The 107,500-nt window shown below is 36.8% G+C and overlaps 7 protein-coding genes across 11 annotated transcripts in view; 3 read left to right on the forward strand and 4 right to left on the reverse strand.

Moving 5' to 3' along the window:
• Nucleotides 1-3,934: 3,934 nt before the first annotated feature.
• Nucleotides 3,935-6,462, reverse strand: btg2 (B-cell translocation gene 2). The gene is made up of 2 exons (XM_056448212.1): nt 6,137-6,462; nt 3,935-5,578 (listed from the first exon to the last, which is right to left on the reverse strand). The coding sequence occupies exons 1-2, from the start codon at nt 6,276-6,278 to the stop codon at nt 5,223-5,225; spliced, it is 498 nt and encodes a 165-aa protein (XP_056304187.1). The 5' UTR covers nt 6,279-6,462; the 3' UTR covers nt 3,935-5,222.
• A 9,552-nt stretch (nt 6,463-16,014) lies between these two features.
• LOC130215900 (E3 ubiquitin-protein ligase PDZRN3-like) lies at nt 16,015-36,200 on the forward strand. The gene is made up of 6 exons (XM_056447759.1): nt 16,015-16,468; nt 16,953-17,161; nt 25,233-25,344; nt 26,891-26,986; nt 31,054-31,282; nt 33,528-36,200. The coding sequence occupies exons 1-6, from the start codon at nt 16,424-16,426 to the stop codon at nt 34,814-34,816; spliced, it is 1,980 nt and encodes a 659-aa protein (XP_056303734.1). The 5' UTR covers nt 16,015-16,423; the 3' UTR covers nt 34,817-36,200.
• A 1,922-nt stretch (nt 36,201-38,122) lies between these two features.
• Nucleotides 38,123-54,836, reverse strand: rbbp5 (retinoblastoma binding protein 5). Of its 2 annotated transcripts, none has more exons than XM_056447761.1 (14): nt 54,689-54,836; nt 54,369-54,394; nt 50,593-50,765; nt 50,313-50,453; nt 47,816-47,978; nt 47,015-47,124; nt 45,306-45,425; nt 44,858-45,011; nt 44,451-44,522; nt 44,240-44,357; nt 43,876-43,945; nt 43,060-43,301; nt 41,311-41,388; nt 38,123-38,484 (listed from the first exon to the last, which is right to left on the reverse strand). In XM_056447761.1, the coding sequence occupies exons 1-14, from the start codon at nt 54,705-54,707 to the stop codon at nt 38,432-38,434; spliced, it is 1,539 nt and encodes a 512-aa protein (XP_056303736.1). In that variant the 5' UTR covers nt 54,708-54,836; the 3' UTR covers nt 38,123-38,431. The 2 variants fall into 2 exon arrangements, with proteins under 2 accessions (XP_056303736.1, XP_056303735.1); XM_056447760.1 differs by having other exon boundaries at nt 41,242-41,388.
• Nucleotides 54,837-57,178: 2,342 nt separating this feature from the next.
• cry3b (cryptochrome circadian regulator 3b) lies at nt 57,179-77,168 on the forward strand. Of its 3 annotated transcripts, none has more exons than XM_056447237.1 (15): nt 57,179-57,352; nt 59,862-60,028; nt 64,378-64,486; nt 65,991-66,133; nt 66,221-66,405; nt 68,320-68,417; nt 68,609-68,749; nt 68,857-69,168; nt 71,340-71,491; nt 73,763-73,965; nt 74,799-74,912; nt 74,996-75,058; nt 75,699-75,776; nt 75,862-75,986; nt 76,070-77,168. In XM_056447237.1, exons 2-15 carry the CDS (start codon nt 59,871-59,873, stop codon nt 76,109-76,111), a joined length of 1,923 nt encoding a protein of 640 aa, XP_056303212.1. In that variant the 5' UTR covers nt 57,179-57,352; nt 59,862-59,870; the 3' UTR covers nt 76,112-77,168. The 3 variants fall into 3 exon arrangements, with proteins under 3 accessions (XP_056303212.1, XP_056303214.1, XP_056303213.1); XM_056447239.1 differs by having other exon boundaries at nt 76,073-77,168; XM_056447238.1 differs by having other exon boundaries at nt 57,180-57,352; nt 74,999-75,058.
• Nucleotides 77,169-78,637: 1,469 nt separating this feature from the next.
• Nucleotides 78,638-82,606, reverse strand: zgc:153675 (uncharacterized protein LOC768179 homolog). 2 transcript variants are annotated; one of them, XM_056447241.1, is made up of 3 exons: nt 82,442-82,606; nt 81,400-81,481; nt 78,638-79,261 (listed from the first exon to the last, which is right to left on the reverse strand). In XM_056447241.1, the coding sequence occupies exons 1-3, from the start codon at nt 82,589-82,591 to the stop codon at nt 78,975-78,977; spliced, it is 519 nt and encodes a 172-aa protein (XP_056303216.1). In that variant the 5' UTR covers nt 82,592-82,606; the 3' UTR covers nt 78,638-78,974. The 2 variants fall into 2 exon arrangements, with proteins under 2 accessions (XP_056303216.1, XP_056303215.1); XM_056447240.1 differs by having other exon boundaries at nt 78,638-79,264.
• Nucleotides 82,607-84,570: 1,964 nt separating this feature from the next.
• On the reverse strand, nt 84,571-98,204 carry cry4 (cryptochrome circadian regulator 4). Its single transcript, XM_056447721.1, has 11 exons — nt 98,031-98,204; nt 95,434-95,886; nt 94,124-94,240; nt 93,774-93,918; nt 92,152-92,292; nt 90,061-90,231; nt 88,609-88,749; nt 87,381-87,532; nt 85,662-85,759; nt 85,427-85,537; nt 84,571-85,082 (listed from the first exon to the last, which is right to left on the reverse strand). The coding sequence occupies exons 1-11, from the start codon at nt 98,051-98,053 to the stop codon at nt 84,901-84,903; spliced, it is 1,734 nt and encodes a 577-aa protein (XP_056303696.1). The 5' UTR covers nt 98,054-98,204; the 3' UTR covers nt 84,571-84,900.
• Nucleotides 98,205-101,377: 3,173 nt separating this feature from the next.
• The window catches only part of dennd2db (DENN/MADD domain containing 2Db), a 21,767-nt gene continuing 15,644 nt past the window's right edge, over nt 101,378-107,500 (forward strand). Inside the window, exons 1-2 of the mRNA XM_056448143.1 lie at nt 101,378-101,503; nt 104,940-105,011. Coding sequence (XP_056304118.1) covers nt 101,446-101,503; nt 104,940-105,011 — 130 coding nt within the window. The 5' untranslated portion in view covers nt 101,378-101,445. The remainder of the gene's footprint in view (nt 101,504-104,939; nt 105,012-107,500) is intronic.

Below are 107,500 nucleotides of genomic sequence, written 5' to 3' on the forward strand. Positions count from 1 at the left end.
TGTGTGTTTAGATATGTATGTGTTTATTACTGTGTGTGTGTATGTGTGTGTGTGTTTAGACATTTTTGTGTTTATTACTGTGTGTGTGTGTGTGTGTGTGTGTTTAGATATGTATGTGTTTATTACTGTGTGTGTGTATGTGTGTGTGTGTTTAGACATTTTTGTGTTTATTACTGTGTGTGTGTGTGTGTGATTAGTTGTTTCTGTGTTTTTTACTATGAGTGTGTATGTGTGTGTTTAGACATTTTTGTGTTTATTACTGTGTGTGTGTGTGTGTGATTAGTTGTTTCTGTGTTTTTTACTATGAGTGTGCATGTGTGTATATGAGTGTGTGTGAGAGTTTGGATATTTCTGAGGTGTTCTGTACTGTATATGAGTGTGTGTTAAGCCATTTTCAATGTGTTTTGTGTACGGTGTGTTTACATTTTTGTGGTCTATTTTTGTACTGTGTCTGAGTGTGCGCGCGTGAGTGTGTGTGTGTCAGTGGCGTCTCTGGACAATAGCGTGGATCTCCATCTGTGGGCAGCGGTGCGTTCTCCAGGCCATCTGCCTGCCCGTGTGTGTGTGTGTGTGTGTGTGTTTGTGTCTGAGGCGCCACAAAACGACCACAATTAACCCAGTGAGTGAGCTTTTATGACGTCAGCAGAGAAAACCTCCCAAATCCTCAGCTGACCGCAATCACTCACAAACTGAACAAAATAACCCAAGCCGCACAAAAGAGCGTTGCCTTGCCTACTGGCTAAAGAGACAGCTACGCTAGCACGCTAATCCAGACGACTGAACGATGGGAAACACTCCACACAGACAGCAACCAGAGCTACTGCACAAAACACACAAAACATGCCATTTATGACACAGTTTAATGTTAGCATGGTGCTAAAGTTGTATTCCAATACTAGCATGTTGCTCATGATTGGTTTGAATTGCTAAATAGACATGTTTGCTAAAACTCCAGTAGATTTAGAAGTCTAGTTTAATAATAGTTAGCAGCAAAACAAATAATTTACGCGTCTGAATGGAATTTGAAATTAGCTTGTTGCTAACCTAAGCAATTCTTTTAAATACATATAAACCTGTAGCTAAGTCCAATAATCTGAGATTAGCATGTTGCTCTTGATTAATTTCAACAGTTTGGTGTTTGTAATGCGATGACTGATTCTAGCCAATTAATAACTGTTTTATATTTAAATATAAATAATTACAATAATTAGACATTAACATGCTCACAATTCATTCCTAAAGTTTGATGTTAGCATGTTGTTTGATGTTAGCGAGTGGACAAGTGGATTACTGTTGTAGTTTAAAAGTTAAACGTTAACTTGTTGAATACATTTATTTGACGTTAGCATGTTGCTCACTATTGATTTCAACAGTTTGATGATAGCATGTTGCTAAATAAACAGTTGATGCTAATTTCAGACAGCAGCCAGACCTACTGCGCAAAACACACAACTTTCGATAACTTACACGCAAGTTTTGACATTAGCATAATGCTGATACTGTATTTCCTCTAATAATTTCACACTAGCATGTTGCTCATGACTGATTTGAGTTGTTAAATAGACGCGTTTCTCTAATTCCAGACGTTTAACAATAGTTCTTAAGAAAACAAACAGAAATTTTTGCGAGTATGAATAGAATTTGATATTAGCATGTTGCTAACCCAAACGAGTCTTTTAAGGTAATAAAAGCCTGTAGCTAAAATAGCTAAACTACAATAATCTGAGGATAGCATGTTGCTTTTGAGTGATTTCAACAGTTTGATGTTAGCATGTTTCTAAGGCGACAACAATTACTGTTTGTAGCTAAAATATAACTTACTCCAATAATTTGACATTAAATTGACAATAAAATTTACAAATGATTCTTGTTAGCTTTAAGCGTTTGTAGCTAACATTTCATTTAGCATGCTGCTAAGTGGACAAGTAGATTACTGTTATACTTTTAATAGTTGTAGCTGTTTATTTCTTTAAATACATTTATTTGTTGTTAGCAAGTTGCCCACTATTAACGATAGCATGTTGCTAAATAAACAATGGCTACTGATTTCAGACAGCAATCAGAATTACTGCGCAAAACATGCAACTTACCACAGAGTTGGACGTTAAGAGATATTCTTCCAATAATTTGATGCTAGCATGTTGCTCATTATTGATTTTAATCATCAAATAGAGGCGTTTGCTGTAATTTCAGTAATTTAATAATATTTAGTAGAAAAAAAGAATAACTTTTTGCATGTCTAAATAGAAATTGATATTAGCATGTTGCTAATCCATACGATTCTTTTAAATTAATGTAAGACTGTGTCTAAAATTGTAATGTAAGTCTAATAATCTGAGATTAGCATGTTGCTCTAGACTGATTTGTGATTTCAACAGTTTGATGTTAGCATGTTTTCTAAACAAGTTGATAAACAAGTCAGACAAATATCCTTTATTCCAATAATTAGACATTAAATTTTTGTACTGTCGCACTACTAATGTAGTTTATACATTTATTTAACTTTAGCATGTTGCTCACTATTGATTTAAACAGTTTGATGATAGCATGTTGCTAAAATAGCCCTGCTATTTTCAATTATTTAATAGCAGTATATTAATTCCTATTTTTAGCATTAGCATGTTGCTAAATGATCAACTATTATATTAGCTTGTAACTATATCTGCAGTAATTTCAATGATTTGACATTAGCATGTTAGTTTCCAACTGATTTCAGTAGTTTGTTGTGAGCATGTTTCTACGTGTAGCTAAAAACGTCATTAATTGTCAATTTACACAACTGATTTAAAAGGTTTGATGTTAGCGTGTTGCTAAGTAGACAGCTTGACTAACAATTCTAATAGCTAAAATGAATTAAAGTAGTATCCCATGGACTATGATGTACAGTTTGATTTTAATCTATATAATATACATATATTTGATGTTAGCATGTTGCTTAGCAAAAAAAATATTTAGCCAATTAGTGTTTATAGCCAAATCATATTTTGATATAAGACCGTCCACATTTAATCTCAATAATCTGATGTTAGCATGCTGCTAAAAGGACTAGTAAATTTACTACTATAGTTTGCAGCAAAGATTTCAGTAAATACAATGATTTGTTGATATATTAGCATGTTAGCTCCCAATTCATTTCAGCAGCGTGGTGTTAGCATGTTTTTACATGGATAATGGTTCTTGCAATCAAAAAAAATTGATTATTTCCCAGCAAATTTACATGATTTAAAACATTTCATGCTAGCTTATTGCATTAATTCCATTAAAGTACAATGTTTGTTACATTGACTAATAGCATATGTAAATATAATGCACTTCTATTATTTGGTGTTAGCACTTTAAGCAAGCCACTAATTTTTTAGCTAGCTACATTTTGTAGCTAGCATGATTTTTTTCCTAAAGAACACGAAATCAACATTAAAGTGGACTAAACCATTTGATCAAAGTTACCACTAAATTGAACAACACCCTTTATGGTCTTCGGACAGTTTTGAAAAACCGTTGAAGAGTCAAACAAATGTTGAAATATATACACACACACACACACACACACACACACGCACACACACGCACACACACGCACACACACACAGCCTAAATTCAAAGTGTGTCAAAGTATTTAGATGCTACTGTATGCTTCATTACGTTAAGCTTCACATTGAGTGCACTTGAAGATACTTTAAACAATAGTCTAGTTAGGCAGCTCACTAAAAGTTAATCAGCGAGCACAACAGCTGCAGATAACCGAAACCATACACCCATCTACAGTCTGCCAGAATGTGTGTGTGTGTAGGAGAAAAACAAGCCCAGACATGTCCAGATAACACAGAACACACACTGCTGGTGGGAGTTTTCAAGAAGAGATCATAGATATGAGCTGATCGGCACACCTCCGAGAGCTGAAACCACAGAACAACACCACACCACACAGAAAACGCTCATTCATAAAAGGTTTATTGTAATAAAAAGACTGTACAGCTCTACATCTGCACAAATTCATTATAAAAAGTGTACATTAACAGCAACTCTGCTGCAAAAATAGCTTACAGACTACATTACTCTGTCTAAAACGGTAAACAAGCTGCTCAGCAGCCTGAGATCGAGACAGATGCTACAGACGGCAGGCTCTGCGGCACGATACCAACCAATAAACCACACGCAAAGCATCCTGGGAAAACACAGTGGCTCCCCCTGAGATGCCTTCAGTCCACGCGACTCACTTCAGGACACCAGAGCGCGTCGCCTGAATATTGCACAGTAAGACTAAAAGAGCCAGGCAGTGGCGTTTATTAAGGGAGTGGTGGCGCTGTGGTTAAGGCAGAGGGGATTATGGGAGTTTGATGGTGTGGCGTCCCTCTCACTAGCAGCTCCTGCAGATTAATTAAACACCACCACTGTTATACACTGCAAAAGAGGCTTTTCTCATTAGGATTACCCAATTAGGATATTAAAATTATTATAATCAAGAACAGTTCTTAACTACTAAAACAGTTTTGTTTTAAAAAATAAAGTCAAAATTAAGTGAGTTACTCAAAAGAAAAGCTAATAATCATATGGCAAAAGGAAAAAACAAGACTTTGCTTCATTATTTAGCTTGTTTCAAGAGGAGAGAAAAACAACAACTCACTTAATTGACTTATATATATATATATAAAAATATAAAAACAAGTTTTTTTTTTGCTTGTCTAGAAAATGCTTAAGATTTTTTTAGATATTTGGACTGCAAACAAGACAGAAATATTATAGAAAGAAAAGCCTTTTGTGCAGTGTTGGCCTGAAACTGGTCTATACGCAAGCATGCAAATGTTGTTTGACATTCTCTGACTGACCACAGGTGGCGCTGTAACCACTTCGTTTTTTTTTTTTGTAAGTAAACAACAAACTTGTAACAAATCTGCTAAAAGGTAAACCTTGTGTGCTTGCGTAAAGATCATTTCAAGCGTAAATGCTTTACATTCTTGAGAGGGAGTCGTGAGGTATCGTAGTTGCACTGAAACCGTGTGCGAGCACCAGTGGAAAAACACCCCAAAACCGGTTTCGGGATGGTCAAAATAAACGAGTCACACAGAACAGTGCTGAAAGACAGTCAGTGGTCCAGCAGACGTTAAACCAGTGCTTTAACATTCTTCTTAAATCAAGGTTTCGGATCAGGCCTGAATTGTGTAGTCACAGGAGCGACGGCGTTTGGTCGGTCGGACGCGAGCACCGGCAGATACCCAGAATGCTCAGCTGGACACCATCATCAGGTAGTTTTTGGGTGGACTCCTGCGACCGCTCATCATGAAGGTATTTTTGCAGGTCGCCATTTGGTCGTATGCTGAAGGGGCGGGGCTTGTGGTGGGGGCCTCTGCTTCGTAGAGGACGCAAATGGATCCGTCCTCGCCGATGCGGTAGGACACTTCATACGGGTCAACCCACAGTGTTAGCTCTCGAGGTAAGAGCGAGAAAAGCTGTCCACTGGTCAGTCCAATACGGCCAGCCGCTCGGCCAATCAGAGGGTCCATTTCATGGTTGATCCGTATGCAGCGGTATCCTGAACCTTTCTGTGGCCTGTCAGGGAACCAATGGTGCTGGTAGTGTTCTGGAAGCAAAGCAAACACTTTTGTAAAAATCAAGAATCAGAACAACAGATATCATCTTTTAAAACGCTGAAATACTTTATAAAAATCGCTAAAAGAGTTACCCGATTACACAATAGACTATCACTTTCATTAACACTTTAAATATAAAGCAGGGCTGAACAATATATTGTTTGAGAATTGATATCAATGTGTTGCATCAGCAATAGTCACACGACTAGATTAGATTTATTAAAGATTTAAAATATTGAATTGTTTTTTAAAATGACCATACATTGATGACCATGTTCTCAACCATGTTTTACTTAATCTAAAAAAAGATAAAGCACTGTTTAACTGATACTTTGCTCTGTTGTATTTATATTGTAATATATTATAATTTATGCAGATAACACTGTATATACAAGACTTGATCCCAGTCAATCTAAATGAATAAAATAGTTCCAAATAGAGCTGTACAATTAATCTGGTTAATATCGCAGCAAAATTAATATAGTTTGATATATTTTTGCAATATCGTGCAGGCCTAAATGAAGTATAATAGCAGTATTTCCCAGTACCTGAGAGCGCCTGTGCGAGCCCGTCTCTGAACACCTGGAGCTGCGCGTCACTGAGGCGGCCGCGGCTGCGCAGCAGCCGGCAAACAAAACTGGCGGCGGCCGAAACCTCCGGGGTCATCTCTGCTCCGGTGCCGTGGGTCATTATTATCCGTCCAGCAAAGTTCAGAATGAAAACACAGATAATTCGGTGGCAAATTCAAAGACTTAAAAAACAGCTGCCGTCTTCTTTGACTTCCCGCTGGTGAATTAGTTTTATGTTTACAGACGATGAATCAATAAACAATCCTCGCACGGGACTCGCTCCAGTCTGCTCCGTGGTCGCGGGGTCTGCTCTGATGTGCAGTGAGAGGAAACCCCACTAATATATACGCGCAAAGCCATCGACGTCATGAGCGCTCATTTGAGTGACACGCGCGTCGTCCAATGACGCAAGGAGGCGGGTCCAACCGGCTTCACTGATTGGTCGTCAGGGTGGAAAACACTGCATGTTGTGGTGACGCTCGTCTTCCGTCCGCGTCCATATATGGAGATTGACGTAAAACGCCGCTCTGGTATGCGTGACGACATTCGGGGGAAAAACAAAGACAGCGTGTACCCGCGCGCGCGCACTTACCGCAAAGTTTCGGCGTTTAATTTTAGAAGCGCGGAGCTGGTTTTCCTCTCTGATCGGCGCTCAGGCGTAGGTGACAACACGACGATTCTCAACAATCAATCTAAATATTACTCCCACAAAACATAACACAGCGTCCTGTGAAGCTCTTCATGTTATAATAAGCATAAATGTGTTAAATGTTACATCATAATAATGATTACAAGCATAATGATTTAACAGTATAAACATGATCAAACTAAGTTTCTATGCATTGGGATGTATATCCATTTAAGATACAATATGTTCAGTTGTTAAGCTGTATTATGAATAGTGTTGCAGCGACCCCTGGCGGCCGAGCGCACTGCGACAAATAGAAACATGTTTCAAATATAAATCTGAATTTTTTCCCCATTTGGTTCAGATTTGCCACATATATGGTGAGAGTCTTCAGCTCAGCCTCAGTCTGACTCGCAGGAACATCTCTGTCACCCTGCCATCCCTGCATCTGTTACCATGGAAACGGCTCACATCGCTCGCCTCTTCCAGCAGCTTTTATTTCTGTGCTATAACAAATCAGTCACAATAATCCTCTGCTGCACATTGATATTTCTCTATCTTATGTCTATCTATCTATCTATCTATCTATCTATCTATCTATCTATCTATCTATCTATCTATCTATCTATCTATCTATCTATCTATCTATCTGCATGTCTATCTATCTATCTATCTATCTATCTATCTATCTATCTATCTATCTATCTGCATGTCTATCTATCTATCTATCTATCTATCTATCTATCTATCTATCTATCTATCTATCTATCTATCTATCTGCATGTCTATCTATCTATCTATCTATCTATCTATCTATCTATCTATCTATCTATCTATCTATCTATCTATCTATCTATCTATCTATCTATCTATCTATCTATCTATCTATCTATCTATCTATCTATCTATCTATCTGTCTGTCTATCTGTCTGTCTCTATCTAAATATATGCACGCACATTTAGATTATTTTAATTAGCATCTCTCTCTCTCTCTCTCTCTCTCTCTATATATATATATATATAGAGAGAGAGAGAGACTAATTAAAATAATCTAAGTGAGTTTGGTTAGGGTGAACACAGATGGCAGGTTCTGCTGTTTGGTGTGTGTGTGTGTGTGTGTGTGTGTGTGTGTTTGTCATGAAGACTGACAGCAGGTTTGTCTATATTTGGCTGTGGTGTGTGTGTGTGTGTTGCAGAAGTTGATGCGGTTCATGTGAAGGACTCTCACCATGGCAACACATGTGTTTTCCTGAGCGCTGGCTGAGACACGATTCATTGTTTCTATAAATATGTCATAATGCGTGTGTGTGTGTGTGTGTGTGTGTGTGTGTTTTCAGGGTCCAGTGACCTGTCGGACCAGTGGTGCTCCTGTGTCCTGTGAGACTGGAGTAAAAAGTCGCCATCTGGAGGTGAGATGGGGCATTATGGGTAATCCCACAGGAGGTGTGTGTCCTCCTGCAAACACACACACACACACACGCACACTCATACGCACACACACCGCCTGCAGTGCAACTGCTGTCTCCTCTGATCTGAGCTGACATGTCCCTCCAGCAGTGTGTGTGTGTGTGTGTGTGTGTCTCAACAGTAAATACTGGTTTGATCCACTGCGTCTTGCTCCACCTTCCTCTATCAGCACAGGAAAATAATGAGATCTCTTTAATATTTCAGATGTTTCTCTTGAGAAAAAGACATTAATAGACTGACGTTTCTGACTCCAGAAGTCAACATTTGAGGATGAACTTAATCAAATTTACCCTGAGACAGTAACGGGTGTTGCTATTAGGGAAACTCTGATAAAAGGTTTCGATCCACTTTCAATGTTGACTCATTTATTTTAAGCAACATCTGTTTCTATTCATCAATTTCATGCACATATTGGAAAAACCCATAAACAAAGCGTAATGAATATTTAAAAATCTAAATCAAACCCCGCCCCCTACTCAATATTCAATTTCAGATGGAAGTACATCAACATACTAAAATACAAGCATCTGCTTCTGCGTTTTGATTGGCTCCTTCTCTGATGATGTCAGTTTGATGCTTCAGCTGCAATATAATAAGCCACGCCCCTCTTACTGTTAGTTTGCAATGAGGGAATGATGGAAAAAAGCCCCGCCCCCTACTCAATATTCAGTTTAAGTTTAAAGCACATCAGTATAACGTTACTTGCGAACTTTAATCTTATCCAGGTAAGTCACATGACCTGCATTCTGGACTGCCCCAAAGACTGATGTACGAAACACACTTGCAGGCAATCAGCAATAAGGGGCGTGTCTAGTAACTATAGCAGCATTATCAAAAAGAGGCGTGGTCTGGTTGAGTTATGGGCGTGTTTGTTATGGTGCTTTCGATTACCAACATTAGCAAAGTTCAACTAGTGCACCTTAAAAGTTAATGTGAAATCAAAATTAGCATTGTTTATTTTGCTAGTGCACATTGTTTTTCATTTAGTAAATCTGTGTAAGTTAATCCTCTGAAAAAAAATGTTTTAGTAATCTTCAATCAAATTCTGAGCATCTACTTCTGCATTTTGATTGGTTCCTCCTCTGAAGACGCCAGTTTGACTAATCAGCAACATTATTATTAGCCACGCCCTTTTAGTTTACTACGAGGAAATGATGCATAAAAACAAACCCCGCCCCCCACTCAATATTCAATTTCAGATGGAAGTACATCAGCATACTAAAATAATAATCTCAGCAAATTCTGAGCATCAGCTTCTGAGTTTTGATTGGCTCCTTCACTGATGTTGTCAGTTTGACGCTTCAGCCAAAATATTCTTAGCTACGCCCCTCTTACCATTAGTTTGCAATGAGGGAATGATGCGCAAAAAGAAAGCACCGCCCCCTACTCAATATTCAGTTGGAAGAACATCAACATTACGTTTCACGCGATCTTTAAACTTATCCAGGTAAGTCACATGACCTGCATTCTGGACTCCCTCAAAGACTAATGTACGAAACACACTTGCTGGCAATCAGCAATAAGGGGCGTGTCTAGTAACTATAGCAGCGATGTCAAAAAGGGGCGTGGTCTGGATGAGTTCAAATATCAACATTATTTGGCAAAATTTGCTTTGTGCACCTTTAAAGTTCACGTGAAATCAAAATTAACTTTGTTTATTTTGCTAATGCACATTGTTTTTTATTTAGTAAATCTGTGTAAGTTAATCCTCTGAAAAAAGTTTTAGTAATCTTCAATCAAATTCTGAGCTTTTACTTCTGCATTTTGATTGGCTCCTCCTCTGAAGACACCAGTTTGACACATCAGCAACAAAATTATGAGCCAGGCCCTTTTAGTTTACTACGAGGAATTGACGCACAAAAACAAACTCCGCCCCCAACTCAAAATTCAGTTTCAGTTGGAGGCACATCAGATTGCTAAAACAAAAATCTCAGCAACTTCCCGTCAACGCAAACTTTAAATTTAAAATGCGAACTACATTCTAGAACACCTCCGCAAGTACTAATCTTCAACGCACACTTGCAGCCAATCAGCAATAAGGGGTGTGTCTAGTAACTTTAGCAGAGATATTAAAAAGGGGTGTGGTCTTGTTGGCTTGTGGGCGCGCCTGTTTTGCTACTTTGGTAAAAAAGCCCCGCCCCCTACTCAATATTCAGTTTCTGTTGGAAATACATCAACATACCGTTTCACGCTAACTTCATATTTATCCAGGTAAGTCACATGACCTGCATTCTGCTTTTCTTTTCTAGCACACATTGTTATTCTTTATTCTTATTGTTAGTTTGCTGAAGGAATGATGCGCAAAAAGAAAGCCCCGCACCCTACTCAATATTCAGTTTCAGTTCGAAGTACATCAACCTACCCTTTCACAAGAACATTTCCAGGTAAGTCACATGACCTGCATTCTCCTTTTCTTTTGCTAAAACGCCCCGCCCCCTACTCAATATTCAATTTCAGTTGGAAGTACATCAACACACTAAAACAAATATATCAGCAACTTGTGGGTCATTCTGTCATAATTACCAGCGATCTCTAACCACCAGAGGTCGCTGGTAAGCACTCACCCTCACAATAACTTATAAACTACAATTCCGCCATTCATGGACTACATTTTTATACATGCACTCCGTTCACAAACACACATGCTTTCTCATTTGGACTGATTACACTTACACCAGCTGAGGATTGTCAAAGACTGATTACACACACTATTTAAACATCACACACACTCCCTGCCTTTGCCGAGTCTTGTTTTACTGTATAGTGACAATTCAACGTGTTTCCTTAGTTTTGTCTCTCCGTGTGTTTACCCTAGCCTTGTTTATCTACTAATCTTTGTCTGCCGCCTGCCTTCTGACCTCTCGCCTGTGACTGATTACGATTCTGGACTGCCTATATACATCTGTTTGCACCTGTGTTGACCATTGCCTCCCTGACATCGAATAAACCTGCACGTGGATCCAAACCTCAGTTGTCTCTGTCACTCCCCGTGTTACAGAAGACTCGGCCTAACATGGATCCAGCGGGGATTAAAATCATGTGCCTGCGTCAAGGAGCCCGGTCAATTGAAGAATATGTGCAAGACTTTATTAATCTGGCTCATTTAACTACGTTGAACGAGGTATGCTTAATGATATTCTTCCATGGTGGATTATCTAAGCCACTTTATTCAGCCATGCCACTGTGCGAACCCCAATGGACAATAGAAAAGTACATCGATTTGGCACTACAAATGAGTGGGTCCCCCTTCACTGTAGGAGAGGTGGAGGAGACCCCTAAATATTTTTTGGGAGGGGGCAATGTACAGCAGGACCAGAGGACAACGGGGCTTGCTGTACATCCCATTGAGACATTAATGCTGGCATCACCATCTCTCCAGTATACGGTACATCCTCCAGCTCACAAGATGGCCGCTTCCAGTCCTCCAGCTCACAAGATGGCCGCTTCTAGTCCTCCAGCTCACAAGATGGCCGCTTCTAGTCCTCCAGCTCACAAGATGGCCGCTTCTAGTCCTCCAGCTCACAAGATGGCTGCTTCCAGTTCTCCGGCTCACAAGATGGTTTCCTGTTCCGAGTCTGTTCCTACCTTTGTTCCTGCCATAGTTCCTGAAAGACCATCACCAGAGCCATTACTGCCAGAGCAGCCAGATCCTCCAGAGCTGCCAGATCCTCCAGAGCTGCCAGACCCTCAGTCATTTCCAGAGCTGCCAGATCCTCCAGAGCTGCCAGATCCTCCAGAGCTGCCAGACCCTCAGTCATTTCCAGAGCTGCCAGATCCTCCAGAGCTGCCAGATCCTCCAGAGCTGCCAGATCCTCCAGAGCTGCCAGATCCTCCAGAGCTGCCAGACCCTCAGTCATTTCCAGAGCTGCCAGATTCTCCAGAGTTGCCAGATCCTCCAGAGCTGCCAGATCCTCCAGAGCTGCCAGATCCTCAGTCACCACCACAGCTGCCAGAGCCGCTGCCTGAGCCTCAGCTCCATGCTTCAGGTACGCCTCCTCTACATGGTCCTGGCCCTCCATCCCTCCCCCTCTTCCGCCTCCGCTCCACCTCCCGCCTGATCACTATTAGGAGTGTCTGGAAGCCACTCCTAGAGGGGGGGCTCTGTCATGATTACCAGCGATCTCTAACCACCAGAGGTCGCTGGTAAGCACTCACCCTCACAATAACTTATGGACTACAATTCCGCCATTCATGGACTACATACATTTTTATAAATGCACTCCGTTCACAAACACACATGCTTTCTCATTTGGACTGATTACACTTACACCAGCTGAGGATTGTCAAAGACTGATTACACACACTATTTAAACATCACACACACTCCCTGCCTTTGCCGAGTCTTGTTTTACTGTATAGTGACAATTCAACGTGTTTCCTTAGTCTTGTCTCTCCGTGTGTTTACCCTAGCCTTGTTTATCTACTAATCCTTGTCTGCCGCCTGCCTTCCGACCTCTCGCCTGTGACTGATTACGATTCTGGACTGCCTATATACATCTGTTTGCACCTGTGTTGACCATTGCCTCCCTGACATCGAATAAACCTGCACGTGGATCCAAACCTCAGTTGTCTCTGTCACTCCCCGTGTTACACATGCAAACATTAAACTTAAAATGCGAACTACATTTTTGAACACCTCCCCGAGTGCTAATCTTCCAAATCAATCACCTAGTAAATTTGTTAATCTTCTGAAAAATATCTTGCTAATCTTTAACTAAAATCTAAGCATCTGCTTCTGCTTTTTGAGTGGCTCCTTATCTGATGATGTCAGTTTGACGCTTCAGCCACATTATTAGCCACGCCCCTCTTAGTTAGTTTGCAATGAGAATGATGCGCAAAAAGAAAGCCCCGCCCCCTACTTAATATTCAGTTTCAGTTGGAAGCACATCAACATACCATTTTATGCCAACTTTAAACTTATCCAGGTAAGTCACATGACCAGCATTCTGCTTTTCTTTTGTTAGCGCACAATGTTATTCATTATTTTTACCGTTAGTTTGCTGAGGGAATGCAACTTCCGTTTCATGTGAACTTTAAATGCGATATTGAAAAGGGGGCGTGGCCTTGTTGTGATGTGGGCGTGCTTGTTTTGGTGCTTTCAACTATCAACATCATTTGGCAAATACTATAATTAGCTTATTCCTGCATTTCTAACGATTAACCAAGCCCTGGAATGCTTAAGCGTGTTTCTGCGCGCGGTTGTTTGTGCTCTGACACGATTCTGTCACGTCCTTTAGTCTCCATCTCTCCCACAGTTCTCCTGCACGGACCCCTGGCTTTAAGGACAGCGAGTTTATTTATTCATGCCTCTCTTTCTGGTTTACTGGAAGTTGTGATGGCTTGACACAGATTTGCACTTTCCTGTGGCGTGCGTTCTCCTCGCTGCATACGCTGCCCGCAGGAGAGACTCGCGCATGTTTCCCGGACGGCTGTCAGATCCGCTCACATCCACAATCTCCCACCATCCCAGAGTCCTTATAACCTCACGAAAAAAACAAAACACGACGGCACAAGATTCAATATCTCCTCACAAAAAGAGCGCTGGATTCTCTGCGGTTTTTATAGGCTGTGATAATATACCCTCTGTTGACAATAGCTCAAATGAAGTCAAATCTGGATATTTTTGTGTCTCATTTGTGGTTCTTGAATGATTCTGCTTCTAAATGAATCATTTGAGTGAATGGTTTTATGAGCCATTTAGAGGACAGCCACATCTTAATTTCTAAACGGATCAACAGTTTTTAACGAATCATTTGAGTCATTGATTCAATGAGCTGTTTATAAGCCAACCACTTGCTTTATTTCTAAACAAATCGACTATTTTGAATGAATCATTTGAGTCAGTGATTCAATAAGCTGTTTATAAGACAGCAACTTGCTTAAATTCTAAATGAATCAAATGTTTTGAACAAATCAGAGTCCTTGATTTAATGATCCATTTAAAAGACAGCCACTGCTTAATTTCTAAAGGGATCAAATGTTTTGAATGAATCATTTAAATCAATGACTCAATGAGAAATTTAAAAGACAGCCGCAGCCTAATTTCTAAATAAATAAACTGTTTTGAATGAATCATTCGAGTCATTGATTCAATAAGTTGTTTATAAGACAGCAACTTGCTTAATTTCTAAATGAATCAACTATTTTGAACAAATCATTTGATTCAGTGATTCAATAAGCCATTTATGAGACAGCCATTTGCTTTATTTCTAAATGAATCAACTATTTAGAATGAATCATTTAAATCAGTGTTTCAGTGAGCCATTATAAGACAGTCATTTGCTTTATTTCTAAATGAATCAAATGTTTTGAACAAATCATTTGAGTCAGTAATTCAATTTGCTGTTTATAAGACAGCCACTTGCTGCTTTTTCTAAATGAATCAATTGTTTTGAATTAATCATTTGAGTCAGAGATTCAATTAGCCATTTATAAAACAGCCACTTGCTTAATTTCTAAATGAATCAAATGTTTTGAACAAATCATTTGAATCAGTGATTCAAGACAGCCACTTGTTTAATTTATAAACGAATCTACGTAGTTGCTAGGGTATTGACAAGTTGGTAAGGTAGTGTTGCTGGGTTGTTTTATATGGTTGCTAGGGCATTGCTGTGTTGTTGCTATGGAGTTTTAGGTGTTTTTATTGTAGTTGTTATTTTTTTCTGAGAGTTAACAAGTTGCAAAGTGTTTGCTAGGATGTTGACAAGTTGATGAATATAAAGTGTTGCTAATATGATTAAGATGGTTGCTAGGAAATTGCTGTGCTGTTGCCAAGGATTTTTTGTTCTGGTATTTAACATGTTGTAGTTGGTATTTGTTTTAAGTTTGCAAGGAAGTTGCTAAGTGGTTGCTAGTCTGTTGAAAAGTTGTTGAATGTAAAGTGTTGCTATTGTGTTTTAGATGGTTGCTAGGGCATTGCTGTTTTGTTGCTAAGGAGTTAAGGGTGTTTTTTAACATGGCAGAGTTGGTATTTGTTCTGACAGCTAGTTGCTAAGTGTTTGCTAAAATGTTGACAAGCTGGTAAATATAAATGTTGCTCTGGGGTTTTAGACGGTTGCTAGGGCATGGCTGTGTTGTTGCTAAGGTGTTTAGGTGGTATTTTACATGTTGCAGTTCGTATTTGTTCCAAGAGTTTGTAAGGAAATTGATCAGTGGTTGCTAGGGTGTTGACAAGTTGGAAAATATAGTGTTACTAATATGAATTAGATGGTTGCTAGGGCCTTGCTGTGTTGTTGCTAAGGTGGTTTAAAATGTTGCATTGTTATTTATTCTGAGAATTTGCCAGGTGATAAGTTGCCAAGTTGTTGCTATGGAGTTTAAGGTGTTTTTACCTTGTTGTAGTTGGTATTTGTTCTGAGAGTTAGCTAGTTGCTAAGTGTTTGCTAGGATGTTGACAAGCTGGTGAATATAAAAGGTTGCTATGGTGTTTTAGATGGTTGCTAGGGCATGACTGTGTTGTTGCTAAGGTGTTTTAGTTGGTATTTAAAATGTTGCAGTTGGTATTTGTTCTGAGAGTTTGCAAGGAAGTTGCCAAGTAGTTGCTAGGGGGTTGACAAGTTGGGGGTTTTTAACGATGTTTTCTGGTCCAGAGTGTAAAAATGGGGTATTTGATCACCTAATATCGGCAATAGTTCAGCAATACACATGATGTGAGGATGACGCACATCATACTAGGACTAGTTAATTAATTCTTCTCATTAATTAAATGCATATTCATGTCTTCACAGCTCTGGAATCTGATTGAATGATGAGGAGCCTTGAAAATCCAACATTTAACGAGGGCTGAACCGAGCCAGCCAATCAGCTCTGGCTCTCCACCAACTGACGCAGCTGGCTGACCAATAGCATCCCGGATGTGTGTGAGGTGGGCGGGGCCTGAGTCCTGGAGCGGTGGCGTTCAGAAGCGAGCGCTCAGAGAGAGAGAGAGAGAGAGAGGAGAGACAGCGCTCCATCCGTCGCTCTGATCCTGCTGCGCGACTCTCTCACTGCAGCTCTGCATGCCAGTGTGTGTGTGTGAGCGTGTGTGTGTGTGAGCGTGCGCATGTGTGTGTGTGTGTGTTCATGTATGCCAGCAGCAGCTGCATCGCTCCTTCATCCTCTTCATCTTCATCCTGCGTTAAGAGTGATTTCTCGGCGTCGGCGCACGATCCAGCTCATCTGTTGCCGTGGTGATGGGCTGTCGACTGTCAGGGCCGTGGATGGGCGACGGGATGGGGGTGAGTCCGGTGTGTGTGTGTGTGTGTGTGTAAATGTGCATGATTGTGTGTTGATGGTGATGAAGAGTGACACTGATGCTGATACACCATGTCCAGTTTCAAACACACACACACACACACACACACATGTGCCGTCTCTCTTGTGACTCATGCAGTGGTGTGTGTTGGTATGAAGATGCAGCATTATTTTCATCATCAGTGTAATATCTGTGTGTGTGTGTGTGTGTGTGTGCCTGAGGTTGAGTTTGGTGGGCATCTGCGCTGCTGAAGGGGGAATATGTTTACACAGCTGCGCTTTTTTACGCAGTCAACCTATAGGAGTGTGTGTGTGTGTGTGTGTGTGTATGTGAGAGATAAACCCTATCAGGTTAAATAGAGCGTGTGTGTGTGTGTGTGTGTGTGTGTGTGAACGCACGAGATTCAGACTAATATTAATCAGCAAGCCTTCCGCTCACTGCGTTTGTGTGCTGATTGTGTGGTTCAGGTTCACGGTCGGGATTTGACTCACCTGCAGAAACGAGAGGCCTTCCGTATACTGGCTAGCTATGAGCAGCCAATCACGCTTCAGATTGAGGGCCGGGGGCGGAGCCTGCAGTATAACCAGACGACGGATTGCAGCACGCAGACGGAGCGGCCGTGGGATCCACTACGCCCGCACTCCTGCACGCTGCCACGCCTGCCGCCCGCAGACAGGTGAGACACACCTGAGACTCACTGCTGCCACCTGCAGGACACACACAAACATACACTTGAGTACTGCGCACTGAGCGATAGGGCTGTGCAATACGACAATACATCTGCTTGTTAAGTCTGACGTCAAGCGAAGCAGCTTCCACTAGGGGAATTCTGTTTCGATTGCGGCTAACAACGAATATGAAGAAACATTAATGGAAACGAACGCATTATTGCGTCATATCCCGCACTCTTTCCAGAAATAGCAGATTTTCACATGAATATTAGTAATAGCATGTGCAGTAACGGGACTTTTGCAGCATGAGACGTGCTTCGTTTATTGATGTGCATTCGATTCATTCATGCTTTTAATAGCGCAAAAGAGAATGCATGCTGTTGCAACGTCACACACACCATGTAGTCATCTTAATGGTGAAACACATGCAAAAATCAAAATGCGGTCATTATTTTTAGCTAATCATTGAGAATTTTAGTCCATCATTGAGTCTATGTATTTACTTGTGTAAATGTGTGTATATTTATATTTATTCAGTTTATAAATGAATTTCACTAATATTATTGTGATATGATAATAGTAATATTGAAGTGTTCATATGATATATTTATTATACAGTTTGTACAGTAATATTTTCTGTATTTTCGTAGAGATATTATATGAGAGACTTGCTTTGTTTACCAAATATTGGATCTAATTGTATTTGCATTGTAAACAATAATTCTTTAGTCTTTACTCCATATATTAAGGTTTTAGTTATGATACTCCTAAAATGATTGCGCATAAATATGTTGATTTTTTACAAAACTCTCCACAGAAATAGCATTGTCCGCAGATTCTGTCTGGCCCTAGTAAATAGTAATTATTCACATTAACCCTGGTTTGTTATGAAGAAATAACTGAACATAAAGAACGGCATGTGAAAGTGAAACCATAAATCGGAACTGCACAGCTCTTAAAGCAACAGTACGCTATATTCCTTCTCCCGACTGTTTTTATCATTAATAATCAAACAACAAAAGACAAGGAGAATATCACTCAGTGCTCTCGACTGAAGGACTGCTGCAGCTTTAATAAGAAACAAGTCAATTATGGATAGGGCGATGCAGTGGCGCAGTAGGTAGTGCTGTCGCCTCACAGCAAGAAGGTCACTGGTTCGAGCCTCGGCTAAGTCAGTTGGCGTTTCTGTGTGGAGTTTGCATGTTCTCCCTGCCTTCGTGTGGGTTTCCTCAGGGCGCTCCGGTTTCCCCCACAGTCCAAACACATGCGGTACAGGTGAATTGGGTAGGCTAAATTGTCCGTAGTGTATGAGTGTGAATGAGTGTGTATGGGTGTTTCCCAGAGATGGGTTGCAGCTGCATAAAAACATGTGCTGGATAAGTTGGCGGTTCATTCCGCTGTGGCGACCCCAGATTAATAAAGGGATTAAGCCGAAAATAAAATGAATGAATGAATGAACAATTAGGGATGTCCAGATACGATCACGTGATGGGAAATTGGGCCCAATCACGCGGTTCTGGACTTGATCGGAAACGGATGTTACCTCCCGATCAGGTATATTCTCATTATTTTTAAACACATCTATAGTTATGCGGTGGCACAGAATTAGACCTCGTTCTTGCCTTCACACAGACACAGCAATGCGTGCGTCAGGACAACCCTTTGTTGCAGAGACTCTATTGGCTAAAGTAGAACACGGAAGCAGCTCGAAGCGGAAAGTGCGAGTATGTCTGCGGTCTGGAGGTATTATAAAGTTGATGACGACGACATTGTCATCGCAAACTGTGAGACATGTAAACTTGGGATTGCCTGCCGGGTATTTTAAGTTGAGATGCTGATGTTTTTATTATTTACTGTTGGACTAAAGTCTTAAAGGGAAGATTTGATGGTAATTTACTACGTTATTGTTCAAGCTACCTCACAGAGTGCTCTGTTTGCTAACAGAGTTGTTGAATGTTAAAATAAGGTGAGTTAAATAAAATAAAGATCATCCTGGATCTGTTTCTTCACTCTTCTTTATTCATGTATTATCGCATGGGGTTTTGTTATCGGTCAAAATCAAATGACTCGGACTCGAGGGCAAAAACACCTGATCGGGACAACCCTAATTACAATTAGGTTTGGGACGATAAACAGTTTCAAGGTTTACCGCGGTTTGGACTTTTCTGATATACTGTTTCTACGGTATATGTACAGGTTTTTTTTTTACAGGTTTTTTTGGCAACGATTTTATTTAGTTTTTTAGGGCCACAGTATCTCCAGCAGAAAGGGACCCTCCACATCAAAAGCTACTGTTCCAAAATATTTCAAATGTTTCTTAAAACAAAATATATTGTGTATGACCAAACCCACATAGCAAAATGTCTTCGGCCCAGCTCTGGCCCACACAATCAGCTTTTGCTTGGCCCACATGCCAGAGTGAACTACGGCACATGACTGGACCAAGTCTGGTTTCCAGTCAAGAGCTAGACATGGACCACATCTGGGCCAAGTCTCAGCCAAGTTAATAACCCATAACTGAGCCTGAACTGGGCCAGATATGTTGGTGTGTCACGACTGCAATGAAATTGATAAACCCATGAATCATTGCGCTTTAGGCTTGCTATGGGTGTGCTTTTTCTCGAAGTGACCTGATTGGTAGAATTTTTTTCTTTATTTGAAAACAATAAAAATGCATTTTAAATGTGGGTCAGGACAGGCCAAACTTACATGGCCCACATATCAATAATTAACATCTAGGCCAAAATACTACATTTGACATCTGGCCCAAGTTTTGCGTGCCCCGTTTAAAAACAGTGCCCCTCTGCCAAACCAGGGCCATGTTTGGCCCACATACTGTATGCCAGTGCCGGATGAACGCCTGCTGTGCCAGATTTATGCCAAATCTGGGCCAGAATTGTTTGCTACCTGGAAAATAATCATGATTAGGATTTTTTTCCCATGATTGAGAAGCCCTAGCTTCAATCGCTCTATCGAACTGTACGTGGAGGTTCAACACTCGTACTAATAAACATTTACAAAGCGCTGTAATACTTTCGAAAATCATCATAGCATTATTCCTAAAATCAGATGGCCAGAAAGTGATTATGTTTTTATAAATTGTTCAAATATTGGTGTTTGTTATGCGACCAGAGACTGTAGTGTACACTGTGAATTTATATAAAAAAATTAACATTAATGTGCAATATGATTAAAAAGTGGTCACAAATGAATGTTTTCTCTATTCAAACGAGTAGTGGCTTGAACCCGGAAACAGTATTTCATACGTGACCACTTAACAAAGCAGATATCGAGAAGTCTGTCTGTTTCATATTATCCTCCATCATTTATTTTCGCAAAATACATTGTTTATGGTAATATGTTTTATTATTTGATATTACGCGACAGAAACGTGAATAACAGCATGGTGAGAAATTTGCACACTTGAAAGTACAATGTTTACATTTGGCATTGTAGCTAGCAATAATTCCTGTTGGTTTGATGATGTAATGGAGCCACAGGGTAGCTGTCATTCCATCCAAAGTCTTACGGTTAATCGTAACATCCCTACAGACGTTATATTGATGTTTTACAACAGTTCATATTGCGTAAGTTATGCGACTTATCTGTATTACCACAAAAAAATCATTAAATTAGCATTACTGATAAAAAATATATAATAATAATGTTTAGGGTCAATATTGCACACTGCTAATGTTCTGTTGCTGCTTTATTTTACAGTAAATAGGACATTTCAACACTGTTAACGTGTTTTTTTATCGTCCATGAAATCTCGCGTTCAACATATCCTGTGTGAATTACTTATTCATTTGCTTGCGCACTTATTTTTAATGTAAGATTAGTCATCTTGTATTTGTCCCCTATTATTTTCAATGCCTGATATATTGTGTAATATTGCGAAACACTCTTACATTTAAAGAACAGTAAATGATGGCTAATGGTTTTGAGGTATAACGAGAAACGTCAAAAAAACAAACATATTTGAATGATTTTAATGGAGATATTGTGTATGGAGAAGGATGAAGCACATGGGTTTTGAATGTCGTAGTTTATAATTTGAGATATATCTGGTTTGATTGGTTAAACTGGCTTCCCACTAGAATTAAAACTGAAATAAATAAGGTTTTCCCGTCCGTTTCTCTAGTGTTTAAGTGGCCTTGAGGCGCAGTCACGCTAGGGTTTGCATTCATGCGCATATGAACGAGTGTGAATGTGCATGCAAGCATATTTGATCTTTTACTGCGTTCTTGAGGTCTCATGTGTGGTGAAAGAGCTCAGCGTTCATATAGCGAAGAGATGTTTGCTCATTTAAGATCCCTTTGAGTCTATAAGGATGAATGTTGGCTACAGAACTGAAAATAAACATTTGTTTATATAATTGTATGTTTAGTTGACAAATTCAAGCTGTGTTGAGATTTGTAGCAACTCATGATTGTCTGTTTTATTTATGATCACATTTTTAATAACATTTATAACACTTACAAAAAATTAACCATCACACATGAATAAAATAATAGTAATTTATGGTAAAAACAATCATTTTTACACCATATTAGGGCTGTGCGATTGGGGAAAATATCGAATTGTGATTTGGTTTACAGATAATGTGATTTGATTTAGGATTAAATGCAAACTTCATGCTGATTTTAATTTAATTCAAGCTTCAGCTCAATAATCTATAGGCCGTGGCAACAATTCTGCGACAGCTCTTAAAATATACCTGTTTTTGTTTGGTGTCTGTGACTTTGAAACCAAAATTTTCCCATATTACCCATGCTGTTTTTCTTTGAGATTAATTCGTCTATCAATGCTTCTGATGCAGCAGACGCCATCATCCCACTTGTCCCTGCTATCCTGTTTTTCTTTTTTTTATTGTGAAGGAAAGTGTGCTCACTCAATTGTTTAGTTATAAAGCCCCGGTCAGATCACACAATTTTGGCAAGATTTCCTTGTCGTAGGGAGTCGTAAATGACTGTAAATGTGCGTTGTGACACAAGATTCAATTGTTTCTGCTCATGTAATGTGGCATAGTTCACGACAACCGATACCATGTCTGTGATGCCTCACGACACCATCGCAGAAAGACTAGCATGTTTTATTGTCTGAAGCATAGCGGACTTGATTTGAAGCACTTCACCTCAGATGTTATTTGTTATTCTTGTTTACACATATATATTTTATACTGCAGCCTCTTGCGATTAACTAATTGCAACATTTGCGAATTCGATTAATCACACAACCACACCACACTATAGTAAAGTGAATTATGCTGTACATCTACAGCTTTACTTTAGTTTTTAATACAGTAAACTGTGGTGAATTGTAGTATAACATATGCTACAGTGGTATAAAACTACAGTATTGGGTCATTGTTTTATTTATATTACTATAGTCGTTGTGTTACCATAGCAATTATACATTACCACAACAGAATAATTCAATGACTTTACTATAGTATGGTTAAAACACTATGGTATTTTCTTTGTTACTATTATTTTTATGTGGGATGGCTTTCTATAAAACATTGTTTTTCTGTTTACCATAGTTTAAGCATGGTATTTGTAGCAAAACTGTTTATAAAAATGTTAATCTATCCAGCAAAACCATACTACATTTTTACTATAATAAAACCATTGTTAAATTTTATAAATCAAATCTTTTATTAACCTTTCAATCTTTGTCCTGAGGAAAGTTTCCTTTCAAGTTTTAATGATTCATAACTATATTTTTGTACATAGGCTACTTTTTTATATATGTACCTTAGATTACGTGTTGCTGTATGAGCAAATATAGTAAAGTAATGATTTTATGAGGGGAAAAAACGATTTAATATCTCACGTACCTCAGGTGCAGCTTCCCGATTTCAAACAGAAAATGGCGCGCGATTCATTGAACGAAGCAGTAACGGCAAAGAGCTTAGAATAACTAATGATTCTATACTCTTCGGTAACGGCTTTGAACGATTCACTGATCGAGCGGGTCTGGTTCAAACTGTGAACTAGTGAACACGCTAGCGAGTTCGTTAGTTGTGTGAATCGTTTTGTTTGATTCATTCAAAATTCCGGTTCACAAGAGTCGTTTGCTTGCTATCTGTGGATCACGCCTGGCGTGTTCAGTAAAAGCAGCGCGCTAACGAGATTATACGTGACGAGCACGTAAATTTCGACGATTATCAATTTACTTTATTTAATTTTTTTTTTACTCGAATTTAGAAACGTGAGTTAATAGTTAAAACCATTTTTTTTCGATCAAATATACAACAACACAAACATACACACAAATTATTAATATTTCATTTGCATTCATCATTCTTTTATTCCGTAAAGACCGGATGACATTTATTCACCCCCCCCCCCCCCCCCCCTTATTTGGTGGTTTCTTCCACCAATAATTTCTTTCCTAACTGAACTTAATTTCCCAATAGTAATTATTAAAACATTGGTATTGTGTTGGCTAAAATATATTATAAAAATATGTCACCATTTTTGTTATTTTAAACAAAAAGGCTCTAAATGACAACATTTAGATGAAAAGTCATCAGTATTTTTTTGCATAATAAAACTAAAAATGTCTTTCGTTTGCAAAAAAAGCAAGGTGCCATATTTTCATATGTTTATGTAGACCATTTTGAGGGATAAAATCAGATGGTAAACAAAAACACTTGTCCCAACGTATTTCCTGTTTTACGTTTTTAATTTATACAGCTTCCGAGACTCCAAAAAGAGCTACATATTAAATAATGTTATGAGAGCTGTTTTAACATTAACTTATGATTGAATCGCCTCGTTACGGTTATGAAATAGTTTGATAACGAGCAGCAAATGTTCATGGTCCAACAACATCACCACATTGAAATGGTCTATAATTTTGTAGACAACACATTACCAAAGTTTTCACTTCAGAAGAATAAATAAACAATTTTCAGGCACAACAAATTGTCAATCTTTGAAAACACATTTACTCCAATTGGCAATATGTAATTTTTCAATTTGGAAGAAATGTTACCACAGCTTTATTTTACAAGTTGTCTCTTAATTTGATATGCATTCTGATTATATACAGATACATTCACCAGCCACTTTATGAAGTACACCTGTCCAACTGCTTGTTAATGCAAATCTCTAATCAGCCAATCACATGGCAGCAACTAAATGCATTTAGGCATGTAGACGATCTGCTGCAGTTTAAAGCAAGCATGGGATTTTCACGCACAACCATCTCTAGGGTTTACAGAGAATGATCTGCTGCCACATTCGGATGGTCGGGTCAGAATATGGCCTCAACATCATGAAAGCATGGATCCATCCTGCCTTGTATCAGCGGGTCAGGCTGGTGGTGGTGCTGTAATGGTGTGGGGGAGACACACTTTGGGTCCAATAGTACCAATTGAGCATGGTGTCAACGCCACAGCCTACCTAAGTATTGTTGCTGACCATGTCCATCCCTTTATGAGCACAGTGTCTCCATCTTCTGATGGCTACTTCCAGCAGGATAACGCACCATGTCATAAAGCACCAATCATCTCAGACTGGTTTCTTGAACATGACAATGAGTTCACTGTACTCAAATGGCCTCCACAGTCACCAGAGCTCAATCCAATAGAGCACCTTTGGAATGTGATGGAACGGGAGATTGGCATCATGGATGTGCAGCCGACAAATCTGCAGCAACTGTGTGATGCTATCATGTCAATATGGAGCAAAATCTCAGGAATATTTCCAGTAGCTTGTTGAATCTCTGACATGAAGGATTAAGGCAGTTCTGGAGGCTAAAGGGGGTCCGACACGGTACTAGTAAGGTGTACCTAATAAAGTGGCCGGTGAGTGTAAATGAGATGTGTGTGTAAATATATGTTATTCATATTTAATACAGTCCTTCTCTTTGTGCTGCTGCTGGTCTTTATATCAGAATGAGGTCAGCTGCTTACAGAAGCTCTTACAAGCACAATAACAGCGTCTCAGATTAAGGGGCGGAGCCAGAGATGCTGGAAGCAGGGGGCTTGGCTTGTGTTACAGCAATAACACACACACACACACACACACACACACACATAAGTGATGTGTTCTTCTCTCTCAGGCCGTACTACAACCACATGACCCTTCCCGCACACCGTAGAGAGGGAAGCAGGTACGAATACCTGCCCAACACACCCCGAGATCTGGAGCTCAGAGAACGCCTGGCCTACCACGTGAGTTATAAACACATTATAACTGTTCATTACTATAATCATATGTAGTGCATGTGAAGTCACAGTGCTCACATTATAATTATTAATGTTTCCCACATCCTGATCCTGACTGCTGTACAATGACCAGCGGAAATAAATGAGTGTTTAAAAGCAGTTGTGTGTTGGGATGGGAAATGATCAATTACATCTGTGTGTGTGTGTGTGTGTGTGTGTGTGTATGTGTGTGTGTGTGTGTATTCTGTATGTACTTCTTTTTTTATTTTTGGCCTTTTTGCCTATATTAGACAGGACAGTATTTAGACAGGAAGCGAAGTTGGAGAGAGAGAGGGGGGTAGGGTAGGGAAATGTCCTCGCGCTGGGATTTGAACTCGGGACGCCCTGACGTGCTACTGCACCATATTTCGATGAGCTAACCACTAGGCTATTGCGCCGACCTGTATGTATTTCTGTGAGTGTGTGTATGTGTGTGTGTGTGTGTGTGTGTGCGCGTTTCTTCTGTATGTGTGTGTCTGTGTTCGGTGTCTGTGTGCTTTTGTTCTGTATGCGTGTGTCTGTGTGCGTGTGTCTGTGTGTGTGTGTGCGTGTTCATTCTGTATGTGTGTGTCTGTGTTTGGTGTGTGTGTGTGCATGCGTTCGTTCTATATGTGTCTGTCTGTGTTCTGTGTGTGTGTGTGTGTGTGTGCTTTCGTTCTGTATGTGTGTGTGTGTCTGTGTTCTTGTGCTTTCTTTCTGTGTGCGTTCTGTATATGTGTTCTGTGTGTGTGTGCGTGCATTCTGTATGTGTGTGTGTGTTCGGTGTTCTGTATGTGTGGTCTGTGTTCTGTATGTGTGCGTTGTGTATATGTGTGTTCTGTGTGTGCGTGCGTGTGTTTTGTACGTGTGTGCGTGCGTTCTGTATGTGTGTTCTGTATGTGTGTGTGTTCTGTATGTGTGCATATGCTCTGTATGTGTGTGCGTTCCGTATGTGTGTGCGTGCGTTCTGTGTGTGTGTTCTGTATGTGTGCATATGTTCTGTATGTGTGTGTTCTGTATGTTTATGTGTGTGCGTTCTCTGTGTGTGTTCTTTATGTGTATGTGTGCGTGCGTGTTCTGTATGTGTGTGCGTGCGATCTGTATGTGTGCGCGTTCTGTATGTGTGTGTTCTGTATGTGTGTGTTTGTTCTGTATGTGCGTGCATTCTATATGTGTGTTCTGTATGTGTATGTGTGCGTGCGTGTATGTGTTCTGTATGTGTGTGTGTGCTGTTCTCCAAACAAACGCGTTTTTCAAAATGGAGCTGCTCTCTTATGCTCTGGAATTATTCATGCATTTAGCTACGCTTGGGAATACACACACACACACACACACGCACACACACGCACACACACACAGTAGGAAACAGCCTTTAATAAAGCGACTGAAGGAGAGACAGTCAGACATTTACTGTTCAGTCATTGACAATAATCATCCTCCTCATCATCGCAGCCTTCTTACGCTAATAATTCATGACGAGATCATAAACCGTGATCGTTTTCTCTGTATTAATGCCGATGTTTGCTGCTTTCAGGATCCAGAGTTTTCCAGTGGCGTTTCTCAGGGCCAGAACTGTCTGATCGGCTGCTGTAACTCCAGCCTGGAGGAGCCCAGGAGTTTCCAGAGTCAGGTGAGCGCTAATGGCTAACGGCTAATAGCTAACAGCGTTGAGCTCGACTGAGGGAATAACTGCTAAATAATAAAATATATAATAAAAATGACCAACAACTGCTGAATTATTGAATATTGGATGTGCAGAGTGCAGAAAGCAGTGCGGCTGTGACACAAATGTGATCATTCTGGGGCAAGAAATGATGCGGAAAGAGTAAAAAAACAACAACAAAAAAAGAGCATATAAAAATAAAATTCGTAAACGACTGCGCATGTAAAATATATAACGTAAGTTACTGTATTCTTTATGATTACATTTAAAATAGGTGGTAATCCAATTATAGTTACATTTGAAAAGTATTTCAGATTACCAAAGTAATCACTTTAAATTTGTATGTCAATACTTTTATTGATATTTGAAGTCTGCGTAAAACGTGACTTTTATTTAGTATGTTGATGTAATTCCAACTGAAACGGAATATTGAGTAGGGCCGGGGTTTTATTTTTGCGCATCATTCACTCATAGCAAACTAACGGTAAGAGGGGCGTGATTAATGACATTGATACACAGTTGCTATGGAAACCCTCCTGTTGACGTCAACAGAAGGAGCGACACTCCAAAGGCGAAGGTAAATGGTCAGACTTTGGTCGAAGATTACCAACACAAAAGTGGATTAATTTGCAGTTTAATTATTTACTTTAAGATTTTTAAGTAAAAGTGGAAAGTTTAACAACACAAAGTTTTCATAACTTTTTGATTTAGGTGCTAATTCATACTAATTTATACGATTCATACATTTAAAATGAGTTTTTCTCCCCCAATAAGGGATTAGTTGAGAGGTGGGTCAATTAAAAAAATTGTACGTTTTCATATGAATTAGATTGAATTTGTATAAATTAGGCATATTAAAAGTATTAAACAAATTTTATCAGCATCAAATGATTCAACGTCCAGTCTGAAAATGCCTGAGGTTGTTCTGGATTTTCCAGAAAAGATATCTTTTATAATTATATTCAGGGGCGTAGCTGACATTTTAAAAGTGGGGGGGACGGCTATATGAGATCATACGTTCATATAATTATTAATCACCTGGTTCTAAAAGTGAAGGGGGCAGATCCCCCCGTCCCCCCGGTTGCTACGCCCCTGATTATAGTCAAATCTATTAGTTGTCTTTGTTTACCTTTTGAAATTTTATGCAAAAGTTGTATGGATTTCAAAACTTTATATTAAAAATTAAAGTCTGCATGAGTCGTAAGTTTTCTGCGGCTTTTATTTCAGTGTCGATGTGCTTCAAACTGAAACTCAGTATTGTGTAGGGACGGGGCTTTCGTTATGCACATTATTCCCTATGCTCAAATTAACGTAAGAGGGGCGTGGTTAAGGATTTTGATATACAGTTGCTATGGAAACCCTCCTGTTGACATCAACAAAAGGAGCGACACTCCAAACGTGGAAGTAAATGGTCAGACTTTGATTGAAGATTACCAGCACAAACAGTTTTTCAGTGGATTGACTTACATGGTTTAAATGATTGACTTAAGTAAATATGAAAATTTTACTCAAACTCACCGCAATTCAGAACTTTTTGATTTAGTGGCTAATTCGCATTAATTTGTACAATTTAATTCATACATTTAATATGATTTTCTCATGCCGCAATGAGAGGGGTAGGTCACTTTTAAAAATCGTACATTTTTGTATTAATTAAATTGTGTTAATTCATATAAATTAGCCATATTTTTGACATTGCATAATATAATTACATTTTCTTGTAACTCAAGGCTTTTTTTGCCCATTAGGGATTCCTAGTTTTAATAAAAAGTATGCAGTGTCGCATTATATATTATATTAAAATGTACGACACACAAAGTCATTCGTGGACTGCATTTCTCCCGTGTAAATACAAGAAGTATTTTAACAAAACTATTATACGCATCAAATGATTCAATGTCCAGTCTGAAAAACCAAGTGGTAGCTCTTGATCTTCGTACATAATTGTAGTCATATCTATTAGTTGTCTTCTTTCGCTTTTTGAAATTGTATTCAAAATGTTGAATGGTTATCAATGCGTTTCACATTTCTAAATTTTTATTTAAAATTAAGGTACGCATGAACTGTAAGTTCCTGAGGCTTTTATTTCAGTATGTTGACGTACTTCTAACTGAAATAGAATATTGAGTAGGGGCGGGGCTTTCTTTTTGCACATCATTCCCTCATAGCAAAGTAACGCTAAGAGGGACGTGGCTAAGAACAAGAGGGGTGTGGCTAAGAATATTGTGGCTGAAGCATCAAACTGGCGTCAACAGAGAAGGTTCGCCTTAAAAGTGGCTTACCTTATATATTAAAATTTATTTAAAAAAAGGAAAAAGCATTTCAAGAGTTCACACTTAGATATTGCTTGACAACTGTTAGCAAGTTTGGCATGCTGTCCCGGGAGAGAACCCTGAGCTCGGAGATAGGTGAGCCCAGGGCTCCCGCCTGGTCCATAGAGCATATGAGGGGAGTACGAGATCAGGTGGTTCTCGAGAGCTCCCCGTGGTAAAAGAAAAAAGGAGGAGAAGGGGTGGATGGGGGGTTTCTTCGGAAAACGAAGATAAGAGAGTAGTTCTAGCTAGGCTACTTATAGTGAGTTGGGGTTAATCTGATTGGCTAACTAGTGAATGTAGATGAGTGGCCAGCTGCAGTCAATCATATCATGTGCTCCTCTCGAAATTAGTTTGAAAACTTAACTTAGTGTCTTGGTTCAAAGAAGGACTATTATGCAAAAATCACTTTAATAAGGTGTTTAAACACAGTTGTGTGGCAGCTGTGTGTAAATATAACCAGAATCTAATGGTAAAAATATTAATAATGTATTTTTTATAATCACAGTTGATAAAAACAGTCTGCAGAAACACTTTGAATGACATTTTCCATTTATACGTGTCATCAGAGGGGGAAAGCTCCGCCCACTAGTAACCATCTCTCCCTCATTAGCATAGGACATTAGTCTTATTTTTGAATCTGCCACTATGCTGACGCACAGGTAGTTCCGCCCTCCTCCGAAAAGAGCTTGATCTCATTTGCATTTAAAGCGACAGTCGACAAAACTCCACAATTAGGACCAAAGCCTAAAAGGGTCAGTTTCAGAGAGGTTAAACACATTATTTATGTGCTATTTTCAGCTCAAACTGAAACACACACACACTCTAGAGACAGAAGAGACGCATTTTACATCTTTAAATAAATGCATGTGTGTCTTACTTTAAAATGAATTAATTAGTGGAAAAAGAAATGCTTGTAATCTCTCTTTTTAGAGTGAATTTAATAGTTGGAAAAATAAAGCATGCACCATCATTTAAATGTGTGAATTACAGCGTGATGAATCTAGATCCGCAGTTGTGGAATGTAGAGCGTGAGTCGAGATCTGAGGGATTGTTGTGGTTCTGCTTCCCGTGTGAATCTCTTCATCCGTCACAGAGCGAGAGGCGAGGAGTCACATGTTATGTAAGTTATGTGTTACCAGGCAACTAGCGATCATAAATATGGTGAAGACTGTCTGTGAGCCGCCAGAGTGACTCTCCAGCACTGACAGAGGACCGCTCAATTAATATGAATCGTGTACAATTTCAATTTGTAGGGACCTATTATGCCTTTTTTAAAGATGTCAAATGTGTGTGTGCTGTCTCTAGAGTGTGTGTGTTTGAGTTTGAGCTCAGAATAGTACACAAATGTTTTCTGACTCTCTGAAATTGACCCTTTTTAGATCTTAACTGTGGCGTTTTGGTGACTGTCGCTTTAAATTCAAATGAGATTGTGCTCTTTTGAGAAGAGGGCGGAGCTACAGACGGCTGTGTGTGTTGTTAGTGCTGGTCAGGTGTGCATGTGTGCTACAGTGTGTGTGCTTCATGCTTCTGTCAGTCTATGGAGACTCCTGTCGCTGTTCATTTGTGCTTCATCTAAAACTCCACATCTATAATCTGGAGCCAAAGAGATTCCAATGGCTGCGCTCGCTCGTACGTCAAGAATAAGATCAATACCGCAGGAATGGTAAACAGGTATGACATTGCATGACCTGGGGTGTCTTCTGTCTGTGTTTGTGACAGACGGATGATGAAGACTACATGATGGAGAAGCCGCTGGGTTATCTGCCTCTTCACCATGAGCTGGACAGCGGGCTGGGCTGGACGGACGGCAGTTTCCAGCAGGGGGAGCTGTCGGGTGTGGAGACGGAGGAGGGCCTGGAGGAGTGTCCCGCACACAGGGGATCTCCATCATCAGAGTCCTTCATATCCTCAGAGCTCAGCGACTCCGGCTTTTACAGCGTCAGCACAGGCGAGTATGATTATCACGATGTCAGATCTTCTTGCTGTTGCGAATAACTGCTGAAGCTTTTAGTATGGTATACGGTAATATCGCGATATTGACAGCAAATAAGGTTACTTTAATACAAAAATACTTAAGTGTATTGCTTTATTGTAGATAAATATTCAGAGTTGGGTTGGGCGATGTCGACCAATTTGGCATCGTATGATGTCTAAAGTCGCGGTCACACTAGAGTTTGAGCTTGCGAAATTGTTTTGTACGGCGCTGCAAAAAGGGGGCGGGATTAAACAAGATGATTAGACAATTAAAAAAGCGAATGATCGGTCCATGTTTTAAATTTCTGTCCAGAGAGGTCTTGTTTTGATCCTCGATTGGTCTCATGCTGTCAAGTGATGCGATTTCGCGAACTTGACGCACGAACTTGCGTTTCCGTTCTGACACATTCGTGTTTGTATGAATGGAAGTCTATGGGGAGAAAAGTTCAGTGTGACCACAGCATCATGCGAAACATCGCGATGGACGATGGTATCGTCGTCGTAGGCGGCAGTGAATTAATTATTTATGAATAATTAATTAATTCATAACGAATTAATTATTTGTAGCCTACCGTTTCAACTACCTGACCCGCATGCTCTTTGTTTTACTCATAACCAAATAATAAATAAATAAAGATAAGTTACACACAAATTACCACCTGTCAATCACTGTTTCCACAGGACTCTGGCATGAATAGGCAGAGTGATCTGTGTCGTTATAATGGCGTCCACACACTTGATTGGTAGAAATGTGCACAACCAATAGGAACCAACCAACAGTATCTAAGGTTTACACTAAAACTAAGGACAAGCGGGAAAGTGAAAGAATGAAGCAGTGTACTGCCGCTGTGACACGTTACCTGATAGATTCAGAAGACAGATAAGTCATTAGATAGAGACAAGATTACTATAGTGAGACGCCATCCAGCGCTACATCCTTGATAAACTGTCCCACATGCACTGCACTCTGGGGTTTTGTGTACCTGCTGACTGCCTGGAGCTCAGACGTCCGCATATGCTGCAGCGTGTGCCTGTGTGTGTGTGGTCACGTGATTTTCAGCGGTCTTTTTTAGAAATGCTAGGTAAAACGCTAGTGTGGACGTGAATAGTTTTCGTTCTAAAATGCCAAGACGTATTCGTGTAAACGGGGCCTCAGTGTGTATTTTTCAAGAGCGGGTTGCTGCTGCGACTGGGGCGGGGTGTAGGATCATGATGTCTATCGGCCATCGGCGATGGACGATGGCATCGTCTATCGACCCGACCCTAATTCAGACTCAACAAATGTTTCGTCCAAATTAAATTGCAAAAATGATGATAAAGTACAATTGGTAACCATATAATGGACCGTTTTCAAAAGACGTGTTACGTTATGATGCATTTAACGCTCATCAGCACCTTAAATTCTTGAAAGTTTCAAATATTTATATATTTTTTAAAACGTATGAACATTTTTATGTATTTATGCATGTATTATATCATCTTTGCATCAAATTACAGTAAACGAATGAGCACTTGTGTGCGGTGTTTGTAATGTAGCGTCTACGCGGGGAGGACAGTAAATTTGACGTTGTTCTCTCTTCTGGCTGCCGTTCTCAGTCTCACACTATTGTTTTCCTCTTTCTGAAAGTCTTGCTAACACCATCGTGGAGTTCTTCTTTTATTATTTCAGCTTATTGGATTGTAAATAAATGATTTGTTTTCCTCTCCCATTCACTGCGCTTTGAGTTTACCAAATATGACAACTTCAGCTGCTGAGAAACACATAAATGTGGAAAGAGTCCATAAGGTTTTATTAGTAAATGTTGGTTAATGGATTAAAATCAACAGTGAGAAAAAACTAAACTACTACGTTATTATTAAAAAACAACATTTATCATTAATAACTGATTAAATGATTAAAACGTGCATCAGATTACGATTTAATCGCATTATTAGGCATCAACTATGAAACTATCATCGAATTTTAATCAATATTTCAGCATAGTATACAGAGTATTCAGCATGTAGTATACCGTATCAATTTTATTAAAGCAAAATAATAATAAAGTACAAAAAAGCATTTGGTGCTGTTATGAACACTACTGCTAAATGTGAACATTTTTAATAAGCACTCTTAAAAATTTAAATAATTAATAGTTATGAACAGTATTTTTCTCAATATCAATATTGTTCATGTTCAATTTCACACTGAATTACTGAACATCTCCATATGTCTACAGGCGAGTTCCTCCGCTTCCAGCGCCTCCTAGAGAAACGCATGCGCCATTACAACGCTCGCATGCACCACCAGGGGGAGCCGTGCTCCCGTGAACGCCGAGACAGCCAGATTAAACACCCCCTGGAGGCCATACCAGAAGCGCTGACCGTCCAGCCTCAAAATATCTGCGTGCCTGTCCCAGGATCTCGAGGTCTATCCCGAGTATCGTCCGTCCAGTACAGGAAAGCGGAACGGCCATGTTTGAACAGGCACAGCTCCAGCAGCGGCTCGCTCTTCAGTCCTGCAGTGCACTCCGCCTGCAGTACACCCTCCGGCCAGCAGAGGCCGCTGCCTCCACACCCTAACTCTGCAGGAATGCTCAGGAGGAGCCGGACGCTGCACCACCGCCCCGCACCCATGGAGTACCGCCGACGGGCCAGCCACCCGGCCTCACCCAACTACTGCAGCTCTACCCTGCACCCCTGCGCTCCTGCAGCCGTAAACCTCCCTGAGGAGACAGATTTAGCGCTAATGCACAGCCACCCGAGTTTGCACCCCACTGCGCTATGTACACATGCTAATCATGCAATGAGCCAACCGTCCCTGATCTCGCCAGTCGAGGAGCGCCGCTACATGCCTCCAGAATTAGCGCAGGAAATCAGCAGGATTCGAGCATCCACTGAACCCCAGCTGCACAACATTAGCTTTGTGACCGAGCAGCCGGCTAGCCGGCAAAGAGACGGGCGTTTCCACACGCTAAGTCACACACCTAGTCAGGATGCTAACGATACTTGGCCAAAACCAGCCAATCGTGTTGGCACAAGTGGAGGAGGGGGTCTGTATAGCACCCTGGAGGGCCACATGCCCACCGAGGCCTCCAGGAAAGCACCTAGTGGGAACTTGCGAGCCATGCGGAACCAGATGCTTCGAGATCGAGCATCGCGACTAGCAGATGAGCGTAGCGGGATGAGCACGGATGAGGAGAGTCACAGCGACGTCCGCATGGGCCGCTACTGGAGCCGCACCGAGCGCCGTGAACACATGCTGCAGAAACAGCGCCAACAGCAGGCCAGGGGCGGAAACAGCCTGGTGGCGACTGGATTGGTGCACGGTGGCAGTATGGTAGCTAACGCAGAGCGCTGTAGCACTGTTCTAGAGCTCAGCCAGAGAAAGCTCAGTCGCCTGAGGAATCAGAAGCTGCTGGACGACTGGACCACCGTAGAGGAGCTGCTGACCCACGGCACACGCATGGCCGGAGCCGAAGATGCCCTGCAGCTGCCCACGTCACTGCTCACCGTCACAACTGTATAGCGACGCCCACTGAGTGTGTGTGTGTGTGTGTGAGAGTGTGTGTGTGTGTATGTTTGTGTGTGTTGGACCGCCCGCACTACACAAAGCTACCTCCTGACATTGAGGTTTACTGTAGATACAGACGTTTCCGTAGTAAATTGATTTTTAAATGTTATATTTGCAGTATCTTGTTTTTGCATTGTGTTGTAAAGAGATGTTTCAATATGGAGCGACACCACCGCAGTTCGAATCGACCGCATGAAGCAATACAACATAGACACCGACGTTCCAGATGAAGGCGAATTTCCTTTTGGTGCCAAGAAAAGTTTACGTTGTGGATCACTTTAAGGTTGGTGCTAACCGCGAGATCTCATTCACTTCAGACGATTTAGCTAACGAATATCATACGGATTACGTCACACTTTTTTGCACAAAATTTTTAAAAATTCCCTCTCCGACCGTCTTCCGCTAGCTGGGTGAATCTGAATTGGTGGCGTTAGCAGCACAGCCCCACCCCCTTTTAATCAATGAATCTGATTCTCTGGGAATACTATTGGATAATCTAACGACGGATCAATATATATATATATATATACGCAGTGTGATTGGGTGTGCAGGGTTACGCTGGAGATCAGGCAGCGGAAACGTGAGCGTGTGTTGTGAAGCGTGCGGGTTCTTGCACTATTACTGTAGTTCTGTAGAGTATTTTTAAAGCTATTTTTCTTGTGCTCTTCACAATTGATGTCACGAAAAAGAAACAAAGAACTTTTATAAAGACTCAAACAAGTGGCGTTAACAGAAGTACAACAATTCGGGGAGAAAGACGGAGAAGCACTGAACTGTGTTGTGCAAAAGTATCTGATATTTTTAGCGCACCTTTTTGCAAACAAGCGGGGTTCAACTTTAGATTTGGGAATCGTGAAACACAAGCAGAATAGATTCTTCTCAAATTGCGGTAGATGTGCACAAATTAAAGCATGGGATGCCTGAATGATTTACATGGATTGGCTCTGCCTGTGTTTCATGAATGAGACCTAATTATTTTCCAGAGTAGAAGATGGAGTATGTATTTTCGGAGTCACCTGTGTCAGCGTGGGATGTTTGCGGATCTTTATTTTGAGCAGAAAATCAGGATTTTTCCCACCTGCACTATTTTTGGTGCACGAGCACTGGAGTGTTTACAATTTTTCCTCACAACTGTGACTCTCTGCGACGCATCTCGCTCTCTCACCCTCGTTTCTGAGGTGAAATCACGTCATTTTCACCGTGAGTCAAACGCTGTGAATAATGGATGTGAGCGGAAGGAACATCTTCCCGTGCGGATTAACAGAACTCTGCCTCTCTCATTGGATTTTGCTCGTTTCCACTTTTAGAAATCATTTTCTTGGAATATGATGTACATGTGGTTGTAATAAAGATGAGATTTTAATTAGCTACTTCAAGCGTGTTGAGGGTTTTATTGTGGCAATATCTGTCATAACCAGTGGTTGGTAATAAATCCTTACCATCATATTAAAAAATATATATCTGATATTTGTTATTATTAAATTTTCATCAACTCAAAATGAATAAATAAAAATGCAGTTCTTCCATTTAATGCATTAAGGAACGTCTGTGTACTGTTTAATGCTTTGCATGATGTTGATAAAAATATTGGAATATATATTATTTTCCCTTGTTGGCTTTAATAAATAATAAGCCAACTAAATAATAAGTTCCAATTCAGAATATGATCAAGCTAGGACAAAGTAATCCAAAAGTAGTTAGAACGTGATGCCTAAAAATGAATCTAATAGATTACATAAGTCAACACTTTTAAACGTATTTAATTAATAACAGGCTGCATACAGCAAGAAATCTGCCCAGCACAACTCAGTTAATTAAGATTGCACTCTATGTAATCTGAAATATAAAATAAAAAATTTACTTCAAACTATATTTGTGACATTATTATTATTATTTTGATAATAATATCTAAATTTTAAAAAGTAATCTGTCAAATTTAACATAATATATTTATTACTGACTGGTTTATGGACTGTTTTGGACAATGAGATAGTAAAACTTCCAGCAGATGGCGGATACACCTGTATTAATGAGCGATTCATTGAACGATTCACTTAATGACTCGTTCAAATCTGCTGACTATTTTAAGAGCTAATTAAGCGTATTAATAATTAAATCATTGGATCCAGCTTTGTTATAACTGTTTTCATTGATACATGAAACGTGTAAAACTGTCAATATTTATTGTAAAAAGTAAGCGACTCAATATAAACGTCTCGTTTGCTGATCTGTATTTACATTTACATAATGCATTCAGGAAAACGGCATTGTGTAATTTTACTGAACCTTTATAAAGAATACAAACATTGCTAAACAGCCTAAATAAATAAAACAAATTACAATATCGTTACAGATGAAAAATAGCACACACTCCTTCTACAAACTTAAAACTCACAATGTTTTTCTATATTTTCCTTTGTTTGCCTTCAATAATTTGTAAAAGACGTCATCTTAATTCATGTTTATCTTAATTTTGACACAGTTAGCTCTTATATGAAGTGAGTTGGTGCTGTTTTCGAGTCTGACAGGGATTTACCTGAACTCAATGATGACTCCACAGCCGGGACTGGATGTTTCTCAAAAGTTGACTGACTTTTGGCTGATTTTCTTCACTTCAGATATTTTGAATAAAAAACAGAAACACAAAATGGAAACCAACAGTAGAAAAGCACAAAATGGAACCGAATATCAGAAAAATGCCTTTCTCTTCGCTCTCCTTCATTCGCGCGTCACTGACGCCATCTGCTGGACGGACGCGGGAAACCGCCACAACAAAATGGAGGCATTTCGCGCCGGTTTTAGCTCACGATCTCCAGGTAAAGTCTAGAAGGGATACAGCTGCAGATAATCACATCAATAGCATAATTTTTGTGACATTGTACAACAATTACTATTTTTACATTACTGTGAGGGTTGGGTAGGCTTTAATAGAATACAATTAATGGGTAATTTAATTAATATTATAAATAATACTCTGTGTAATTAGTTTTCACATTACTGTGCAGGTTGGGTTAAGAGTTCAGGGTAGGGCTAGACGTGAATAAAATACAATTATGGGTAATTTAATAAAAAAAATATTAACACTGATATAACAACAGTTTTTAAATTAATTTGATAGTTGTGTTTTTTTGTTGGGGTAGATGTTTATTAATTAATTATCGTTAACTACCGCCCACAGCTGTATCCCTTCTAGGAACCCGATGTCCAAAATGATAAAATGTCAATTTACTCCAAAAAAAAAAAAAAACAATTAACACAGTATCAAAAAACAAACTGTTTTAATATTTATAAAAAAAAAGACCAGTCAAGAGAGCTCACAGAAAAAAAAACACAAAACAAATACATCTATGACCCAACTAGTGCTTGCAGACTGAGACAGATCCATCTATTCTAGATATAAAATAATAAAAAAAACATGCTTCCTTCTTTCTGTCACTCTCTCTATGTGTGGAAACCGTACAATCGGTTGTGGCGTTAAAGTCCTTCTGAAATAATACAACAATTCCAGTCCATAGAGTTCATAAAAAGTCATTCATCCACTCAAACAGGGGGCGCCAATGGCCTTCAGCTTCATTCCAGACCCTGCACCTCGTGCTGTTTGTACACCGCTGCAACCAGATTTCCTTAAAAAAAAAAAAAGCATTTGGTAAAAACTCAAATGTCAGAATGTAAAACTTTTTTTAATATATATTAATATAATAAATAAAACACATTTTTAAATCCTTCAGGTCAACATTAAGCCCAAACAGCAAAGCAACACAAAGCAAAAATGCATTTATTACAAATTTGCATTATTTGTAAGTAAATCATTATTGTGCTTTAAAAGAAGACAGAAATAACAACGCTCTGAACTGTACGACGTAAATTTCTTCTTTTGAATTTTAAAAAATATATGTAAATTTGCGTTGTAAACTATTTTCATAGAAATAAAATAATGTTAGGTGAGTTTTAGTATATGAAACAGAAACAAAACAAATACAAGTTGTTGTTGCAGGGCATTTATGGGAATGATTTGGTCCGCCGCAATGGAAATTCACACAAGAGAGGTAAAAAATACGGACAAAAAAATAAATAAATGTAAATAAAAAAGTGGCAACGGTGATAATTTATAAAGATAACAATGAACTATTGAGGCTTTTTCAGGCGAGAATGTAGTTGTTTAGATCGCAACTATGCAGTTTATTTATAAGGATAGTGCCTATTTTAAATATTTATAATTTTAGAGATTTAGTGCATCATCCGCCATATTAGCCTGTCATTGAGCAGAGCAAAGACGGTTGACGTTCCGCCACAAGATGGCGACAGAGACCGCATAATAAGCCCTTAGAGAAGGAAAACCCAGCGTAATTTCAAACCACAACTGAAGAAATCATTACAGAACAGGTAAGTGGCATTCTAAGTCGATCTCTCTCTGTTGTATTTTGTACGGCTGTATTTATACATTATATTATATTATTATATTATATTATATATTGCAACAGCGAAATACTGGGGAAATCTCTGTAGACTGATGGCATTTCATGCCGTTCAGCCTGATAATCTTAAAATGTGAGCAAAATCAGCTGTTTTATCATCACTTTAGACATTACGCTAGAGAATCATTCAAATACTAGCTCTAAGAGACGTTTGTGAAGTAGCAACGCTTTCTGCTGTTCTGACGTCAACTGCAGATTAAAAGCAGGGAGAAAGTAGTTCCTCGTGCATTAGAGTTTTTGAGACTCTCCTTGTTTGATTTTCTTTTTTATATATACACGATTATGCCATCGAACTGTTGTACAAATGCAATCACACAAGTAGCGGTGTGATATGGCTGTATATGGTCACTGGTCTGCAGAGTTGAGCCAACATATCGCTCTACTACTCTTGTGATATTGGTCTATTGGTCATATATATATATATATATATATATATACTCACCGGCCACTTTATTAGGTACACCTTACTAGCGCCAGGTTGGACCCCCTTTTGCCTTCAGAACCGCCTTAATCCTTGGTGTCAGAGATTCAACAAGCTACTGGAAATATTCCTCAGAGATTTTGCTCCATATTGACATGATAGCATCACACAGTTGCTGCAGATTTGTCGGCTGCACATCCATGATGCCAATCTCCCGTTCCATCACATTCCAAAGGTGCTCTATTGGATTGAGCTCTGGCGACTGTGGAGGCCATTTGAGTACAGTGAACTCATTGTCATGTTCAGTAAACCAGTCTGAGATGATTGGTGCTTTATGACATGGTGCGTTATCCTGCTGGAAGTAGCCATCAGAAGATGGAGACACTGTGCTCATAAAGGGATGGACATGGTCAGCAACAATACTCAGGTAGGCTGTGGCGTTAACACGAACCAGTCTGGCCATTCTCCTGCTCGCAAAATGAAGCGAGTGCATTGATGCCCATTCTGGCCAATCACAGACGTTTCTGTTGATCTCCTGAGCACACAGGCGTTCAGCTCATGCTGATATGCTCTCTCATTGGCTGCAGCTCGTCACTACATCTGACCGTACGTGGGGTCGAGTCGACCGACTGCTCTGGAATATTCAGCATGCTAGATATTGGATTTGCGTCTGCGAGGTGTCGGCGACGCTTCAGCAAGCCTCTTTGATGTGTTGTTCAGTAGTTCAGATATAAAGGCTGGCGAGCGCTGTGCACCCGCAGATTTCTTTCAGACTACAGCTAGATCTGTCGGCGAGCTCATTAACTTCCGAATCAGGCTCAAATCAGGCTTAAAATCCTGTAGTGTGAACTAGGCTTTAACGAGCACTTGGACAGGTGTACCTAATAAAGTGGCCAGTGTTTATGTATATGTGTGTGTGTGTGTGTGTGTGTGTGTGTGTGTGTGTGTGTGTGTGTGTGTGTGTGTGTGTGTGTGTGTGTGTGTGTTATGAATTAAATGGCTGGATTAATCAATATGAAAAACAAAAGCTCAAAATTAACCAAATAATTTATTAATTAAATTTATTTTGCGAATCTCAAAAATTGGAACTTGAACAAATAAAAACATCTAAACTACAAATAAAAAGACATTTTAAAACTGTATAATATTAAAAAATGATGCGCAATAGGATAAACATTAACATCCTAATCTAAATCTGTAATGTTATATTTACAGTAGCATTAAATAAACAGCGTTTCTTATTAACATTCTAGTCTATTCAGCATCTAGCTGGAGTGAATGTCGTACTGCTGCAGGGCATGATAGGAAGGACTGAGCCATCAAGTAGACCTGAAGCATTCGTCCGCACACACATGCGTTATTGAAGGCAGCACAGGGGTCAGAGCAGGAAGGACAGGAAGGCAAGCAGGAAGTAGACGCGGCCAATCACAGCAGAGCTCAAGCCGCACCAGACCCAGGGGTCAAAGCTCACATGGGGGTCTTACCTGGCGTCCCCAGCCCCTCTACTCTGTCCCGGCTGACTTTGGGTCTGAACGGAGAGTCTTTGTCTTTACCTTTAGATCCCTTGGGTCGTCCCGCCGCCTTCTTCTTCGACTTACTGTCGCCCTTCACGCCCAGCAGCGGGTGCACCTCTGAGAAACACAAAAAGAGGGACTTTTATTTTGACAGCACCAAATCCAAGACCAATATATTGACCAGTATCTGGCATTTTTAAATACTATTGTGTATAATTGTTTGAAATCAAGACTTTTATTTTGAAAATGGCAGAAAAGAGTTGCTAAAATTTTTAAATATTAGTTTTTTATGTTCAAAATTGTCAGCTGATTTTTATGTTTGATCTCTAAATGTGAAAAATGCACTATTAGTTTTTTGTTTGGCTGATAAGTGTTGGTATTTTGACTTTTATTTTGAAATGTTAGAACAACATATTTATTTACCTAATCCAAGAACAACAATGTTGTGCAATATTTGGCATTTTTAATAATAATAAATAAATGGCAATAAGGTTTTGTGTTTGGTTGTTTGAAATCTTTTATTTTGAAAAATGGCAGAACAGAGTTGCTCAATATTTGGCATTTTTTAAATATTAAGATTTTTTTTAATGTTTGAAATTGTTATCAGCTGATCCAAAGCCAATGTGTTGCAAAATATTGGGACATTTTTAAATAATAGGCGATAAATATCAGCATCAGAATGTTACGTGTCGGATTGTCTTTTATTTTGACAGCACTTAAGACAAGCAAAGTATTTAAAATATTGGTAATAAGATTTTTATGTTAGGTTGATAACTGTCGAAATTGTTATCAGCTGATTTTTATGTTTGACCTCTAAATGTCAAAACTGGTCTTTTAGATTGACATCAGTCAGAATTTTTAATAGTTTTTTGTTTGGCTAAATAGTGCCGCTATTTTGACAGCACCAAATCCATATTGCCCTGTATTTTGCATTTTTAAATAATAGGCAATAAGATTTTGTTTGGTTGTTAGAAATAATTTTTTAATGTTCGAAATTGTTATCAGCTGATCCAAAGCCAACGTGTTGCCAAATATTGGGACATTTAAAAATAATGGGCACTAATTATTAGAATCGAAATGTTAAATGTCGAGATGAGGCTTTTATTTTGACAGCACTTAAGCGGTTTAAAATATCGGCAATAACATTTTTATGTTGGGTTGATACCTGTCGAAATTGTTATCAGCTGATTTTTATATTTGACACTCCAAATGTCAAAATATAGACTTTTAGTTTGACATCCATTGGAATTTTAAACAGTTTTAATTTGGCTGATTAGTGTCGGTATCACTTTTATTTTGACAGCACCTCAGCCAAGGCCAGGATATTGGAGATTTTTTAAAATTTGTTTTAAAAACCTAGCTTTTATGTTGAGTTGACAACTGTCGAAAGCTGGACTTTTATTTTGATATCAACTGAGCCAGAGCTAATATATCACAAAGCATTTAATGGCCAATAAATATCAGAATCAGACATTTATTTTGGGCTAATCATTTCTATATATTTCTATACATATATATATATATTTTTTTTTTTCAATGTCTGTTTGGCCGTCACGCTTCACAAGATTTTAAGTAATGTGTTTTAAAAACGTAGCTTTAATGCTCGGCTGATGACTGTCGAAATTGGACTTTTATTTTGACAGCATCTGAACCAAGGCCGATACATCGCCTCATATTTGCATTTTATTAACGATGTGTCAATTCGCTATTCTTTTTTGCAGATAACGGTTTATTTTATTGATATTTAGAAAGACTTTTATTTTGACAGCGTATGTGTGCAGCACTAACCGTCGCTCGGGACGCCCTGCAGCTCAATGGTGGTGGTGCGGATCTTCTTCTTCGGTGGTGCTCCGTCCGCTGATGGGTGTCGTTTTTTGTCTCCGGGGCCGGTGTGAGCGGAACCGTCGTCAGTGCTGGCGTTCTGAGCTGTGGCGTCGGGTGGGGGGCCGAACGGGTTCTCCTCTGGGTCCTCGACTTCCGGGGCGATCGGCAGATACAGCAGCGCTTTATAGTCTTCCAGCTCCTCGTCACTGCGCGAGAAAAAAAAAAACACAATTACAAAAGCCGGTCATTTCTGAGCCACCAGAGACGCAGGCTGGTTTTATTTACTACTACACCTGGATCAAACTAACAAAAACTATTTTGAAAATAAACAACAACAAATATCGAACATTAAAAATAACAATAATTTACTTAACGTCAAAACTAAAACATGCAGACAAACAAAATCAATAAACAAAACACGTCTGAAACTAGCTCATTTTCATATCAAACTATAAAAAAGATAAATATAAACACATTTGGATCTATTAAAAATTATGAGAAATTTTGTAAATTATAATTATTAAAAATATATATAAATTGGAAACGGTAGAAGATTAAAAATAAATCAAATTTAATAAATAAAACTTTGTGTAAAATTTAAAGTAAATGTTTTGCCACATCATTAAGTAAAACAACATGAACGAAAGAAAAACACACTCGCGAACTACAGATAAAAATCTGAGAAACAGATGTGGGTGGGGTTAGGAGTAATGATATTCAGTGTGGGCGTGGCCATTTGCTGTGAGGTCACACATGTGTGTGTGCTTATTGGTCACTGACCTGCTGCAGAACGCAGGAATGGGGTCGACTGATGTGACGTCCACCTCCTCGTCCTCTGCTGCGTCCGCTCCTGATACACACACGCAGTCAGGTACAGCAGTCAATGTGTGCATGTGTGTGTGCGTGTATTAGTGTGTAGGTGTGTTTTTGTGTGAGTGTATGTGTTTGCGATTGTGTGCGGGGGATTTAGTGTGTTTATTTGTGTGTGTGTGTTATTTTGATCAGTGTGAATTTGTTTGGATGTGTATGTATGTGTGTTTTTGTGTGTGTGTATATGTCTGTGTGTGTGTGTGTGTGTGTGTGTGTATGTGTGTGTGTGTGTGTGTGTGTATGTGTGTGTGTGTGTGTGTGTGTGTTTGTTCACCCGTCTGCTCTGGTTCACTCTTGTCCTCGTCCTCGATGTCAAACTCTGACTCTCTCTCCTCGTACTCCACATTCTCGTCCAGCTCTTTAAAATCCGGTGCGAAAGCGCTCCAGTTCTCCTGCAAGACACACACACACACACACACACACACTGCGTGTAACGCTCTGTGTTACAGTTACACGTTACAGTCTGATTGGTTTGATTTTCTCACCACTTGGTTCTGAGCCCATATGGAGACCACACCGCTGGAGATGGAGGCAATGATGGGCCGCACCGGGTGCCACTGCAAACACACACACACACACAAATATAAACAAACACACAGACCAACACATATGCGTGCACACACACACACACACAGACATATGAACACACGCACAAACATAGAAAAACACACACACACCAACACAATCACAAATGTGTGCACACACACACAGACAAAAACACAGACACACATAGAAACAAACACACACACACACACACACACACACGCACACACCAATACACAAACAAGCACACACCCACACAGAAAAACACACAACACACACATGCCCACACACTGGTTCTGAGCTGACACACACACACACACACACACGTTAGCGTTAGCATTAGCCTCACCGCTACGTCCAGCAGCAGTTCTCCTCGTGTGCCGTGCAGGATCTTCACCAGATTGCCGATGCTCTTCTCCCAGATGTAGAGCGCATGCTGACGTGCAGAACCCGCCACGATATACTCGCCGTCACCGGAGAAACAGCAGCGCTTCCACGGCGTCCTGCACGCACACACACACACACACACACGTTAGTATTATTTTGCAAATTACACTGTAATTTATATATATATATACTATAGCTATTTCTGACTGTCAAACACACACAGACACACACTAACACACACACGCCTGCACTCACACACAAACGACACACACACTAACACAGAATGACATAGACACGCCAACACACACACAGATACACACACATGCTCACTAACACTCTCTCTCTCACACACACACTCACTCACTCACTCACTCATGGTAACACACACACACACACACACACACACACACCTGTTGACCAGGTCCTGCAGTTTCTGCATAGGCTCGGGCTCTCCGTCTCTGCCGCAGGTCAGGATCTCTCGGCCGTCGTAAACCCGAATGATTCGATCCGCTGTGTTGATGAGGAAACAACTGCAGGCACACAACACACACCATCAAACACACACCAATGACACAACACACCATCAAACACACACCAAACACACCATCAAATACACAACACACACCAAACACACCATCAAATACACACCAATGACACAACACACACTATCAAATACACACCATCAAACACACACCAAACACACCATCAAATACACACCAAACACACCATCAAATACACACCAAACACACCATCAAATACATACCAAACACACACCATCACTTACACACCACACACACCACACACACCGTCAAACTTACACCAAACACACCATCAAATACACACCAAACACACACCGTGAAACTTACACCAAACACACCATCAAATACACACCAAACACACCATCAAATACACACCAAACACACGACACACACCACCAAACTTACACCAAACACACCATCAAATACACACCAAACACACGACACACACCATCAAATACACACCAAACACACACCATCAAATACCCACCAAAGACATGACACACACCATCAAATACACACCAACGACACAACACACACCATCAAACATACACCAAACACACCATCAAATACACACCAAACACACAATACACACCACCAAACACACCATCAAATACACACCAAACACACGACACACACCACCAAACTTACACCAAACACACCATCAAATACACACCAAACAAACAACACACACCATCAAACTTACACCAAACTCCCAATCAAATACACACCAAACACACACCATCAAATACACACCAAACAAACAACACACACCGTCAAACTTACACCAAACACACCATCAAATACACACCAAACACACACCATCAAATACACACCAATGACACAACACACACACCATCAAATACCCACCAAACACACCATCAAATACACACCAACGACACAACACACACCATCATCAAATACACACCAAATACACAGCATCAAACACACTTTTCATCTTTAAAGCAGATCACTCCTGCAGTTCAGTCCAGGTTTATTTGTAGAGAGCTTTTCACTATAATAATCGTTCCAGAGCAGCTTCACAACGGTGCACATTATTACATTACTGTCACCCCATGTGTGCTGTTGGGTCGTTTTCATCCACTCTGGGCTGATTTTGAGTCTTAATTTGACCTCAGCTGCTTTGAAAATGTTCAAAAACTCAACAACACACTGTAGGCAGATTGACTCCCCTTTGGTTATGTTGGGGACTCTTTTGGCCCCATTGACTTCCATTATAATGACACTTATTGACTGCAAAGCCATGACAGCATATAATCATGCAGTCTTGATTGTTGCTGTTTTTCGCTGTTGGGATTAAGAGGGGTAATTTTACTGTTGATCATCAGTTACAATGCAAACAAAGGTTAGTTTCTGACTTTTATGTGGAGTGTGTGTGCGTGAGAAAGAGGGAGAGAGAGAGAGAGAGAGACCTTTGCACACTTATCTTGATACCTCTGAGAAACTCAAAATCATCCCTCAGCTCACAGTAAACACAGTAGGTTTACACACTATAATCTACTGTATATATATATATATATGCACATGGAGGTGGTGTGGAACTGTGGGTAATAATGTCTGACCTGCCCTTGCGAGCGAACTCGATGGACTTGATGGCGGTGGTGTTACTGGTTCCTGTGGTCACTCTGAAGGACGCCACCAGATCCTGAGTGTCCGTGTTTAGAACAAGAATCTGGAGAGAAACACAAGTTAACGGCACACACATATATACACACACACACACACACACACACACACACATATACATATATATATACACACACACACACATACATATATATATATATATATATATATATATACATATATATATATATATATATATATATATACATATATATATATATATATACATATATATATATATATATATATATATATATATATATATATATATATATATATATATATATATACACACACAATTGCACTCAAACACACTTAAATGCCCTCAAACTCTCTCAAACACACATATCTGAGAAGGTCAGTGATGGATTATATGTTATGTGGACTATGTAATCAGTTTCCAGTCATCAAGCACTCATTATTGGAGTAAACTACTTTTTACAACACTCATAAACAGACTACAGTTACTTTTATGGATTACAGGGTTACATTTTATTTATAATGGGAGTAGAGCTGCACGATTATTCGAAAAAAGATTGTGATCTCCATCCGACCCCTCCGATCTTAATCCAGCTAAAAAAGCAAACTACAAGAGCACAAAAGTAATCTAAATGTAATCTCTCTTAGATTCCACATTTTGGTAATGTAATTTGTAATCAGTAACTGTAATCTATCATAAGTAATCCATCCAGCTCTGGCACACACACATATACATTAACACACACTCTCTCTCTGACCTTCCCCTTGGCGTTGCCGGTGTAAATATACTCTCCGCGTCGGTCAAACGCCGCCACAACATTCAGATCTGAGTCGTCATCCACGGGCAGAACCACGTGTTTGGAGTCGGACAGCGTGAGTAGGACCGGCGCAGACTTCATGGGACACACCAGAACCTTATTCCTGAAACACACACACTCAGTCAGTCAGTCAGTCAGTCTCTGCTGCAGAAACTAAAGTGGGTTGCACTTTATTATTACAGTTTATTACATAAGATTATTATAGTTCTGCATTATTAAGTTTGGTTTTATTTCAATAATATTTTTACATTTGCTGTCCATTTCAGTTTAGTTATTGTTCATTTTATTAAGTAGTTTTAGTTTCATTTTATATGGTGAACATATTTCTATTTAGTTTTATATATTTAATTTTAGTAATTGTTGTTCATCAGAGTGAACAGAACACGTCCAGAGCAGTGTAGTGTTTGCACAGCTTACATTCAAATCTGAGTGATAGCAACGAAATGAAAGTTTAAACAGATACTGAAGCCAAAACCACACAAATGTGAAGAATAAAAGTAAAAATGATGAACACAACCTTCTTTATACTAAAGATCACACTGTATATGTAGTTAAACAAGCCTATTTTACAATTTTTCAGCAAAAGTGTTTGTGTGTTTAGTGTAAAAGCACCATTGACTGGTGTTTCTTTAAACAGTCACAGAATGAGTGCTTATTAATTATGAAAATTATTATTTATGTTTGCAAATTGTTATTTTATTTTCAGTTCGTTTTTCTGTGACTGTTGTTCTTTACAGTCAGTTTTAGTTCATCATTTATTGTGAATTTTATTTTTACATAACGAAAATGTGTTGACCAAGTCTTTGTTTACTAAAATAACAGATGCAATATAGTAATCTATATTTAATCCTTAAAGTAATATACAAAAGTAATCTAAAAGCAAACTACAAAAGAGCACAAAAGTAATCTAAAAGCAATTTACAAATAAGCACAAAAGTAATCTAAAAGTAATCTGCAAAAGAGAATAAAAGTAATCTTAATATAATCTAAATGTAATATAAGTAATATAAAACTGCACAAAAGTAATCTACAAGAGCACAAAAGTAATATACAAAAGTAGTCTAAAAGTAATCTACAAAAGAGCACAAGTAATCTAAAAGTATTCTACAAAAGAGAATAAAATAATCTTAATATAATCGAAATGTAATACAAGTAATATAAAACTGCACAAAAGTAATCTACAAAAGAGCACATGTAATCTAAAAGTACTCTACAAAAGAGAATAAAAGTAATCTTAATATAATCTAAATGTAATATAAGTAATATAAAACTGCACAAAAGTAATTTACAAAAGAGCACAAAAGTAATCTAAAAGTAATCTACAAAAGAGAATAAAAGTAATCTTAATATAATCTAAATGTAATACAAGTAATATAAAACTGCACAAAAGTAATTTACAAAAGAGCACAAAAGTAATCTAAAAGTAATCTACAAAAAAGAATAAAAGTAATCTTAATATAATCTAAATGTAATATAAGTAATATAAAACTGCACAAAAGTAATTTACAAAAGAGCACAAAAGTAATCTAAAAGTAATCTACAAAAGAGAATAAAAGTAATCTTAATATAATCTAAATGTAATATAAGTAATATAAAACTGCACAAAAGTAATTTACAAAAGAGCACAAAAGTAATCTAAAAGTATTCTACAAAAGAGAATAAAAGTAATCTTAATATAATCTAAATGTAATATAAGTAATATAAAACTGCACAAAAGTAATCTACAAAAGAGCACAAAAGTAATCTAAAAGTAATCTACAAAAGTTATCTAAAAGTAATCTACAAAAGAGCACAACAGTAATCTTAATGTAATCTGAAAGTAATATAAAACAGCACAAAAGTAATCTACAAAATAGCACCAAATTAATCTAAGTAATCTACAAAAGAGCACAAGTAATCTTAATGTAATCTAAATGTAATCTAAAAGTAATATAAAACTGCACAAAAGTAATTTACAAAAGAGCACAAAAGTAATCTAAAAGTAATCTACAAAAGAGCACAAGTAATCTTAATGTAATCTAAATGTAATCTAAAAGTAATATAAAACAGCACAAAAGTAATCAACAAAAGTAATCTACAAAAATGGCACCAAATTAATCTAAGTAACCTACAAAAGTAATCTACAAAAGAGCACAAAAGTAACCTAAAAGTAATCTACAAGAGCAGAACAGTAATCTTAATGTAATCTAAAAGTAACATAATACAGCACAAAAGTAATCTACATAAGTAATCTAAAAGTAATTTGCAAAACAGCACAAAAGTCATTAATAGACATATAAGACCACCGCAGCTTTTAGAACTGCAAACATTAGTTTCTATGAGGGTACACACACCGAGGCTGCAATTCGGCATCTTTTCATGTTACCTAGCGACGTATAAAAACAATGTAAAGTGGGCTGGGTGGTTGACGGGTGCGAGAGGAAGTGACATCACTCACATGTCTCGGGGGTGGTACTGAAGCTTGAGGATGGGAGAGGGGAAGCGGAAGCGCTGGTCACAGTCTCCTGTAAGGACGTCCCACTGAGAGACGATATTATCAGTGGAGGCGCTGACCAGCTTATGACCATCCCGACTCCAACTGCAGGAACACACACACAGGCACACACGGTCACATCAGAGCAAATACAGACTCACATACTAAATATTTCTGTGAGAAACTGAAAGAGCAGATGGTGTGTGTGTGTGTGTGTGTGTGTGTATTGTGCATGTGTGTGTACCTGAGTGAGCACACAGGGTGTATGTGTGCGCTGATGATTTTGGCGATTCCTCTGGTCAGGAAGTCCCAGATAACGATGCGTCCATCATTGCAGCCGACAGCGAGCAGCGTCCCCCAGCGGTTAAACGTACAGGTCAGAGCCATACTGATGCAGTCCAGAGTCCCATCAGCCTCCTGCGCGCACACACACACACACGTATATGTACACACACGCGCCAACTACGATTTACACACACACTTTTCACCAAAAGCACTTCAAACTTATTACTTTTAAATAATATTATACAAAAATATGCAAAATATTTAATAAATTAACCGTAAGACCAAGGAAGCACATAAATAGACACATTATTATTTTTAAAAAGTATATTTTACAAAAAATGTTGAATTATTCATAAATGTATATAACCATAAATATATTATTTATCATTTAAGTACACATCAGTAATCAGTGTTTCATAAGTTACTTCAAAAAAGTATTTAATTACCAGTTACATCATTGAAATTGCAATTTAATTTTAATTTAATTAACATAAATCTCAACACACAAATATTAAACTCTTGATTAATTCTTTACATTTCAGTCAAACAGCACCCTATTTTATCATCAAGTAGTTTCTCAATCTATTTTCTTTAGCATAAATGAATATAAAGGTCTTTTAATTTAAAGATAGAATCATTCTGCAAATTATACAGTATATTTCTCTGCTTTTCTGAATTTATCTACACAGAACTGTTGCGTTTATGTACGGGATTTAAGCCAAATATGTTAAAAGTGTAATTAAAACACCTAGAAATGAAAAGCAACCCTTTACTTTATTTCTCAGGAGAAAAGTAATTTAATTAAAGCACCTAATCACCCACAACACTGCATACAACAATGAAACGTAGTATATAATATACGCACAACAATATTCATAATATGTAAATTCAGTTTCAATAGTAATTGCTAGTGGTGTAACGGATCACAGATTTCACAGTTCGGATCACATTATAGTTTTTTTTAGTCACGGATCTGAACATTTTTTCAGATCAGCCAAAAAGGGGAGGAGACAAACGTCATTCGCTTTTGATGGATTCGGATTTCTGCCTTCCAATCAGTCCCAGCATGGATCATCAACGTTATCCTTTTCTCATTATTAATATGATTATTTGAATCAGTAATTAATCTTAAAATGATTTTTTAATGAATAATAAGTTAATTGCTTAATATAATATAAGAATGTTCAGTGCATTCGCCTGTCTCTTTGTAACTCCATTTTCAGGAGCCATCAAACCAGGTCAGAGGTCATGGAGACCTCGAGTGGAACTGAAAGGCCTGATGATTGAAAACATTTGTTTTCTTATTTGTTTTGCTATGTGTTAATACTGTCTATAGTGATTTTGATATTATTTTGATTTTGATATTTTGATATGATTATATGTTAATTCTGTTTAAAGTGATTTGCCTTTTTATTCACGATATACTTTGTGTAGTGAGAATATAGCCGCTTGAATGTAGTTTATACCCTTTTTTACCCTGTTTTGATAAAGACGGCTGAGGGTACACTCAGCCTTGGGTAAGAGACAGATTGTACTTTGAGTGTGTGTGGTGTGTTCTATTCGATTGTGGATCCTTTTCACAGGTCTGAGGTCAGCTCTAAACAGTCTAGTAGATGTCTGACGTTTGCTTGCTTGAGATATCGAGATGCTGTTCAGAATTGTATGCACGCACCCACGTGGAAATTGTCCTAGTCTATCTGTGCTTTAACCAATCAGGTGAGATCACCTATATGTGTGATGCAGTTAATGACGTGATGTGAGAGTATATATGTTGTTGATTTGTGATTGTAAGCGGAGCGGTCTATGAACTAACTGCGAGTGTTGAAGCTGGCTTCTGCTGATGAAACTGTAAATTATTTTCAGTAAACTTTCTTTTTAATTGAATCTGACTCCGGCTCTTCGTTATCTGACAGACTGCTCATTTTTGGGTTTAAACTGTAATATCCCTACACTTTCCATTTATAACGAAAACAATACCACAAGAAACTTTTGGTTTTAACACACAGAATTTTGAACCTGTAATTTTATTAAAAATAAATCATCAGCTGAATAGAAATAAACTGTGAAATATTCAGTGTTACTACTACTGTTGCTGATAACGCTAAATGTAGAAATCTAACATTATCATTTGTACAACAATTGCTTCAATAAATGATTGAGTTATTCACTCATTAAACTTCATGTTTCATTGCTAGATGATCACTTTTGAAGAATTATTCAGTGGCATATTTTTGATGGCCGGTTGTCGCCACCTACTGGTAAAATAGTGTAATTGCTGTCTACAACTTTTATTTTTGAGCATAAAGTTAAATGCGGCTTAAGGTTGATTTAGACTTCTGCGTGAAGCTCCGGCACAGCCTACGCATGGTCACATAGCCCTCACCAGCTACGCTGACGCGCACTTCTCAAAAAATGTAACGCGTCGCAACGTTCCCGCCTCAAAACGAGCGAGTTTGAGCCACTTGTACATAAAGGAAGAGTTCGGAAAAAGCAAAACACCAACGAAGAAACTCGACACAGAGGAACATAAACACCTGCTGCCAGCTAGTGTTACTGAAGTTTATTGCAGAGCAACACACACAGTGTGCAGAAGTATAAATGCATGGCTACGCGTATTGCATGCGCCGTGGGTTGGTCACGCCGGATACTCGACAAAGAAGTATAAACCAGGCTTTACCATAAACATCAGTTGTTTTATCTAAACTATAAACTGTTCTCCCAGTACTTCTGTGTTATTTGACTGTTTGTAACTTCATAACTAACTCAAAAGACTGAAGACTCGATCTCTTTCTTGATTTTTGCATTTTCAGATTTGAATGCAAATCAGTATCATTTATAATTGATTGCTGGCAGCTAGCTCTCTGTAACTCTTACATGGTCGCCCGCTGAAGCTAAGCAGGGCTGCGCCTGGTCAGTACCTGGATGGAAGACAACATGTGAAAGCTAGGTTGCTGCCGGAAGTGGTGTTAGTGACGCCAGCAGGGGGCGCTTAACTTGCGGTCTGTGTGAGTCCTAATGCCCCAGTATAGTGAAGGGGACTCTATACTGCTCAGTGAGCGCTGTCTTTCGGATGAGACGTTAAACCGAGGCCCTGACTCTCTGTGGTCGTGAAAAATCCCAGAATTTGCCCACTGGCCTCTGTCGATCATGGCTTCCTAACCATCCCCATATCATTATTGGCTTCATCACTCTGTCTTCTCTCCACCAATCAGGTGGTGTGTGGTCTGGCGCAATATGTCTGCCGTCATGTCATCCAGGTGGATGCTGCACACTGGTGGTGGATGAGGAGATTCCCCCCATTGTGTGTAAAAGCGCTTTAGGTGTCAAGAAAAGTGCTATATAAATGTAAGGAATTTTATTATTAATATGTTGCGTGGGTGTTGAGATCCCGATCTTTGAATGATTAATCGTGCAGCTGAATTACGCTGTATGCATTAATGCAGGCTAAACAAGAAGTGAAAGAAAACACCTTTAATAACCGGAGAAACCCACCACATCCCCAATAACCCACCACAACTTCTTCCGTCAGCATTATATTTTACAGGAAAGCCTGAACGCTTTCATACATGTGATTTGAGTGACACTAGAGGCCATCTCTCTGTGATCCTTATAGATTTAGTAAAGTATAAACGTTATTAATCCGCAGGTCACGTGTGCTCTGAATCGGTTGTGATGCGTTACACCCCCAGTCATTGCGCATTTATTGAATACATGTGTAATGTGTATTTACAGTACCTCTGGATAATTCTGCCCGAACGACTCTGTAAGACAGAAAATGACAGATTTAATAACTTATAACGTTATTTTACGGCATTATTAAAGGGAAATTACTATACACAGACATCATTTTATAAATATGAATGTTTACGAATCTGACAGTTCACATCAGAAGAGATCTAAATGTCGTATATATCTAATAGAGTCCTGAATGTTTAATATAATTATTACAGCTGCAGTTAAACATTATTATTGTTCGGTAAAGTTTGTGTTGATGCTAAACGCAGCGCTAGCAGGTGTTAGCACGCAGCTAGCAGACTCATAACAGCAGAGCTCACCGAGCAACTCCAGATTCATCTCTGCGGCTCCACGAACACAGAAACGCGCGGAAATAAACAGATATAAAACCAAAAATATGCGAAGATTCAGAATATCCAAACACTCCCGATGAAACACTGCTGCGCGACTGGCGCGGAGCTGCGATGAAGGACCCCAAAACAAAGCGCCCGGGGCGCGCCTGAGCGAAAACAGCAGACTGACCGTAACATTTACACAAAAATAAACTGTCAGAACTAAATTTTGCTTTCATAAATGTAAATTCACTAACAGGAAACATAATTATATGATTTTGTTACCTGAAATGTGCTTATATATTACCAGTATCAGAGACTGTCTAAACAAGAAAGCCTTATGCACTTTAAAATGTATTATTTTTATAATGTATTAAACTGTTAAATGTTTATATGTTTATATTTTGTTTATACTTAACTCCCCTTGGCATCTATACTTTTCACTGTAAAATGTTATATGCTATTGTTCTTTAATTTAAAAGATCAGCATAAATGCGCCATGTGCACAGTGTTTTCCAGCTAATCATAATCTTCCGGTGAAAGCTTAATGTGACTATTTTCAGTTTATTTTATAAGGTTCCTTTTACAGCATGGATGTTGTACTGTAATTAAAATACATTCAGTAAAATAGACTTCTGAGTTCATTTAGTTGTTCAAGCGTAAAATGAGGTGAAAGACAGTGTAACCACTAGCGCTGTCAGGATCAGCAGGCTAGCGCAGAAACTGAGTTGAAAATACTTGAGTAGATTAAACTGTCATATTTTAAAGACATGGGGGGGGGGGTAATTTTATGCAGTGCTTCTTGTCCAACTTCATATCGTATATCAATCAGACAGCGAATATCAGTTTTTACAAAGAAATCAGACTTTAAATGTGGCAATTCTATAATGGAAAGACAGATCACCGGAAGCGCTGACGCTGGCTGGCTGATATTAAACGTCTATTGAAGTGTATTAGACTGGAATAAGAATAAAATAGATATGCTTTTGAATTGTTTTAGATCTTCAAACCCAAAATCACTGCGCTAAATCAAATTCTGACCTCAGTAGTTTGAATTTGTTTATTTTTTATTCTTAAAATAGCTGATCAAAAGCTCTTAATTAGAGCAAACATTGGATTTACAGTGTTGCAGCTGTAAAATAAACTATGGTAGCAAAAGTAACATGATAGAAAACTGCAGACTGTCATCATCTACACATGACTGTCAGATTGTGCTTTAAAGAATAACAACAAAATATTTAAACCTATAACGGCACTAACCCAAATTCTGACATTGGTAGTTGGTTTTATAGTAGTAAAAGTGTAGTAAAGTCGCTGAAACGTGCTAGAAAACATTTTAGCTACAAGAAGATTCATGTAATACACGTCAGTCATGTGTTAAACGTGTTATATAGATGATAACAAAATACTAATACGTGTTGACATGGTTTTCCCAGGGATGGGTTGCATCTGGAAGGGCATCCGCTGCGTAAAAACATGTGCTGGATAAGTTGGCGGCTCATTCTGCTGTGGCGACCCTGTATTAATGAAGGGACTAAGCCTAAAAGAAAATGAATGAATGAATGTTGACATGGTGTTAAAACCTGTTAGCTCAGTGTTGAAATGTACAAAAAGTACAAAACAGATTAAAACAACCGATAAATAAACTGTTAAGATGGATTTAAAATTTGTGTAACGTTTTGTATTTGTGTAACATCCCCAACAATTAAACAAAAAAAATGATTTGAAATAAATTTTATTTTACCATTAAAAATGGCAAACAATTTAAAAATGCTCATAGATACAAATTATGGATTTTAATCTTGTGATTAAAATATGAAAAATGGAGAGTTTTCTGTTTTAGTGGCGCTACATGTATCATTCGCGCAGTTTCCATCTACCCAACGGTCTGTTTTTGTGTCCAACTGAAACCGCGCTCTCAGATCCAAAATGGCGTCTATAGAGTGGCGCCCGTGAGCATCCGGGTAACTGACGACTTGACCAATCAGCGCGCGGATGGGGGAACTGGGCGGGCTAGGGCGTCCTCAGAACATTGACTATTACAGCGTCATTAAAAGACTTAATTGACAAATAAACTATAGGATCGCATCCTAACATCATACCGTACAATACCCAGTGTTCAAACGTCTCCAAAGATACTTGCAAAGCTCTTTTCACCCACGCCGCATAAACGTGAGGGCGACGCAGTGACGTTCGTAGCGTGTTGACCAATGAGCGGCCTCCTAAAGTGGGACACGAGCACTGTGACCTATCGAGGCGGCCAGCAGACAGCATAGATGTACAATTATAGATGTAGAGGCGGTGATTTAAACGCGCAGAGTAAATTTAACATCTTGCAGTCTTTTTCATCTTGCTTATTTTTAAACATAGATATTCAAAAACTTCCAGTCGCTTGTCTGGATTTACGACGCTTACAATTGACCAAATCTAAATATCACGAGTGATCTAGTTTGTTATAGTCTATGCGGTTTCGTTTTGGCGCATGCGCAGTGCTCTCACTCGTTATGAAACATGCTGTTTTGGCCCGGTTCTGTATATCTGGACTTTATTGACCTGAGGTGAACTGAACAGCGCAGATTCTTCAGAAACTCTGACATGATTTCATCTCCGGGACTCAGATAAAATCATTTCTCTGCATTATTAACAGCTCAGGTGAGTGCAGCTCTTATAAACTTATGTTGTTGATGTATTAATGGAGTATAAGCTGGTGATAAAGGTTATGTAAATAGCAAACTTATGACCCATTTATTTAAAAGGTGCACAGTTGTGTTTAAATCTGAAATATGATAAAAGTTTAGCTCTTTTGGTTGTTTTTGTGGTATCTTGTGACGTAAGTGAGACTTTCTGGAATGACCCAGTTCTAGGATTGAGGGTCAGGTTATTAAACGTTATAAAACGATCTGAAAACTGTTTAAATCAGTGATGATAATGTGCGTTATGGATATAAAATTTTATTAACAGTATTGTTACGATCAAAATAACAAACCCTTGAAAGAAACGAGCTGATTTATGTATGTCAAGGCATTTTGTTACATAAAAATTAAGTTGTGGTGAAAAACCTTTGAAAAATCTGTGAAAAAGAAAAATCTTTTTACATTTCAACGCAAAACAACGTAAGATAAATATATAATAATAATAATAATAATAATAATGTAAATTATAAAAATGAAAAATTTGTAATTTCATACAAAGCATGGTTAACTATAAACAAAGTAAACCTAAAGCAAAAACATTGCAAACTTATTGTCATTAATTATTATTTATTATTTTTCTAAACACTTTATGCACTTAATAATTTCAAGTGTTAAGTGTTGTTTGATTAGAATTATTATAATTGATAAAGCTATACGATAATATAATATAACTTTAAACTTGATATAAACACATTAAATTACAAATAGTAATTTGTCATTTACTGTGTTCAAATTTCATTTAAACTGTTCTTGATTAATAAAGTTTTACTAAATCTAAACAATATAAAACATGTCAGTCATGTGCTAATAAACGTTTTAGCAACATGCAAAACATTCTAGACGCATATTAATGAAATACTAATTCATGTTTACATGTTAAAACATGTTCGACAAGTATTAAAAATGCTTGAAACATGTTAGCAGCTTTTTATTTGATGCTAGCGTAGTGTTAAAATGTTAACCCTGTTTAAGCCATTATAGTGACATGTTAAACATGGTAACAATGTGCTAGCAGCTTGATAAATAAAATAGTCACCGTAAACCTAGTAAAACATGTTGACCCATGTTAACCATATGTAAAGTATAAGAAATGAGTTAGGAACAGGCTAATTCAAGCTAGCAACATATAAAACATAGTTAATGTCTTAGAATGTTAGGTAAATGTTAAAAATGTGAAATGTGTTTTAAACATGTTAACAACATGCTAATCAAGCTAGCATAGTGTTACAAAATGCTAGACATATGGTAGACATGTTAGAAACATGTTAAAAATCTAGAAGCATGTTATCAAAATGTAAATTCATATTGACTAATGTTAAAACGTGTTTGCAAAGTCCTGAAAGGCTCAAAACATGCCATCAACTTACCACGTTAAACATGGGAAGAACATGCTAGCAGACTGCTAAATATAGTAGAAATAAATAAAGTAAAACATGTTAACTCATATTAGCCATATGTTAAATGTTAGCAATGGGATACCAACCAACAATATGTAACACATAATTCATGTCTTAGTGAATGTTTGGTAAATGTTATCAATGTATATAAATTGTTAATAAACATGTTTAACAACATGCTAATCTTGATAGCACAGTGTTAAAAAAGTCAGAAACATGTTATCAACATTCAAATAAATTCTAGAAGCATGTTAGCAAAATACTCCGTCACGTTCACATAGAGTTAAAACATGTTTGCAACGTGATGATTAATGCTACCATAGTGTTAAAATGTTAGCCACGTTCAAACCATTTTGTTCACATGTTAAATACAAACTGCTAATTATAGTAAGAAAATTTTAAGCCATATGTTAAAGATTAGAAATGGGTAAGCAACATGCTAATTCAAGCTAGAAAAACATGACCTGTGTTTAATGTTTTAGAATGTTAGGTGTTGTATAAAATTTTTTGCAACATACTAATCAGGCTAGCACAGTGCTAAATATATCCAAAAACATGTTATCAGCATGCTAAAAATTCTAGAAGCATGTTAGCAAAAATACATGCTTCTGATACAAATACAAAATGTTGACGTAACACATACAAAATGTTGACATAGTGTTAAAACACGTTCGCCAAGTACTAAAATTATTTAAACCATGCTAGCAACTTGCTAATTCATGTTAGCATAGTGTTAAAATGTTAGCCATGTTAAACCATTTTGTTCACATGTTAAATATAGACTTCTAAATAAAGTAGTAATGTTAAACGTTAGAAATGAGTTCGCAACATGTTAATTCAAGCTTACAACATGTGACCCATGGTTACAACCCTAACATGTTAGGCAAATGTTAATGTTAGCAATTTGCGTTATAAACATGTTAGTAACAGGTTAATCAGTGCTAGCATGCTGTTAAAATATAATAACAGTTTTGTGTTATTATTATAATACTCTGGTTAGCAACACTTGACATAATTAACACCATCATTTTAAGTGTGTATTGGAATCTGTTGTTGTGTTGTGTTGTTCAGCTGTGGGTGATGTCGGTGAACGCAGTGCACTGGTTCCGGAAGGGTCTGCGTCTGCATGATAACCCTGCACTGCTGGAGGCTCTGAGAGGGGCCGATACACTGCGCTGCGTTTACTTTCTGGACCCCTGGTTCGCCGGGGCCTCCAACCTGGGCGTCAACCGCTGGAGGTGAATAAAACACACACATATCGCTCATGCAAACATACCTCGTTCAAATTAAAACCATAATTAATACACAGAAATATATATCATAATCATAATAATATTTATATATTAATTTATTTTAGAAAGTCAAAAAAAATTGTAAAAATAAATATATTTTTATTTAAGATCTTTAACATTAAATATCTAAAATAATAAAATTAAAGTATATAAAATACAAACATTACATCTAAAGCAAAACAATCTATTGAAATATTTTAATAGATATCAACAATATCACAGTGTAATAATATCGCAAATGTAAAAAGTCAAGTATCAATATATTAATAATAATCAAATTAAATGAAGTGTTTGTTTTTAATTGTTTTATTTAATACAATAAAACAGCCTTCAGGTATTATTACTATTATTAATATTACGATTAATACTTTATTAATAATAAAAGATTAGTACATTTAATTTATTTTATTTAAAAAGTTATTTTTAATCATTCATAATATTTAAAAAGGATAATAAAACATTTTAAAAGCATAAAAAAAACTACTGAGATATTGTAAATAAATACTAATATGTTAAATATTTAAAGGCTGTTTAAATTTAATACATTAATAATAATATTAGATTTATTAATAATAGTTAATTAACCATTAATAAACCTATGAATGTTAACATAAGCAAAGGGTAGAATATTATAATAATATGTATGTGGATTTTATTAATTCTTCTCATTATCAGACTGCACTTTTACATTGTTATTTTTATTTATTTGCACTTTTGTGAAACTGCGCCTCCCGGGGGATCTGTAAAGAATAACACCCAAAACCTCTGTTCAATTATCTGTTTCATTTTAATGAGATTTATAATGTTGTGGTGCTTTATTTAGTTTTATTCATGCATACAGAGCAGTTTTTCCAGAGTGTTTATTATGATTGTGAGAGTGTTTGTCCTCTATTGTGAGCTCAAGCTCGTGTTGAGTGAGTGTTTTTGATGATTTGCTGTGGTAAAGTGAGAGTATTGATGATTTACTGTGGTAAAGTGAGAGTATTGATGATTTACTGTGCTCTAGTGAGTGTTTAGTGAGTGATTTTGATGATTTACTGTGGTAAAGTGAGTGTTTATTTAGTGTTTTTGATGATTTACTGGGGTAAAGTGAGAGTATTGATGATTTACTGTGGTAAAGTGAGAGTATTGATGATTTACTGTGCTCTAGTGAGTGTTTAGTGAGTGATTTTGATGATTTACTGTGGTAAAGTGAGTGTTGAGTGAGTGTTTTTGATGATTTACTGGGGTAAAGTGAGATTATTGATGATTTACTGTGGTAAAGTGAGAGTATTGAGGATTTACTGTGCTCTAGTGAGTGTTTAGTGAGTGATTTTGATGATTTACTGTGGTAAAGTGAGTGTTTATTGAGGGTTTTTGATGATTTACTGTGGTAAACTGAGAGTATTGATGACTTACTGTGGTAAAGTGAGAGTATTGATGATTTACTGTGCTCTAGTGAGTGTTTAGTGAGTGATTTTGATGATTTACTGTGGTAAAGTGAGTGTTTATTGAGTGTTATTGATGATTTACTGTGGTAAAGTGAGAGTATTGATGATTTACTGTGCTCTAGTGAGTGTTTAGTGAGTGATTTTGATGATTTACTGTGGTAAAGTGAGTGTTTATTGAGTGTTATTGATGATTTACTGTGGTAAACTGAGAGTATTGATGACTTACTGTGGTAAAGTGAGAGTATTGATGATTTACTGTGGTAAAGTGAGAGTAATGATGATTTACTGTGCTCTAGTGAGTGTTTAGTGAGTGATTTTGATGATTTACTGTGGTAAAGTGAGTGTTTATTGAGGGTTTTTGATGATTTACTGTGGTAAAGTGAGAGTATTGATGATTTACTGTGGTAAAGTGAGTGTTTATTGAGTGTTATTGATGATTTACTGTGGTAAAGTGAGTGTTTTCTGAGGGTTTTTGATGATTTACTGTGGTAAACTGAGAGTATTGATGATTTACTGTGGTAAAGTGAGAGTATTGATGATTTACTGTGCTCTAGTGAGTGTTTATTGAGGGTTTTTGATGATTTACTGTGGTAAAGTGAGAGTATTGATGATTTACTGTGGTAAAGTGAGTGTTTATTGAGTGTTATTGATGATTTACTGTGGTAAAGTGAGTGTTTTCTGAGGGTTTTTGATGATTTACTGTGGTAAACTGAGAGTATTGATGATTTACTGTGGTAAAGTGAGAGTATTGATGATTTACTGTGCTCTAGTGAGTGTTTATTGAGGGTTTTTGATGATTTACTGTGGTAAAGTGAGAGTATTGATGATTTACTGTGGTAAAGTGAGTGTTTATTGAGTGTTATTGATGATTTACTGTGGTAATGTGAGTGTTTAATGAGTGATTTTGATGATTTACTGTGGTAAAGTGAGTGTTTATTGAGTGTTTTTGGTGGTTTATTGTGGTAACGTGAGAGTATTGATGATTTACTGTGGTAATGTGAGTGTTTTTGATGATTTACTGTGGTAAATTAAGTGTTTAGTGAGCGTTTTTTTCATGATTTACTGTGGTAAATTGAGAGTTTTTATGATTTACTGTGGTAAAGTGAGTGTTTATTGAGTGTTATTGATGATTTACTGTGGTAAAGTGAGTGTTTAATGAGTGATTTTGATGATTTACTGTGGTAAAGTGAGTGTTTATTGAGTGTTTTTGGTGGTTTATTGTGGTAACGTGAGAGTATTGATGATTTACTGTGGTAATGTGAGTGTTTTTGATGATTTACTGTGGTAAATTAAGTGTTTAGTGAGCGTTTTTTCATGATTTACTGTGGTAAATTGAGAGTTTTTATGATTTACTGTGGTAAAGTGAGTGTTTATTGAGTGTTATTGATGATTTACTGTGGTAAAGTGAGTGTTTAATGAGTGATTTTGATGATTTACTGTGGTAAAGTGAGTGTTTAATGAGTGATTTTGATGATTTACTGTGGTAAAGTGAGTGTTTATTGAGTGTTTTTGGTGGTTTATTGTGGTAACGTGAGAGTATTGATGATTTACTGTGGTAATGTGAGTGTTTTTGATGATTTACTGTGGTAAATTAAGTGTTTAGTGAGCGTTTTTTTCATGATTTACTGTGGTAAATTGAGAGTTTTTATGATTTACTGTGGTAAAGTGAGTGTTTAGTGAGTGTTTTTGATGATTTAATGTGGTGAGTGTTCAATAATTGTTATTTTGATGATTTACTGTGGTAAATTGACGTCACGCACACAGTTTGACGTTCATAACTGGTTTCCACGGCAATGACCCACTTTTGCTGCAGCGCCGTCACGAGCACAGCGATATTTACTGCACATGCCTGTCTGAGTGTGTGTGTGTGTGTGTGTAGAGAGAGAGGAGATCTGAATCACAGCAGAGATCTCTCTTCTCCCCAGAGAGAGAGATCTGAATGAAGAAGAGAGTGAGAGAGACGAAAAGAGAGAGAAAAGAGAGAGAGATCTGAATGAAAGAAAGGGAAAAAAAGAGAGAGAGATGAATGAATGAATGAAGCAGATTCTGTGTCATAACCGATAGCCAATATATTTGACAATAAATATGAATATAAACATTTGCTAAATGTTCTGCATGATCGCTAAAACAAAAGGCAAACACCAAGTGAACAACTGATTTATTATAAACCTTAAAGGGGACCTATTCTGACTTTTTAAAGCTGTAAAATGCGTCTCTGCTGTCTCTAGAGTGAGTGTGTGTGTGTGTGTGTGTGTGTGTGTGTGTGTTGCAGTTTGAGCTGAAAATAGCACACAGATAATGTTTTCTAAAACACTAATGGCTAATGAACAGACGGCTGCTTCTCACTCAGGGCTGCTGATTATGCTAATGAGAAAGAGAGATGGGCACTAGTGGGCGGGGCTTTCCCACTCTGATGTCAATCAAAGTGTTTCTGCATCAAGTCTGATTATAACAAACACAAATAATAATGTTTAGCGTTAGAGGCTGGAGAGATTCACACACTGCTGACACACAACTGGGTTTAAACCCCGCATATAAGTCATTTCTGCTTATTAGGTGTGATCTAACTTTGGCGAGAGACGCAGACGAGTGTGTGTGTGAAGTGGTGCGCAGCGGTCAGCCGTCTGAGCCGTGTGTGTTGTGATTAAATGATGTCAGTAGGTCAGCAGAGTAAACTTATCCACAGCAGACAGTCTGATCTGACCATCTGTAGAACAACATTTCACATCCACAACAACAGAAAGCTGCAAACCAACATTAATGAAGCAAAGACCCTCACACACACACACATCCTTCATCAGTGCACGCTGTTTCTGACACAGTTGTGTGTGTATGTGTATGCGTGTGTGTGTGTGTGTGTCTCAGGTTTCTCCTTCAGAGTTTGGAGGATCTGGACGCTAGTCTTCGTAAACTAAACTCATGTTTGTTTGTGATTCGCGGTCAGCCGGCCGACATCTTCCCACGACTCTTCAAGGTAACACTCGTGATATCTGATGATACAGTGATTGATTTGCAGAGTATGTCACTCACTTTGCTGAAAACAAAACAAAAAGTGATGTTTTAGACTCAATATTTGAGTCAAGGAGTTCATAAAGACTTTGTAAACGAGTCAACCAATTTTGAACAAATCTTTTGAATGAATCATTAAGTGAATCACTTATTCATACAGAGGCTGACTTATTATCCATAAAAAAGTGACAGAGAGTTTTATTTACTTAAAAAACACTAATTTTGCATTAAATCAAATCAGTTGACAAATTTTTTTGTGGATACAAATGAATCATTTACTTGCTGAATCAAATACGTTGATTTATTGATCCAAAGAGTCAGTTCAATGAATAAAGTGAGTCCACCAAATGAATCAGCTTTACTTTTACTATTTTTTTGGCTTTATATATATATATATATATATATATATATATATATATATATATATATATATATATATATATATATATATATATATATATAACTAAGACTCCTATCTCTGATAATAGTTTTATTTAAACAGTGAAGTAATGACTAATGTTCTGAATCAAATTAGTTGACTCCTTTTTGAGTGGATACAAATGAATCATTGATTTAGTATTATAAATTGACCCACTGAATCAGTTGTGACTCAACTCGCTGAATCAAATGAGTTTATTTATTGATCCGAAGGTGTCAACTCACATAATTTAAAGAGTCAGCTGACTGAATGAAGTGAATCGACTAACTGAATCAAATTTTGTTTTAGTAATATTGTTGTTTTTGCCATTTGTATTTGTTTTGCCTATATAGTTTTAATAAAGATATTTTGACCACAACCATAAAAGCATTTTTATGATTTCTTATGAGATCTATGGTGTTACGACAGCAATGATTTCTCTTTAAATGCAGCTACAATAAACCTGCTAAAGAGTTAGTAATACTGCATTGAATCAAATGAGTTGACTAATTTTTGAAAGGATACAAATGAATCATTATGAGTTGACCCACTGAATCAGTTGTGACTCGGATCACTGAATTAAATAAATTGATTTATTGATTTGAAAGAGTCGACTCACAGACTCAAAAGAGGTAATTCCTTTATTGAAGTGAATCAACTAACTAAATAAAGTGTTGTTTCTGTCATTCTTAAGTTTTCTTGTCTAAATAGTTTTTAAATAGCTATTTCTATACAATGTTGTCATTACTTAAAGTTTAGTTTTTGAGTGGATACAAATGAATCATTGGTACATAGAGTTATGAGTTGACCCATTTAATCAGTTGTGACTCAAATCACTGAATCAAATAAGTTGATTTATTGATCTGAAAGAGTCAACTCACATAATTAAAAGAGCCAACTAATTGAATCGAATGTCATTGTTATTGTTCTTGTCTATATAGTTTTTATATTAATATTTCAATACGATTGTCATTACCTAAAATTGAAATAAAATAAAAACAAACAACAAAATGGCTGAAAACAGAAGCTATAAAATGATCTGTTGTGCCAGGAATGGAAAGTTTCTCGGTTGACGTTCGAGTTCGACTCAGAGCCGTTTGGAAAGGAGCGAGACGCTGCGATAAAGAAACTAGCGTGTGAAGCAGGAGTGGAGGTGATCGTGAAGATCTCGCACACGCTCTACGATCTCGACAGGTCAGAACACCAGAATTGAATCACACATTTGATTCATTTGAGCAGTGAATCGTTTGAGTCTGATTCGTGTGATTCATGTTCACTCAGGATCATCGAGCTGAATGGCGGTCAATCTCCGCTAACGTACAAACGCTTCCAGACGCTAGTGAGCAGCATGGAGCCGCCCGACCCGCCGCTTGCCCCACCGGACAGAGGAATGATGGGAAAATGTGTGACGCCAATCAGCGAAAACCACCGCGACAAATATGGCGTCCCCCTGCTGGAGGAGCTCGGTAATACATTCTTTTACAGTTGATGTTTACTTTATGCTAATAACGAAGTGTTAAAATTTACGTTATAACCGCGGATCAGATGGTGTAGCTATAATCTGTTTATATCGTAGTATACAATTTAATAACGCGTTAAAGATAACATTGATGTATTACTATTTAATATATTGATTGTTATTGATCTGTTATTAAAAAAAACATACTTTGTGTCATCACCACAGTTTAAATGTGAATATGAATCTGAAATGTGATTATTTTTTGTTTTTGAGAGTGAGATAAATAATTATTACAAATAAAAATGCGTGATGCCCATCAGCGAAAACCCCTGCGACAAATTCGTCATCCCCCTGCTGGAGGAGCTTGGTAATACATTTACTGGAAAATAATGTTACAGCTGATGTTTACTTTTAGACTAATAACAAAGAGTTAAAATTTAAGTTTATAACCACAGATCAGACGGCATAGCTATAATCTGATATATAGTAGTAGTATACAGTTTAATAACACGATAAAAGTTACAACAGTTATAATCTCTTTTTTTATTGTGTGGTCTTGATACAGTTTAAAACACGAATATAATTTCAAAATGTAATTTATTTTTAAGTTTTTGATTTTGAGAGTGAGATAAATAATTATTACAAATAAAACGCATGACGCCAATCAGCGAAAACCACTGTGACAAATACAGCATCCCCCTGGTGGAGGAGCTCGGTAACACATTTACTCCATTTTATACGTTTACTGGAATATAAAGTTACAGCTGATGTTTACTTTTAGAATAATAACGAAGGGTTATAAATTTAGTTTATAACCACAGATAAGAAGGCGTAGCTATAATTTGTTTGTATAGTAATAGTAGTATACAATTTAATAACGCAAAAAAATGACTACATGATTATAATCCCTTATTTTAAAAAATATTGTCGTGTTGATACAGTTTAAAACACGAATATAAATTCGAAATGTAATTTATTTTTAGTATTTTGGTTATGAGAGTGAGATAAATAATTATTACAAATAAAATGTGTGACGCCCAACAGCGAAAACCAGTGTCCCCCTGCTGGAGGAGCTCGGTAACACATTTGCTCTGTTTTACACATTTACTGGAATATAACGTTACAGCTGATGTTTACTTTTAGAATAATAACGGAGGGTTATAAATTACGCTTATAACCACAGATTAGAAGGCGTAGCTATAATCTGTTTATATAGTAGTAGTAAACAATTTAATAACGCGTTAAAAATTCCAATGTTATGTCATCTGTTATTTAAAAAAAACTTTTTCTTTGGTCGTTTCACATTTTAAAATATTACAATACTAATATATTCACATATTAATACTATTACTTTTTTCGTTAATATAACAATTTTTTAATAAATCTCACTTATTTGCAACAGAACTCGCTTAAAATATATAATTTCAAAATGAGATTTTTTTATTAAGTATTATTCATGTAATTTAATTATATTTGTTTACAACTATTTGTCCTAAGTATAATTTCTTAGTACACAATACTTTAATGTGTGAAGTATTTTTAGATTTGATTATTTATGACCGTGTGTCTAATTTAAACTTCATTTGAAAGAATACTTTATAATGTAATTTTGTATTTAATTAATAATCAAAAATTATTCGTCTTTTTAATAATATTTAATCTTATAGAATGTAATTCAGTATAGAATTGAATTGTTTTCGATAATTACTGCACAGAATACCCTAGCAACCACCCATATTACCTTAGCTACCACCTAGCAACCTCATGGAACACCCCAGTAGTTGTCCAGCAACAGACAATAATATAAAGATGAATTTAAATCTAATACTGAAGCTTTTATAGGAGCTAAATTATATAGTATTTGAAACGTACAGAAATTAGGTTTTATTAATATATTTTCATTACTGTAAATGTATTTTAGGGTTCGACACTGAGGGTTTGGCTCCAGCTGTTTGGCCAGGTGGAGAATCAGAAGCTCTGAAGCGGATGGAGCGACACCTCGGACCCGACTCTACTGTGGTATTACGAAACACATGCTAACATACTTATACGACGGTACTATATGCTAACATAAGCTTACAGGTCTGTCCTGTATGCTAACACATTCTTACAGCTCTGTCTTGTATGCTAACACATTCTTACAGTTCTGTTCTGTATGCTAACACACTTACAGCTATGTCCTGTATGCTAACATAAGCATTGTTTTTCAGGCGTGGCAGGAGAACTTCGAGCGACCGAAGATGAATGCTAGTCCGCTAATGGCTAGTCCGCTAGGTTTGAGTCCGTATCTCCGCTTCGGCTGCCTGTCCTGCCGCCTGTTCTACTGTAAACTCACTCAGCTCTACAAGAAGGTGTGGCACTGCTGGGAAGATCATTCCTATATCATTTAATTTCTTATATTGTAACGCATACCAGGTTTGCTGTGTACCCATAATGCTGTGCGGTGTTTTATGCGCAGGTGAAGAAGAACATGAACCCGTCCATCTCTCTGTACGATAAGATCTTATGGCGGGAGTTTTTCTACACGGCTGCGACTAACAACTCGCGCTTCGACCGCATGGATGGAAACCCCATCTGCATCCGCATCCCGTGGGACAGAAACGCGGAGGCGCTAGCGAAGTGGGCGGAGGCTAAGACGGGATTCCCCTGGATTGACGCCATCATGATGCAGCTACGGCAGGAGGGATGGATCCATCATCTGGCGCGTCACGCCGTGGCCTGTTTCCTGACGCGCGGAGACCTGTGGATTAGCTGGGAGGAGGGCATGAAGGTGCGGCACTCGCGCTAATATATAAAAAAAGTATCGTTATCACGATAATGGTATATGCAGTATTGTGCAATAAGTTCCTTTTTTGGAAAGATGTACATTCTGAGCTAAAACTGAAAATCCTTGATGGACTCAGATGTAAACAGAGAACAAAAAATTATTATTTAATAAAAAAAATAATAAAAACGATGAAAGTATCGTAATCGCGATAATGGTATATGCAATTTTGTCCAATAAATTCCTTTTATATATATATATTTAGAGATGCACATTTTTGGCCAAAAACGAAAAATCTAGGTTCACCTGGGTGAAAACGGAGAATGGAAAATAATTATTTATTAATAATAATAATAAAAATATCGTTATTGCAATAATGGTATATGCAATATTGTGCAATAAGTTCCTTTTTTGGAAAGATGCACATTCTGGGAAAAACCAAAAATTCTAGATGTACTTGGCCGAAAACAGAGAACGAAAAATTATTATTTATTAACAAAAATAATAATAATAATAATAAAAATGATAAAAGTAGCATTATCTTTATAATGGCATATTCACAGGTACACATTCTGGAAAAAATCTAGATGCACTTGGCCGAAAGATATTTGTATAATAATAATAATAATAACAATAAAAATATTGTTATTGCGATAATGGTAAATGCAATATTGTGCAATAAATTCCTTTATTTTTTACATTTATTTTTAAATTTTTTAAGAGATGCACATTCAGGGCCGAAACCGTAATGCACTTGGTCGATAACCGTGAACGAAGAATAGTTATTTAATAATAATAAAAACGTTATCACGATAATGGTATATGCAAAATTGTGCAATAAATTCTTTTATTTTATTTATTTATTTTTTTAGATGCACATTCTGGCTAAAACTGAAAATTATTGTTGCACTCGGAAGAAAACCAAGAACAAAAAATAATACTGTAATAAAAACAATAAAAATATTGTTATCGAGATAATGGTATATGCAAAATTGTGCAATAAATTCTTTTCTTTACATATATATTTTTTAGAGATGCACATTTTGGCTTAAAATGAAAATTCTAGATGCACTTGGGTGAAAACAGAGAATGGGAAACAATAATTTATTAATAATAATAATAACAATAAAAATATTGTTATTGTGATAATGGTATATGCAGTATTGTGCAAAAAAATCTTTTTATTTATTTTTTTATTTTTTTAAATGCACATTCTGGCTAAAACTGAAAATTCTTGATGCACTTGGCCGATAACCGAGAATTATTTAATAGTACTACTATGACTAATAATAATAATAATAATAAAAACAATAAAAGTATTGTTATCGCGATAATGGTATATGGCTAATGGTTATGGCTTTTTTAAATAACAGATTTATTTTTTAAATAATAAATACATTTTTTTAGAGATGCACATTCTTGGCCAAAAACTAAAATTCTAGATGCACTTGGGTAAAAACAGAGAATGGAAAATAATTATTTATTAATAATAATAAATACGATAAAAGTGTCGTTATCGCAATAATGGAACAAAAAATTATATATATATATATATATATTTATATATATATATATATATATATATATATATATATATAAATAATTTTTTTTTTTTTTTTGAGGAGACTATTATTGTTATTGTAATAATGGGATATGCAATATTACTATCGCAGAGAAGTGAAACAAATTCCTTTTTTTAGCACCAATATTAAAATTCTGGGCCTAAAGCAATAATTCTACATGCATTTATTATAAGGATAATTCTAGATGTTATTTCACTGACAGAATATTTGACTTGTTTTAAAGAAAAACTCTCTTCATTTTGTCTCATTATTTCTGAAAACACAATATTTGTTGCTTGTTTATAAAATGCTTCTTAATTTCGGAATTTGTAGATATTTGGACTAGAGTACAACCTGTATATAATGTTCATAGCACATCCATCTGTAAATATCACCATAGTTTTTCTATAACTGCACTTTATAACTGATACCTGTATCCTGCACTTGCTGCTATTGCACTGCTGGTTAGACCCAAACTGCATTCCGTTGCCTTGTACTTGTACATGTGTAATGACAATAAAGTTGAATCTAATCTAATCTAGAAAAGTTTAAGCATTGCAGCAGCAGTAAAGTGTGAGTCTGCAGCACAGTGCCTGATGGGAAGGTGTTTTCCAGGTGTTCGAGGAGCTGCTGCTGGATGCGGACTGGAGTGTGAATGCGGGCAGCTGGCTCTGCCACTCCTGCAGCTCGTTCTTCCAGCAGTTCTTCCATTGTTACTGTCCTGTGGGATTCGGACGGCGCATCGACCCCAACGGAGACTTCATCAGGTACGCGTCCACACCGCAATACACACTTCCACACGCTGAACTCTGCTGAGACCCTAAAGAGACGTGGTGTTGAGGATAAACTAAATGGGAAGAAGAAATATTTTTCAGAGTTTTTGCATTTGACCTTGAAACTTTGCTTTCCCTCGCAAAATCTGTTATTCATGCTTTCTTAAAGCATCAGAACACTCTAGTGAACATACGGAGCACTCAGCCAATGCAGGATCAGGGTTTCTGAGGGTCTTAAAAAGCCTTGAACTACTTTTCCATGAATTAAAGGGAAAGTTCTCCCTGAAAGCATGATGAACTCTCCCCTATTCTTGTTCCAAACTGAGTTTCTTTCTTCTGTTGAACACTAAAGAAGATATTAAATAAAGCTGGAAGCCTGCAACCATTGACTTCCGTAGTATTTTGTATTTCCTAGTATGGAAGTCAATGGTTTCGGGATGAAGCATTCTTCAAATTAACTTCTTTAGTGTTCAACAGAGGAAAGCAACTCATAAAGGTTTAAAACCACTTCAGGGAAAGTAAATGGTGAGTACATTTATTTATTTTTGGGCGAACAGAACCTGAACCAGTCAAAGCAGCAAGTCTTAAATTAATATGATCATTATTTTTATTTGATTTATTTGTTTCATTTTTAAGTGAAGCCTAATTTCTGCAGTGAGGATCATCGCCGTCATCATTGGTGCCTTCAGTGTTTACCATCAAGAATGAGCTGCATTACTGCATTCATTGTGGGATGTGGGGATTTCAGATTTCTCGATTTTCTTACATCTGTGGAAAGCACTATGTATATACACTCACCGGCCACTTTATTAGGTACACCTTATTAATACCATGTCGGACCCTCTTTTGCCTTTAGAACTGCCTTAATCCTCGGTGTCAGAGATTCAACAAGGTACCGGAGATATTCCTCAGAGATTTTGCTCCACATTGACATGATAGCATCACACAGTTGCTGCAGATTTGTCGGCTGCACATCCATGATGCCAATCTCCCGTTTCGCCACATCCCAAAGGTGCTCTATTGGATTGAGCTCTGGTGACTGTGGAGGCCATTTGAGTACAGTGAACTCATTGTCATGTTCTAGAAACCAGTCTAAGATGATTCACGCTTTATGACATGGTGCGTTATCCTGCTGGAAGTAGCCATCAGAAGATGGAGACACTGTGCTCATAAAGGGATGGACATGGTCAGCAACAATACTCAGGTAGGCTGTGGCGTTAACACGAACCAGTCTGGCCATTCTCCTCAGATCTCTGGCATCAACAAAGCATTTGCGCCCACAGAACTGCCGCTCACTGGATATTCCCTCTTTGTTGGACCATTCTCCGTAAACCCTAGAGATGGTTGTGCGTGAAAATCCCAGTAGATCAGCAGTTTCTGAAATACTCAGAGCAGCCCGTCTGGCAGCAACAACCATGCCACGTTCAAAGTCACTTAAATCCCCTTTCTTCCCCATTCTGATGCTTACTTTGAACTGCAGCAGATCGTCTTGACCATGTCTACATGTCTAAATGCATTGAGCTGCTGCCATGTGATTGGCTGATTAGCTATTTGCATTAACGAGCAGGTGGACAGGTGTACCTAATAAAGTGGCCGATGAGTGTATGATGATGTGTAGTCCTATAATGTACGCATCAGGAAGCCACTACAACCAGTATGCAAAATTTTGACTTGTGCCTTTGAATTCCGCAATGCATGCAGTGCACCAGTTAGTGGCGCCATCTCAACATGTTGCAGTATACACATTAAATTTTCATTAGTGTTTCTTTAAAAAGTGTTGTTTAAAACCCAGAGACGTAAAGTGAACAGCAAGCGTTTACGATTTTTGTGAGGGAACGCAAATATTTTGTTCACCACCACCACGTTCCTATAGGGCAGTGTTTCCCAACCACGTTCCTGGAGAACCACCAACACTGCATGTTTTGGACGTCTCCTTTGTCTGTCACACCCATTTCAGGTCTTTCAGTCTCTGCTAATGAGCTGATGATCTGAAGTAGGTGTGTTTGGTTAAGGAGACTGGGTAAATGTGCAGAGCTGGCGGTCCTCCTGGAACGTGGTTGAGAAACACTGCTTTAGGGGCTCCGTAAACCTCAGTGTGAACTCTATTAATGGAAACACCAGTTATTACATCAATAATGTTTCTCTGTGTTCGCCTCGGATTGTGGCTGGGTCTCCCATGATACCCTGCTGCAGTGTGAGGTTGTGGTTTGGTTTTGTGGAGGTTGTGATGAGGCGCTGCGGTTTAATCTCTCCCTCTGATTCCAGACGTTACTTACCTGTCCTACGAGATTTTCCAGCCAAGTACATTTATGACCCTTGGAACGCTCCATATGACGTGCAGCTAGCCGCTAAATGTGTGATCGGGGTGGACTATCCCAAACCCATGGTAAACCACGCGGAGGCCAGTCGGCTAAACATCGAACGGATGCGGCAGATCTACCAGCAGCTGTCACGATACCGCGGACTCAGTAAGAGCCCAATTTAATTAAATACTATTTTTTTTATTAGGAGAGGGCAGTAGCTGGAAGTTGGATGGAGAGAAAAAATGTACGAGATTGGGAAAGGGACGGGAGTTGGAAGCGTTGTAGCGATAGCTGTAAATATCGTAGCTATTGTCGCTGAAATGACCGCAATTCAACTCAACTATTCAATTCAAAATAGCGAGAAACATATTGTTGTAAAATCGTAAACAAACGTCTAAAATGACGGAAAACTGTTCATCAAATGATAAAGAACACTAGTATAGTTATCGTTAATGTCCGTTAGTCTTGAAGCTAAGGGAGTTATTGATGCTAATATAGTTATTTTAGATATCAATGACTGGTAAGGATGCTAATATCGTCATCGTTATATTTATTGTCTGTTGGTGTAGACGCTAATATAGTTATTGTTTTAGTTATTGTCCACTGATGTGTATGCTAATATAGTGGACGCTAATATATGTATTGTTTTACTTATCGTCCCCTGGTGTGGATGCTAATATAGTAGACGCTAATATATTTATTGTTTTACTTATCGTCCGCTGGTGTGGATGCTAATATAGTGGACGCTAATATATTTATTGTTTTACTTATCGTCCGCTGGTGTGGATGCTAATATAGTTATAATTTTAGTTACAGTCCACTGTTGTGGATGCTAAGGCAGTTATCATTATAGTTATCTTCCATTGGTACGGATGCTAATATAATTATCATTTTGCCCATTGTTGTAGTTGCTAATGTAGTTATCATTATATTTATCATCGACTAATGTGGATGCTAATATTGTTAATCCTAAAGTTGTTTTCTTTTTCACCCTTCAGGTCTGCTTGCTACTGTTCCGTCTAACCACATAGAGGATGCAGCTGCAAATGTAAACCGCGGAGCAACAGCGCCCCCTACACGACGGAAGACACGTAACGACACTACGTCTTACAGTGAGTGTTTAAAGATAGACCTTAAAATCAATTCATTGCATGTGAAAGGAAAGCAGTGATCTGTAATTCTTTTGTGTGTCCAGCAGGGGTCAGGAGAGAGCAACCGGGACCAAGCGGAGCCAAACACAGACACCGGCACTCGCTCAGTGAGATTGCTAATAAATCCTTAGCTTAATCATGATAATCATTTACAAAATCTATTATGTGCGAAAATGTCTGTGTAGATGCTAATATAGTAATCGTTTTAGTTATCATCCATTGGTGTGGATGCTAAAGCAGTTGTCATTATAGTTATCATTGACTTGTGTGGATGCTAATATAATTATAATTTTAGTTATCGTCCGCTGGTGTGGATGCTAATATAGTTATAATTTTAGATATCGTCCGCTGGCGGGGATGCTAATATAGTTATAATTTTAGATATCGCCCGCTGGTGTGGATGCTAATATAGTTATAATTTTAGTTATCGTCCGCTGGTGTGGATGCTAATATAGTTAGCATTAAAGTTATCTATAGTAGTTTTCGTTTTAGTTATCATCCATTGGTGTGGATGCTAAAGCAGTTGTAATTATAGTTATCGTTCGCTGGCGTGGATGCTAATTTAGTTATAATTTTAGTTATTGTCTGCTGGTGTGGATGCTAATATAGTTATAATTTTAGTTATCGTCCGCTGTTTTGGATGCTAATATAGTCATCATTATAATTCTCGTCCGCTGTTGTGGATGCTAATACAGTTATCGTTGTAGATATTGTCCACAAAATGACGTGTTTTTTTTTTTCTTGCAGGCCACCGTCCATCACCGTATGTCACTCAGAGTGACCAAACAGACCACAACCATGAGTTTGCCGTTCCACAACAACCAGGTTTATTTTGTTTATTTTTTGGCGCAGAAATACGTTTGCTATCTTAAGGATTTTGTGAACTATTTTTAACATTGACTTAATTTAGGACGTGTGAGTTGGCCGATTGTGGGCGGGACCGGAAAAAAAGAAGTGGAGGCAGAGCGCAACTGTTGCCATGGTGACAACGGCCCTTCCTCATCGGCACTGAAAGCGCAGCAACAAGACAACGAGGTTTGCAGAAAATTAAATCTGTAGGGATATTGGTGATTTACCCATGAACTGAACTTAACGTTATTAACTCCTGTTTGTTTCAGAAGAGGCGGGAAGATGCAGAGGGTGGAGCCTTCTCTACCTAAACTCCGCGCACCGATGGATTCGCTAAATGTTATAAACTTCCCCTTGCGTGTTAAACAGTTAAACACGACTGGTCCAGATTGTGGCTTCAACAATTTTAATGTTTATAAAACGAATTTTAAAAACTTAACCAATAAAAATATTGATTTTAAAAATCAGATTTACATATGTCTTTATGACATTAAACTAAAACTATTTAATTAAGGGTCCTTTCACACCAAATGCTAAGAGAATTGTTTGTTTATTACAGCAAAACGAATATTCATCTGGCTGAATGAAAAGCTAATGCTTATGAGTATTAAAACGATTGTCAAACTTTGTTGTTAAACATAATTTTAATGTTAAATATTTAAAATTAAATATTTTTATAGTTAAAAATTAAATTAAATATTAATTACACTTTTTTAATCCCAAATGCTGATTTTAAAAATCCATAAATACTGTACTTAAGATGCTAAACGTTACAAAGATACAAATGTTTATCAGGCTGAATGAAAAAAAAGCCACATTTTTCGATACTTGTATTAATGTGTGTACTCGATGAACATGAACCAAAGCTCAAGTTTTATTGGTCGCCGCTTTTTTTGTCAGTTTATATTTAAATTTTCCGTGAATGGACCTTAAAGTGGAATCGTAAACAGCTGAAGTACATGCGTTACGCCACATTTAAACGAATCCAGCAGAGTTTTCACAGCGGCCTCACCTGTACATACTGTTTCTCTGTGGTCACGTGATCACCATTGGGTCCAAACGCTTGTAACTGTACCACAGATAAATGATTGTCATCTTGTTTTCATTGTTTTTGCACAAATCTAGTGTAGATTGAACTCCAGATGTTCGCGTCATCAGTCTTCCATCACTGCACATTGTTATTATTTTTAGCATTTCCATGTACATGACAGCTGTACATTTGTTTTCCGATTGTGTTGTCATTTTCTACAGAGTATTTGTAGCTGTTTTGAACTGTAAAAAGAAGTCTGATATATATTGTACCAGCATTTGTTTCTTAGTTTTTGTGTGGAATTTCATTGTTCAGCAAATAAAAAAAAATGTAAACAATTTGGGTGCTTCTTTTGTCTGCCAGTTTATTTCTATAGATGTATAAATCATATTTCTTTCATTCATTCATTTTCCTTTCGGCTTAGTCTCTTTATTAATCAGGGGTCGCCACAGCAGAATGAACCGCCAACTTAACCAGCAAATGTTTACGCAGCGGATGCTCTTCAAGCTGCAACCCAGCACTGGGAAACACCCATACACACTCATTCTCTCACACACACACACTACGGCCAATTTAGTTCATCAATTCCCCTATAGCGCATGTGTTTGGACTGTGGGGGAAACCGGAGCACACGGAGGAAACCCACACCAACACGGGGAGAACATGCAAACTTTTTCTTTTTCTGGCTGACCGACTAACAATGTTTTATCAAGACATCTAATGGGTTAATAATCGGGAAAGTTGTGTTAGGTTTATTCAATCTTTCCCGCGCGTCTCGCAGCGCGCGCTTTCTTTGAGACGCACAGCTGGAGTCATTTAAAAATCAACGGTCATTTCTTTCCTGTTATACAGACTAACGTCCGACCTTAATAATGAATGATAATGGTTGACTGATAATTGTGATTTCGGGTAGCTCTGACACGCTTAACATGACGTTAAACCTACACGGATCAAAAGAGAAAGGTATGTTTTGCTAAACTATGTTCATGCTAAGAAATCGATACCCATCATGCCCTATGTTTGTTTGTCGACACAAAATAATACTTGTTTATTTACGTCTGTGAGTAATTTGAGATTTTACAAAGTGAAGCCCAAGTGAATTTTTATTAAAAATAGCTAGTAAATACTATTTTTGAACCATTCTAAAGTGTGTTTTACTATATTATTTACAACACTAACGAATGCTCCACCTTATTGTAATATTAACTACAGTGAACTGATAAGCTAATACTGTATACTTTAGCTTTTACTATGGTAAACTGGTGTAGTGTAAGATACCTATTTCTACCTATAGTTGTCGAAAAGTACAATATGCGATCATTTGGTTATATTACTATAATAGTTGTTACTATAGCAACTGTAGAATCATCACAACAGATTAATACTTCTCTGTATAGTTCCAAAATAGTATGTTTACTATAATTATATTACTATATACTATTATTAGTATTGTTTAATTAAATCAGTTCTGTCTATATTATGATGCTCAAAATATTTTAGTTAGTACTGTAAAAACAAGTTGTGGTTTGCTTGGTGCTAATTATTGTGGTACACAAGTAAACTCTTGGGAACTTTCAACAAACCAAAAACTGTTAGCATACAAAGCAAAAACATTCATGGTTGACTAAAAAAACTAATGTTTTGGAAACCAATAATTGCGGTAAAAAAAAAAAAGTAATATTTGCAGAATAATGTTTAGAGATGGATTGCTAGCTTGCTAATCAAGATTCACAACGTATATGAAAATATTGGATGTTTCAGAAAACCAAGAATTTTGAATCACCGAATAAAAAACACTTTCCCAAACTTCTTTAACATGACTTTATTATATTCAAATAATAAAAAATGTAATTTACAAACATAATCTGACCGATAACATCCATCATAAATCAGATGAAATCAGCTACAGGAGATGGTCTAGAGAAAATACGTGAAATAGTGTTCGGTGTCAGCCAAAACCACGACAAATAAACGTGTCTTTAGTCGCAGATCTGAGATCATTTGTGAAAAACCCAAACAATTTCCATTGAGCCCTTCTTATGCTGTTATAACCAAATCAAATATGGCGGTGAAGAACATCAGTCAGCGTCTCTGGTGTCCAGTGTGGAAATCAAACGTTATTTCATTCATCCTAATCCTCTTCTTCACTCTGATTTGTCCTTCCTCTTTCCTGTAAATGGAACTTTATTGGCTACCGTTGACCCCACCGTGGACACACCGCCTGCCACTGCCGAAACTCCGCCCTTCACCAGGCCAACGCCCATCGAGGGCACTGCGGTCACAGCTGATTTGGTGATCTCTAAACTTTTCCCGCCCAGCCAGGTGACTCCACCGACTGTGGCTCCGACTACGCCCTTGGTGGCGCTGAAGAGGCCGCCGGTGACCCGCCAGATCATCCCGGGTGGAGCCGTTGGGTGCTCCTTACCGCCCTCTGCTGACAATCACAATAGTAACACCATTTTATTGCGGTATCAGCTTTTTACAACACATAAAAATTAAAATTATTGACCTCAGTACATTAATAACAGGAACGAGTTGAGAATTATCAATTCATGCTAACCTTAAAAGGAAAAACTCTGTTACATTAATTGTCTATAATTTTTTTCAGTAATTATCATTGATTATATTTAAATATTCATTGTTTCATTGTTAAATTAAAAAAAACCATCAAAGCTAAACATTTTTTTATTTTTGAAAATAATAATAAAAATAATAAATATTGAAAAAATAAAGCAGAATAAATGCAAATAAATAAATAGTAATATTAATAATAAAGAAAAGGTAAAAACAGAATAAAATGTAAACAATAATAATCAAAATAAAGAAAAATGTTTAATACAATAAATTAATTAATGAATAATAGCAAATAATAATAATAATAAAGAATGTTTAACATGTTTTAAAAAGTAGGAACAAGTCAAATAAAGTAAATAATTAGTATGTAATTATTATTAATCATGCTTAAATATTCTCAGTACTGTAAATATTAATAGTCATGATAAAAAACATCAATACAATAAATGTATATAAATAAATAAATAATAATAATAATAATAACAACAATAATAAATAAATAAAATGTTTTTAACATGTTGAAATGTCATGAAAATGGTCACATTTTAACATTATAATGCAATGAAACAATGACTTTAATTAGACACACAGAAAAACCTACGCATGCTCCAATTTTCAATTAATGCCATAATTTCTTTTCTTTGTATTTAAATATTACTAATAAATCTTTCCTGATTTATTAGTAATATTAGTAATATTTTCCTTTCTATCTGTTCTATTTGTTTCTGTTTGTAAAGTGCAAATACATTTTTAAATCAAAATCTCACCGAAATGTAAATATATTTTTGTTAATTTCCTCCGATATTAATTTAATTATTTGTCATCAGGCAAATAATGTCACTTTCTTTCAAATTCTTACAGTACAGGTGTGGGTTTCCTCCGGGTGCTCTGGTTTCCCCCACAGTCCAAACACATGCGCTATAGGGGAATTGATGGACTACATTGGCCGTAGTATACGAGTGCGTGTGTGTGTGAATGAGTGTGTATGGGTGTTTCCCAGTACTGGGTTGCAGCTGGAAGGGCATCAGCTGTGTAAAACATATGCTGGAACAGTTGGCGGTTCATTCCGCTGTGGTGAGCCCTGATGGATAAAGGGACTAAGCTAAAGGAAAATGAATGATCTTAAAAATCCTTTATTCGCCGTTTTTCAAATATTTAATTTCTTCTTTTGTTTTCATCTTCTAAAATGATGTCAAATGCAAATAAAAGAGGAAAAATATCTATTAAAAATATGCAAATAAGTAGTGGGCATGCTCATATATTTTATTAGAAGCGCTGGTGGTGTTCTGCATGAAAATGTGCATCTTTATAATATATTTATTGATATTTTAAACAAAGCTCAAACAACTCTATTCCACAAATTTGATAAAGAAAAGGAAAATAATTGAATAAATAATACAATAAATCAAACAATATTAACCGTGTGTTTAATATACAGAGCTTCAAAATGTTTAACAAGTAAATATAGATTACAATTTTACTGAAAAAATGATAATTAATAGTTCAAGAAAACAAAGAGACAAATTATAAAACTAAAAATAATAATATCAAATTTAAAACAAATCAACTGGTTTATGTAACCTGGCTAAAAACATGACAATTAAACTTTAGTTGTATTAATTAGAATTTTATACATTTTGTTTTTGCCATATTTTTATTCTTTCTGGTTTTAAATATGAAATGATGCAAAAGTGCAGCATTTAAACATCATTGCATCATTAAAACAATATGTTGACCGAAAGCAAGCCTGAAATCCCAGAACACACAAAGCAGAGCTGTATTCCCCTGATCATTCACCGAAATAGCAGCAAACCTCTAACCACAGCAGTGTGTGTGTGCGTGTGTGTGTGTGTGTGTGTGTGTTACACCAACTTCTATTACAAAAATAATCCCTCAGAAAGAGTTAAAAAGCAAAGATCACTCAAGAATAATGTTATTATAACACAGAATATGTGCATAACTCGTGATCCATATGGAGACGGCAGCCTCATTTACCTGCAGACGGCTGGTTTTGGGTGTTTTCAGCCTCCTCTCCTTCATATGTTTCACTCCTGGACTCAGTTTGTGAATTCACACTCTGAAAACAGACAAAACTGAACAATAAACACAGATTCTGTCTGGAAAATAACTAAACATTCCCTCGTGACCAGCGTTGGGGGTAACGCAGTGCAAGATAATAATATTACTTTCCTAAGTAAGGAGTGAAGTAACTATAAAAAAAATTAAGTGATAATATTTGAGTTACTTTTAGTTGAATTAATCAGCTTTTTAAAAATACATTGCTGAATTAATGTTCACTCGTACACTCGATGAGGACAGAAACCAAGATGGCAGAGCACTGGAAGTATTCTTATTTTGAACACATGAAGAAAAGGGGATTATAATCTCAATGCACACTGATTTTACAGCACTAATAAGACTTAAAACAGCAAACACATTGCTTTAATCTGTTATTAATCTGTATATACGGCATGTAGAGCACTGGGAGTTCCTAGAATATAACATTATCCTACATTATAATCATTTAATGGGTTTTTAAAGGTAAATGAAGGATATAAAGTGTGTTATAAATTAAAATATAAAAAAATATCAAGAAATAAAAACCCTGCAAGTTGTTTAAGAGATCAAGCCACAGCAAGGTAAGAAAAAGTAATGTAAAAGCAACTCAAAATTAACATAACATATTGCTGAAAATAAAAAAAAGTAAATAAGTAACGCAACTAGTTACTTTTTTACGGCAGTAACTCAAAGTAACGCATTACTTAAAGTAACTTTCCCTAACACTGCACTTGACAGACAATAAAGTGTTACTTATCATATCATATAACTTAAAACTATTTAAAAATTGAATTAAAAATGATGTCTTGCAGTCAAACTTGGAAACATCCTGACACACATTGAATAGATATACTCAAAAACAGTGAAACGCGTGGAATATGAAGCGACGGTAACTCGTGAGAGTAACTTTAAAGCGTGTTTATCTCCTCTGCAGTGACGTGCATCAGTCATTAGTGATAAACGCGGTGTTTCTGCTCACCTTCACCATGTTTTCGCTGTTTTCCCCGCAGGTTTTATGTCCTGTTTCCCTGTCAGATGTGCGGGAATCATCGGTGTTTTGCTGCTGCTGCGACGTGGCGCTCAATGCAGGATGCAAATCTAGCGCTACTACGCCGAAGGCCCGCCTCATGAATATTAATGACGTAACGGGACGCTCGCGCTGCTTGATTGGTTCGAACGGAGGCGTTCTTAGGCTATGAATAATTACTGTGTTACTTTATTGGAAGCGTCGTGGAAATAAAGTGTTAATATTCATGAGCTCAGCCTTCGCCGTAGTAGGATTGGCGAACTCTGGATCTTACGTCACAAGAGATGGTGAGTCAACTTTAAAAACTGTTGCTTTATCTGAAGGTTTTTATGGATGATTTTCATTTATATATGGACCATCTTTAGTGTATTAATAATAAGAAATGGCCAGATATAGATATAGTAGATTAAAGTTAATTGAATAGTGAACTTGCTGTCCATGTTTACTAGTGTATTTATGAGTATATAATGTTTAATATATACGTGCATTGTCGAGATATATATATTAAAGCTAATTAGTTTTTTTTTTATATCTGAAATGTAAAAGTAACATAGAATTTTTATTTTTATTTAATTTTATTATGTCTTGTTAGAATTGTATATTTGTTGTCACTGTCTGTTTTAAAAAGGTAAAAAATAATGCTGGCCTTTTTACTTGCAAAAGCTCCAAAAGGTTCTGGTTAAAGATACAGAAAATTAAAAGATATAGATATAGTTTTTTTTTTAATGCTAACCCCCCCCCCCCCCCCCCCCCCCCCCCCCCCCCTTAAAAAATAAATAAATAATTATAGTTGTTTTATCCACTAACAAAAATGTACTTTTTAATTGAAATTGATTCTCTGCTTAAAGCTATGTGCTGATTAATTAATAATTAGTAATAATAATTAAATATTAATAATAATTAATGATTTCTTTTTGCAAAATGATATAAGCTTTTATTCCTTTTATTTATATATTATTTGTACGTATTAAGAATTGTATACTTGTTGCTGATGTTTATAATTAAAAATAGTGAATAAATATATAAATTATTTATAAATATTTTTAAAGTGTTGCTTAATGCCCTAAAATAAAATAGTGATAAATTATTGATCAAATGTCAATTTCTGCTAAATGTACAGATAATAAAAAATAATTCTTCACTTTTACTTCTCAAAGAAGAAATTTAGTTTTAAAAAACTATTTTCAACTTACATGATAAGAAAACAATTAGGACTTGGCATATTTACATAATTATTTCCCAGTGATGAGTTGCAGCTGGAAGGGTATCCGCTGTGTAAAACATATGCTGGATAAGTTGGTGGTTCATTCCGCTGTGGCAACATAGTTAATTTATTTACATATTTAATGGTTCATTTTTGTTTGTTTTAGATATTCTTACCTGTATTTTGAGTACGGATTTAACTATATTATATTCTGTTTATTGAAGTGAAAAAACTTGAAAGTTGCTGTATCCTAATATATATATATAATAAAGGTAAACATTTAACACATTTAACTTGGATTTTATAGTTTTAATACTTCTTTCCACTTATTATTAATGTGTAACATTCAGTTTTTTGTCAGAAATAATAAAAATAATATAATTTTATACTAGATTTATATCATTTCCACATTATTTTTCTTGTATTTGTTGTTATGATGTACAATGTTTTCTTTCATTTTAATAATTTGTGGCTTTTCAACACATTTGTTCCCTCTTTTTTAAGCTACAGCAAATCCTAACGCACACTAAGCATGCTTTATTTGTGGTTAAAGTGACATAACCATGTTTGTTTTTTGGCATTTTGTTTAACATTTGTATTAGCAGAGTATTACCAAAACCGTTTGTGTATATCACAGTTTAACTACAAATAAATATGTTTTATAGTGTTAATTGTAATCAAATCTTTAAAAAATGTTAACAAAATTGCCACAATTTCATAAAACAAGCAAACTAAAGGTTATATTTTGTGCACAATGTACTTGCTAAAGAGTAAATGAATTAGTGAAATGTGTTGATGTATTTATGTCATGCTAGATCAATCATGACCACAATATTTTCCCCACAAAGCATTTTCCACAAAAGCTCATATAATGCAGTTTGATCATTTGCATAACATCGACATGTGTTTAATGTGCATCAGAAACACTTCATACTTGCATATTTACTTCACAAACTCTGTTCAATGTACACGATTCTCTCCTGAACACAGAAAAAAACACACACACTAGCAAAACAAAACCAACAAAAGCAGCCAATATGGTTGTGTTTGACAGATTAATGGAGTTCAGATGCTTTCTGAGAGTTCTGTTCATAATGACGGAGGATTCCGGTGAGTCTTTGTGCATTTGTTTATGCAGAAATGCATCATGAAGGCTTCTGGGTCGTGATCTGAAGTAATACATTCATCTGATTGGCCGTTGCTCGAATCACATGATCTCTCCGCTGAGCTCTGATAGAGTCTCTGGAGTCCAGCTGCAGGGGCGGGACTTATGGTCTGAGCCGCCATTGAAACGCTTGGAAGTGCACTTTGACTCCGCCTCCTCCAGAATGCCCTCCTCCTCCTGGAGCTCACGCTTAAGCCCCGCCTCCATCGGGTCATCTGCTACATCTGTGAGATCATTAAAATCAGTCAGAAAAAAGTTATATATACTGTATATATATATATATAAACACACACATTAGTGCTGGGCAAAAAATCATACATCGTTGATTAATCATACATAGCTAATATATAGGTATATTATCATATATAATAAGGTATTATTGAGCAAATATTTATTTATGTGTTAAATATATATGTATATGATAGGAATTATATATACATTTGAATATCTATATACATTTTTTTTGTATAATCTTGTTTTTATTAGTGCTGGGAAAGGATTAATCGCGATTAATCACGTATAAAATAAACAGGTTTTTTTTGTTCAACAAAAATTTGTCCTATTTTACCTCGCGTGAGTTCTGCGGTCATCTGCTGCTCTGTCCGCACCTGACGCATCAATCCCAGGTTCCTCTGGCTGGCCTCGATGTGGCTCACAATGGGCCGAGGATAGTCTTTACCTGCGCGCGCGCGCACGCACACACACACACACACACACACACACACACACACACACACACATCACTAAAGCAGTTTTCGACAGTCGCAGTGGTCAGTTAGTGAACGTTTAGCATCTCTCCATACCGATGATGCAGCCGGCGCTGAGCTGAACATCTTCTGGTGCTTTCCACGGCTCGTAAATATACTGAGAGGGGAAGTTCTTCAGCACAGGTAAATACTTCCTGCAGATCAAATGCAGGATATCATGAATATTAAACTTTTGTGGGCGTGGTAGTTTGGCAACCTAACATCATGAATATTGAACAGAGGTGGGCGTGGCAGACTGAATGCAGAATTTCATAAATATTAAATGATGGTGGGCGTGGCAAATTAACAACCTAAGATCATGAATATTGAATAGTGGTGGGCGTGGCAGACTGAATGCAGAATATCATAAATATCAAATGATGGTGGGCGTGGCAAATTAACAATAGAATATCATGACTATTGAATAGTGGTGGGCGTGGCAGACTGAATGCAGAATATCATAAATATCAAATGATGGTGGGCGTGGCAGACTGAATGCAGAATATCATTAATATCAAATAATGGTGGGCGTGGCAAATTAACAACCTTACATCATGAATATTGAACAGTGGTAGGCGTGGCAGACTGAATGCAGAATATCATTAATATCAAATAATGGTGGGCGTGGCAAATTAACAACCTTACATCATGAATATTGAATAGTGGTGGGCGTGGCAGACTGAATGCAGAATATCATAAATATCAAATGATGGTGGGCGTGGCAGACTGAATGCAGAATATCATTAATATCAAATGATGGTGGGTGTGGCAAATTAACAACCTAACATCATGAATATTGAACAGTGGTGGGCGTGGCAGACTGAATGCAGAATATCATTAATATCAAATAATGGTGGGCGTGGCAAATTAACAACCTTACATCATGAATATTGAACAGTGGTGGGCGTGGCAGACTGAATGCAGAATATTATTAACATCAAATAATGGTGGGTGTGGCAAATTGGCAACCTAACATCATGAATATTGAACAGTGGTGGGCGTGGCAGACTGAATGCGTGGTAGATTAGCAACAGAACATCATAAATATTAAACAGTGGTGGGAGTGTCAGATTGACAATAGAATATCATGACTATTAAACAGTGGTGGGCGTGGCAGACTGAATGCAGAATATCAAATGATGGTGGGAGTGGCAAACTGGGAACCTAACATGAATATTAAACATTGAGAGGCGTGGTAGATTAGCAACAGAACATCATGATTATTAAACAGTGGCTGGTGTGGCAGATTGACAGTAGAATATTATGAATATTAAACAGTGGTGGGCGTGGTATATTAGAATGGCTCTATTAAAAATATATAATGCAGCAGCATTCAGGTTCAGTTTATAAGTTTGACACCCAGTGGTTGAATCGGGTATTGTAGTTCAAATTCAAAATTTGGCCACTCCACAAAAACACAGGTTGCCAGATTGACAACACCAACATGAGAGGGGTGGTTGACTATTAAGCCTAAACTGTGTCCTATCTACACACTACGACACGTGACAAAAGGATTTTTTTCCATGTTAAAGTAGCTTTTTCCAAACATCACCTGAAATGTCTAATATTAGACATAGTGGACAATTTCTTGTGGCTGAACAACAGCATAAACTACTATGACAATGATCACCTCAGGTACTGATTATGTGCTGTTTGCAGTGTTAAATGCTACCAATGTGAGTTTACGTTGCCAGATTTTGCATACACTTCAAACGGCATTGGGTGTGGCAAATCAAGCCAACTTATGAATATTGCATGAAGTAGGCGTGGTCTCACCTCAGATACTCTCCTTGAGGGTCAGTTCGACGGCCGAAACGCACCGGACAGAAGATCCTGGTGTATTTGTGGAAGAACGCACTAGCGGACAGCCACATCCAGTTCCCGGCGTTCACACTGTAGTCTGCATCCAACAGGAACTCCTCGAACACCTGAGAACAGACACACCTGAGTGAAACACCTGTACACATGACCCTAACACACACATTAATACAGCTTGTTTGTCTCTTGCTGTTTGAAATGGTTTCATATTTCACAATAACACTTTCAACAATCCACATTAGCAAAACTTTCAAAAATGCTTCATTGCATATGCCAGACCAGTAGAAGGCGATGTCACGCTGTTAGTATGAGTACAACAGGAAGTGAAGACTTGCCGTTGGCGGCTCGTGTCTATGTAATACTAGCTGTTAAATTGTGTGTGTGGTAACATTTGTTAGCATGGATGGAGCTGTATGGTTGTGTTAGCATTCTGTTAGCAGTTCAGGACTGAGATGTAGGCGTGAACATTAGCATTTGTTAGCATCACAGGCTGGAGCCACATGTCTGTGTTAGGATTTGTTACCATCTCAAGATGGAGCCGTAAGGATGTGTTAGCATTCTGTTAACATTTTAGGACCAAGATTAATGTGTTTGCATTAGCATCTGTTAGCATCTCAAGCTGGAGCCACATGTCTGTGTTAGGATTTGTTAGCATCTGAGGATGGAGCTTTATGGGTGTGTTAGCTTTCAGTTAGCATTTCAGGACCAAGATGTAGGTGTATGTATTAGCTTCTTTCAACATCCAAAGATGAGATGAAGCCACATGTGTGTGTTGGCGTTTATTAGCATCTCAGGATGCAACCGTATGGGTGTGTCATCATCCTGTTAGCATTTCAGAACTAAGATGTAGCTGTATACATTAGCATCTTTCACCATCTCTGGAGGGAGATGTATGCGTGTGTTAGCCTCTTTTATCATCTCAAAATTATAGCTACACGTGTGTGTTACTGTCTGTTCACATCTCAGGATGAAGTGACATTTGTGTGTTAGCATTTGTTAGCATCTTAGGATGGTCTTTCGGTTTTATTAGCATCTTAGGATGAAGCTGTGCATGATTTTGTAATCACCTGTTAGCATCTTAAGTTGTATGTGTGTGTTGATGTTTGGAGCTGTACTTGTGTGCATCATTAGCATCTGAGAATAGAGCCGCACATATATGTTAGCATATATGTGTGTAGCGCTGCACCTTCATGCCCTCCTCCCAGCTGATCCACAGGTCTCCGCGGGTCAGGAAACAGGCCACGGCGTGACGCGCCAGATGATGGATCCAGCCCTCCTGCCGTAGCTGCGTCATGATAGCGTCGATCCAGGGGAAACCCGTTTGCGCCTGCGGTGGAAGAAAACGTTACTGTCACCTATGGATGGTGGGAAAGAATAATGTATTCATCGATGCATCACGAATCTTTATCTTTTTAGGCTTAATCATATCTTCTTAATCATTATCTTTTCATACTTAAATGTATGTCAAAATTAAACGACTTCGAGGTTTCGTTAGAATGCGACTCACTGATAAGCAGAGATTATAACACTACAGTATCATTACATCCTTAAAGTAAGAAATAATCACATCGCTGAATGACATCCTGAATGAGGCAGTGTTTGTTTTGTGGCAGAGGTACGCTGTAAATGGCTGTTGTCATAACGATCATGGTAGACGCCGACAGCGCACGTGAACCTAGCGCGAGTTAGATCAGGCTAGCTAAACTGTAGCCCCAGTTAAAATGAAACAACTCCTCATGGAAATGAATGCCATGATCATGTTACAATGTACAACCTAATGGCGTCTCTAAAGGTCAGTGAGAGGCTACATCGCTTCAGTTAAGCAAGGTAAATAAAAAAATAAAGTCAGGTAAATGAAAAAGCTCGAGTTTATCGTGAAGTTCGGGATGATTCCCCGACCTGATGTCGCTTTAGATTGGTTGTTATTATCAGCTTTTTCCTCCCCTTACGATTCACGGATTTTTTGTCTTGTCGTCAAACGTGAGTCTTCTTTTACTGTTAGCTGTTGCCATTTCATTATAGTTTAATCAGACAGACAGACGCCCGTATGGATGAAGACGTAATCGCATCCCGTCTCTACTGTGGATCAGTTGCTATTCAAATGAGTGTGTGTGTGCGTCATGCATCACAAACCAAGATTAATTCTGATTGGATATCTTCCAAAAACATCCCTCAATCACATTCTCGTCTTGTTTTTATTAGTCAACGAAAATGTCAGTATATTTTTATTATAGTTGTCGTCGCATCTCTTTAGTTTTCGTCTAGTTTTCATCAGTAAAAACCTGTTCGTTATTGAAATTAACACTGGTTGAAAGCTACGACTGCTTTTCTTTTCATATTGTGATACAGTTCCTGGGGAAACGGAATATTAAATGAGAAATCAGTGGGCGTTGCTTGTTTTTTCTACTGCAAGCTGATTGGATGTAGTAAAGTAGGCGTTTCATTCAGAATGGAGAAAAGGGTTTGGGGAGAGTTATTACATCCTAACAGACTCCTCCTCCTCACCATTTCTGTTTGTTGTCATAGAGATGTCGAAACTGACAGCTGGAGGGGCGTGTTGAATCAAACTGTCAGAATCAGATCGTCCCTAAATATTCCTGCCACAAAGAACCAACCCAAAAGTGTGCGGTTCTCTTACGCTTCTCCATTTCTCCAGCCGCTCGGGATCGTGGTACCAGTCGATCTGCAGACAGATGCCGTTTCCCTCCATCTTGGTGAAGTTTGGCGTTGCGGAAGCGACGGTGTAGAAGAACTCGCGCCACAACACCTGACCCTGCAGAGACACCGGCGGCAGAGAGTGGTTCTTCGACTGCAGGGGGAAAACCACAGGAAAACTCAATCAGGCATGTGATCAGGCGAGGAGGACAAGAAAAGGAAGATGAGATTTATTTGCCTTGATTTTTGGTTGGCTATAATGCCAAAATCTTGTGAGCTGCTAAACAATTGTTTCAAAGCAATGACAATAAAATTCTTTCCGTTTCAATATCCATAGGTGCTAATAGGAGCCTGCTTTATAGCAAAGTTTCTGAGATAATCATTTTAAAGAGGCATATCAAAAATTGTACCTAATAAAAATGGATTATTTCACTCAAGATTTGGGGTTGCTTCATATTTATTTACTAGTATCTAATTATTAGCTTAGCATCATGCTAAAATTAGTCTGTATTACGATTTGTGTATTTTGTTATTTATTAGTTATTTTTGTCATTTTGTTATTATTAGCGATGTTAGCTTAGCAATGTGCTAATATCACTCAGGTGGAATCAAGCAAGGGTTAACTATAAATATACTGCAAAAAAAAAAAAAATAACTCGTAAAAAATACACAACCTCACACATTAAGTGCAGATTTTTGTATTAGCTTAGCAACATGCTAACATTACCCTGCTGAAAAATCCAGCTTAAGCCAGCCTAAGCTCTTTGGCTGGTTTTAGCTGGTTGACCTGAGCCTGGTTTTAGAGGGATTTTGGCCATTTCCAGGCTGGTTTCCAGCCATTTCCAGCCTGGTCTTAGCTGGTCAGGCTGGAAAATGACCAGCTAAATCCAGCTAAAACCAGCTTGACCAGCCTGGTTTAAGCTGGACATAGCTGGTTTTGGCTGGTCAAGATGGTTTTAGCTGGTCATTTTCCAGCCTGACCAGCTAAGACCAGGCTGGAAATGGCTGGAAACCAGCCTGGAAATGGGCAAAACCTCTATAAAACCAGCCTGGTCAACCAGCTAAAACCAGCCTAGGCTGGTTTAAGCTGTTTTTTTTTCAGCAGGGTAGTGTCTACTTCAATCAACTAAGGGTAAATATACTACAGATCATCAAAATATACAAGCAATCTTAAGAAAATACACAATTTTAACCAGTATTTGTGTGTTTTTGGTAATTAGCAATGTTAGCTTAGGAATGTGCTAACACCACTCAGATGGAATCAACCAAGAGATGTCTATAAACATGACAAACTTTTAAAAAACATTGTTTTAACTTATTTAAAATACACCACCTCACGCATTATGTGTACATGTTTTTATTAGATTAGCAACATACTAACATGCTAACTGTACGTAACTGTTATGCATGCTATTTGTTGTGTGCATCTAATCCCTGATGAGTCTCAACTGTTAAGCCTGGTTTATACTTTGGCATCGAGTGATCAGTGTGACCCACAGCGCATGCAATGTGCGTAGCTGTGCGTTCATACTTCTGCGCTCTGTTTCTGTTGCTTTGCAATAACACTTCCGAAACGCTAGTTGGCAGTAGGGTGTATATGTTCCTCTGTGTCGAGTTTCTTCGCTGGTGTTTTGTTTTTTCTGAACTCTACCTTAATGTACATGTGGCTCAAACTCGCTCATTTTGAGGCAGGAACAGGTGGACGTGCAGCAACTTTAACCATAAGGTAAACACAAAACAACACTTTCCATCTGGAGCTCCTTCATGGGACTCCACACTTGTAAACAATCGCTCCCATCGGGGTCATACAGCTCTCTGTCCCGCACACACTCATCAGCACTACCAAGCCGACCAATCACAGAGCTCGCGCTGCGCGTTGTTGCGACGTGTATTTAAATTTTTTGAGAGGTGTGTGTTAGTGACGCCGACGGCCACGGCGAGGGCTATGCGTCCACGCCTAGGCCGCGACATAGCACAAGCGTGCCCTTGACGCAAAAGTATAAATCAGCCTTTAGCATGGTGCCTATGTAGTCGTCACACCAGGGTGTGGGAGCTGCTGTTTGAGTGTGTGTACCTGTGCGTAAATGCTGTTGAGTCTGTGGTAGAAGGTTCGAACAGAAAGGCAGCCCAGACTCAGGTACGGGCTCAGACCAGTGGTGCTGGGCAGCAGAGAGTTGGGGATGGTGCGCGGCTTGGAAAAGTTCACCACCCAGCCCTGTAGACACACACACACACACACACACACACACACACACACACACACACACACACACACTTATCAGTATATCAGTACAGGCCTTTCACCAGCAGAAACCTGGTGCTAGTGTTGGCTCTTTAGGGCTGAGGCAATACATCAACGCATTTGCGATTCGTGGATCGTCTCTATGATTAGACTAGTGTTTAGCTAGTGTTATCACCAGACGGTGTTGTAGGCTAGTGTTTAAGGATGCTCTAGGCTAGTGTTTAGAAGCAGACGGCGCTCTAGGCTAGTGTTTAGCAGCAGAGGGCGCTCTAGGCTAGTGTTTAACAGCAGACGGCGCTCTAGGCTAGTGTTTAACAGCAGACGGCGCTCTAGGCTAGTGTTGAACAGCAGACGGCGCTCTAGGCTAGTGTTTAACAGCAGAGGGCGCTCTAGGCTAGTGTTGAACAGCAGACGGCGCTCTAGGCTAGTGTTTAGCAGCAGAGGGCGCTCTAGGCTAGTGTTGAACAGCAGACGGCGCTCTAGGCTAGTGTTGAACAGCAGACGGCGCTCTAGGCTAGAGTTGAACAGCAGACGGCGCTCTAGACTAGAGTTTAACAGCAGAGGGCGCTCTAGGCTAGTGTTTAACAGCAGACGGCGCTCTAGGCTAGTGTTTAGCAGCAGAGGGGGCTCTAGGCTAGTGTTTAACAGCAGACGGCGCTCTAGGCTAGTGTTTAACAGCAGACGGCGCTCTAGGCTAGTGTTGAACAGCAGACGGCGCTCTAGGCTAGAGTTGAACAGCAGACGGCGCTCTAGACTAGAGTTTAACAGCAGACGGCGCTCTAGGCTAGTGTTTAACAGCAGACGGCGCTCTAGGCTAGTGTTTAACAGCAAATGGTGCTCTAGGCTACTTTTTAACCGCATTGTAGGCTAGTTTTTAACCACAGATGGTGCTCTAAGCTAGTTTTTAACAGCACTGTAGGCTAGTTTTTAATAGGTGCTCTAGGTTAGTGTTTAACACCAGATGGTGCTGTTTAACAACAGACTATGCTCTAGCCTAGTGTTTAACAGCAGATGGTGCTCTAGATTAGTTTTTAAAAGCAGAGGGCACTCTAGGCTAGTGTTTAACAGGTCTGTAGAGTAGTTTTTAACAGCAGACAGCGCTCTAGGCCAGTTTATAATAGCACTGTATGCTAGTTTTTAACAGTAGATTGCATTCTAGGCTAGTTTTTAATCAGCAGATAGCACTCTAGGCTAGTTTTTAACAGCAGACAGTGTTCTAGGCTAGGCATGATTTATCTAAGCTTCAATGTTTATGAATTATGCTAGGTTCACACCAAACGTCTAGTATTCTTGGGATGTTTATCACCTCAAACATATTTTCTGTTTGAGTTTAATTATTTCAGTTTGCGCAGAAGATGAGGTTGAGACAAATTCCGCACTCAGTGTCGCCTATTTTCTCTCGCTAGCATTGACTCAGTATTGTATTAGCATTATCGCTGGTTCAGGCTGCTCACCTGACTCTGGAAGTGTTTCTCGAGCCGCTGCAGGGCATAAGTCTCTCCACCGGGCCACAGCACCTCCGCCTCCGCCTGCAGACCCAGATCAGCCAGAGAAGGCACAGCGTATAACCGATCCACATCCACTGGAGTCACACACCTCCTGCAAACAGCACACACACAATCTCCCATCATGCTCTGCTGCGGTCTCCGTCTACACACTCTTGGCAGGCAAAAGCTCCATCTGTTCGCAGGCGGCAGTCGTGAGAGGAGCGTCAGACACAACACAACCCTGAAAACCTCCCCGCACGCACACACAGTCGCTCGTATCGCCCACACACAAACACAGACGCTCGTATCGCCCTTACTGGAAGTCCTCGATGCTCACATCCCGCGCCGGTTTCTCTGGTTCACCCAAAACTGACAAAACATGCAGGAACTTCTTGTATGTGAGCGGCGGAGAGCCTCCATTGGCCTTCACGATCCTGGAGAGAAACAAACAGGCACATTAACACACTCAGACATGCTTTTCTGAAAGCATTGGTTCACTTACAGAATTTTTCTGGACATTTACTCTTCTCATCTAAGATGTTCGTTTCATTTTTCAGTGGATAAGAAATTTATTTATTTTTTATTTAAACAAGCAGCATTTTTCTCCATATAGTGGACTTTTATAGTGGTCTGAAATTTCAAAACTGCAAATTCAATGCATTTATTTTTTTATTTGACTTTTTTTTAAGCTTGCATCCCAAAGCTAGTGCCAGATGAGCCTTTGTTATTAAAAAGAATATACTTAAAAAAATAATAATCTATTGTTTCTCTAGATGAGACTCTTATTACTCTTTGGTGAAAAAAAGGTATTTGTGTCATTATAAGGCCGAAAACATGGCATTACTACTATAAATGTCAGAGCATGTGGCGTTACTATCCGAAATAAGGTTAAATACATAATAATGATGTAGTAAATATAAAAAAATTAGTTTTTATCATCATGTTAAGTTCCAAAATATGGAATTTTCATTTTAAATGTAAAAAAATGACATTAAAAACATGGTATTTCTATAAATTTATGGCCTAAACGTTGTATCACTATGGTAAATGTCAAAACACATGCCATTAATATCTAATTAAGGTCCAAAACATAGCAATGCTGTGGTAAATGTAAATAAAAACATCATTCTGCAATCATGAGACGGTCCAAATTTAAATTAAAATGGTAAACATCAAAAAACATGCTAACAGAAACATGGTATTTCCAAAATTATAAAGCCCAAAAATGGTATTGCTATGCTAAATGTCAAAACATAAAAAAAAAACATGTTGGTGAATTATTATGGTAAACATTTAAAAAAACATGTTGGTGAATTTTTATGGTAAACATTTAAAAAAACATGTTGGTGAATTATTATGGTAAACAAAAAACATGTTGGTCAATTATTATGGTAAACATAAAAAACATGTTGGTGAATTGTTATGGTGAACATAAAAAAACATGTTGGTGAATTATTATGGTAAACATAAAAAACATGTTGGTGAATTATTATGGTAAACAAAAAAAACATGTTGGTGAATTATGTTGGTAAACATAAAAACATGTTGGTGAATTATTATGGTAAACATAAAAAAACATTTTGGTGAATTATTATGGTAAACATAAAAAAACATGTTGGTGTCGTACCTCTTGACGTCATACAGCGTGTGCGATACACACGTGTAAGTTTGCATTTCATTTTCCTGCGCCAGTGTCTGTATGTCCTGGTCCATGCTTGTGTAATATGGCTCTACTTCAGTGTCGTAGCTGATCTGTGTGATTCCCCACTGCGCTACGAGCTCCCGCAGGACGCTAGCTGTTGACCCACACAGGACAAAAAGTCGCGATCCAAGCGCCCGCAGACGAGCGTCCAGATCCTCTAGACTCTGCAGGACGAATCGCCAGCGTAACGCACCCATGCGCATCACCCCCTGCAGGAACACACGGTCCAGGACATACACTGGATAGAGCACAGAGGAGGACGCTAGCGCCCCCAACAGGCTGGGTTTATCATGCAGGCGCAGGCCTTTACGAAACAGATGGATGGTGCGGTGACTCATGGTGACCGGCTTTCTCCAACACGAAAACACTTCAGACGGGCTGAAACAGAACAATGAACTTTAGTTAAATGCTATAAGGCTCAAAACATGGTGTTAGCATGGTAAATAAAAAAAACATGCTTTTGCTGTCATGATAAGGTTCAAAATTGAATTACTTAAAAAAACATGCTATAGAAAACATGGTAAGTTCCAAAATAAATAGTATTACTATGGTAAATGTAAAAAACATGCCATTAACATTGTAACAAAAACATTGTAATACTGTGCTAAATATTAAAAAAACATGTGTTTTCCATCATTATAAGGACCCCCACACATGGAACTGAATCAACAACAATTGAAACATGGTATTGAAAACTTGGTATTTCCAAAATCACTAGCCACAACACGGGTATTACTTAAGTAAATGTCAAAACACATGGGATTAAAATCATAATAACATCCAAAACATGGTGTTAGTGTGGTAAATAAAAATAAAAAAAACGTGCATTTATCATTATGAAATGGATAAAAATGCATTACAGTGATTAATGTCAAAATACATGGCTTTACTATCATGATAAGGTCTAAAACATGGTAATACTGTGGTATACGTAAAAAAAGAAACATGCTGATAAGTTTCAAAATTGAATTACGTCAAAAAACATGCCATCAAAAACATACTGTTTGCAAAATTATAAGGCCCAAAAATTGTGTTACTATGGTATCATAGTAAAGTCTGAAACATGGTAATAATATGGTAAATATAAAAAAAACTGCTTGCCATCATAAGTCCAAAACATGGAATTACATCAAAAAATAAAAACATGCTATCGAAAACATGCTATTTCCAAAATTGTAAGGCAAAAATAGTATTGCTATGGTAAATGTCAAAGCACATGGCATTAACATTATAATAAAACATAGTTTTTGCCATCATGATCTGGTTCAAATGGTATTATGACAAATGTAAAAACATATTCCATTAACATTATAAAAAGGTCCTAAAATAATGGTAAAACATAGTAAATATGTGTTTGCCATCATGTTAAGGTCCAAAATATAGAATTAAAATGGTAAACTTAAAAACAAGAGATGAAAAATCTGAAAACATGGGGGTAGCTTGTGAAAAAAGATCTAAAACACAACATTAATTGGACTTAGGTAAAGTTGGTTTTATATTTGCACATTCGTTCACTGACATGCTTCCTATATTGTTTACTATGGTACTTTGAATATTCTGCCTGAAATCACATGTAAAAATTACTTCAAAATAACATTTAACACCATTTAATTGATGAAAAGTGTTGAACTCTGAGAGTCATTGGCAGCTAATATGATTTGACAATTTAGAAATAGCAAAGAAGAATTTTATTAAATTATACTGTTAAGGTGAATGTACGAATACGTAAATATATAACCCACTTTACCTCAATATTAATTGGTATAAAAAAATGAAATGATATTTAAAAAAATAGGACACCAGGATGATATGGTTCATGGTATTACTGTAATACATTAAACATGATACAAATAATATTATCATCATACATGTGAAAAATATGGCATGTTAAGTTTCATGGCATTTATTATAGCAAATTTTTAAAATATGAATATGTCACTGCCAACATAAAAACCTAAACAAAGCATTATTATGATTGACGTCAAAAAACATAGCATTGGCATCATGACATGGCGTTCATATGGTCCAAAATGTTGTATTACCAAGGCAAACAACTACAACAACAAAAAGATGCCAGCTAAAGACACTATTAAAAACATAGATACATGTTTTCCATGGTAAATGAGCCAGTTTTATGTCTTTATTGATTTTAAAAGCCCATAAATAAAGGCTGTATAAGGTTAATTATATATATATATATATATATATATATATATATATATATATATATATATATATATATATATATAGACTATAATTATTTTATACAAGACACAGCAGTTCTGGTCCTTGAATATCGCCACTTGAGTCATATATAAACATAAACACGGTAATTATGTACGACAAAAATGTTTAGATGTATATACGTTGCGTTATTATACAGCTCATATATATATATATATATATATATATATATATATATATATATATATATATATATATATATATATATATATCAACGCTAACAATGACATATTTCACATTTTCCCGGTTTGTTTATAAAGGTCAAAATTTCCACCAACCTCCAGATCGCCTCAGGCAACATCCATTAGGACACTAACACCAATTAAAAGTCAAAATCCCAACCTTAGTGTTTACATATAATTTCTAGTAACTCAGAAATGTTTACAAGACGATCGTTACATGACAGTACACACGCTATCCGCCTAGCACAGATCCCGCACGTACGACATGATCCCGCCCTCTCACCGCCTATTGGACGAGCACATCCATATGATACTGAGATCTAGCTTCTGATTGGTCAATTTCACAATACTCGGCGTATGATTGGACGAAGCGACTGTAACTCAAATGTAAAGTGATCGTCGTTATCCATGTTTATATATGTATTGTGATGAAGATATAAACTAAATATGAGTATTTTTAACGGTGTCATTTGAGGTGTCCGGATTAAAGGAGTGATTCGGCGTCGTGTGAAGTCCCGGGCGTGACCGGGATATGCTTTATTATGTAAATAGGTCAAACTAAAGAATTTAGGTCAAATCCCGACCTCTAGTGGACACACACACACACAGAGACACACACACACACACACATTGAGTAAATTAATTTTAAAAAATGTTACAAACTTTAGTTAAGTTTGCTAAGTTACTTTTAATGTGAAAGTGTACGATGTTTGCTATTTTTGAAGCTCAAGAAAGGTTTAAGATTGTATTAAATTACGTTTACCAACACTGACACACAATATAAGATGGTTTACACATAAATAAACCATTTTAAATTAATTAACCGCGAATAAATAAACACTAAAGTTCTAAACAAGGCAGAATCAGAATCGGTGAAAACGTTCCTGACTGTGACCGCTAGATGGAGACAAACGTACATATAACATTGGCGTATTGTAATTGATACTTAAAGATCTTGCCCTTATCATTCATTAATTCATTCATTTATTTTCTTTTTGGCTTAGTCCCTTTAATAATCTGGCATCGCCACAGCAGAATGACCCGCCAACTTATCCATATGCCTTTCGCAGCGGATGCACTTCCAGCTACAGATCTTGCCCTTATGTTTAAGTGTATTTTTTCTTTCTTATTCTCTTTTCCGTTGATGCTTGTTGATATTTTGGTGTTGTACACAAATATTGTCACTTTTGCAACGACTTTAATGTATATTTCTATAACATTTCATAACAAACGAACGCTGAAATAAATTAATTTTGCTGATATAGAATTTTTAAAAATATGTTTATTTAATTTATATTAATATTAATATTTATATTTATTTATTTAATATTTATATTATATTATATTATATTATATTATATTTTATTTTATTATATTTTATTATATTATATTATATTATATTATATTATATTATATTATATTATATTACATTTTATTATATTATATTATATTATATTATATTATATTATATTATATTATATTATATTATATTATATTATATTATATTTTATTTTATTATATTATATTATATTACATTATATTATATTATATTATATTATATTATATTATATTTTATTTTATTATATTTTATTATATTATATTATATTATATTTTATTATATTATATTATATTATATTATATTATATTATATTATATTATATTATATTATATTATATTATATTATATTATATTATATTATATTATATTTTATTTTATTATATTTTATTATATTTTATTATATTATATTATATTATATTATATTATATTATATTATATTATATTATATTATATTATATTTTATTTTATTATATTTTATTATATTATATTATATTATATTATATTATATTATATTATATTATATTATATTATATTACATTATATTATATTATATTATATTATATTATATTATATTATATTATATTATATTTTATTATATTATATTATATTTTGTTATATTATATTATATTATATTATATTATATTATATTATATTATATTTTATTATATTATATTATATTTTATTATATTATATTATATTATATTATATTATATTATATTATATTATATTGTATTATATTATATTATATTATATTATATTATATTATATTATATTATATTTTATTATATTATATTATATTATATTATATTATATTATATTATATTATATTATATTATATTTTATTATATTATATTATATTTTATTATATTATATTATATTATATTATATTATATTATATTATATTATATTATATTATATTATATTTTATTATATTATATTATATTATATTACATTATATTATATTATATTATATTATATTATATTATATTATATTATATTTTATTATATTTTATTTTATTATATTATATTATATTATATTTTATTATATTTTATAATATTTTATTTTATTATATTATATTATATTATATTATATTATATTATTTTATATTTTATTTTATTATATTATATTATATTATATTATATTATATTATATTATATTATATTATATTATATTATATTATATTATATTATATTATATTATATTAAATTGTATTATATTATATTATATTATATTATATTATATTATATTATATTATATTATATTATATTATATTATATTATATTTTATTATATTATATTTTATTATATTATATTTTATTATATTATATTATATTATATTATATTATATTATATTATATTATATTATATTATATTATACTATATTATATTAAATTGTATTATATTATATTATATTATATTATATTATATTATATTATATTATATTATATTATATTATATTATATTATTTTATATTATATTATATCATATTATTTTATATTATTATTAAAGCCCACACACAAGCTCATGTTTATCTAATCTTTTTATATTAACGCAAATATAATACAGAGATTGATTATATTGATTGATATAATTGAGATGTAAACAGTATTTGTATACAATACCTAAAATATCAACAAATGTCAACAAATGATAACAAGAATGAGAAAATATACATACACATAAATGTAATCCCTTTAAGTGTCATTTACAATATAAACACTGACATAGTTCTACTGGCTTTCTTATTTTCAGAAAATGAACTGATTTTTAGATAATGTTTAAAGTCTTTAAAAAAATAATAAGAAACAGGAAAATGTGGTTTACATTTGTGGATATAGAATTTACAAAGACATGAAATTAAATGTATAACAAAACAAGCATCGCTTTTAGTAGAGACACATTCATAACGACCTAAAATAGTGTCTTTAAAAGTAGCTGATACATCTTGCTGGATATTATGCTTAATAATTATGACAGTAGGTTTCCAAAGTTATCCATATGTAATCATAAACACCAAGCGATGCGCGTTGATGTGGGCGTGTCTATGTGAGTTGACCCCGCCCCTCATATTGACACGTGTTTTTCACAGCTGAGAATCACTGACAGTTTGACCGTGTGTGTGTGTTTTTCAGTCAGCGTGTGTAAGAGAGAAACGGCAGCGTCACAGACAGAGATGAGCAGAGAGAAGTGGAGGACAGGACGACAAATACAACTACACACTCCAGCCGACAGTGAGTATCACAAACACACACACACACAGACACACACACACACTAAACGCGATAAACACACACTAAACGCGATAAGCACAGGAATAGACATTATAAACGCCAAACACAGTCTATAAACACAGAAACACACACTTTAAACACCAAGCATGGACACTTTAAATATTTAACTCATTCTTTAAACTTCGAAAACACACTTTAAATACACAATGCAAATACAAAACACACAAACACACACTAAAACACAAACACGCACTATATACACACAATAAAAACAGTAAACACACACTATAAACATCAAACACACACTTTAAACACGCAATGTAAACACTAAACCCACAGTCAAATACCAAACACACAATATAAACACTAAACACGCAGTAAAACATCAAACACACACTATAAACACACAACATAAAGACTAAACACACTATAAACACACAACATAAAGACTAAACACACTATAAACACACAATATATACACCAAAAACACTATAAACACTAAATATAAACACTAAACACACAGTAAAACACCAAACACACTATAAACACACAATATAAAGACTAAACACAATATAAACACACAATATAAACACCAAACACCCTATAAACACAAAATATAAACACTAAACACACAGTAAAACACCAAACACAAACTATAAACACACAATATTAAGACTACACACAATATAAACACTAAACACACAGTAAAACACCAAACACACACTATAAACACACAATAAAGACTTAACACAGTTAAACATTCAACGCACAATATGAACACAAAATACACTATAAACACACAATATAAACACACTATAAACGCACAATACGAACACAAAACACAATTTAAACATAATATAAACACTAAACACAGTAAAATACACAATATAAACACTCAACACACCAAACACACAATATAAACACTAAACACATTATAAATACACAATATAAACACTAAACACACAATAAAACATCAAACACACACTATAAACACAATATAAACACTAAACACCGTAAAACACACAATATAAACACTCAACACACCAAACACACAATATAAACACTAAACACACTATAAATACACAATATAAACACTAAACACACAGTAAAACATCAAACACACACTATAAACACAATATAAAGACACTATAAACACACAATATAAAGACTAAACACACTATAAACACACAATATAAACACTAAACACACTATAAACACACGATATAAAGACTAAACACATAATATAAACATTAACACACACTATAAACACAATATAAAGACACTATAAACACACAATATAAAAATAAACACACTATAAATACACAATATAAACACTAAACACACAGTAAAACATCAAACACACACTATAAACAATATAAAGACACCATAAACACACAATATAAACACTAGACACACTATAAACACACAATATAAACACTAAACACACTATAAATACACAATATGAACACTAAACACACAGTAAAACATCAAACACACACTATAAACACAATATAAAGACACTATAAACACACAATATAAAGACTAAACACACTATAAACTCACAATATAAAGACTAAACACATAATATAAACACTAAACACACTATAAACACAATATAAACACTAAACACACAGTAAAACATCAAACACACTATAAACACACTATAAAGACACTAGAAACACACAATATAAACACTAAACACACTATAAACACTAAACACAGTAAACATCAAACACACACTATAAACACACAATATAAAGACTAAACACAATATAAACACGAAACACACTATAAACACAATATAAACACTAAACACACTATAAACACTAAACACACAGTAAACATCAAACACACACTATAAACACAATATAAACACTAAATGCACACTAAACATCAAACACACAATATAAACACGAAACACACTATAAACACAATATAAACACTAAACACACAGTAAACATTAAACACACAATATAAACATTAAGCACACTATAAACACACAATATAAACACTAAGCACATTATAAACACACAATATAAACACTTAACACACAGTAAACATTCAACACACTATATAAACACACAATATAAACACAAAACACACTATAAATGCACAATATGAACACAAAACACAATATAAACACAATATAAACACTATAAAAACACAATATAAACATTAAACATAATATATACACAAAATACACTATAAATGCACAATATGAACACAACACACTATAAACACTATAAATACACAATATTAACACAAAACACACTATAAACACAATATAAACACAAAATACACTATAAATGCACAATATGAACACAAAACACAATATAAACACAAAACACACTATAAACACACAATATAGACATTAAACACAATATATACACAAAATACACTATAAACGCACAATATGAACACAAAACACACTATAAACACAATATAAACACTATAAATACACAATATAAACACAAAACACTGTATACATGCACTATAAACACACAATATAAACACAAAACACACTATAAACACACAATATAGACATTAAACACAATATATACACAAAATACACTATAAACGCACAATATAAACACAAAACACACTATAAACACAATATAAACACTATAAATACACAATATAAACACAAAACACTGTATACATGCACTATAAACACACAATATAAACACAAAACACACTAAGCGCACAACATGAACACAAAACACACTATAAACACAATATAAACACTATAAATACACAATATAAACACAAAACACTGTATACATACACTATAAACACACAATATAAACACAAAACACACTATAAACGCACAACATGAACACACAACACACTATAAACACAATATAAACACACTATGAATACACAACATAAATACAAAACACACTGTAAACACACAATATAAACACACTATAAACACACAATATAAACACTGAACACACAGTACAGCACCAAACAGACACTATAAACACTGCATATCTGCATGTAAATGCTCTATGGTTTATATTTAGTTTGGTTTGTAGTGTGTGTTTCACCTCCTCACACTCACAGAAAGCATGTTGCATCATTAGTGTGTATATATATTGTGTTTTTCAGTGTTTATTAATTCTTTGGAGTTATGGGACAGTTATGCGGTACTTCTGTTAGCTAAAGTGTGTGACAGACTGAGCTGCCTGTGCTGTATAAGAAGTGAGACTTAAAGACTCTCGTTTCTCTTTCTCACACACACACACACACACAAACACACACTGTTTTCATTTTTCCGGTTGCCCCTTGACAAGAAATGAAAGTAGTGATTCATCCTGATTCCTGTGAATTTCCTAGCTTGTTTTGAGTTAACTGATAACAATCAGTGTGTGTGTGTGTGTGTGTGTGTGTGTGTGTGTGTGTTTGTGTGTGTGCGTGCATGTGTGTCAATCAGACGTTGATCGCAGTGCCATGAAGAAGATCAGCTCTATGTTCTCAGCATTGCAGGAGAAGCTCCACAGAGCAAGTGAGTCCTGCATTACATATTATATATATATATATATATGTGTGTGTATTTAAATGTGTGTATATATATATAGGGGTGTTACAGTATACTGAAGTCACGGTTTGATAAGGATTGGGTACAACAGGAATAAGCTTCATATACCCAGTGCTTTTTTCTCCTTCTGTTTCTTTTGAACAAGCAGAAGTGTTTCGTCATGATCAGCTACAGAACCTAAAACTTCTTGTTATGCAAAAGTACAAAACAAACACAACAATGAAAAACACATCTAATTAAAAGAGAACCAAAAGGTTCAAGGTTGAATTTATTGTTGCTTACGAGAGATTTGTTGTTTGAAATCGTTCTGCTGTTCATAGACACACACGACAACATACACTCACCGGCCACTTTATTAGGTACACCTACCCAACTGCTCGTTAACGCAAATTTCTAATCAGCCAATCACATGGCAGCAACTCAATGCATTTAGGCATGTAGACATTAGGCTTGAGCAGTAATACGGTATTATAGTATACCGCGGGATCTAAAAATAGCAACGGTGTCAGTTTCAGTACTGTTATACCATTATAAAAACAATGCACTTAAATAGGAGACATTATTAAATATTAAATATTATTTATTTAATGGCTACAAATGCGTGTGCGTGATTGTCATCATGGGACAGTGCGGAGGAGAGAGAGAGGTGAGGTAAGATGGCGAGTCGTGCACCAGGTGACCTGCAGTTTGGCAGTATTTCCGGTTTCGACTGAACGAGAAGGAAGACGTGGTAAATACGAACTAGAGGTCTGCATTCCCGCTGCTTTACCGCTCGAGCCTTGGGACCTGACCAGATTTCATGCGGTGCGGGAATAAACTTGGGAATAAAGCGCAGGAACGGTCGGTAACTTGAACGGGAGCATGTGTGTGTGTTATGTTTGTGTGTGTGTGTGTGTGTGTGTGTGTGTGTGTGTTTATGTGTGTTATGTTTGTGTGTGTGTGTGTGTTAATGTTTGTGTGTGTGTGTGTGTTTATGTGTGTTATGTTTGTGTGTGTGTGTGTTTATGTGTGTTATTTTTGTGTGTGTGTGTGTTTATGTGTGTTATGTTTGTGTGTGTGTGTGTTTATGTGTGTTATGTTTGTGTGTGTGTGTGTTTATGTGTGTTATGTTTGTGTGTGTGTGTGTTTATGTGTGTTATGTTTGTGTGTGTGTGTGTTTGTGTGTCATGTTTGTTTGTGTTAATGTGTGTGAATGAGAGCGTGATGCTGTGTGTCGCTTGTTCACAGCACCAAACAAGCAACACACAGCATCACGCTCTCTCTCTATATGTGTGTGAGTGTGTGTGTGTGTGAATAAGAGAGAGAGAGAGAAAAAGAGAGAGAGAGAGCAGGATGCTGTGCGTCACTGGCTTGGTACTGTCTGTGTGTATGTGTGTGAATGAGAGAGAGCGTCCCGCGCAGATCTCTAATACAAACAAGATAAACAGGTGACCGTGAACCTACGGCCGCATATCCGGTATTCAGTTTCTGAATGGTTTAGGCACAAGCCAACAGTCTGTTGACTGTCTGAGCCTAGCATCATAATTTTTTTATTATGCACTGTAATACCGGGGTAAAATAGGGAGGAGGTTTGACGGTATCAAAATCTGGTTACCGCCCAAGCCTAGTAGACATGGTGAAGACGATCTGCTGCAGGTCAAAGCGAGCATCAGAATGGGGAAGAAAGGGGATTTAAGTGACTTTGAACGTGGCATGGTTGTTGGTGCCAGACGGGCTGCTCTGAGTATTTCAGAAACTGCTGATCTACTGGGATTTTCACGCACAACCATCTCTAGGGTTTACAGAGAATGGTTCGACAAAGCTGCTCTTTAGATGAGACAGAATCTTATATTTCCATTGTTTCTCTGTGTAAATGCAGTTGACGGAGGTTTTACTCCAAGTAAACGTTGACTATAGTTTAATATAAACACACATTTCAATGTTAGTTGTGGTGTTTTCTGATAAAAAAGTGTTACACTTCGTCTCTATTATGCTGACTCATTCATCATAATGCTCTTCAGTGCAATGTCTGCTGTGGTTTTTCCTGCTGAAACTATATTTTAAACGGTAACTCCTCCTACATTTTTAAAGGCACAGCCACCAAACTCTGAACACGTCTTCTGGAGGGTCTGACTCAGACTGCTATGTCTTTTCTAAGTGATCGGATGTGCAGATTTAATTTAACTTGCGATTAGATCTGTGAAAAACCCATTGACTTACATTGGTGGTTGAAAACATTTGTACAGCAACCTAATATATAGTATTTAAGCTGTTGATCACTAGCAAAGCTTAGCGCATGTCTTTAAACAACATTATAAAGCATGCTAGCATAAGGTAAAAGTATCTCGCTTATCTGTGAATGAATTTTTTTGTTGTGTTGCTATAATAATGTCAACATTTGCATTTTAGATGGTTTTACTTGTGAGTTTTTAATTGTTATTTAATCTTTTGGATTGCATGCAGTGTATTTTGTTCTG

Source organism: Danio aesculapii, chromosome 22 (assembly GCF_903798145.1).
Source record: "Danio aesculapii chromosome 22, fDanAes4.1, whole genome shotgun sequence".
Classification (NCBI taxonomy): Eukaryota; Metazoa; Chordata; class Actinopteri; order Cypriniformes; family Danionidae; genus Danio; species Danio aesculapii.

Excerpts from the sequence above, each read along its gene's own strand:
- btg2 (XM_056448212.1), bottom strand. The coding sequence starts at position 6,278 with ATGACCCACGGCACCGGAGCAGAGATGACCCCGGAGGTTTCGGCCGCC. Across the intron at positions 5,579-6,136 it reads GCTCGCACAGGCGCTCTCAG|AACACTACCAGCACCATTGG; the intron begins GTACTGGGAAAT and ends CTTTGCTTCCAG.
- cry3b (XM_056447237.1), top strand. The coding sequence starts at position 59,871 with ATGTCGGTGAACGCAGTGCACTGGTTCCGGAAGGGTCTGCGTCTGCAT. Across the intron at positions 66,406-68,319 it reads CCCCCTGCTGGAGGAGCTCG|GGTTCGACACTGAGGGTTTG; the intron begins GTAATACATTCT and ends AATGTATTTTAG. Across the intron at positions 69,169-71,339 it reads GCTGGGAGGAGGGCATGAAG|GTGTTCGAGGAGCTGCTGCT; the intron begins GTGCGGCACTCG and ends GGTGTTTTCCAG.
- zgc:153675 (XM_056447240.1), bottom strand. The coding sequence starts at position 82,591 with ATGAGGCGGGCCTTCGGCGTAGTAGCGCTAGATTTGCATCCTGCATTG. Across the intron at positions 81,482-82,441 it reads ACAGCGAAAACATGGTGAAG|AGTGTGAATTCACAAACTGA; the intron begins GTGAGCAGAAAC and ends GTCTGTTTTCAG. Across the intron at positions 79,265-81,399 it reads CCAAAACCAGCCGTCTGCAG|CAGAGGGCGGTAAGGAGCAC; the intron begins GTAAATGAGGCT and ends TGTGATTGTCAG.
- rbbp5 (XM_056447760.1), bottom strand. Across the intron at positions 43,946-44,239 it reads GAGTGAACCAGAGCAGACGG|GAGCGGACGCAGCAGAGGAC; the intron begins GTGAACAAACAC and ends TGTGTGTATCAG. Across the intron at positions 43,302-43,875 it reads ATTCCTGCGTTCTGCAGCAG|TGACGAGGAGCTGGAAGACT; the intron begins GTCAGTGACCAA and ends TTTCTCGCGCAG.
- cry4 (XM_056447721.1), bottom strand. The coding sequence starts at position 98,053 with ATGTTGCCTGAGGCGATCTGGAG. Across the intron at positions 95,887-98,030 it reads TTGCCTGAGGCGATCTGGAG|CCCGTCTGAAGTGTTTTCGT; the intron begins GTTGGTGGAAAT and ends GTTCTGTTTCAG. Across the intron at positions 87,533-88,608 it reads GCTGGGAGGAGGGCATGAAG|GTGTTCGAGGAGTTCCTGTT; the intron begins GTGCAGCGCTAC and ends GTCTGTTCTCAG.
- LOC130215900 (XM_056447759.1), top strand. The coding sequence starts at position 16,424 with ATGGGCTGTCGACTGTCAGGGCCGTGGATGGGCGACGGGATGGGG. Across the intron at positions 17,162-25,232 it reads CGCCTGCCGCCCGCAGACAG|GCCGTACTACAACCACATGA; the intron begins GTGAGACACACC and ends CTTCTCTCTCAG. Across the intron at positions 25,345-26,890 it reads GAGAACGCCTGGCCTACCAC|GATCCAGAGTTTTCCAGTGG; the intron begins GTGAGTTATAAA and ends TGCTGCTTTCAG.